This window comes from Natrix helvetica (assembly GCF_964273705.1).
Source record: "Natrix helvetica genome assembly, chromosome: 14".
NCBI classification, from domain to species: Eukaryota; Metazoa; Chordata; class Lepidosauria; order Squamata; family Natricidae; genus Natrix; species Natrix helvetica.
In genome coordinates this window covers 10,813,153-10,955,093 of record NC_138564.1, presented here as the reverse complement: position 1 = coordinate 10,955,093, position 141,941 = coordinate 10,813,153, and the positions used below count along the sequence as shown (strand labels likewise).

Below are 141,941 nucleotides of genomic sequence, written 5' to 3'. Positions count from 1 at the left end.
GAGAGAGACAGACAGACAGACAGACAGAGAGAGAGGGAGGGAGGGATATTCTTTATTGGTCAAGTGTGTTTGGGCACACAATTTGTCTCCAGTGCAGAAGCTCTCAAGTGTACATACAAGCAAGGCCCTAGATATTTCATCACCCCTCTTTCTGTTTCGTGTAGCATACAGGTCCTCAATGAAAGGGCAGGGCTGGTTGCAATCGTCCTAACCGTCGGTTGAAAATGTCTATTTTATATTCATATACAATTTCTATTAGAAAGGTCAATTCAAACTATGATAACTATAAAACTAAACAAAAACACCGATACTAATCAAGTAAAAAACATAAATCCCGAATAATACGGCAAGAGCTACATTATTTGCGTCTCGTTAAGGCTGGACTGAGTTAAAAAAAAAACTGAACAAGGCCACCCAGAGGGGCGTGGCCGGGACTTTTTCCTAACTCAGTCTCAAGGCCAATGGACAAAGTTAAACCCACGTTTGCATTCTCCAAGCGGCGCACAGAGGGAAAGCTGGTACTGTAAAGAAATCAATGTTTCTAGCCAGAAACCTTCATTGCAAATGGAAACATTCCTGGGTTGTTTTTGTTCTCCCCTCGCCAGGATGCGACGCGCATGACCTCGGCGGGTTGCTTGGCCGAAATGTGTGCCTTCTTGACGGACGAAGAACTCGGCGGCGTCCTCCAGAATCATCTCCTAGGTGGGCAAACTTCCCAGGAAGGGATGGAAGGAACAAATAATATTTCTAGTCCAACCCCCCGCTCAGGCAGGAAACCCTACACCACTTCAGACAAATGGTTATCCAACCTCTTCTTAAAAACCTCCAGTGTTGGAGCATTCACAATTTTAGGAGGCAACTTCTGTTCCACTGGTTAATTGTTTTCACTGTCAGGAAGTTTTTCCTTAATTCCAGGTTGCTTCTCTCCTTGATTAGTTTCCACCCATTGCTTCTTCTTCTACCCTCAAGTGCCCTGGAGAATAGTTTGACTCCCTCTTCTTTGTGGCAACCCCTGAGATATTGGAACACTGCTATCATGTCTCCCCTAGTCCTTCTTTTCATCAAACTAGACATACCCAGTTCCTGCAACCGTTCTTCATATCTTTTAGCCTCCAGTCCCCTAATCATCCTTGTTGCTCTTCTTTGCACTCATGAACCTGTCTTCCAGTGCAATTGTAACTTTGAACAGTCACTAACTGAGTAATTGTAAGCCAAGGACAACCTGTAAGGTGCCTTTAAAAAAAAAAGTTCATTTCCTCAGTTTTGGACACCAACTATAAAAGGTGTAAATAAATGGTTGCTTTTTTTCTTGGCGCGGTGATATTGGGAAAGGACGGTTGTGGTGCTGGGCTCAAGGACCCTCCTCCTTTTGTCCCACAGCGGATGTGTCCGGCATTGACTGGATGGTGAGGCACGGACGCAGCCTGGCCCTCTCGGTTGCGGTGAATACGGCGGCCAGCCGACTGTGTGCCCCCAAATATTCGAACAGCGTCCATGAGATGATCTTCAGCAACACGGTCGCTGACCGGGTAAGTATCTCCATCTGTTATTGTATAACAGAGCTGGAAGGGACCTTGGAGGTCTTCTAGTCCAACCCCCTGCTCGGGCAGGAAACCCGGTGCCATTTCAGACAAATGGTTGGTCCAATCTCTCCTTTAAAACCTCCAGTGATGGAGCATTCACAACTTATGGAGGCAGAAGTTTTTTTTCCTCTGGACTGGCCATACCTAATTCTAGCAATCCTTCCCTTCCCTTCTGCCAGTGAGAATAATGGCATCTAATTTAATAAGTCAAAAATAGTGATTGGCCCGAAGTCACTTTTATGCCTAAGGCAGGACTGGAACTCACGGTCTCCTGGTATCTAAGTCAGCGCTTTCATCACTACATTAAACTGATGCCTTCTCTTCCTTTCTCTTCCCCTCCTCCTTCCCCTCTAATTCTAATTCCCTTCCCATTCCCATTCCCATTCCCATTCTATTCTATTCTATTCTATTCTATTCTATTCTATTCTATTCTAATCTAATTCTATTAATTCTAATTCTCTTCCCTTCCCTTCTCTTCCCTCCCCTTCCATTCCATTACAATTCTCTTCCCTCCCCCTGCCCCTTCTAATTCTAATTCTATTAATTCTAATTCCCTTCCCATTCCTATTCTATTCTATTCTATTCTAATTCTAATTCTATTAATTCTATTAATTTTAATTCTCTTCTCTTCCCTTCTCTCTCCCTATCTCTACCTCTCCATCCTCTCCATCTCTACCATCTCTCTATCTTACCCGATGGCTTTTTGCTTGCCACTGATTTCCTGCCTGCAGATCCCCATCGCGGTGAGCGGCATCCGAGGAATGGGCTTCCTTATGAAGCATCACATAGAAGCCAACGACGGGAACCTGCCCCCGAAGCTCTCCAATCTCTTCATCAAGGTAAGGCTCCCGAAAGGGCTGGCTTGAATGGGACAACTGCCCTTCAGGCGTTCCCGCAGAATAATTGACAGCAGAGGTCCCCAACCTGTGAGCCACGGCCCACTACTGATCCGTGGCCTATTCCTCGCCTTTCAGCCACAACGGAGCCCAGAATTTCAGTTTGCCGATTCATAGCGGAATCCCCTCTATCTCAAATGCCCCCCCCCTCCCTCTCTGTCCCTCAGCTCCAACGTGGCAACACCCAAGCGGTCAAAATGGCTTCGGTCAGGTCAGTTTCAGGATTGACACCAAAGACTTACCATATTTTTCGGAGTATAAGACGCACCTTTTTCCCCTAAAAAAAGAGGGCGCAAATCTGGGTGCGCCTTATACACTGAATACAGCATTTTTGGCCTCCCGAAACCCCACCCCGCCCCCTTCGCAAAAATGGACGCGCAGAGGGTTTAGGAGGCCGGCAAAGTGCTCCTGGGGGCTGGGGAGGGCAAAAACGAGCGAAAAACGGGTCGTTATTTTGCTTGTTTTTACCCCTAGCTCACAGGAGCACTCTACAAGCCTCCCAAAGCCTGTGCATGCCCTGGTTTTTGCAAAAAAACAAGCCCGTTTTTGCAAAACATGAGCCATTTTTTGCTCATTTTTTGCCCCCCTCCCCCTCCCCAGCCCCGTAGGAGCACTTTCCAGGGCTCTCAAACTCTTTGCAGGCCTCGTTTTTCACAAAAAACGAGGTGTGCAGAGTGCAAACACTTTTTTAAAAAAATTACCTCTTCAAAATCTTGGTGTGCCTTATTACTCTGAAAAATACGGTAACTTGTTCGATCTTCTCCGGGGTGTCCAGCTTATTTCGCAAAAACTAGCCCAGCCTTTGAAATAACTGAAGCCATAACCAGCCAGGGCCAAGTCCGAGCTTCCCCGGTTTTACTTTTTCCCGCTTGCGTCTCTCAGTGTCTTCAGAATCCATCCAGCGACATCAAATTGATCGCGGAGAAGATGATTTGGTGGGCCAACAAAGCTCCTCTCCCACCCTTGGAGCCACCGGTGGCCAAGCCCATCCTCAAGGCCCTGCTGGACAACACAAAGGATAAGAACACCAGCGTGAGGGCTTACAGTGACCAGGCCATTGTCAACCTCCTGAAGATGCGAGGAGGCGAGGAGACGGTTCAGGTATTGGCCAGCTTTAGACGGGCGCGGATGGGTTACGAGCCGGATTTTTGAGCGTCAGGAGCTGAAAGCGATGGGAAGAACGAGCCTGTTGCACTTTTTATTTTTGGGATGGGTGTCGGGAAGGAGGGAGAGAGAGACCATTTGATGGGCTCCAAATGGGCTCCAAATGGCAAGGGTCTCCCTTCTCTTAGGCCGCGGGGAGCCAAAGGCTAGACTTGCCAGCGGTTTGATAATTTCTATTTCATTTAATAAAATGCCAACAGAGTGTGCGATATAATCATAATATTAAGTATTTAATATAAAGAGAGCCGGTGTGGTGTCGTGATGGCACGACACCAGGCTACGAAACAGGAGCTTGTGAGTTCTAGTCTCGCCCATAAGCGTGAAAACCAGTTGATTGACCTTGGGCCAATCACCAGGAGCCCGTGAGCTCTAGTCCCGCCTTAGGCATCAAAGCCAACTGTATGACTTTGGGTCAGTCACCAGGAGCCCGTGAATTCTAGTCCCACCTCAGGCATGGAAGCTGGCTGGGTGACTTTGGGTCAATCACCAGGAGATTGTGAATTCTAGTCCTGCTTTAGACACACAAGCCAGCTGGGTGGGCCTAAAACCAGGAGACTGTGAGTTCTAGTCCCGCCTTCGGCGTGAAAACCAGCTGACTGACTTTGGGCCAGTCACCAGGAGCCTGTGAGTTCTAGTCCTGCCTCAGGCATGGAAGCTGGCTGGGTGACTGGGCCAGTACACTCACTCTCAACCCAAGCCACCTCACAGGGGAAATAATACAGGCGGGCTATAAATAAATAAATTTAAATGATGAGAAGGGCCAAGGTGGTGAATTGGGACCTGGCAATAAGGCTCCGAGGACAAAAAGGGCACCTTTTTATTATAGCTTTAGAAGTCCAGAAGTCTGGACTGAAAACCATTTCACCCCCCCCCCTCCCCCCTTTCTAACTTTGGTTTTCTCGCAGTCGGTCTCCAAGATCCTTGACGCTGCCAGCTTGGAGCTGCTGAGCGAGAGTTGCCGGCGGTCCCTGAAGAAGCTGGCCAACCAACCTGACTCGGTGGAACAGATCGACGACACCATCCTGACGTGAGAAGCAAGTTGGCCCCTTGGGACCCCTCGCCGCCTCGGCGTTGCCAGTCTCCAAGCCAACGAAAATGTTTTCATTTTTGAAAATGTTAATTGTGATAGGAGCCGGTTAAGGAAAAAAAAGGAGGGGTCAGAAGACTAAATGTGTGTGTGTGTGTGTGTGTGTGTTGTATTTGTGCTGATAAATAAATAAAGGGAGACTAGTATAGATCTATTTCAAGCTATTTAGCTCTCATCAGCTAGCCATACCCTTACTGGGATTTGAACCTAGGCTAGCTGATGAGAGCTAAATAACTTGAAATAGATCTATACTAGTCTCGCTTTATTTATTTATCAGCACAAATATAACACAAACATAGCAAAGGCAACATTAAAAATAAAAGTATGGTTTTCTGCCTGAATGGTCTTCTGTAATGAGCCGAAGGACAGAAAGGGGGAGTAGTGAGCTCCCTCCCATATTTGGGCATACCAGGGGTTGTAACACACATACATACATACATACATACATACATACATACATACATACATACATACATACATTCAGAATAGCCTTAATTATTCTGCTAGTTTAAACGAGAGAATTTGGCCGGCTTACCCCTCCTTTTTTGGGGCGGGGGGGGGGGAATACATTCTAAAGCAATCCTGTAGTGAGTTAGTGGCGAATTCGCACATCCCCCCCTACTCGGGTTAAGCCGGAAGGAAATTTTGTGTTGTGTTTTTTTTGCCGAAAGCAAGTTTGTTCAGTTGGTTTGATGTGGCTGTGAAGGTTCTGCAAATCCGATACATTTAAGGAGACAGAGAAATGCAGAAAACGGGGGGATAGGCAAAAGAGCTATTTGGATTTAATAAAAAGCTTTCAACTGAAATCTCATTATTGGTGCACATCCTCGCGGGTGGGAAAGCAAAAAAAAAAAGCAGTTGGTTTGTTGGGAGTTTAATAAAGCGAACAACCTGCGAGGGAATTCGAGACGGCGAGCCTAAACCACCGTGGGCTTAATTCATGCAATACCGTAACCCTGTTGTTTCTGAACCTTGGCAATTTTAAGACAGGTAGACTTCATTCAACTGCCATAAGTTAAGAGGCAGAGATGAAATCTATTTACCTTCGCTACCGGTTTGCAAGCGTGAACTTTCCGCGCATGCGCAGAGCGTCAAAAACGGACGTGATGACGTCTGGGTGGGTGGGTGGAGCCTGTTACCAAGCTTGCCTGCAAAGGTAATCCTGCTTTCTGGCTAATATAAATTGCACATCACAACTGATCGTCGGAAATACCGGTTCGCCCGACTGGTAGCATTTTTTAAAAATAGCTACAAACCGGTAGCTATTTTTACTACCGGTTCGGGCAAAGTGGTCCGAACCGGTAGCATTTCACCCCTGCTGAGAGGATATGATAGCACTATAAGTCAGGGGTCTCCATACCTTAGCAATTTTAAGACCTGCAGACTCCCAGAATTCCTCAAGTCAGCTCTAACCCTAATCCATGCTGGCTGGGGAATTCTGGGAGTTCAAGCCCACCAGTCTTAAAAGTTGCCAAGGTTCAGGAATGCTGCATTAAGTCCTCAACTAAAATCAACACACCGTTCACACCACACGGTTTAACTCAGTTGCTTCCCCGGTTTACCGTGATCCTCGGGGACTTCAAACAGATTTCCTTACCCGGTGTGGGCTTTTTTGCACAACATCGTTGGGTATTTTTTTTGCATCCGGCCAAAAATAATAATAAGGCTTTTAGAGACACTGCAATGCTTAAATAGGGATTTTTTAATCCATCCAAGTTAAATGCAGAAGCAACCATAACAAGAAAGAAGCTGATCACCGTAAGGGACGAAGCTGATCACCGTAAGGGAAGGGATCTGCTGTCCTAGGGACCAAAACTGGGGCCAACTCTCTACGTAACCAACTCCCTCTCCCCTTAACATAAACATTAAATTCAATGCAACCACAAAAACATTTGAAAAGAAGAACAATAGTCTAAGATGAAGACGGTTTTGGCTGATCAATTCTCTTTGCGTTTGAACCCGCAACCAGAAAGGGCTCAAGGCAAACTTCCGGGAATGAGCATTTTCTAAGTCTTCCAGTTGGATCCTTCGGCATCCACCAGTATGCCATCTCTCAGGGATCCCCCGACGATCCTTTCTTCCACGTAGGGATCTCCTGTTTGAGCATCAGGATCACAGGGGAGGGGCGCTGTGCACCCGTTTAGGGAACGGCACTCGAGCTTGCAACCACTGCTTGTAATCGTCTTCGGGCATATCCACGATATATTCGCGCAGGAACTGTGACAGAAAAAATATACATATATATGCAAGAATTGGATCATCAGGTCGTCTTCTAAGGAGATGTTGGTCCCGCTGTAGTTACTCCATTGAGCATAGCTGGTGTTCGGACCCAGCTTCCCAAACACGACAAACCCTCTGAAGTGAACGCAAAAGATTCCTTTATTTATTTATTTAGCGTCGGCAGTCCCGGCAAAAAGTTTCTCTCTCACTGCAGGGTAACAAGTCTGTCCGGCAGGGAGATGGATAGTTGCCTGCCACACCTATTCATCTCCGCCCCCTGCCTTTTATCCCCAGAACTAGGGTGGGACTTCGCTAGCTCTTCCGTCACAAGGACCGGCCAATAGATTTCCACTGCTCTCCTCTCCTCTGCCTTTTGCACATCCATGCATCAGACACTGGACCCAGCTGTTCCTCCTCTTCCTCATCAGCCACCTCCAGACCTGTGGGCTGTGGATCTCCACCTGAGGGCTGGCGGATGGCACACGCTCCGCCTCTGTCTCTCGCTGCCAGCTCCATTTCCTCTCCCCCTCCCTCGGAACTCTCACGTTGCCTTGATGCTCACCCTGACTCCTCGTCTGATTTGGCTGCTGGAGGGGCCAGCAGCCAACAAGCCACAACATCTGGGCTGTAACACTCCCCCCCCCCCCATCTTATGACAACCAGAATCATGGTTCTATATTTGTTTGGGGTGTCATTGCAACAGACCTAGTCATTTTCCTTGCACTGACAGTCTTGCCGTGTCCTCCCACAGTGTCAGGCGCAAACAACCAGACCGATGGGTAGAGAGATCAAACTAGCTACTTTATTGTTCTCTGCCTGTAATACAGGAATCTTCCCCAGACTGGCACGCTTGCACCCGGGGAAGGCCAGATAACAGAATAACAGAGTCGGAAGGGACCTTGGAGGTCCCCTAGCCCAACCCACTGCTCAAGCAGGAAACCCGATACCATTTCAGACAAATAGCTGTCACGTGTATGAACCCGTTTATGTTGTAAACTTGAACGGTCACTCAATGAACTTGTAAGTCGAGGACTACCTGTTGAATCCATCCTGCATGAAGGGGGGTTCAGAAAACAGCATTTGTATCTTAAGACCGAAGCAGCTGAGTTCCTTCCCACACGCATCCCTCACCTCCACAGCTGTGCAGATGTCCGGAGAGCAGATTTCCCAGATCCGAAGTTCTCCCAAGACCTTCAAAAAAGTGGGAGGCCGGATGCGTAAATCCGGATTCCTGGCGAACCTTTCCAGCTTTTTGAGGACTTTCTGGGTACGATGGTCTCTCCTGATATCATCGGGAATCCTTTCCAGCAAAGTGGAAAACCTTGGGAAGAAAAAAAGAAAAGACCAAGACGAGAGAAAAACAGCCTGACCCGCTTGTAAATAGCTAGACTAAACAACTTTATTGTTTACCACCTATGTTACAAGAATCTTCCTAGACTGCTTGCCTTCCCTTGGGAATGACCGGATAATGATTCGTATATCTTCAGAGAGATCCAGTTACGTTGCTTGTGACTACACGAGGATTCCAAGCTAGAGCCTTGCTTGACTCCTCCTTCCAGTCTGCCTGGCAGTTCCCCAACGTTGGCTTGCAAGTGATAATAATCAAGACTGTTCTAAGGGAACCCCCCCCCCATCTTCCTGATCCCCCAGAAACTATTACAGTTCCACAAAGCCACAGGATTTGGAATTAAAATGGACAAAAATCTCCTGAATTTAGGATGATGAAAACATCTCGTCTTCCCAAGACACAACAGATCCACTAAGCAACTTGGGCTTGTTTTCGTTTGCGATTAACGGGAGTTTATCACGCCAGGACGACATTCTTGGATTTTCTTCTGCAGAATTATGCAACCCCCAAAAAGTCCAGCTCGGCCCTCTGCCCCTCCCACTCCTTTACCAATTTTCCGACTCTGCATCCTGCTCGGGCTCTTTGCCAACCACGGACTGTTTCATGCGCTCGAGATCTTTCCGGAAGCGGGTCAGATAGTTCAGGCACATGAATTTCTGTATGTTCTTCTCCTCTCGCCGCCTGTCAAAAGAGTTGCCGTGTTTGACATAAACATTAAACATCCAAAGAACGTCTCGTAAGGCTTCCAGCATCTCTAAGTGGCCTGTAAGTTCAAAGTTTCCCACTTTGTTGACCATTGGTGACTGGGGGGGGGGGGCAGGGAGGTGTTGTGGTCCACCAGTGGACAGTGAGAAGGTTGGGGGAAAACATGGACCAGTGTTGGAGGCTGGGGAAGGCTCGGACGAGGGCTCTGCGTCAGAGGCAGAGACGGGGTTGAGGCCATCTGGCAGTTCTCAGCTGCCTTTGGAGCGAGAGAGCAGTGAGGCAGAGGAACAGCTGGAGCCTGTTCCCAGCATGCGCAGAGCTGCCAGAAGAAAAGAACAGCTGAGAAATCAGGGTCGACTTGGGAGTAAAGCCACAGGTGGCCTCTCCCATAGGAAATAAAAGAGGAGCACAAGGGGAGGGGGCTTTTGCAGGAAACAATTCGTTCGTTCGTTCATTCATTCGTTAGCTTCTTTTCAGGAGTGTGAAGATCTGTCCGTGAATCTCAAGAGACTCTGTGCCAAGTCTTTCCTCGCACAGCACCTCATTTGGAAAATATTGACATGGCAGCTTTCCAAGCTAGATAAGGTCTGTGGTCATAAATACTCCTTTGAAAGACTGTTTGCCAGGCCTTTTGCTGAAAATAAATGAGAGGAATTCACATTCGTTTAACAAAAGGGGTTTTATCAGGACCAGGAATCTGCTTTGTGCTTTTGGGGGAAGCCTCGGTCAGAACAGAAATTTTGGGCCCAATTGTGTTGATAAGTTGAGCCTATATAGCCGTTTGAGTTCTTTGTGGCTGACCCTGGGTCGGCTTCCTACATCTCCTACAATATCTACATCTGAATTTCTCTTCTGAATTTTTTCTGCAATACACCTGCATTTTTCTCTTGACTCCCGACTTGCTGGTATGATGGTTATCGAGCGTTGTTATTTTTTTGGCTTGGCCTGACCTGCAAACCGGATTGGTGGCTTGCAACTTGAAAGCAATGCTGAGGGCTCCACCTACCTCTCTAGGATATCGAGCTGATCGTGCAGCCGGAAGGCGTTTTCTTGGGCCACGTCGAAAAAGAGTTCTCTCATCTCTTGGCACAGTTGATGCTTCCTTCTGATGAAAGAGCTGGGGGCGGGGGAGACACACAATAGGAATAGAAATAAAAAGAAATAGTAGAAATAGAAAGAATAAAATAGAATTTAGAATAGAATAGAAAAGAAAATATAGAATAGAATAGAAAATATAGAATAAATTAGAGTAGAAAATATAGAATGGAATAGAAAATTAGAATTAGAATAGAATAGAAAATATAGAATAGAAAATTAGAATAGAATAGAAAATATAGAATAGAATAGAAAATATAGAATAGGCATATAGAATAGAATAGAAAATATAGAATAGAACAGAACAGAATAGAATAGCAATGCTACTTAGACTTATATACCACGTCATAGTATTTTGAAGCTCTTTCTAAGCAGTTTACAGAGTCAGCCTCTTGCCCCCAATAATCTGGGTCCTCATTTTACTGATCTCGGAAGACTGGAAGGCTGAGTCAACCTTGAGCTGGTCAGGAACAAACTTCTGACAGTGGGCAGAGTTTGCCTGCAAGAGCAATAGCACTTAGACTTATATACCGCTTTGCAGTGTTTTACTGCCCTCTCTAAGCGGTTTACAGAGTCAGCCTCTTGCCCCCAACAATCTGGGTCCTCATTTTACCCACCTCGGAAGGGCGGAAGGCCAGGTTAACCTTGAGCCGGTCAGGATCGAACACCTGGCAGTCGGCAGAATCAGCCTGCAAATATCGCATAATAACCACTGTGTGTTTTATTGGCACCCGTATTTCCTACCTTTCTGGACTGCAAAGCTCGCTTGTTTTGTCATCTTCCATAAACGTTGCGGTCGTGGTTTTGTCTTCTCGGACAGTCACGGCCATCGAACTACAAGGAAGCAGAGACCACGGAGGGGAAATCAACAGGTAAGAAGCCTCACCTAAACCTTGGGGTTTTTCCGACGTCTATAATGAAACCCTCACAAACTCTGGAATATGAACGGAATCAGCAGAGTGGAGAAGTATTTTAGACTGACCTTCCCTCCCCTACTTCTGACCCCTTACTCACCTCTTTCTCTTGGCCTCCACTCCGCTTCCTTCTTTGTGAACTCCCGTGCTGGTTTTATCGTCCTTCGAAGAGGTCGCCGAGCTGAAAGAAAAGACCCAATTATCCTTCAGCCCCCTCCTCCCACCCCCCCGCTCTTTTATGATTCTAGAACAGGGGTGTCCCATCTTGGCAGCTTTAAGACTTGGGGGGCTTTAACTCCCAGAATTCCCCAGCCGGCATGGCGAAACCTGACCCATTATACAGGTCGAAATGCGACTATTTTTTAAAAAAATTAAATTTATTTTCTATTAAATATGTTTCTTACTGCTTAATCAACGTCGTGTGTCTGGGTATTTAGTTTATTTAGTTTTATTCAGTTTGCAGGACAGGTTCATATTCTCTATATATACATATTTACTTATTTATTTATTTGTTACAAACATACAAAATACACACACACACACAAAACGTAGACGTACACTACATTTACACAATACAGTACGAACAGGAACTTCCTGTTCTTTCTAATAGCAATTACCCTTATGATACAATTCTCCTTGTGTTATTTCCCCTTCTAGTATATTTCATTTGCATTTCACCATTTTTAACCCTCTTATTTCACTCATCTATCTGCTATATTGGGTGATTACCTCTAGTAAATTTAGACTCTCTTGAGTGCATATTTATGTAAATTTACAGAAAGACGGCAGCTCCGATCACACTTTAAGCCAAAAGCACCAGCCTGAAGATGGCGAGTGAGACCTCGCTGAAACGTTGCCAAGACAATCTCAATCTCACATGGGAGAAGACCCGAATACAACAAAACCAGCATACATACATACATACATACATACATACATACATACATACATACATATAATTATTTTCTTAAATCGCCACCCAGCAAGTGGGTTCGGCCGAAGCCGTAGTTTTGACTACAGTTGTGCGATAATGAGATGTGCCACGCGAAGAATGGTTGTGGCTTACCTCTTCCCTCGTTGTCCAAAGAATATTTCGCTGTCGTGATCGTACATTTGTAGACTAGAAGAAGAAGAAGAAGAATTAGAAGGTCAGGTGTAGATGGAGGACAAAGCTGAGAAGGTTAGAGAAAACCTCAGCGAACGAGCGAAGATCTTTCATTCAGAAGACCAACTGACCCACTTGGGGTGGTATCATTGAGGGGTTCTTCTTTGGATTGGCCTCCAAAGGTTGGAAAGGCTAAGAAGCCTTAGGAGCTTCCAGCCACATCATGCCTTTCCCCCACAGAAGGTCCAATTCAGCCCTGGGTCCATGTAACAGATAACAGTAATAAACAGAGTTGGGAGGGACCTTGTAGGTCATCTAGTCCCACCCTCCACCCAAGCAGGAGACCCTACAGCATTTCTGACAAATAGCAATCCAATCTCTTCTTGAAAGCTTCCAGGGATGAAGCTCTCACAACTTCTGAAGGCAACGTCTGTTCCATGGGTTGCTGGCTCTCCCTGTCAGAAAGTTCCTCCTTATTTCCAGGTTGAATCTCTCCTTGTTCAGCTTCCATCCATTATTCTTTGTCTGGCCTTCAGGTGCCTTGGAAAATAGCTTGACCCCCTCCTCTCTATGGGAGCCCCTCAAATATTGGAAGACTGTTATCCTGTCTCCCCTGGTCCTTCTCTTCACTAGACTAGCCATGCCCCGTTCCTGCAACCGTTCATCCTATGTTTTAGCCTCCAGGCCTTTGATCATCTTAGATAGATTCAGATTAACAGGGAAGGGACCTTGGAGGTCTTCTAGTCCACCCCCCTGCCCAAGCAAGGAGAACCTACACCATTTCTGACAGAGGACAGTCTAGTCCCTTCTTGAAAGCCTCCAGGGATGAAGCTCCCACAACTTCTGAAGGCAACTTCTGTTCCGTTGGTTGATGGTTCTCAGTCAGGAAATTGGTCCTTATTGTGAGCCCCCTGCACTGGAATACACACTCTGCCCCCCCCTTTTTTAAAAAAAGCGCAAAATCATCATAATAATAATCCTGCCTTTATTACGTTGCAACGGAAGGCGGGAAACATAGATAATACTACTCCCTCCTCTTATTTTTTGTGCAACAACAAAAACAACGAGAGGATTTGGAGGTCCTCAAATCTTCTAGTTGGCAATTTAAAGGATAATGCCGTTTAAGTTGTCCATTTTTGCCACTTCCTCCAGCAATCCCCACAACCCTGGGCTACGGCAGCAGGAGTAAAGAGTGACTAAACCCCCTACTGTCTTTCCTTTCTAAATCCTGTTTTTTTAGATTTCAATTTAAAAGTGGTCAGATTTTTTTTTTGTTTAAAAAAAAAAAGCTATGCAAACAACACTGGGAGCCTTCCCGGCGAATAAACGGCAAACTAATTTAACAAATAACTTCTGTAAAATGCAAACCAACACAATTTGATGCACTCTTTTGTATTAGAGGCAGGCGTGCCCTTTCCCCCGCCCCCCACCACCACCCAAAAGCCAATCCTCCAACTTACTACTGTGGTTTTGTATTCCAAAACATGTTCTCCTTGCTAAAATTCTTCGCCACGTCTTCGTGGATCATCCGGAGTAAGGTCTGCAGGTCTGTGGAAGAAAAAAGAAAGAGAGAGAGAGAGAGAGAAAGAGAGAAAGAAAGAAAGAAAGAAAGAAAGAAAGAAAGAAAGAAAGAAAGAAAGAAAGAAAGAAAGAAAGAAAGAAAAAGGAACTGGAATTAAGTGACAGGAGACTCTTGCCTCTTTGGAGAGTTTGCAGCGAAAATCATTGGATGACCAAACACTCCATTTTTTGACCTCTGCATCCCATTCTCAGCTTCTGCGTGCCCCGTTTTCCGCCCATTCCAATCCCCACCGCCTGGAACGGGCGGAAAATGGAGCAGGTGGAGGCTGAAAACGTGCTGCGGAGGCCGAGAATGAGGGGGCAATAGGCTGAGGCAATCCCTGCAGCCTCAAACAGCTGATTGTCGGGAGGCCAATCCAACTTCTAGCTGTCCCTTTGATCGGTCTGGATTCTCCCAAGGGTCTCACAGTAGCTCAGTGGTTCCTCTTCCTCTTTGGACTGGGTCTGCGTCTGCTTGCTGTAACAGGAATCCATCTCTTCCACCTCCTTGGTGCTCTCAGAGGTAGGCTGGGCTACTTCGTCAGAGCCAGGGGTCAAGGAACTGGTGCTGGCCAAAGTGGTCTTGCTATGCGGCGAGGACAAGCCACTGATCTTGGACATGCTTCCTGTCATCTTGGGCGACTTTTTGCTGGACGTGCCACGGATCTGCTTCTGGGTATATCTTCTGCCCTGGAAGAAGAATTGTAACAGAATGACGGGGTTGGAAGGGACCTCGGAGGTCTTCTAGCCCAACCCCCCTGCTCAGGCAGGAGACCCTGTATATCATCCCGGACAAGTGGCTTGTCCAATCTTTTCTTGATCGCCTCCAGTGATGGAGCCCCCACAACCTATGGAGGCAAGTCATTCTGCTGATTGATTGTTTTCACCGTTAGCAAATTTGTTCTTAGAACAGAGAATCATCCAGCTGGAAGAGACCTCAAAGGTCTTCTAGTCCAACCCCCTACCCTGGCAGGACACTCGTGAGTGAGTGAGTGAGTGAGTGAGTGAGTGAGTGAGTGAGTCAGTCAGTCAGTCAGTCAGTCAGCCTGTCTGTCTGTCTGTCAGTCTGTCTGTGTCTGTGTCTGTCTGTCTGTCTGTCTGTCTTCCACTATTCTACCACCATAGCTCTAACCTAAAAAGCTGCAGGGCCCAAAGCAAAATACCCAGGGGAACCTACCTTTGCGTGCTGAACAAAATGCTCCCACCGGTTCTTCACGGCTCTCTCTTTATTGATCGTTTTCATGCAACTTTTCCCGCCACCGTAGTCCCTGAGAACGATGGGATTTCATCAGCTTCCCGTATCTCACGGAGAGGCCTCAGCCAACCAGGTCACGGTGGTCCCAAAGGTGCTTTTCCCAAAAGGCAAGCTGGACTTCCTTTGTTTTTCCTTGGAGGCATTTCACTTCTCATCCAAGGAGCTGCTTCAGTTCTCAGTCTAGTTCTTCTTCAAGAAGCGAGGAAGCTTTTGGGGGGGAGAAGCGAAACGCCTTCAAGGAAAAACGAAGGAAGTCCAGTTTGCCTTTTGAAAAAAAAAACACCTCTGGGACAACACAAAAAGAGGGGCAGTTAATTCTATTCTCCTTGAGTAGTTTCCATCCACTGTTTCGTGTCTGGCCTTCTGGTACTTAGAACCCTTCTTCTCTGTGGCAGCCCCTCAAATATTGGAAGACTGCTGTCATGTCACCCCTAGTCCTTTCCTCTAGACTAGCCAAACCCATTATTCATATATTTTAGTCTCCAGGCTCCTGATCATCTTGGTTGCTTTCCTCTTTCCTTTCTCCCAAAGACTCAACCTCTTTTTTGTAACGCGGGGACCACAACTAGATGCAGTATTCCAGGTCTGGCTTTAGAAAGGCAAAGGTAAAGGTTCCCCTCGCACACATGTGCTAGCCGTTCCCAACTCTAGGGGGCGGTGCTCATCTCCGTTTCAAAGCCGAAGAGCCAGCGCTGTCCGAAGACATCTCCGTGGTCATGTGGCCGGCATGACTCAACGGCGAAGGCGCACGGAACGTTGTTCCCTTCCCACCAAAGGTGGTCCCTATTTTTCTACTTGCATTCTTTACGTGCTTTCGAACTGCTAGGTTGGCAGAAGCTGGGACGGGTAAAGGGAGCTTATGCGGCACTAGGGATTTGAACCGCCGAACTGCGAACCACCTTTCTGATCGACAAATTCAGCATTTTAGCCACTGAGCCACCGTTTTCCCCAGGTTTTAGAAAGTGGTACCAATACTCGATGTGATTTTGATTCTGTGCCTCTGTTTATGCAACTAAGAGTCGATTAGCTTTTTTGCCTGCCACTCGTTCTTTAAGTGCTCGGACTCCAAGCTTTTTCCAAACAGGCTATTTAGGGTGGATCGTGAATTGGCTGTACCCAATTCCTGAAACCCTCCTTCACCTGCCCTTAATTTCTTAGCTGCTCTTCCTTGCAACTTTTCTAGGTGTTCTGATCCAGGCTTCACCCAATCACGAAGCAAGACTCCTTGTCCCGACAAAACGCCTTTTTCTTAAGCTCATGGGAATTCCTCTCATTCACACCTGGCAAAGTCCCCGCCAAACGGTCTTTCAAGGGTGAATGTACAACCACAGACCTTATCAGGCTTGGAGAGCTGCCAGGCTGATATCTCCCAGACACCATGCTGCACAAGGAAATACTTGGCACAGAGTCTCGGAGAGCCAGGAACAAATCTTCACACGAATTAAGCGAACTCATGGTCTCCTGCAAACTCCACTCCCCTTTCGCTCCTCTTTTATTTTCTCTGGGAGGGGCCCTTCATTATCCACCTGTGGCCTTACTCCCAAGTTGCCCATTCCTTAGCTGTTCCCTTCCTCTGGTAACTCTGTGCATGTGCACACTGGGAAGAGGCTCCAGCTGTTCTTCTGCCCTACTGATGTCTGACTCCGAAGGCAGCTGATAACTGGCATATGGCTCTGTCCCCTTCTCTGCCTCCAACACAGAGCCCTCGTCAGAGCCTTCCCCAGACTCCAGGACTGGCCCATCTTCCTCCCCAACCTCCTCACTGTTTGAGTCTGCCACCGGCTCCACTGGCGGGCCACAACACTAGGCTCTTAACCTGCTCCAGGATCCTCTGACCTACTTGGAGTTCCAGCAGGAGATCAACGGCTTCATGCTACTACTGGGATCCAGCGTCAAAGCTTCCAGGAGCCAGTTGAGGGCGCAGAGCTGACGGAAGATGGAGTCGCTGTCGAGACAGAGAAAGGCAGAGATGCTGATTGACAGCAGGGGGAGGGGGGGACAGGGAAGAGGCATGGAAGGAACATGCAGGAAGACTTTGAGGCTCTCCTGACCAAGCGGAAAGCTCATAGGTGCACCCCGAATCTCTGCCGTCATCCATTTGACAGCTCGGTTTCTCTCCGGAATTGTCTAATTTGCTATCATCCTCTCCCGCCCCTTTGCTGGAAAGATGCATGCGGAAATCGTGCGCCCGTTTCTGAGCAAGGGGGGGGGGTACCTGCCTCTTCCCCCACCCCAATGAATCCAGCCAAGGGGGAAGAGGTTTTGAGGAAGGGGAGGGGGGTGTCTTAGCCACCTTCTCCCTCTGCTGAGAAACACCGGCGATGCCCCCCCCTCCCAGATTTTGGTTTCAGGATCCCAGGATTAATTTGACCAACTTGGCCTCTTTATGGCAGTTTTCCTTAAAACTGGAATGACAGGAAAAGTTGCCATTGGAGGCAGAATTCGTGAATGTGGGTTTTTACAAGGTCCCGGGAAATAATTGGGGACTTCGGCATAATTGAACGCTGAATTGGAGCAAAAAGGAAGCTGGATCCAAAACCTGTCTCCCTCACTCTTTCCTCTTTCCCTCCTTCTCTTTCTATCTCTATCTTCCTACCTCCCTTCCTCCTCCCTTTCCCTCCCTCCACATCTTTCTTTTTCCTTCTCCCTCCTTCCTCTCCCCCTCTTTCCCTCTCTTTTCCTTTCCCTCCTTCTCACTCCATCTCTATCTTCCTCCCTCTCTTCCCCTCCCCTTTCCCTTCCCTCTCCCTCTCTCCTTCTCACTTTCTCTTCCTCTTGCCCTCTCTCCTTCCCTCTCTCTCTCCCTCTTTCCCTTTCCCTCCTTCCCTCACCCTCTCTTCTTCCCACTTACTCTCCCTCCACATCTTCCTTTCTCCCTCTCCCTCTTTCTCTCCCCCCTTCTCTCTCCCTCCCTCTCCCTTTCCCCCTTTCTCTCCCTCCCTTTCCCCCCCTCTTGCCCTCTCTGCCTCCCTCTCTCTCCCTCTTTCCCTTTCCCTCCTTCTCTCTCTGTCTCTATCTTCCTACCTCTCTTCCTCCTCCCTTTCCCTCCCTCCACATTTTCCTTTTTCCCTCTCCCTCTTTCCTTCCCACTTTCTCTCCCCCCTTTTCTCCCCCTCTCGTCCTCCCTCCCTCCCTCTTTCCCTTTCCCTTCTTCTCTCTCCCCCCGCCCCCTTTGGTGAGACAGAATTAAGAGAAAGAAAGAAAAAATGAAGACGAGTGGCTGAACCTACAAATTGGCTTCCGGATGCTTTTGCGACAGCAAGCCATTATGGATGGGGGTGAAAGGCCTCGCCATTTTCTTCTTCTTCTTCTTTTCCGTCTCGCTCACTAAGAAGCCTCCTGTTAAAAAGAACCTGAAGGAAGAAAGAGAGAGAGAGAGAGAGGTGGATGGACTTCAACTCCCAGAATCCCCCAGCCAGCCATGCACCTGAATGTAAAATTAGACCTGGCCCGCCCACCCACCCCAGGATTTGCACTCGATGTGGAGAACTTCAATTCCTGATCTCCACAGTCAAGGGGGTAAGAAGATGAGGTCAAAACCCAAAGCAGCTACTAGGCTGCCGGTCAAGGCAGCAGGAGGGAGACAGTGGGCACCTACTCGGGTTCGGATTCAGAGTCTTCCTCCGAGGACGAGGATGAGTAGCGAGGGGGCTGAAACTCCGTTCTCCTCCTCTGTTCCTCCTTCCGTTCTTCCAGGCTGGATACGTTCCTCCTCTTGATGGATTCTCGGCGAAGGCTATGGAAATACCCCCGCCCGATCTTCACCGAATTGATCAGGTGCCTGCCGAAAAGGATCAGATGTCAAATAAGGCATAAAGTGGGCTCTCCAAGAAGAGTGGGACTAGAACTCACAGTCTCCTGGTCATTGGCTCAAAGTCACCCAGCTGGTTTTCATGCCCAAGGCAGGACTAGAACTCACCGTCTCCTGGTGATTGGCTCAAAGTCACCCAGCCGACTTTCTTGCCTAAGATGGAACTAGAACTCACTGTCTCCTGCTGATTGGCCCAAAGTCACCCAGTTGGTTTTCATGCCTAAGGCAGGACTAGAACTCACAATCTCCTAGTGATTGGCCCAAAGCCACTCAGCCGGCTTTCATGCCTATAGCGGAACTAGAACTCACAGTCTCCCGGTTTTTAGCCTGATGCCTTTACCCCTAGACCAAATGGGCATTAAAAGCCACCAGAGTTGGCTTTCATTGGCAATGAGCCATTTTTTTTCTCGGACAGCGACTTTGCCCTCCTCCAAACCGCCAACTCCCCTGAGCCTGCGGGAGCCGAGTGCGAATGCTTCCCCGTGGACGCTGGCGCCAAAGGAGCCGTTCCGCCGGCCGACGTATCCCGATGGCCGATGAAGCCGAGGACCTGACCTTGGATCCCCTACGCAGCTCTATCGGCCACCTCCACCGCTTTGGTAAACCGAACCCACCGGCACAAAGTGACGCTTCCGAAGCCTGCCAACGGCAAGGAAGCTGACCTCCTTTGTGTTCATCGTAATTGTCCTGGTGCCTCCATTTGGGCTTGGCCAGGGCCAAACAATGAAATCACATCCATCTGCTCGTACGACAGCAGGGAGACGTGGCAGCTCTTTGTCTCCCGTTCTCAGACATGGCATTTTGGGGGGAGGGAAGGGGAGGGGGGGGAAGCCAGGGGGAAGGGCTGATTGTGAAAAAAAGGCAATTGTGTGGAAACGGGAGAGCTTGGAAGCCAGCGATCGAAGGCGGAGGTCCTGTGTTGTTTCTCTGCGTCCTATAATATATGTGGGTACAGACATAATGTTGTGTACATCCTGTCATATTTATATAGTGTAAAATTGGAGGTGGTGAACCTTTAAGAGCTGTATGCAATGAAATTTCGTTTTTAATGTATGCCAATGAGTTTACATTCAAAGTAACAATAAAGTTATTCTATTCTATTCCTATTCTATTTCTATTCTATTCCTATTCTATTCTATCTTCTATTCTATTTTTATTCTGTTCTAATTCTATTCTATTCTGTTCTGTTCTTATTCTATTCTATTTCCTATTCTATTTCTATTCTATTTCTATTCTATTCTATTCCTATTCTATTCCTATTCTATTCCTATTCTATTCCTATTCTATTCCTATTCTATTCCTATTCTATTCCTATTCTATTTCCTATTCTATTTCTATTCTATTCTATTCCTATTCTATTCCTATTCTATTCCTATTCTATTCCTATTCTATTCTATCTTCTATTCTATCTTTATTCTGTTCCAATTCTATTCTATTCTGTTCTTATTCTATTCTATTTCCTATTCTATTTCTATTCTATTCTATTCCTATTCTATTCTATCAGAGAAAGAGAGAGAAAGAAAGAGAGGGGCAGAGAGAGAGACAGGGGGACAGACGCACACACACAGAGACACACAGAGCGAGAGAGACAGAGAGAGAAAGTAAGTCAGAGAAAGAAAGAGGCAGAGAGAGAGAGACAGAGAGAGACACATACATACACATAGAGAGAGAGACAGAGAAAAATAAAGAAAGAGGGGCAGAGAGAGAGGGAAAGGGAGAGGCAGAGAGAGAGAGAGGGGAGAGAGAGAGGGAAAGGGAGAGGCAGAGAGAGAGAGGGGAGAGAGAGAGGGAAAGAGAGAGGCAGAGAGAGAGAGAGGGGCAGAGAGAGAGGGAAAGGGAGAGGCAGAGAGAGAGAGAGGGGAGAGAGAGAGGGAAAGGGAGAGGCAGAGAGAGAGAGAGGGGAGAGAGAGAGGGAAAGAGAGAGGCAGAGAGAGAGAGAGAGGAGAGAGAGAGAGAGGGAAAGAGACAGTGAGAGAGAGAGATGGTTCTTTTGTTCATAGTTCAAGATTAGCTTCTGCGCCTCGGCCGTTCAGTCTTTTCCTACCTCATCTGGGCGAGGTCCTTAGGGATCGTCCTCAAATCCTTCTCTATATGTCGAATAGGCAGAAGTTTCTTCTCTGGTTCCGGGAGCTAAATAAACAAACGCCAGCGGACACAAAAGGAAACTGCAGCTCAGAAGAACCACTACTATTTCCCCTCTACTTCGGGAACGAGGGAGTAACTGAGAAGCGGCTTTACCCAACGTGTCTCCGCTCCCCCTAAATTCTGGGAACTTTAAAAAAAAAAAAAGGAAACTCTGCGATGGAGTTTCCATTGCAACATCTTGGGAAGGGGCGAAATCCTCCCAGCTCAGTCCGGTTCGAGCCAAAACCAGTAAGGACTATTGTCTTTGGTTCTGTGAACCAGTAGTAAAAAAAAACCAAACCCTTCCGACAATCACATAGATCAGCTGTGAGCTGCGTGAACATCGGGAGCTTCCCCCCCCCCAGTTTTTAAAGCATTTCTTTGCGAACTGGCAGAGGAAAAATGCTTTAAAAAGTGAAAAAAAAGTTGGCCACACCCACCAAGTCACATGACCCCACCCCACCCCCAAGCCACGCCCACAGAACCGGTGAGGGAGGGGAATTTAGATGTCACAATTGATCTTGGCCATTTTGGACACCCACTTGATGTGTTTTGACCCTGTTCCTGTGGGACATTCCTTGCCCGCAGGACTAGCTGGGACCAGTGAATCCAACATCTCATGGATCGGGGGGAAAAACTTACCTTTAGCTTTGACTTTTTGGAAAGCTCGGTTTCTACCGGTTCGGCGAATTCTTCCACAGCAGCAGCTTCTTCTTTGTAGAGATCCTGAAAACGAGAGGCAACGGATTGGTTGGCTGGCACATCGTCTTGGCGTTAAGGATCTGTGGGGTTCGTGGGGAAAGAAAAATCACCCAGGACTGATATGGATCATGCAAAATCATTGTCATCCTTTAACGACCCCCATACTCCTTTGAGGGGCGGAGTCTGAGCAACTGAATGGAGGTTGCAGTCTTTACTGGCCAGATGCCCTTCAAGTCGCCAGAGCGGAGTTTTGTTCAGCAGATATATTCTCATTGTGCCCAGAGAGAGAGAGAAATATCTGCCTCTACCTAGGATCGAACTCCCAGCCTCCTGATTGTGAGGCCAGAGCTTCACCTCTAGGCCACTGCACCACTCCGATTGATCCTGCAAAATAAACATCGTATTTTTCCAACCTTGGCAGCTTTATGTTGTGTGGATTTTCCAACTTCCAGAATGCTGGCTGGGGAATTCTGGGAGTCCACCCAGCTTAAAGTTGCCAAGCTTGGAAAACATTGTTCTAAACACGTCCGAATGATAATCTGGAAAGGAGATTCTGTATGGCAGCCGACAAAAACGTTTGGCGTCTCTCAGTTGATGGAATGTTTATGAATATTCCTGGGCATCAGATCCTTTAGCAGCAGCTGTCTGGGAAAGGCTCCTTTTTTAAAAGAGAGAGTGGCTGCTAATTATAAACTTGGCTACAGAGCATGGAGAGAAAAAAACTTTGGTCATGGGTTCTCCCTAATATTTCAAGGAAGGAAGGGAGGAAGGGAGGAAGGAAATAATGAGGAGGAGGAGAATGAGACCGAAGAGGAGGAAGAAGAAGAAGAGGGGGAAGAGAGAAGGAGGAGGAAGAAGAGGAGGAGGAGAAGAGAACAAGGAGGACGAGGAGGAGAAAGAGGAGGAGGAAGAGGAGGAGAATGAGGAGGAGGAGGAGGAGAAGAGGACAAGGAGGTGGAGGAGGAAGAGGAGGAGAAAGAGGAGGAGGAGGAGAAAAAGAAGTGGTTCAGGATTGAATTGTGGGGCTTTTTGGTGTTCTCTAAGATTACATGAAGGGACATGGTGGCTCAGTGGCCAAGATGCTAACTTGTCGATCAGAAAGGTCGGCAATTTGGTGGTTCAAATCCCTAGCGCTGCGTAATGGGGTGAGCTCCCGTGACTTGTCCCAGCTTCTGCCAACCTAGCAGTTTGAAAGCAGGTAAAAAATGCAAGTAGAAAAATAGGGACCACCTTTGGTGGGAAGGGAACAGCGTTCTGTGCGCTTTTGGCATTGATTCATGCCGGCCACATGACCACGGAGACGTCTTCAGACAGTGTTGGCTCTTTGGCTTTGAGACGGAGATGAGTACCGCCCCCTAGAGTCGGGAACGACTAGCACATATGTGCAAGGGGAACCTTTACCTTTAAGCTTACATGCTTTGGATTCTATCTTCCTGCATAAATTTGATTGACCATCCCAGAGTTTTGGAAGAGAGGTACATCTCCATAGGGACCTATATATTATTGTTACTCGCTGGACGTAAACTTCCCTCCCTTCCCACCCAACCAACATGCAGCTTCCCTGCCTCTCTCGACCTTGTTGTGTTATCGACAAATCTTCCCACTTGTTCAATCTGGGCTAAGTGACTGTTTTCAGTGTTCACTTTCATCTTTGATCTAAGACTGCAATGTTTACTCTTTGATTCTGAGCAACTTTGAGACCTTTTAACAGGGAGGGGGAAGACAGAGAGGCATCAAAGGTTTCAGGGGAAGGGGGGCTGCACTCATGCCCTTATTGACTAGATCAGATTACTCTTTCCATCCTCCCACTCTGGTTTTTTTTCTTCAAGAATCTTCCTTTATCATTGCTGCTCCAATAAAACAAGTCATATCTATCCATCTGTCCGCCTATCATCTATCTATCTATCTGTCTGTCTGTCTGTCTGTCTGTCTGTCTGTCTGTCTGTCTGTCTGTCTATCTATCTATCATCTATCTATCATCTATCTATCATCTATCTATCTATCTATCTATCTATCTATCTATCATCTATGTATCTAACTATCTATCATCATCTATCTATCTATCTATCTATCTATCTATCTATCTATCTATCTATCTATCATCTATCTATCTATCTATCTATCTATCTATCTATCTATCTATCTATCTATCTATCTATCATCTATCTATCTATCTTTCTATCTTTCTATCTTTCTATCCATCCAACCATCCATCCATCCATCCATCCATCTGACCTAAGTTTCCCCAGCAGCATAAAGCCGAGTCCTTGTCCGGATAAACCCCTTTTATTTAATTGACAGTGAATTCCTCTCCAGCAAAGTCTTTCCTCTCCCACAGTCTTTCAAGAGAGTTCACAATTACCAACCTTGATCAGGCTTGGAGAGTAGCTGTTCAATTTTGTCTGGCTCATATTGCTACTCAACCAGTAGCAAAGATAAGTGTATTTTACCCCTGGTTGTAAGTCAACGACTGTGTTGAGTTTTACTTTAAGGTGGAAACTCCCTGGAGATTCAGGACGATGGCAGAGAGTGTTTCCTATATGCTTTGCTAATTGAAAAGGAATAAAAGCTATTATATTTTGCCTGTTTCGGCAAGAGACTCCAAACTCAAGCCTGTAGATTTTGTCAAGAGACTGTTAAAGTATGTATTATTAATGTTAATTGCTAATGTCTGTCTGCCGTTTCTTCCCTCTCTCTCTCTCTCTCTCTCTCGTATTCAGATTTATTCTTTACTAAATCCTCACGCCTGTAAGAAACACAAAAGCTTAATTAAAAGTAGCAAATCAGCGGAAGCAAAACATGAAATGAATTAGATGAGCTTGAGAAATTCTCCAAAGCCTTCGTGTGTGTGTGTGTGTGTGTGTGTGTGAAACTAGGCTTCCGTCGGAAAGGTGGGGAAAAAAATATTCCCGTTGCAAACTATGCTCTAGATCAAGCTGTCCCAACTTCCGGTGGGCCGATAGGTCCGTTTTTCGCCCTCCACAGGCTTCAGGAAAGCCTGGGGAGCACAAAAATGGCCTCCCCATGCCCTCTGGAAGGCCGAAAATCAGCTGGCCAGTGTGTGCACGTGACCTACACAAAAAGACCCCCAAAGGGGGAGACTCTCTGCAGCAACACAAGTGTTCACTGCACGCATCCGTCCCAGGGGCCGCAGCTTGAGGACTTAGTACAATGTAAAAAATGCAAATAATTTTTCTGCGGACCACCAACATTTTCTCATGGGCCCCCAGTGGTGACCGCTGGTCTAAAAGGTCTCTTTTCATTCCTTGCAATGCCCGGAAGCATCCTGGGTCATATTATTATTTTTCTACAATTATCAGCTCCCGTGGGAGGATGCCACGCTTCGTGGCAGTCTAAAAACAGTTTCTAATGAATACAGTTAAAACAATAAGCAGGAGAGAGGTTTGCAACGGTCCTCATTAAGGGGGAAACCCTTTCTGCCATCAACGTTGTTGCATCGTGTTTTTTATTCCGACTTCAGATTTTTTCCCCCTCCCGTCTGCTAAGAACATGCAGAGCTGCTGCCTCTCGGTCCTCGGCCTGCCTACTTCTCAAAGACTGCGAATAAACGTTCGCAGAACTGCTGTGTGGTATAATTGGATTGCCGCTTTTAAAATGCACGAGCTGCTTCCGACATAAATCCAATTAAAGTCTTACTTAGATTTAGGCTGGGAAGAATTCCGGAGTTTTTTGATTCGCCCTTGGTCTTACTCCCCCTTGCAATGTAGTATCTGAAAAGCACCATTCCCACCCACCCCCTTTGTATAGTCTGTGTTTAAAAGAGAAATTGTGAGAGAGAGAGACAGACAGACAGAACAAGAGAGAGAGAGAGAGAGAGAGAGACCCCTCTGCTCAAGCAGGAGACCCTAGACCATTCCAGACAAGTGATTGCCCAGTCTCTTCTTAAAAACCTCCAGTGATAGAGCACCAGGATTTCTGGATGCAACTTGTTCCACTGGATAATTGACCTCACTAAGTTCCTCCTTAGTTCCAGGTTGCTTCTTTCTGTGGTTAATTTCCACCCATTGCTTCTTATCCTACCTACAGGCACTTTAAAGAGTAGCTTGACCCCTTCCGTTCTTCTCCTGTGTCTTTTTCGCCTCCTTGCCAGTAACCACAAAGTGACTTTGCCTTGATTGAGCTTATTATTAGTGGCATTAATCAAAGGATCCAGTGCTACAGCCCAACACATGCAGTGGTTTTTTTTTTTCTGAGGCTAAACCAGCTGCTGTGTGTTGCCAGAGGCATTTGTCATCTTACATTTTTCATGTTGACAAGTTTTCGGGCATGTTTTGTTCCTGAGCTGGACTCCATCCTGAACATTTGGACGTCGAGGTTATGAAAGAAAGAGTCTGGAAGGAAAACCAGCTTCTCTGCAGCCCAAATGTTAACTGTCGGACACTTGGATAATCAGAGATTCTCAAGAAGAGCGAACCCATTTGGCAGGTCGCAAAATAAACAAACAAAAACCAACAAGGTTGACTAAGAATATGTTGTCTCAGGATAGTGATATTCCACATATAAAAACGTCTGTATGTTCCAGCAAAACGCTGCAACGCTGTGAGCAATTTCAACCAAACTTGGTACACAGATGACTTACTCTTTGGAAACAAATATTGTGCAGGTAAGACACCCCTAAAACCCCTTGGTGTGTGTGTTCTGTTAAGATACAGCCTGTTGTGCCTTAAAATGACTTCTACTGTACGGTATTTAACCGATAGCTGATGATTTAATGGATAACAGGTGATTTAACAGACAACTGATGATTTAACGGATAACAGTTTATTTAACAGACAACTGATGATTTAACGGACAACTGATGATTTAATGGACAACTGATTTAACGGATAACTGATTTAACAGACAATGGATTTAATGGACAACTGACTTTTTAATGAACCACTAATGATTTAAATTGGTTAAAACCAATTTCGTTGTATTTAAGTACAATGACAATAAAGATTATACTTATACTTATTTACTGGATAACTGATGATTTAACAAATAACTGGTGATTTAATGGATAACTGAAGATTTAACGAGAGACGCACACACTTACCGGAGGTAGTTGCCCCAGACCATAGAGGGTGAGTTTCCTGGGATCGAGGTAAAGGGGGTCTCCGAAATCCTGATAGGGTTTCCAGCAGGGGGTGAAATACCCCTGTTGCGAGAGTTGTTTGGCTCTCCGATGATAGCTCTCTCGAAATACTTGCTCTCTTGGGACATCCCAGCAGTTGTAGATGGTTTTGCTCCGTGTCTGGATTTTTAAACCTTTCTGGGGAGGGATGGGCAGTGGCCTGATCAGCACAAAGTAGCGAGGGTCAGTTTTGGGGTTCAGGGGCATCCTGTCTCTGTTGCCCCGGGTGTGGGTGTGTTCCAATAAGAAACTCAAGTAAATCGATTGATCAATAGGCTATTGATTTCTTGAGCCCTTGTAAAAAAAAAACCTAATCTACAAGGAAATACCCTCTTTGGATTCACTGCCTTGGACAGTCAGGGTTTTCCCACCTGTCAAAACAAACCACGATTGCTCCAAGTATGTTGGGCTGTTGGCACCATCCAAGCCAGGATTCCCAATTGGCCTCCCAGGAGGAACAAAACTCCTAATCTCAGACAAAAGGACTATTAACCCTTAAAAGCAGGCTTTCCAACAAGCCGTGATCAGAGATCTAAACCCAGTTTGGATCTAATGTGCACCCAGCTTTCTGAATTTCCCTACTACGACCGTATTTCCAAGTCTGTGACATCCATGCCCCTATGCCGCCCTCTCCTTTCTTTTCTTTCGCCTTCCTCCTATCAAGTTCCTAGTCCCTAAGAGTACTCTGCCTTCCGATCAAGCCTGTTTTCACACCCATCCCACTACCCCATCTTCCCCATCCCAGACTTTCAAGTTTACTACAGGTTGGAAGGCTTTTGTTCCTCTTCCCCCAATTTTTATTTTCAAGTTACTAGTCCCTGAAGAGGTCCTTTAGAGCCCCCCTAGAAAGCTAAAAACCCCAAAGGTCTCATGGCTGAACCGTGGCCTCCTGCCTGAGCTCCCACTCACTCCAAACCCACTCAAGGTCAACGACCCCCGGCCCAGTTTTCCCCTCTAGCCCCTTCCCCTTTATAAATGCTTCCTTCTCTTCCTTCCTAACTTCCCCTGGGCCTCATAAGGCTCCAGTTAAGCCCAAGGCCTGGGCTGGGGGCTTCCATTAAAGAAGAGGCAGACATTTTTTTTTGCAGCCGCGACCCCCGCCCCAATTTGGAGCCTGCCGTCTTTCTCCCAATGCCAACTGCTTGGGAAGGAAGGCGGGGCCGAGGGGAGATGGCGTCGCCCGTTGCCCTTGGCAACCGCAACTGGGCAAAGCGCGCGGGGCGGATTGTCCCTCGACGCTGTCCGTAGCAGCCGGCTGAAGCTGCTTCCGCCCTTTCTTTTTGAACGCAGGAATGAATGAATGGATCAATGCACGAATCTTCTCGGGTTTTTTCTTTCTTTTTTTGCAACCACCTTTATATTTTGCCTGATTAAAAAAAAAAAGGAGGGATGTACGGTCTCTCTGTTCCCCACCTGCATTTTGAATAGAATAGAATGGAATGGAATAAGGATAGGACTAGAATAGAATTATAGAATAGAATTATAGAATAGAATAGAATGAAGGAGAATAAATAGAATAGACTAGAATAGAATGGAGAATAGAATGAAAGAGAATAAATAGAATAGAATGGGATAGAATAGAGAAAAGAATGAAGGAAAGTAGAATAGAATATAATAGAATAGAATAAGGGAGAGAAGGAAGGAGAAAATAGAACAGAATAGAATTCTGTATTGGCCAAGTGGTGATTGGACACACATGGAATTTCTCTTTGGTGCAGATACTCTCAGTGTACATAAAAAGGCAAGATACATTCATCAAGAATCATAAGGTACAACACTTAATGATAGTTCTAGGGTGATGTGGTCACGGGGTCATGTGATCAAAATTCAGAGACTTAGCAACTGACTTGTATTTATGACGGTTGCAGGGTTCCAGGGTCATGTGTTCCCCTTTTGCAACCTGACAAATGGAGTCAGTGGGAAACCCAGATTCACTTAACAACCGTGTTCCTAACTGAACAACTGCAGTGATTCACTTAGCAATGCTCCATCTCTAGGCCATCACACCACTCAATTATATATTATATACATACACATATATACATACATAATTGTCATTGACTGAGATGGAGGACTAGCAATTGAATGAATGAATGAATGCATAACCCGCACCTCTTCCCATTTAATTGTTACTTTTGGCTTCACTGACAATTTTAATAATGAAATGTTGCATCTTAGGGGCTGACTCACTTCATGTAATTGGCACGGTGAGTGCCCGTTTGACGGCACTCCATTGTGGGGCGCGTGCGTGGCCACCCCCGCCTTTGGGGAAGCGTGCAAGCCAGCTCCTATGTTGTGAGTGTGTCGTCTAGTCTCCATGGCAGCCAAAGGGATGATGTGGGAACAAATCCTTGCTGCATCAGGGCACCCATTTCGCTCCGGGCGAAGGATTCCGAAAAAACGGTGACGCAACTGGGTGGCATCCAATCTGCTCTGTGATTCAGTTGCAGGTAATTTCAGATGTGGCTGCCAGTGCATAATTCTCAGCAACGCGACACAGCTCCAATCTGGTGTTGCATTGTTGATTTTCTTGTTCCTCAAGCCTCCAAGCTGGGTGGTTTTCTTGGCTGGCGAAGAGGGATCCTTTAGTGTGGCCAAAGGGGAGAACCAGAGTGGAGAAAGCAAGCTTTTACTTGCCCAGGTTGCTACTGACGCAACCGATTTTCTTAGCCCACCGAGAAAGAACCACAAATGAAAGGGAGTCAACCTGTTCTCCAAAGCACCAGAAGGCAATGGATGGAAGAAACAAGGGATGGAAACGAATCGAGGAGAGAAGCAACCTGGAAAGAAGGAGAAACTTCCTAACAGTTAGAATAATTAATCAGTGGAACAACTTGCCTTCGAGAAGCTGTGAGGGCTCCATCGGTGGAGGTTTTGAAAAAGAGATTGGACAATTTTTTGTCTGGAATAATTCTGGATGTAGATATAGATAGGTTTCAGACTTGTTGAAATCTTAAATCCATGCTTGGGTACTAGGGGGTTGGACTAGAAGACCTCCAAGGTCCCTTCCAACTCTATTCTTTTATATGGGAACTCAGGCTGAATCAAAGGGTTAAAAACAGGGCAATCAGATCTATGCCAACAAAAATAATTTCTGCCACTAGGTAGCAGCCAAGAGACACAGAAAACACCAGTCTTGGCTCCCCCCCCCCCCCAGTGGCTATCTAAAGTTTTGCAGCTCAGAACTGGTGCGCATGTGTAAATGTAATTCCCCCCATCTCTCCCCACCATGCACTCCAGTTTTCCGCGAAAAGCCCTCCTTGGGATTCCAAGCACGGGTTTTGCACTGATTTTGTAAAAAAAAAAAAAAAGACGCACAGACTTTCTTTATCGCTGCCAATCAGTCTCTCCTGATGAAAAAGGAAAACAAATGGAATTTTAAAATGCAGCTAATCATGAAGGTAAAGAGAGGTTAATCTTCCTGGATTAATCAAATTGCATGCATGAGAGGAGAGAGAGAGAGAGAAAGCAGCGGAAGAAGAAGGAGGCAGAGGGCGAGGGGGAGAAGGAAGGAACGTTGGCTAATTCCAGTTGCGGCAATCCTATAGGTAAATCTTGACTTACAACCGTCCATTGAGCGACTCTTCAAAGTTACGACGGCACTGAAAAATGGGATTCACTTCCCGGAACTGCAGGAAACATGAAAGGCCATTCCGTTGCTTAAAGATGTAGCTATCTCGAAGATTCCTCCCCCTCCCCCCCCCGGTGATCGGTGGTTCGCTTCACCCAGCATGCTCCATTCCACTCCGAAGCCATTACAGCTGGGGAGGCGGCGGGGGGGGGGGGGGGGAGAGGCAAGGATAATAGCTGCTGAGCCAACTGCATTACATTTTATGGTTCCGTAGCAATTACGCGGCATTTTATGGTGTCATAACATATTACGTTTTACGGCTTAATATTGCCGTTGTTCGTACTGAGACAGGGATGCACAGAATTTTAAGAAGCAGAGCGGTTCTCTATGGGGGGAGGGGACGGGGGGACAGGACGGGATAAGGCCGCTGAGACAGGAAATTCACTTAATCAAGGTTAGCACAGATCTGTCAATCCGAATAGAGCTGGAAGGGGACCCTGGAGGTCTTCTAGTCCAACCCACTGCTCAAGCAGGAGACCTTATAGTACCATTCCAATCTTTTCTGCTGATGGAGTAGCCACAACCTCTGGAGGCAGGCTGTTCCAGTGGTTAACTCACTGTTAAGAAGTTTCTCCTTAGCTCCAGGTTGCTTCGCTCCCGGGACTTGTCCCAGCTTCTGCCAACCTAGCAGTTGGAAAGCACGTAAAAAAAATGCAAGTAGAAAAATAAGAACCGCCTTTGGTGGGAAGGGAACAGCGTTCTATGCGCCTTGGGCGTTGAGTCATGCCGGCCACATGACCACGGAGATGTCTTCGGACAGCGCTGGCTCTTCGGCTTTGAAACGGGGATGAGCACCACCCCCTAGAGTCGGGAACGGCTAGCACATCTGCGCGAGGGGAACCTTTACCTTTACCCTTACCTCTGTGGTCACGGCTTCCTGATTCCTACGTTGGGCTCAGAGACCAGGTGACCCCCAAAGTACGTGGAGATGGGCGCCATCAGGAAACATGTTTTGTGCCAAATGTGCCTTCAAACTGTCAGAACATGCTCGCTTGGAAGACCCGTGGAATGTAATTCTCTCTCCACCCTAACCCGAGGCTCTAAGCGAGACTTTGTTTGAAGAGACCTGGTTAACATTGAAATCCCTCCCTGCAGAAGGACGTGGCTGGCAAGGCTACCTAGTCATAAATAATGGAAGGGAAGGCCACCCAAAAAGGCTGTGAGTCAACCAGGCCACCTAGTTAGAGTTGTCCCAGTTTGCTGGTCCATGGATACGTCAGAGAAGAGGGCGTCAACCCTCTTTGCGTGGACACAGAGCTGGGCAGCGTCCAAGCACAAAGTTAATAATACAATAACAGAGTTGGAAGGGACCTTTGAGGTCTTCTAGTCCAACCCCCTGCCTAGGCAGGAAACCCTACACCACTTCAGACAAATGGCTATCCAACATCTTCTTAAAAACTTCCAGTGTTGGGGCATTCACAACTTCTGGTTAGTCGCTGTTGTTATTACTACTGACCCTTCCTATCCTGGACATCAATTGTTTCAACTTCTACCCTCAAAACGGCGCTATAGGGCACTGCGCAAGTGAACAACTGGGTTGTCCGGCCTGCAGCTGTTTCCTTTTAGGATCTTTGACCTGCCACACTGTCTATTATTTTTACTATGCGGTTTCATTAGTGGGGTAATGGGGAGAGGGGAATAGCAAGGAGCAGAATGTGTTGTTGTCAAAATAAAACATTCCTTTCTAGAAGCCCAAGGTCCTCCTTTGTCTCCGCACCTCTGCGCCTGACCGGAAGTGGATGGGTGGAGATGCCAGCCTGGCAGTGGAAGATTGGACCATGGGATGGACTTGGAAGCTTTCAGATTTTGGCTTTCCACAGATGTGCCAACATGTCTCTCTTAATAAATTGGAAGTTTGAAGTCTTGGACCCTGATTTAATTCTGGATGAAATTTGGAAATATTTGACATAGACGCAAGGGCAGTTTTTTCCCCAAATGCCATCACTCTGCTAAACAACCAATTCAATACAATACAATACAATAGTAGAGTTGGAAGGGACCTTGGAGGTCTTCTAGTCCAACCCCCTGCCTAGGCAGGAAACCCTATACCATTTCAGACAAATAGCTATCCAACATCTTCTTAAAGACTTCCAGTGTTGGGGCATTCACAACTTCTGGAGGCAACTTCTGTTCCACTGATTAATTGTTCTAACTGTCAGGAAATTTCTCCTCGGTTCTAAGTTGCTTCTCTCCTTGATTAGTTTCCACCCATTGCTTCTTGTTCTACCCTCAGGTGCCTTGGAGAATAGTTTGACTCCCTCTTCTTTGGGGCAACCCCTGAGATATTGGAAGACTGCTATCATGTCTCTCCTAGTCCTTCTTTCTCTTAAGCTAAACAGACCCAGTTCCTGCAACCGTTCTTCATATGTTTCCCACAACACTGTCAGATCATTTACTAAGACTGTATTACTATTATTCTTCTCTTCTCTTCTTGTTACCTTTTCTACTTAGGGCTATAATAACCTTGTTGTTGTATCTTACAATTTTTATTATTAGTTCCTAGTCGGAGGTATGTCGACTGCTTATTTAGCATCCTATGACTAACGCTAAGTGTTGTATCTGACGATTCGTGATGAATGTGTTTTTAGGATGAATCTAATCATGATTCATCACTTATATATTACCGGAGAGCTTATGCACCGAAGACAAATCCCTTGTGCGTCCAATCCCGCTTGGCCAATAAAGAATTCTATATTACTTATGATTTAGCCAGAGGTGAGCTTCAAACATTTCAGCCACGGCTTCTCTGCCAGGTTGTTGGGTGGGCATGGCCTAGTTGGCCTATTGCACCACGGCGGGGGGTGACGACGATGTTTTTGCCTTCCTCAGGCTCCGGCGGCTTTCCGGGAGGCCCATTTTCCCTTTTCCGCCAGCCTGCACTTGCTTCACATCCAAAATGGACCACGTAGAGCAGGGGTATCCAACTTGGGAACTTTAAGACTTGTGGACTTCAACTCCCAGAATTCCCCAGCCATGGTAGGGGAACAAGAAAGGAAATACGAAACACAACAACTACTTATTCCTATTGGCATAAATACCTCACATATACCCAAACGTTTATTAAGGACAATTGGTTGCTACATCGGATACAGTATACAGGGGGGAAAAAAATGAAAATATAATCTGTTACGTCCTCCATGAAACCGGGGAGCAGAAATGCATGTCATGTCGCAAGGAGCATTTATGGAAGAAGGATAAGGTGGTGGAAGCACTGTTACAATTGCAATTTTGGGATCAGAGGGAATTTTAGCATGGCTTGCCCCGATGTCAAATCAGCTCTTGAGGTTAAACGAGACTATTTTATGATGAAGACAAGCCAGCTAAAAAAAGGAACCAAAGTGTGCTGAGAACATCATTTTTTTACAAAAAGAAATCTTCAGCACATCGTAAATCAGTGCTCTGGACATCTGTAAACCTGGATGGAGGATAGCAAACTCAGACAAATTATTTTAGTGCAATCTCAGTCGTAGGGCTTTTAAGCACTTAGGTGAGACTTCAGCAGCCCATGGTGTAGAAGAGGGGTGTCCAATCTGGGCAGGGTGATGTGACCGTGAAGAATTGTCCCATTCCATCCAATCTTGGGCACTTTAAGACTTGTGGTCTTCAAGTCCACCAGTCTTAAAATGGCCATAGTGGGTGTAGAAGTTGGAGAGGTATCACCACAAAATGGTTACTGGAGAGGAAAATTGTGTTATGAATCCAGTTTCACCTAGGAGGTGAGACCTCAACCAGGGGATGATGACTTAGCTTGGCCTTAACTGCTCCATCTCTCCATATGAGATGACCAAACACTTGATGAGACCTTCCCTAGATCTCCAGATATCTTAGCCGTGTTTGGGCAAAATGACTTCCTTGCTTGAAGGCTAGGATCTCTATTGGTGGGACCATGAAGCCAGCCATAAAGGGGCTTAAATCAGAATGATGGGTCTGGGAACTTTGACCATTTCTCAACGTGGAATCAGTGAAAGCTTAGATGGTGAATGAGTCCTTAAATACTTCTCAGCAGGACCACAGATTGTTGTAGATCCCTCATGCAATGAAGACGTCCTAGCTTGGAAAGTTGTGATGGCTAGCCATTTCTCACAATGCCCCGACACCAGGCATTGTGGGAAACGTACACAGCAGTGCCACTAAGTTTACTTCCCCTTGAAGTCACCTTGCCAAGGGTTTGCCTCTCTTCTGGATTGGCCCCAGCTCTAAATCTCCATCCTGAAAGACCTAAAGAACCAATCTTGACGTCAACGCTTCCTCCAAACCTTCCAAAAATAGCCTACGCGGTGGATCAAAGAAGCTTTCTGGAACTGAATCCTTCTGACACAACATCACCTCTGTTTAAGAGAGGGCATCAAGTATAATTTTACACCACTGATTTGGAAAGCCTCAAAGACAAGGTCAACACTACTCTTCTTCTCCCTTTGACACCCCCCCCCCCAGCCCAACGTGGGAACTCAACAAGTCCATTCAAGAGTAGGGTTGAGCAGGACATCTAGAAGGAAGAAGGCTTTGAGCGAAGGCAACTGCAGGGGTGGTCGAATGATGGAAGGGGTTTTGTTGGGGAGACGATCTTGGGCAGGGATTTCTTCAGGCACAGGTGGCTTCTTGGGTATCCAAAGGAATCTCGTTGCCACAGCTGCCGTCCCCGTACTGATAGTATGGAGGTATCTGTGGAGCTTCAATGATCAGGAGACCTTCGGGGGACAAGGAGGCGAAGACTGTGGTAGGGTCCACTTCCACGGGAAGCCTGAGGAGCACAAAGAAGGGGGAAAAAATTAAAGAGTAGATCTTCCAAGTCTCAAGCAAGTTTCCCCCCCCCCTGCTTTCTCCTTGGCAAAGATAGCAATAGAATTTAGATTTATACAGATAGCGACTGGTTCACCCTTACAACCATTGCAACATCCTCATAGTCAAAAATACAGACGTTTGACAACAGGCTCATATTTATGACGGTTGCAATGTTTCCTGGGGTTCAACTGATCCGCTTTTGCGACCTTCTGACAAGCCAGGTCAATGGGGAAGCCAGATTTACTTAACAACCGTGTCAGAGGTGATATTCAGCAGGTCCTGACCAGTTCTGGAAACCGGCAGCAGAAATTTTAAGTAGTTTGGAGAAGCAGTAAATACCACCTCTGGCTGGCCCCGCCCCCACTTATTCTCTGTCTCTCGAGTCCCAGTTGATGAATGAGGATTTCGCAGTATCCTTTCCCTGGAGTGGGGAAGGAATGCGGATTTTGCAGTATCCTTCCCCCAGGATGGAGAGGGAATGGGGATTTTGCAGTATCCTTCCCCTGGAGTGGGGAGGGAATGGGGATTTTGCAGTATCCTTCCCCTGGAGTGGGGAGGGAATGGGGATTTTGCAGTATCCTTCCCCTGGAGTGGGGAGGGAATGGGGATTTTGCAATATCCTTCCCCTGGAGTGGGAGGAAATGGGGATTTTGCAATATCCTTCCCCTGGAGTGGGGAAGGAATGGAGATTTTGCAGTATCCTTCCCCCAGGATGGAGAGGGAATGGGGATTTTGCAGTATCCTTCCCCTGGAGTGGGGAGGGAATGGGGATTTTGCAGTATCCTTCCCCTGGAGTGGGAGGGAATGGGGATTTCGCAGTATCCTTTCCCTGGAGTGGGGAAGGAATGCGGATTTTGCAGTATCCTTCCCCCAGGATGGAGAGGGAATGGGGATTTTGCAGTATCCTTCCCCTGGAGTGGGGAGGGAATGGGGATTTTGCAGTATCCTTCCCCTGGAGTGGGAGGAAATGGGGATTTTGCAATATCCTTCCCCTGGAGTGGGAGGGAATGGTGATTTTGCAGTATCCTTCCTCTGCCACGCCCACCAAGCCATGCCCATAGAAGCGGTAGTAAATTTTTTTGAATCCCATCACTGAAGTGTGTTATGAACTTACAACTGAAGTGATTCACTTAACAACGTGGCAAGAAACATTGTAGAAGGTGGGGGGGGGAGTCACTTAACAACTGTCTCGCTTAGCGATGGAGATTTTGGGCTCAATTGTGGTCATAAACCAAGAACTACCTGTAAGGTTGATTTTTTTCATCGCTCGCACAGCTTCAATAATCACAGTTACAGTAAAAGAAAAGGAAAAATAGAGGGGCAAATTATATTATTTTATATGCCCAGTTCAGAAAGATAAATCTGGAAGCCTGTTTTCCTTAGGACTAAATCTCATGGAATTTGGCAGGATTTCTTCCAGATAAAGAGGCCTCAATCTCACCAGGTTGTGCACAAAAGACCATTCCTGCCTCTACGCTTTTGATTTGATTTGCGCGACTTGCACAATCTGACACCCAACAGATAACGCCTCGAAAGATAAACCGTCAAGCGTTGAGAACATGGTTAAGGTCACCCAATATGCTGAATTTCTGGAACGGGTTAAAACACCAGCTCCCTGTGAATCTTGTCGAGTGTATTTTGCGAGTCCAGCATTTTGTGTTAATCTTCAAAGAGCCAGAAAGCAAACACTGTGAAATCTTTGGGGAAACCAACTTCCTTATCTACAGTTTTGGTCCTTTCTAATGATTAATGAGGTTTCAGCAGGCACCGGGACCTTGGCTGATCTTCCCTGGCCTCCCAAGCTAAACAGGATGGGCTTGTTAGTACTTTGATAAAAGACCTCTGGGAATCTTGGGGTTATAGCCACACAGTGAGGTGGAAAGAAACATCCCTGGAAAACAAAGGATATTGCCAAGGACATGTTTTGGCCACAAACACAAGTTTGAAGCCTTTATGGGCAAAAATGAATCACCCCAAAATCCAAGTGGATAACAAGTCCACTTTCTTTAGCTTTAAAGCAAGAAGGTCCAATCGGGATACTTTTAAGACTTGTGGACTTCAACTCCCAGAATTCCCCAGCCAGCCATGCTGGCTGGCTGGGGAATTCTGGGAGTTGAAGTCCACGGGTGTTAAAAGTCGCCATGATTGGACATCCCTGCTTTAAAGCTTGATTAAAGGTAAAGGTTCCCCTCGCACATATGTGCTAGTCGTTCCCGACTCTAGCGGGTGCTGCTCATCTCCATTTCAAAGCCAAAGAGCCAGCGCTGTCCGAAGACGTCTCCGTGGTCGTGTGGCTGGCAGGACTCAACACCGAAGGCGCACAGAACGCTGTTCCCTTCCCACCAAAGGTGGTTCCTATTTTTCTACTTGCATTTTTTACATGCTTTCGAACAGCTAGGTTGGCAGAAGCTGGGACAAGTCGTGGGAGCTCACTCCGTTATGCAGCGCTAGGGATTCGAACCGCCGACCTGCCGACCTTTCTGATCGACATGTTCAGCGTCTTAGCCCTTGAGCCACCGTGTCCCCCTAAAGCTTAGTGAAGGAAGATACAAAAAAAAAAGAGATTTGTATGGGATTTATTTTGTGGTTTGTTTTATTGTCCTCCTTCCAAAGTTGCAGCTCCAACTTTGGGGTTAATTAACTCGGAGAAAATTCTCTGGCAAGCAGGTTTGGCCAGATGCCTTTCTAAAGCGTGCCCAGTTTAATGCATCAAAGTAAACACTAGCATGGGGGTAAGAAAATATTGCCCTAATAAGGAAAACAAAACCCAGGATTCCACACCTATGCTGCTTTAGCTCTTTATAACCCTTTGCATATTGTTCTACTTCAAGTGAGAACTTGAACTGGAGAGGTTGTGTGTTCTTTGAGGACACACAACCCTCATTCCTGTTGAAACACCGTTCGTAGTTGCCGGGCATTCTCTCCTATTGTCGAGAAAACTCAGATCCAGAAGATTAGAATTGAAGAGAGTTGGCCAAGAGTTGGTCCCTTGGGTTGAGTTGACAGAACCTACTGAAGGGGAATAGTAATAAGGACACAAACTTGTTGGTTTTAGTAGAAATGTTTGTTTTCTGTAACACACATCTATTATGCCTTATATTATGACTTGTATTTGACACCTGGCAAATGTCAAAACGTGTGATCCTTGCCATTTGAACTCTCATCGATCTGCAATCTATGGGCATAGAAGTTATCCCGGAATGGAGCTGTAAAGAGCTGTAAAACTGACACCGTTATTTCTCCCCCTTTTGCCCCCTTCACCTTCGATCTGTGCCCTTCCCCACAGGGGGCCAAATGGCCAATCGTGAGAACAGCAAAGAGACAAGACAAATAAAGCTAGGGATGATGTTTCTGACTGTATAAAAAGGAGCTACACCTTCTCTGAAGGGTAGTTCTTCCCTGCATATCCTTGGAGGTATGTTGGGAACAACTGACAATCATGTCTTTAAACTTTGATCAAAGTTTAAACGCCGATTGTTATTCAAGCCTCCGTTTAAGTCTCATGCTTGGCTCATTGTGACTTGGCTGTGTTCTCAAACTTCTATGGGTCTCAACGTATTCTCAAACCTTACGCTACCAACTGCAGCCCTGACTTGATGAGACCACAAGAACGATATTTGCACATCAGGTGATAGACGAAACAAGTCAACAGTCCTACTATGACAGCATAAATTTGTATCTTAGAAGAACTTAGAATCACAGACCTGAGAGGTCCTCTAGTCCAACCCCCTGCTCAAGCAGGAGGCCCCGAGAACCACAAAGAAGAAGGGGTCAAGCCATTTCCCAAAGAACCTGAAGGCCCACAAGGAATAATAGATGGAAACTGACCAAAGAGAGATTCAACCTGGAAATAAGGAGGAATTTTCTGACAGTGAGAACAATCAACCCACGGAACAGAAGTTGCCTTCAGAAGTTGTGGGAGCTTCATCCCTGGAGGCTTTCAAGAACAGACTGGACTGCCATCTGTCAGGAATGGTGCAGGGTCTCCTGCTTGGGCTGGGGGTTGGATTAGATGACCTACAAAGTCCCTTCCAACTCTGTTATTCTGTTATTATTCTGTTATTCAGAAGTTGTGGGAGCTTCATCCCTGGAAGCTTTGAAGAAGAAAGTGGACTGCCGTTTGTCAGAAATGGTGTAGGGTCTCCTGCTTGGGTGTGGGATTGGACTTGATGTCCTACAAGGTCCCTTCCAAATCTGTTAATCTGAATTTATCTAAGATGATCAAAGATCTGGGGACTAAAACATACGATGGATGGTTACAGGAAACAGGCATGGCTGGGCTAGAGAAGAGAAGGACCAGGGGAGACAGGATAGCATCTTCCAATATTTGAGGGGCTGCCACAGAGAGGAGGGGGTCAATTTATTTTTCAAAGCACCTGAAGGCCAGACAAAAGAATAATGGATGGAAACTGACCAAGGAGAGATTCAACTTAGAAACAAGGAGGATTTTTTTGACAGTGAGAACAATCAATGCATGGAACAGAAGGTGCCTTCAGAAGTTGTGGGAGCTTCATCCCTGGAAGCTTTCAAGAAGAGACTGACTGTGATCTGTCAGAAATGGTGTGGTGTCTCCTGCTTGGGTGGGGGGTTGGACTAGATGACCTATAAGGTTTGTAATTCTGCTACTTCTCTTCACTAATCTAGCCACACCTAGTTCCCTCAATCGTTCCTCATACCACTCAATAGAAAGATACTACAGAAGGCATTTTGCCCGGCGTTCTTCACCCTGATGTTTCTGCTGGATCGAAGCCTTCCTGGGATGGTTGTGAAATCTTTCATGTGGTTCTCCAAACAAACTTGGAAAAGCTTCCTCTGAACTGTGACCCCTTTCCCTCCCTCCCTCCCCCACCCACCCACCGCTCCCCCAGTTTGGGAGAAGAGAGAAAGTTCTGGATGAACTTTCAAAGCCGAAGGGTAAACAAGCTTCTGGAAGCACCATCAGGCAACCGTGCCAAAATAAGTCCGAAGGGCATGTTTGATGAGTCACCGGTTCTCAGGTGACTCGGCAGCTGTGTCGGTCCCAGCTCACCCATCAGCCTTCTAAAATTCCCCTTCCTTCCCAGTGAACTCACAAGCAGTGTGAGGTTCAATTTCTTCTTCTCCTTCTCCTCCTCCTCCTCCTCTTCTTTTTTGTCTTCTTCTCTTCCTCCTTCTCTTCTCCTCCTCCTCCTCTTCTTCTTCTTCATCTTCTTCTTCTCCTCCTCCTCTCCTCCTCCTCCTCCTCCTCTTCTACTTTTTTGTCTCCTTCTTCTCTGCCACCTCCTCTTCTTCTTTTTGTCTTCTCCTCTTCCTCCTCCTCCTTCTTTTTTCTCCTTCTCCTCCTCCTCTTCTTTTTGACTTCTCCTCCTCCTCCTCTCCTCCTCCTCCTCTTCTTCATCTTCTTCTCCTCCTCCTCCTCCTCCTCCTCCTCCTCCTCCTCCTCATCTATCAGTCTGTCTGTCCGTTTGTGTGTGTATGTATGTATGTGTTCTGTTACGATACAGCCTGTTGTGATTTAAAATGGCTTCTATTGTACTGCCTTAAAATGGCTTCTACTGCGCAGCGCAGTGGAGTTGCCACGCTAACATTTTCACAGTACTCCACAAGGGAACTCCCTCTGGTAAGGGGGAAAATCCAACATTAAAAATGACGTTTGGTCCGGACATTTGTGAATGCCTAATATAGGATTAGGATAAACAAATACCCAGGCAATGCCTGGTAGGCCCAAAACGGGGCGGGGGGGGGGGTTGCATGCGAATGCATGGGGGGGGCAGGGGGAGCACGGTGGGTCATGTGCACACGCACGGGGGGGGCAGGGCACGCAGGGGGGGTGTCGCATGGTCAATGTATTGTGTGTGTGGGCTTGCGCATGCTCAGTTTCCCGCACGCACGCTTTCGGCACGAGAGGACGAAAAATTTAGCCATCACGGTTCTAGGTTCTATTTCTTTCAAGGCTCCACAGAATAGGAAAGCTGGGCCCACACGAGAAGACCGCTGTGATCTGGTCTGGTGTGAAGTAGGTCACCGTCGGTCTTGCATCATGTTCTCATTGGCTGCTGAAATTTGGAACCTCCTCAACAGAGGATGCCAACCTGATTCCTGCCCAGTGACCAAGAGCAATTCCCCTAGCAAGTCCCTTCAATGAGAGGCAGATCTCAATTTAGCTGCCCATCCTGCCAAGGCTTCCTCAACGACAGCCTCTTGGTTAGTCAATGGGTTGACAGTGAGAGACCATTCATGGTTGGTGAAAGGTCAGCCGGATTTCGTGACCCCCGGGCTTCAAATGACCCCTCCCTCCGCTACAGGCACTCCTCAACATACAACATTTAGTGACCATTTGAAGTTACGACAGCATCGAAGAAATTTGGTTTTTTTCCACACTTACGACCGTTGCGGTATCTCCATGACCCTGTGATCAAAATTCAGTTTAGACTTATGACCGTTGCCGTGTTCCATCTTACTTAACAACAGAAGCTCTCATCCCAATTGTGGTCATAGGTCAAGGATTACTGCATTATCTTAGGGGAGACAGGATAGCAGTCTTCCAATATTTGAGGGTCTACCACAAAGAAGAGGGAGTGAAGCTATTCTCCAAGGCACCTGAAGGCAGGACAAGAGGCAATGGGTGGAAACTAATCAAGGAGAGAAGCAACTTAGAACTAAGGAGAAATTTCCTGACAGTGAGAACAATTAATCAGTGGAACAGCTTGCCTCCAGAAGTTGTGAACGCCCCAACACTGGAAGTCTTTAAGAAGATGTTGGATAGCCATTTGCCTGAAGTGGTGTAGGATTTCCTGCCTAAGCAGGGGGTTGGACTAGAAGACCTCCAAGGTCCCCTTCCAACTCTGTTATTCTAATTCTAATTGAGTCTCTATTGTCTTGAATAGGAAAAGGGGGAGGGGGTTGTGATAAGGATGAGCGGGGCTGGGGGGGGAGGAAAGCTTGCATTTCAGACACATTCCTTTGCTAGAATGTCAGTAAATGAACTCCCGTGGGTAGCTGGGACGTACCCAGATTGAAATGCAAGACAAATCCAAGAATCCCATTTCTTTGAAGCGCTGGCAAGGGCTAGGAATGAGTAACTGAAAGAGTAGAAGAGGAGGCCACCTACTTTTGACATTGGTATGTGAGGCTTGGAACTTGAGGCTTGGATCGGGTTTAAACTGGGGGATTCTGGGAGTTGAAGTCCCCGCCCCTCAAACTCGCCACGGTTGAGAAACACCACCTTGACTGAATATGTTAAAATATCTTTTTTTTTTAAATCATCCATGGTTGAAATCAGAGCCACTAGAAAGACGTGGTCTTACAACTCATTAATACTCACTGGATTTTCTTGGTGAAATTCTTGGAAACGATTCCTCCTTCTGCTTGTTGTTCTTCATGTTTACCTGGCGAAAGAAAGAAAGAAGGTTAGAGAGAAAGAAACTTAGAAAGAAAGGAAGTTAGAAAGAAAGAAAGTTAGAAAGAAAGAAAGTTAGAAAGAAAGAAAGTTAGAAAGAAAGAAGGAAAGAAAGTTAGAAAGAAAGAAAGTTAGAGAGAGAGAAAAAAAAGAAAGAAAGAAAGAAAGAAAGAAGAAAGAAAGAAAGAAAGAAAGAAAGAAAGAAAGAAAGAAAGAAAGAAAGAAAGAAAGAAAGAAGTGGAATTGGTTTGATCTGAGAGAGAGGGACTGGGCTGAAATCACCTAGCTAGCTTTCATGGGACTAGAACTCACTATCTCCTGGTGATCAGCCCAAAGTCACCCAGCCAGCTTTCATGGCTAAGGTGGGACTAGAACTCCCTGTCTCCTGGTTCCTAGCCTGTCGCTTTAACCACTAAATTAAACTTGCTCTCCTTCTTCTGATGACATCTACCTTTAGAATTCTTGCCCCCTAAATACGAAGTCTGCTTTTTACATTTTTTATTAATACTGTTTGAAATCCCCAAGTCTGAAACATTAATTACTGATATTGAATTTTTAGAGTTTTATTATCATCTGTCTCTCATTCATTACACGCTACCCATTCTTGACTAACGATCAAGGTATAAATATTACTAGAAACGTGAAATAAACATCCGATTCTCTCTGGAAATTGTGTTTGATCTCTTAAAAGGCTTTCTGGTTTTGGTTCATCAGTTCTGGAACTTTGGATGAAGTCAAAATTATGGTGTTGCTTAGTGTTCCCACAGCCGAATTTAGAGCTATTTAACCCTGGCTTACTAGAGTTATTTAAAAATGAAATTCACTGGGTGCCCTCCAGCATCTCACCACTCTAGTCCTCATTGAGGCAACCTATGTGAGGCTAAAAAAAGTTCCCTTTATCGCCAAGCACAAATATAGGTTACACTGGGCTATCCAAGGAAGGGATAGCGTTATTTTATTTATTACATTTTAAGCAGTTTTGTACCACATTGACTTTAAAAAGTTGCCTTCTATTCGGATGCTAATTTTCTGTGCATAATATATATATATACAACCCCTGGTATGCCCAAATATGGGAGGGAACTCACTACTCCCCCTTTCTGTCTATCGGCTCACTGCAGGAGACCATCCAGGCAGAAAACCATATTTTTAATGTTGCCTTTTTATATTTGTGTTGTATTTGTGCTGATAAATAAATAAAGGGAGACTAGTATAGATCTATTTCAAGCTATTTAGCTCTCATCAGCTAGCCATACCCTTACTGGCCCAGGTTCGAATCCCAGTAAGGGTATGGCTAGCTGATGAGAGCTAAATAGCTTGAAATAGATCTATACTAGTCTCCCTTTATTTATTTATCAGCACAAATACAACACACACACACACACACACATTTCCAAGGAAGCATAACAGATTGTGAATTTTCCTCAGCAGGCAACCGAAATAGCCGCTTCCATCTAATAAATCCCTGTCTTTCGAAGAAATCTATTTCAGCTGAAATTTGATGCCACGAAAGAAAAGTTATAAAATACTGTATGTTGCTCTGGGGGCTATAGTACTAATGGCTGATAATGGGTAACACTTGGCATTCTCAACTTGGCTCCTGTTTTAAGGGCCTGTAGCTTTTTAAAATGCAGTGTTTTTTTAAATGTATTATATACATTACATTTTAAATGCCAATATTTCAGAATCCTGTAAATGGCCGTTCCTTCCTGCTTAAGATGGTTTTTAATGAAAACGTGAGCTCAACATTTCATTTTAAAAAAGGCTCATTCCCTCCAGCATTAAAATTCTGTCTGGTTTTATATATTTTAACCTATTTGTACCGTTACAGCTGCCACCAGGAAGAAGGGGAAGAAGAGGGAGGAGGAAAAACAGAAAGGAAGGAGAAAGAAGATAAGTAGAAGGTAGAGAAGAAGCAATAGATAGAAAAAGAAAAGAGGATGAAGGAAGAAGGAAGGAAGTAGAAGGAAGAAAAGCAGAAAGAAGGAGATAGAAGGAAGGGGGAGGAAGGGATGGAAATAGAAAAAGAGGAGGAGGAGAAGTACAGAACGTAGGAAGAAGAAGAAAAATAGTAAAAATAGGAGAGGGAAGGAAAAAAAGAGTAGGAGACAGGAGGAGGAGAAGGAAATAAAAAAGGAAGGAAGAGGAAAAAGAGAATGAGGGGGAAGGTAAGTAGAAGAAAGAGGCAAGGAAGGAGATGGCAGACAAATAAAGGAGGAAAAATGAGAAGAGAAAGAAGTAGAAAAAGAAGAAAGAGGAAGTTAGGAAGAAGGAAGGGAGCAAGGAAGACAGAAGGAGGACAAGTAGTAGGGGAAGGAAATAAAGGGGAGCAGAAGAGGAAGAGAAAGAAGAAAGAAAAGAGAAGGGAGAAGGGAAGAAGGAGAAGGAGGAGAATCAGAAGGACGAAGAGAAGGAGGAGGAGGAGAGGAGGAGGAGGAGGAAGATGAGTATTGAAATGATAAGCTGTCTCCCTATAATCTCCAAAGTGCTCTCTCTGCTTTCCTGATCAATTCTACCCCTCAATGGTGGCTGAAGCTCTAAAAACTAACTCAGTCACCATGCTGCGTGTTGGCAGGCTGAGATTCCAGGAACAGCTGCAGTCTGAGGTAGCACTATAAACACCCAGGAACTGTGCCCGGAATGGCATCCATGGGCAAGAACGGGGCTGCTGGCAGATGGCCAGGCTCTATTTTCCTCCCTGCCAGCTCCTGGGCGTGATGCAAAGGAGCGAGAGGCAAAAAGAATGAAAGTAAAAGCCGGGTTTTAATCAAATCTTCCTTTGCATTTGTGGGTGGAGAAACTGGGGTACAGGCGGGGGGGGGCAGCCTTTAAGCCCCCCTTGCAAAGATCTCTAGGAGGGGAAATGCAAGAAATATAAGTCACCTTGTAGGGGAGATGAGTGGCATAAACATTTAATACATAAATAAATAAATAGGAAATAAAGATGTATGTATGTATGTATGTATGTATGTATGTATGTATGTATGTATGTATGTATGTATGTATGTATGGAGAGACAGAGATATATCCTGGATAGATATAGATAGATAGGTGATAGATAGATAGACAGACCGACAGACAGACAGATAAATAGCTGATAGACAGATAGATAGACAGATAGACAGACGGACAGACAGATCGACAGACAGACAGATAGATAGATGATAGACAGTAGTGGTGGCGGGAGACTCCGAATGGAAACCCAGCATAGTAAATTGGGGCTGTGTATTTTCTAATTGGCTCTAATCTGATCAGATTACAGATTAACAGTTGGAAGGTCATCTAGTCCAACCCGCCCCCCCCCGCCCAAGCAGGAGACCCTGCACCATTTCTGACAGATGGCAGTCCAGTCTCTTCTTGAAAGCTTCCAGTGATGAAGCTCCCACAACTTCCGAAGGCAACTTCTGTTCCATCGGTTGATGGCTGTCACTGTCAGAAAATTCCTCCTTATTTCCAGGTTGAATCTCTCCTTGTTTAGTTTCCATCCATTATTCCTTGTCTGGCCTTCAGGTGCTTTGGAAAACAGCTTGACCTCCTCCTCTCTGTGGCAGCCCCTCAAATATTGGAAGGCTGCTCTCCTGTCTCCCCTGGTCCTTCTCTTCACTAGACTAGCCATGCCTGGATATTCTTGGATAATTTCTTTAGCAAAGAAGACTTAAGATTTATTTAAATACCCAATACTCTTTGTGGTCAAAAGAGTTACCTAATTAGAAAGACGACACATGTTGTCTAAACACACCAATACTGGATTAAACAGTGAAAGAACAAAGTTGGGCTTTGTTAGCAAAGTTTTAGAAACTTAACCGCACGACTGATTTCGCACAATCAAGTGCCACTTCTTGCCAAGTCTGTTCGTTTTAACCTAGAAAACTGGCAGTGCTTAAAAGGGAGGTGATCAACAAACCTTGAGTTTCTTTAAACAATGATTTGGGGTTCTCTCAAACATTATTATTCAGGGTTGTTGTTTTTTCCCGAAATAGACAAGAGCTCGCTTGTTCTGAAAGCTTCTTTCGTGTCACGGCATAGCATAGCAAGAAATACATTCCGGATCTTTCTCATCTGTTGTGATTTTTTTTTAACAGTAAAAGTAACATATTTGTGACTTGCAAATGAAGGTAGGGGAAGAAAGGGGTTAATATTTTCCTGTGCCGGGGTAGATCTGAGGTATTCTGACCTAGGCTTCCTGATAAAGCATAAAGCGCACGCATTACTCTTTTATTTAAAGAGTAATGATTCACAAACAGTCTGTGAAAAGTCCGACAGAAGTCTGCCAAAGTCTTTCGGGATAAGCACCCACCTTTATCTCCCTTGAGAATTAGTTTTGCAAGGCCAAATGGAGCACAGAGTCAAATGGAGCTTCAGCGTTTGAACCGACCAGAACGAACAAGATTGCAAAGGCTCACGTCCTTTTCCTCCTCTTTTATGTCTTATGGGAGAGGCCAATCATCTCCAAGCTTTTACTCCCGAGTTGCCCTTTTTGTCTTAATTGTTCTTGCCTTCTGGAAGCACACTGGGAACAGGCTCCTGCTGTTCTTCTGCCTTGCTGATGTCAGACTCCGGAGGCTCCGGAGGCAGCTAATAACTCCCAGATGGCCCTGGCCCCCTCTCTGCCTCTGACACAGAGCCCTCCTCGGAGCCTTCCCTAGACTCCAGGACTGGCCCAGGTTCCTCCCCAACCTCCTCACTATCTGATTCTGCTGCTAGCTCCGCAGACCACCGGCGGCCCACAAAAATAGGATAGGATCAAAAAAATGAAACGGGCAGCTCTAAACACGTCTGTCTCCTTTTTATATTCTTTACAGCACTATTATTATTTCATCCAGATTTTTTTAAAACAATGACACTATTGCTGTTATTCTCTATGATTTATTAACTAAACTAAAATTGGCTGGATTTAGACAAATCCACTTAGCTATATTAACCAAGGTTAACTTCATGCCTCCTAAAGCTTGAATCCTGCAAAAATTTCTCATTAGCTTTTTTTCATCCCGAGAGACCCCATGGGGTCTAGGGGGAGAAAGGTTCTAGATTAGGAATGGGAAGATCTAGGTTCTCCTTTGGGCACAGACGCCCAAGAGCCCGTGTGGTCCAGCGGAGAAGGTTCTGGACTAGGAGCAAAGAAACCCAGATCCTGGTCCACCATGAGACACTGAAGTTCCCTGTGAGACTTTGAGCCAGTCCCTCCATCTCTGCCCCAAACCAAGATGATTCCATGATGAAGATCCTGGAGTAGGAGTAGGGAAACTTGGGTTCTAGTCTTCCCCTGGTCATAGAAGCTCAGTGGATGACTTTGAGGGAGAGTTCCTCTCGCTCAACTTAAGAGCTAGGAGAACACCTGAGTTAGGAGCAAGGTTCTAATCCTGCTTTAGGTCTGGACTTCCTGGGCCCTTCGCTCTCTCTTTCTCTTAATCAAAAACCTGACTGGTGTAGAAGGTCCTGGACTATCAACCAGAAGACTCCCATTCAAATCCCGTCTCAACTATGGACACCAACATGGACACCATCACAGGTCCCTTTCAACTCTATTATTCCACGTTCTACATCAGGGGTGTCCAACCTCGGCCACTTTGAGATCTAGAGATGTCGATTCCCAGAATTCCCCACTCAGCCACGCAACCCATGTGGGCTGGGGAATTCTGGGAGTTGAAGTCCACAAGTCCTAAAAGTGGCCAAAAGTTGGCCTCTTTCTTCTATGTTCTTCTGAGCATCTCTTTCTCTTGACCTCATGGGGTTGTCTTGCCTCCAGAAGTTGTGAATGCTCCAACACTGGAAGTTTTTAAAGAGGAGATTGGATGAATCATTTGTCTGAAGTGGGGTAGGCTTTCCTTGCCTAAGCAGGGGGTTGGACTAGAAGACCTCCAAGGTCCCTTCCAGCTCTGTTCTTCTGAAAACTAAATCTAAATAAGCCTCCACATTGCAAAACATATTCTGTCATTGTGACTTTACGGGAGGAAGATCACAACTTACCCTAGAGCTCCTGGGCAGAAGCTCCCCCTCCCCAACCAACCCTCGCACAAACACACCCCAAACACACCGAGAGACACAATCACAACCCAACACAATCGTTTCTCACCTGACACTTCCACGTAACCCTCCTTGGTCTTGACGGAGAGCTCTTCGGGTTTAAAACTCTGCACGTTGACGCAGACTTTCCAGGGCTCACCGGAGAAAGTCGGCGGGCTGGATGATCCAAAGGGACTCCCTTCAGGGTGAGCCCCAAAACGTGAGCCATACCCCGGAGGGGTGAAGCCACTGCTCCGAACCACCCCTGACCTCAGAGGGCTCGACCAGCCGGCGGTAAGGGGCGAGCGGGCCCAATCTGGCCAGTTGGCGGTCAGATCTCCGGGAAAAGGTGACATGTTAAAGTCATCGTCCAGGAGCCGAGAGGATAAACTTGGTTCCCTGAAGGGATCTCTGATATTCCGATGCCGGCCAGGATAGCATGAGAAAGGAATCTGGTTGTCAGCCATCCTGGGAAACTAAAAACAGAGTCCAAAAGAACAAAAAAAAGAAAGAGAGAGAAAGTTTTCCAACAGGTGCAAAAAAGGAAAATAACAAATCTGAATTCCGCAGTCTTGTTCTGAGCACGACTTTTCTCACGAAAATAAATCTGTTGGCCTTCTTCTTCCCCAATTAAATTTTTTTTTAAAAAATATAAACAAACAACAGCCACCCTGAATTTCTTTCGGAAGTTTTTGGATAAATCCAAACTCAGAATAAGACAAAACTGAAGTTCAGAACCGGAGAGGGGGGTGGTGGTAAAAAAATGCCACTTGGGTGAGAAGTGAACCGTCTTCGAGGAAAAAAAAAAACAGAACAAAAATCCAATTTTGGAGGAAAACAAAGCACCTTTGGGATTCGAGAATCAACCCCTCCCCAAAGAAAAAATGGAAAAAGCAAAGCACCAAGTCTCCCTTTTGCTCCGGAATAAAAATCAGCCCTGTGCCACTCTGTGCCACACAGAAGCTTAAATAAACCGGCTTGGACCAGCCGAGAAACTTCGCTAAACTTCCAAACTCTGCCTCCTATTTATAGGCAAGGCTCCAGCGCTGGGGGTGGGTGGGGGTGGATTGGAAGAAGGGTGGGGGGGGGAGGAGAGTGCTGCAACCCGCCCCACCAGTTGTATTTTTGGAGAGCTTGAAGCAAGCTGACCTCATCCCCAGAGGGACCGACTGCTTTGCTAAATGGAATTCCAAGTTTAGACTAGCTTGCCTCTCCTTTTTCATCCCTCCCTCTTTCCCTCCTTCCCTCCCTCCCTCCTTTTTTTTTTTGGCAGTGTGAGCTTAGCAAGCTGCCTATTATTAGCTTGGAGTGTTTGGCCTGTCTCTGTGAGCTGGATTTTTTCTAACCAAAGCTTGAACTTTGCTTTGAGAGCCAAAAACCCACCACCACCAAAAACCCAACAACGAGACTACTCAAATGAATTGAAATATCCCCAAGAGACTACTCAAATGAATTGAAATACCTTAATCATGGTCATAGTAGGTATCTAATTAAGGTGTGAATGAACAAGACTAATACTTTTAAGCGTGCAAATGAATCATGTTCCATGCTTATTACATTTTATAAAAACACCCTGAATTTGAAAGTATACGTTACTTACAGAAAGCAGATGGGAAGGGAATGATAAATTTGTTTTTAATTTCTAAAGGGAAGAGGGGAAAAAAAGACACTGCTGATGCATACATAAAAATTATAAGTTGAGAAATATGAGAAAAGAAATAGGGCTAAAATTGGAATGGAAATATAATGCAGAATGCATTATGTATATGTGAAAATGTTAAAGGGGGAAAATCAGACAATACTCTGTCTACGAAAGCATTTTAATTTTGTAACCAAAAAATAAAAAACTTTATTTGAAAAAAAAAGACACCCTAAGAGAAAATGGTTAAAAGAGGAAGAAGGGGGAGGGGAAGTTACATTAGTAGACTAAAGAGAATAGTAGTAAGATTGTTATTGTTACGTAGCTAAGAAATAAAGAAACGATAGTATATTGTTAATGGCAGAAAAAATTGGAAAGAAACGCTCTCTATGCTTGAATGGAATTAGAGGATGAATGCCATTTACAGCAAAAGATACCGATGGAGTAAAATAAGAGATGAAAATTTGGTGTCACTTTGAAGGGGCAATGGAAGGTATTGTTTATGTATTAAGAAAAAAATAACTATAAAGATGGAAAATCATGGAAGAGAATAATTTGGCAGAAAACGAAAAAACTATGATGTAAAAAGGACTACGTCATTGAGAGGATATAAAAGAAAACAACCAGACAACGCTTTGCTCCTATAATATGTATAATTTGTATTAAAACAATAAAAAAGCTTGAATGGCAAAAAAAACCCCACCCTCGACACCCCCTCCTCTTTCATTCCCAAAAACAGAAGTAAAAATTCTCCTTGGGCAAATCCAGGGTCCGGTCTAGCAACAGGGATGCCAATTGCAAGATGTGAGCTAAATCCACAATTGTTTGGTTCCAGAGCTGTTGGTAATCGGATTTTGATTTAACGTCCATTAAATTGAATTTAGGTGAAGGATGGGGGAGTGGTGGATTGGGGGGGAGTTGTGCACTGAGATTTCTTTGTTTTGGCTCGATTCCCTTTGATCTGGTGGTTAAAGCTAGGAAACGGGAGACGGTGAGTTCTAATCCTGCCTTAGGCGCGAAAGCCGGTTGGGTGACTTGATTTATTTTATTTCTGTAGTTTGCCATTCATGTACAGGAGAACAGGAATAAGAAGAAACATGGACATGAGCGCATGAAATGAGGGCAAATAAACAAGGGCAGTAGGACAGGGACGGTAGGCGCGCTGGTGCGCTTATGCACGGGCGTCTTAGGAATAGGGTGAGGTCCACGCTGGACAGTCTAAGGTTAAAGTTTTGGGTGTTTGAGGATACAACAACAGAGTCAGGTAGAGCATTCCAGGCGTTGGCCACTCTGTGGCTGAAATCGTATTTTCTGCAATCGACTTTGAGTCAATCACTAGGAGACGGTGAGTTCTAGTCCTGCCTTAGCCATGAAAGTCGCTTGGATGACTTGGTGCTAATCACCAGGAGACGGTGAATTCTAGTCCTGCCTTAGCTGTGAAAGCTGGTTGGGTGACTTTGGGCCAATCACCACAAACCACAATTCCCAGAATTCCGATTGCTAAGCATTCTGGAGATTTTGGACTCTACCTGTCTGGCTAAGTTGAGAAGCAGGGACTTCCGATGTGAAATAAGATTCTGGATTAAGAGCCATTCTTAAGAAGCTGACTTCACTTCATCTATTTTAAGACTGTCTATCATCAGACAGCCTCAAAAAAAAAAAACATCTCTTGATGCTGCCCATCCCTGATTTCCAGGTCAGCATCAGTCAGAAATAATCTAAGGTGGCTTGCCGTGGCTTTCTAGATTTGTAAAACTAGAGAATAAAGTCATAGAACGTATTCAGAGCAGAAACGGGAAGTATTAGTACCGCTTTAAAAAGCCCGAGGAGATTTAGTGGCTAAGACACTTAGCTTGTCACTCAGAAAGGTTGGCAGTTCGGCGGTTCGAATCCCTAGCGCCGCCTAACGAAGTGAGCTCCCGTGACTTGTCCCATCTTCTGCCAACCTAGCAGTTCGAAAGCAGGTAAAAAATGCAAGTAGAAAAATAGGAACCACCTTTGGTGGGAAGGGAACAGTGTTCCGTGCGCTTTTGGCGTTGAGTCATGCCAGCCACATGACCACGGAGACGTCTTCGGACAGCGCTGGCTCTTCGGCTTTGAAACGGAGATGAGCAGCGCCCCCTAGAGTCGGGAACGACCAGCACATATGTGCGAGGGGAACCTTTACCTTTCTAAAACCTTAGTAAGGCCACACTTGGAATACTGCATCCAGTTTTGGTCCCCACATTACAAAAAAGATGTTGGCCTTTGGGACAAGTGCAAAGAAGAGCAACTAAGATGCTTAAAGGCCTGGAGACAAAAACATATGAAGAATGGTTGCAGAATTTGGCTACTCAAACCCAAATCCTAAGAAAGGAAGAATTAGGGGAGACACGATAGCAGTCTTCCAGTATTTGAGAGGCTGCCACAAAAAACAGGGGATCAAATTATTCTTCAAAGCCCCAGAAGGCAGGACAAAAAGCAATGGGTGGAAATTAATCAAGGAGAGAAGCAACCTGGAACTAAGGAGAAACTTCCTGACAGTGAGGACAATTAACCAGTGGAACAGCTTGCCACCGGAAATTGTTGGCGCTCCATCAATGGAAGTTTCAAAGAAGAGTTGTCTGAAATGGTGGTACAGGTTCTCCTGCCTGAGCAGGGGGCTGGACTAGAAGACCTCCAAGGTCCCTTCCAGCTGATTGATTGAAACAGACCACAAAAACAGATAAACCATGCAGATGTCTTAAGGGTCTTTTTGCTTTTCTGGATATTTCCGTGCATTGCATTTGCAAAGTTTGGCTATTAAGTAGAGTGCTGCAGCTGCTTTCTGAGGGTTTTCTTTTTTCTTTTTTGCAAATCGGCCAGATTGCATCCTCTGAAATGGATTTTTATTTTATTTTTAAAAAGCCCATCTCATCAAAAGCACGATGCCAAGGACAGGTGCCCTTCCTCTCTGCTTAAGGATAGGGCGCCAAAAAAGAAACCGCTGGGATCATCATATCGGCAGGCACGGAAATGCAGAGCTTTGGATGGCCTACAGTACTGGGAGTCCTCGACTTGCAACGGTTCACTTAGCAACCGGCACTGAAAAAAGTGACTTAGTTATGACTGTTTTTTTCATCCTTACGACCGTGGCATGATCGCGCGATGAAAATTGGGATGCTTGGCTTTATCTCACAACATTGCAACTGTCGCAAAGATGAACCAAGTGTCTTTCCTCCAGATGTTATGGACACTCCATCACTGGAGATTTTTAAGAAGAGATTGGACAATTGTTTGTCCGAAATGGTAAAAGGTTTCCTGCTTGAGCAGGGGGTTGGACTAGAAGACCTCCCAGGTCCCTCCCAACTCTGTTATTCTGTTAAAGTGGAGACTCTGGGCACTCCAGAGGATGAAATTCTTATCTTGCAGCTCTTCTCAATCTGTTTGTTGGTAAATGATAGCAGGGTTCACAATATTTGAGGGGCTGCCCCAGAGAGGAGGGGATCAAGCTATTTTCAAAGCACCTTTGAAGGCCAGAGAAGGAATAGTGGATGGAAACTGATCCAGGAGAGATTCAACCTGGAAATAAGGAGGAATTTCCTGACAGTGAGAACAATCAACCCATGGAACAGAAGTTGCCTTCGGAAGTTGTGGGAGCTTCATCCCTGGAGGCGTTCAAGATGATGATTGGACTGCCATGTGTCAGAAATGGGGTAGGGTCTCCTGCTTGGGTGGGGGGGTTGGACTAGATGACCTACAAGGTCTCTTCCAACTCTATTAATCTGAATCTATCTAAGATGATCAAAGGCCTGGAGATTGAAACATACGATGAACGGTTGCAGGAAGTGGGCATGGCTAGTGTAGAGAAGAGAAGGACCAGGGGAGACATGAGAGCATCCTTCCAATATTTGAGGGGATGCCAAAGAGAGGAGGGGGTCCAAGCTATTTTTCAAAGCACCAGAAGGCCAGACAAGGAAGAATGGATGGAAACTGAACAAGGAGAGATTCAACCTGGAAATAAGGAGACATTTTCTGACAGTGAGAACAATCAACCGATGGAACAGAAGTTTTAGGAGCTTCATCCCTGGAAGCTTTCAAGAAGAGACTGGACTGCAATCTGTCAGAAATGGTGTAGGGTCTCCTGCTTGGGCGGGAGGGTTGGACTAGATGACCTCCAAGGTCCCTTCCAACTCTGCTATTCTGAAATCTAAATCTAAATAAGATGCCACATTGCAAAACACACGAAACTTTCCGAAGCTCCTTTGAAAGCTGCACCAAAGCTGGAGCTGAATCAATGGTTTAGGACCCCCCACTGATTTACAAACCTTGCGGCCAAAGCAATCCATGGTTATTATTCCCCCTTAGGAGGGCCACCAACTCTGCACAAAGGAGTATTTCGCTTGCAAACCTTGGGAAAGGGTGGACCATAAATACCTAACTCTAAAAAGCCTTGCTACGTCTTATCTGGAAGATAATTCGATTTAGGCAGAAGATAAGAGGACCTGGAATGCTCCTCCTGATCCAATCAATTCCATCGAAAAAGATTTAAGCACAGACCTACTTTTGCGGCCAGGTATTAAATCCACTGGAGATCACGATGGAGATAATTATTCCTCGGAGGTTCCCAATTCTACGGAAGACTTTGAAAACACAGTTGTAAAGTCGTGAAAATGCAAATCCCAGGGATTCAGAAGGCGCCCTCGGTTCAGAGGCCACCTTGATGGGAGACAACAAGTAGATCTCATCTTACAGCCGTTCATTTATAGTGGCCATTCACAGTTACGACCACTCTATGAAAAGTGACTTATGACTGTTTTTCACACTTATGACCATCTCTCCTCCTCTCCACAAACCCCACTCCCTTCCAGCACTGATGATGTTACCTAGTTGGGTAATGAAACATCTTCAAGAAAACAACCAAGCTCAGAGAGCACCAAGGACCCCACAGTAGTCGTCCTCCTCCTCCTCCTCCTCCTCCTCCTCCTCCTCCTCCTCCTCCTCCTCCTCCTCCTCCTCCTCCTCCTCCTCCTCCTCCTCCTCCTCTCTGCCCCACTCCATTCTAGCACTGATGATGTTGCCTAGTTGGGTAATGAAACGTCTTCAAGAAAACCACCAAGCTCAGAGCGCAGCAAAGATACCACAGTTGAAGCCGAGCTACAAATATTTTCTTCTATTAGTCTACGGAATCCTTCGTGCTCTCTAGTCTGGTTGTCTGCTTGCTTTTCAGGAACAAACCCCATCCCTCCCTTGCGCTGAGGACTTTACATAGTTGGTTATCCATCCCAGGGGCCGTAGTTTGAGGACCCCTGATTTAGTGCAATATCAAAAATGCAAATAATTTTTCTGCGAACCACCTAAATTTTCTCCCAGACCACCGGCGGTCCACGGACCACCAATTGGTGACCGCTATCCTATTCCACCCTGAATTTGATGTGTGTTAATCCCTCCCTTCCCACAGAGCTTCAAGGCCAGTGCCGCTCTCTCGCGCAGCTAAGAAGGACACGCCTGCTTTGTATTGCGACAACCTCAGTTTCATTTGCGAGAAGATGCTTGGGAAGACGACGCCGGGAAGTTTCTACGAGGATTGCGAAACTGTCTAAAAGCAAGAGGACTGGCCAACCAGATATTAATTCCTGCCTACATGGGAAATAGATGAGAGAGCATGCAAGCAATTTGCTAAGAACACAGGGGTGTGGTCCCTTTGATCTCGGCTTCCCTCAAGGGATGGCGGCTCAGGAAGGAATTAATTTTTTTTTAAAGCAACAAGATGCACCAGACATGAAGGAACGCTGCTTTGAGCCTCGCCTTAGATCCTACGCAAGAGTAGATCCAGAAGATTTCAGATTTCGCCATGTTCCTGGTCATTCTGGAACCTCTTTTTCCTCTGAAGTCAAAAACATCTTGGCCTGGTGCCCTCATTCAAAGTTAGTAACCATTATTCCTCACCCCACCCCGTGGCTTCTATTCCTCCTGGGGAGGAAAGCTATGGCAAATCTAGACCGCCTACTAAAAAGCAGAGACATCCCCCTGCCAACAAAAGTGTGTCTAGTCAAGGCTGATGATTTTCCCAGTTGCAATATATGACTGTGAAGGTTGGACCATAAGGAAGGCTGAGGGCCAAAGAATGGAGGCCTTTGAACTCTGGTGCTGGAGAAGACTCCTGCGAGTCCCTTGGACTGCAAGGCCATCCAACCGGTCAGTCTTAGAGGAGATCCACCCTGACTGCTCTTTACAAGGCTAGATCCTGAAGAGGAGACTCAAAGACTTTGGCCACCGAATGAGAAGGAAGAAGGACTCCCTGGAGAAGAGACTCATGCTGGGAACGATGGAGGGCAAAAGAAGAAGGGGACGGCAGAGAAGGAGGTGGATGGATGGAGTCACCAAAGCAGTCAGCCTGAGCTTCAATGGACTCCAGAGGATGGTAGAGGACAGGAAGGCCTGGAGAGACATTGTCCATGGGGTTGCAATGGGTCGGACATCACTTCGCAACTAACAACAACAACAAATAAGCTTTCAATGACCCCATAATCCCTTGCGGGGTGATGTCTGAGCAACTAACTGGAGCTGTTTACTGGCCGGATGCCCTTCCTGTCACCAATGTAGTTCCTATTTTTCTACTTGCATATTTTACGTGCTTTCAAACTGCTAGGTTGGCAAAAGCTGGGACAAGTAACAGGAGCTCACCCCATTATGCGGCGCTAGGGATTCGAACCGCCCAACTGCTGACCCCCTTTCTGATCGACAAGCTGAAGTAGACCCCTTGTAAAGGCTCTGAAATTCTCAGCGTTGGTCCATCCAAAGGCCAAGAATTACAGAATAAACACCACTGGAAGGGACCTTGGAGGTCTTCTAGTCCAACCCCCTGCTCAAGCAGGAGACTATATGCCATTCCAAACAAACGTCTCTTCTTGGATACCTCCAGGGATGGAGGACAATCCACAACCTCTGGAGTGAAGCCGTTCCATTAATTCTTCTTCGCTTTCCTTCCGTCACATCCCGAAGTGTGCGTTGACGTAAGTATTCTTAAGCACGGATGCCAAGTTAGTTTGTGCAGATGTTCGGCCGAGTGGCAGTGAGACATACTGCTGGAATTACTGAAGGGGTGAATTTTCAGAAGGCAAGTCAACATCAAGGGAAGGAAGGCAAACAAAACCCTTACGATGAGTTTCCTGTTTGAATTTGGGAGGGGCAGGCTACAGACAAAGCTTTCAAGCTTCCTAAACAATTTGGACGGCATCTGATTTCTGACGTCTGTCGTCTACCTCTCTTGCAAGCCAATGGGGTCTCATTTGAATGTGCCTTTTCCCCTTTTTCTTACAATTCAAGGGGAGCCTTCGTCTGGTGGAAATCCATTAATGGAATTAAACCAATTAAAAAGCGCACATTACATGACATATCTCCACTGAGTTCAGAGCAGACCAGGGGTGAAATCCAGCAGGTTCTGACAGGTTCTGGAGGACTGGTAGCAGAAATTTTGAGTAGTTCAGAGAACCGGCAAATACCTCCTCTGGGTGGTCCCAGAGTGGGGAGGGAATGGGGATTTTGCAGTATCCCCCTGGAGTGGGGAGGGAATAGGCATTAAGAGTTGTTAACCTGATCTTGCAAAACTTCTTCTCCGGTAATATTGTACTGCTAACCAGAGCATACAAAACCTTTGCTACACCAGTTCTCGAATACAGCTTGTCTGTTTGGAATCCGCACTGCCTATCCGACATTAACACAATTGAGCGAGTCCAGAGATATTTCACGAGAAGAGTCCTTCACTCCTCCCTTATGCCACCAGGCTTGAAATTTTATAATACAATAGCAGAGTTGGAAGGGACCTTGGAGGTCTTCTAGTCCAACCCCCTGCCTAGGCAGGAAACCCTATACCGTTCCAGACAAATGGCTATCCAACATCTTCTTAAAGACTTCCAGTGTTGGAGCATTCACAACTTCTGGAGGCAACTTCTGTTCCACTGATTAATTATGCCGTATATATTTGCCTTGCTTTAGAAGTGGCCACAACTCATTACATTAAAATTGAATTTGAGGCTACATGACAGCTACAGAAATTAGAACCACAAATGGAAAATGAAATGATAAATGTGGTCTGTTTTCCGAAAGGGAGGAAAATGATATTGTTTATAGGGTTAAGGAAAAAGGAAGTTGAAGATGGAAATATGGGAAGAAAATTAATGGTCATGTGATGTAAAGCCAACTGTGTATTGTTTGTAAAAGGGATTTAAAATTTGTAACAAAAAAAAAAAATAGCAAAATCCTATTTGAAAAAAAGAAAGAAAGAAAGAAATGGCCACAAATTTAATAGTCCAAATTCAACGCTAGACAAGGCGGTTTTTATAGGAATTTAGGCTTCTGTCTCAGATGGCATCCATGTGAGTTTAAATGGTTCGTCAATTATCTGCCTGGCACAACTGCAATCACACCTGCTTGCTCTGACAGCAGAAAAAAACTGGTTCTGCTTGTCCGTCCTCCTCACCATTATGGCCTGCTTGGTTCGTTCACCTGATGGATGCCAGCCTGGATAGAGGCTACACAAGTACTCTCTGGCCAGAAAGCAGTAGCTTTATATTGCTTAGATTTATAGACAGCTTCACGGTGCTTTTACAGCCCTCTCTAAGCGGTTTACAGAGTCAGCCTCTTGCCCCCCAACAATCTGGGTCCTCCTTTTACCCACCTCGGAAGGAGGGAAGGCTGAGTCGACCGGAAGGAAGGAAGGAAGGAAGGAAGGAAGGAAGGAAGGAAGGAAGGAAGGAAGGAAGGAAGGAAGGAAGGACAGACAATAGCAATAGCACTTAAGATTTATATTCCGCTTTACAGTGCTTTCCAGCCCCTCTCTAAGCGGTTTACAGAGTCAGCCTCTTGCCCCCAACAATCTGGGTCCTCCTTTTACGCACCTCGGAAGGATGAGTCAACCGGCAGGAAGGAAGGAAGGAAGGAAGGAAGGAAGGAAGGAAGGAAGGAAGGAAGGAAGGAAGGAAGGAAGGACAATAGCAATAGCACTTAGACTTATATTCCGCTTTACAGTGCTTTCCGGCCTCTCTAAGCGGTTTACAGAGTCAGCCTCTTCCCCCACAACAATCTGAGTCCCCCTTTTACCGACCTCGAAGGATGGAAGGATGAGCCCGTCCGGATCGAACTCCTGGCAGTTGGCAGAGCTAGTCTTCAATACTCCATCTAACTACTGCATAAACGTCTCATTTAACAACAGAAACGTTGGCCCCCACTGTGGTCGACTTACGGCCACAATTGGGCCGAACCGGTACGAACCTACCACTGATGTGTGCGCTGGGAGCCAGAAAAGCAGCTGGCGACGGTGCGCGTGCCCACACAGATGGCTCTTTGTGCCACCTCTGGCCACGTGCCATAGGTTTGCCATCCCCATTGTAGGATCTTGTCCTCAAGCAGGAGGATGGACTAGAAGACCTCCCAGGTCCCTTCCAACTCTGTTAGTCTACGGTTCTAAGAAAACTTCAGGCACTTGTCTTAACAGTTAATGGACTCAAACACACCCAGAAAGCAGTAATAACTTGGTCTTTTACTTTGGGTAGAAACAGTTAAGAGTTCAACATCCATTAGGATCTGCTTAAATGATTTTGAATTGTCGGCAAAGCCTTGGACCCTTGAAGTCCAAAGTTTAAAGTTTTTATTTTATTTCATTTTATTTTAAAGAAACATACCATCTTTCACTCAACTACGTGCCGCCTGGGGACAAATATTTCGTGCCGTAATAATTAAAAACACAGCCATATTCATTCTTTTATCTAGTCTTCAGTTGAGTCCCCCAGAACTTCTCAAGATGTTAAAACCAAACCAGAAAGAAAGAAAGAAAGAAAGGAAGGAAGGATAAGACTTTAAAAACACTGCTTAGCATTAAACTATGCAGTTTATCGTCCCAAACTGAAATGCTGAGTCACAGAAGTTCTTCCTTCCTTCGGCTCGCTCATCTTCTGAGGACACAGGACATTCTTCTAAGACCTGGAGATACAAGAAGCCATGGCTGACCTTGGCTGTGGGGTTGGCTTTTCCCCAAAGAGGTCCTCCTTTAGCCGGCTCCTCAAATCGGAGACCCCTTCCTACTCGTCAGAGTGCACACGCACATCCTTGCCAAAGAAAAACTCAATTCTCTACGGGCTGAAGTTATTCTCCTTGAACCAAGGAGATCATAACAAGAGTCGGAAGGGGCCTTGGAGGTCTTCTAGTCCAACCCCCTGCTCCAGCAAGAGACCCCCCCCACTCCTAGACCATTCCAGACAAAAAGGGGCAGTCCCCTGCTCCTTTCTTCTGTTCTCTGCAAGAGGCTGCGAACAAACTTGGTGAAAAGTTATGATTCATAACCCCCACCACCACGCCACGCCACACCCCAGCTGCAGAGGTCAGCCTGTCCATTCCCCAAGCCCCCCCATATCCCCACCCTCCTTTTGTGCCTTCTGGGTTTTTTTTTGCAAGTTTGCCATGCCTTACCCACGATGTCCAACAGCCCAGGAGCGCCAAGGAAAGAAGACTAGGATTTCAAGCCGATCTTAGGAAGGGCAACTAAAGCCTTTGAGTCAGTAGAGTGAGAAAGGAGGTATTTTTAAAGCAACAACAACTCCTCGTTGCAGTGTCCTCGGCTCCCTCGGCCACACAGTCACTGCAAGCGGCGTTCTCTGTTCTCTGCGGACAGAGGTGGAGCTGGGCGCCTGGCCAGCGGACTGTCTTGAGGACTTAGGAAGGACTTGGCATTCTTTGCCACTGAAAATGGCCTGGCTACCAGCCAGCTGTGGGCCAGGGCGTAGCCTGCAGTTCCACCACCACCGCTGGGGATGAGCCTGGTGTTTTGAAAGGCTGGGAAATCTCACTCCACCCATTCCACAACCTGCAGGAGCAGCTGAAAGCGATGGAGTGCAGGAAGAAAAAAAGAGAGAGAGAGGAGAAGAGAGCAAAATACTGCATTCAGTTTTGGTCGCCACGATGTAGAAAAGATTTGGAGACTCTAGAAAGAGTGCAGAGAAGAGCAACAAAGAGGATTAGGGGACTGTAGACTAAAACATAGGAAGAACGGTTGCAGGAACTGGGTATGTTTAGCTTAAGAGAAAGAAGGACTAGGGGAGACATGATAGCAGTCTTCCGATATCTCAGGGGTTGCCACAAAGAAGAGGGAGTCAAACTATTCTCCAAGGCACCTGAGGACAGAACAAGAAGCAATGGGTGGAAACTAATCCAGGAGAGAAGCCACTTAGAACTGAGGAGAAACTTCCTGACAGTGAGAACAATTAATCAGTGGAACAGAAGTTGCCTTCAGAAGTTGTGAATGCCCCAACACTGGAAGTCTTTAAGAAGATGTTGGATAGCCATTTGTCTGAAACGGTATAGGGTTTCCTGCCTAGGCAGGGGGTTGGACTAGAAGACCTCCAAGGTCCCTTCCAACTCTGCTATTGTATTGTATTGTATAAAAGGGGGGGGGATGTCGATCTGCCTGCCTGCCTTCCTCCCTTCTCAGCCCCACATCTTTACCAATGCTAGGCTGGTGTTCTTTCAGAGTCATGTCTCCCGAAAGGAGAATATATTGGTCACTCGGGGGTCGAAAGAAAGGGGTTCGAACTGGGCTGCGTTCTTGCAGGCGTTTCACGACGCAACTAGGGAACGTCATCGGGGTAAGAAGAAGGCAGTGGGGTTTCCAAAATGGAGTAGGAGAAGAAAGGGGTGGAGGAGGAGGACTGAGGGGTCCTTGGTTGCTTTTCTTGCAGATGTTTCACGACCCAGCTAGGGAACGTCATCAGTGCTAAAAGGGAATGGGGCAGAGAGGAGGAGCGGGGGGATGGGAGGAAGAGGAAGAGGAGGAGGAGGAAGAAGATGAGGAGGACTGCGGGGTCCTTGGTGCTCTCTGAGCTGGGTTGTTTTTCTTGCAGACGTTTCGCGACCCTAATTAGGTAACAGCATCAGTGTTAGAAACAGTGGTGGGATTCAGCCTTCCTCCCCCTTCCCTTTTCCTCCCCCTCCCTTCCCATTTGCCCCTCCCTCTCTCTCCCCCTTCCTTCATTCCTCCCTCCCTGCTTTCCTCCCTGCTTTGCTTTCTTTCTCCCTCCCTCCCCGTTACAATCTTTCTCTTTATCTCTTTCTCTTAATCCTTCATTCCTCCTTCCTCTCCTCCTCCCTCCCTCTCTTCTCCTTCCTCCCTGCTATCGTCCCTGCTTTCCTTCCTCCCTCCCTCCCTCCCTCCCTCCCTCCCTCCCTTCTCCTTCCTCCCAGCTATCGTCCCTGCTTTCTTTCTTTCTTTCTTTCTTTCTTTCTTTCTTTCTTTCTTTCTTTCTTTCTTTCTTTCTTCTTTCTTTCCTTCCTTCCTTCCTTCCTTCCTTCCTCCCTCCCTCCCTCCCTGCTTTCCTCCCTCCCTCCCTTCCTTCCCTTATTATTACCCTCCAAATTTGTTGTCCTTTTATCTTATTAAAGCTACGGTCACTGCCACTTGTCACATTTCTGAGTAGACCTCTGTAAGTTTCTGTGGAAGGTATAACTATTAATTATTCAGAATTAAGTTTATTGTATTTAATGAGAGCGCTACCCGTTGTCGAAAATAAGAACCCATTTGAAATGGGAACATCCACTCCCCACTAGGCTTTCCACAGACCATTTCATTCATTTCAAATTAATCAGATCTGCTCAGCGCCAAGATCTACCTGGATCCATCTAGGATTAAGCTGTAATAAATTTGTTCCTCTCCAATTTTACTTTGCAGCTTAAACGGCTTACTGGAATGCAAATCCTTCTCCCGCCTGCGGATCTCAAAGGTGCCTTAATTTTATTTTATTTTATTTTTGGGGGGAAAAATTCCACTTTTTTTTTTGAAATGCACGGAAGTAAAACCGAGTCCCAGCTTACATCTTTAGCACTGGCCTCCATTTCTCCCAAAATCCATTTCATTAGAAGCCTTTAAAAAATAAAAAAAATAAAAATCGCTTGAGCAGAATTGGAGTTTTATGGATTACACGAATGACCTCATCCAATTTTCTTCGGTAGGGGTTTGTCATTTCTTGAAGATGTTTTTCAACCTCGGTGGCTGATCTATGACCCTGGGACTTTCTGATGACTCTCATCCAAGAACGAACCCAGTTTGACGTTTGGTTTTTCCGAAATCAGCCGAGGTCAGCTAAGTTCTCTGTCACCAAGACATAAAATGAAGCTAGGGGAAAAAAGACCCTACCCTCAGGTGCCTTGGAGAATAGTTTGACTCCCTCTTCTTTGGGGCAGCCCCTGAGATATTGGAAGACTGCTATCATGTCTCCCCTAGTCCTTCTTTTCATCAAACTAGACATACCCAATTCCAGCAACCGTTCTTTATATGTTTTAGCCTCCAGTCCCCTAATCCGCTTTGTTGCTCTTCTCTGCATTCTTTCTAGAGTCTCCACATCTTTTCTACATCCTGGCAACCAAAACTGAATGCCGTATTCCAAGTGTGGCCTTACCAAGGCCTTATAAAGTGGTATTAACACTTCACATGATTTTGATTCTATCCCTCTGTTAATGCAGCCTAGAACTGTGTTGGCTTTTTTGGCAGCTGCTGCACACGGCTGGCTCCTATTTAAATGGTTGTCCACGAGGGCTCCAAGATCCCTCTCGCAGTTGTTACTATTGAGTGAGGTACCACCTATACCAGCGGTCAACAACTGGTAGTCCGTGGACCACTGCTGGTCTGCAGAAAATTATTTGCATTTTTGATATTGCACTAAATCAGGGGTCCTCAAACTGCGGCCCCTGGGATGGACACGTGCAAAGAATGCTTGTGTTGCTGCAGAGAGTCTCCCCCTTTGGGGTCTTTTTGTGCGGGGCAAAGGGGGGCAGAAATTCCCACTTGGGGTCTGTTTCGGCCTCCTGGTGGGGGGCTTTGGGCGAGGGCTGGAGGGAAGCGTCGCTGGTGGGGAAGAGCCGGAGGGCCTTGTTCCAGTGGGACTGCATCATGGCCTGGAACTGGCTGACCATCTCAGCCCACTGAGCCTCCAGACGCCAACACCTGGCCTTGCACTCCCGCAGCTCTTCCCTCTGCTTGGAAAGCCTATGCTCCTAGTCCTCAGTGAGGTGCTTCTGCTGAGCCTCCTTCTGGGCCAGATCCTATTTGAACTGAGCTGTTTTGCCAACTCTTTCTCCTGGGGGCTGCTTAGCTCCAGCAACTGCTTCCTCTTGGGGCCCTAATGAGCCCGGGAGGACAGGTGAGGAGGGACTGGGAGGGGAGGGGCGAGTAGAGGCCGACAAGACACCCCTCGATGTGAGTGACATCAAGTTGATCACACCCATCCAGTCACATGCCCACCTAGCCACGCCCACCTACCTGGTCATTAGGCAGATCGTATTAGTGGTCCGCGGGATTTAATATTATGAATTTAGTGGTCCCTGAGGTCCGAAAAATTGGGGACCCCTGGAATAGAACATCTGGAAGATGGATGAGATACTCTGCAATTGAGTAGGGCAATTGATTAGGGGAGGTACAACAAGGACCGGAATTATGGGGTGTTCCCTGAACTGGATTGTTTTCTTGCAGACGTTTCATGACCCAACTAGGGAACGTCATCAGCGCCAGGGAGGGATGGGGTTTGCTCCTGAAAAACATCTGCGAGCCAAGTCGGAGAGCACGAAGGATTCCACAGACGAATAGAAGAACGTATTTGTAGGCTCGAGCTTTTGATGCTTGGTGGTTTTCTCGCAGACGTTTCATTACCCAACAAAGTAACACCATCAGTTGGTGGTTGGTGACCTCTGACCTATACGGTGCCTTATGACAGAGCATGGACACCTTTGGACTTGGGTGATGGTGAACAACCAATAAAAGCAACCCGTGGATCATCGAACAAACCCAACCCAGAATTCTCACGGGGGGTAGGGGGGCACAGATTATTCCAGATTATTCGGACAGATTATGCCAAGACCGAGGCGTGTGAATTTCCACAGAAACCCACATCACGGCAATGAGACACTGCAGGTGGTGCATAGTGTTTTTTTCTTCCTTTTCTTTCTGGTTTCTTTTTATTGGCTCCCTTTGCGTGTGTTTATTACATGAACTCCGGTGGGAAGATCAAAGAATACAGAGAGATCCAAGGTCGAGGGGGTGTGTGTCTGTGTGTGTGTGTGTGTGTGTGTGTGTGTGTGTTGGGGGGGGGAACCGTTGTTTTCAAGCCGTTGGGTTGCCAAGGACGAGGGCAGAACAGGAAGTGCGGGCGCTGCCCTCCTTCATTCCTTGCCCATTCATTGAAATGAATGAACTCACCGTGGGATTGTACAGTAGGACAGACAATGAGATGCTTCTAGAGCAGTGTTTCTCAAACTTGGCGACTTTAAGTCCTGTGGACTTCAACTCCCAGAATCCCCCAGCCAGCATAGCTGGCTGGGGAATTCTGGGAGTTGAAGTCCACAGGACTTAAAGTCGCCAAGTTTGAGAAACACTGTTCTAGAATGTGCTGGAAGGTGAGCCTGATTCCTTTCCTTTCTTTTCCTCTTTTCCTTTCCTTTCTTCTTTTCCTTCCCTCCTTCCCTTTCTTTTCTTTTTCCCTTCTTTCCTTTCTTCCTTTCTTCCCTTTCTCCTTTTCTCACCTTTCTTCTTTCCTTTCCCTCCCTCCTTTCTTTTCTTTCTTTTCTCCTTTCCTTTCCTTTCCTTTCTTTTCCTCTTTTCCTTTCCTTTCTTTTTTCTTTCCTTCTTTCCTTTCCTTTCCTCCTTTTCTCTCCTTTCTTCTTTCCTTTCCCTCCCTCCTTTCTTTTCTTTCTTTTCTCCTTTCCTTTCCTTTCCTTTCTTTTCCTCTTTTCCTTTTCTTTTCTTTTTTCTTTTCTTTTACCTTTCCTTTCTCCTTTTCTCTCCATTCTTCTTTCCTTTCCCTCCCTCCTTTCTTTTCTTTCTTTTCTCCTTTCCTTTCCTTTCCTTCCCTTTCCTCTTTTCCTTTTCTTTTCTTTTTTCTTTTCTTTTACCTTTCCTTTCTCCTTTTCTCTCCTTTCTTCTTTCCTTTCCCTCCCTCCTTTCTTTTCTTTCTTTTCTCCTTTCCTTTCCTTTCCCTTTCCCTTTCTTTTCCTCTTTTCCTTTTCTTTCTTTTTTCTTTCCTTCTTTCCTTTCCTTTCCTCCTTTTCTCTCCTTTCTTGTTTCCTTTCCTTTCCTCGTCCTTTCCTTTTCTTTCCCTTTCCCTTTCTTTTCCTTCCCTTCCATCTCTTCCTTTTCTTTTCTTTTCTTTTCTTTTTTCTTTTCTTTTACCTTTCCTTTCTCCTTTTCTCTCCATTCTTCTTTCCTTTCCCTTTCCTTTCCCTTTTTTTTAAAAAAAGTACAGGTAGTCCTTGACTTACGACCACAGTTGAGCCCAAAATGTACGTTGTTGAGTGGAAGATTCATTAAGTGAGTTTTGCTCGCATTTTACGACCTCTCGTGCCACAGTTGTCATCCTCTGTGATTTTCTCAGCTGGCTTCCACCAAGCAAAGTCAATTGGGGGGAGGGGGGGGGAGCCGGGTTTGCTAATGGCCAGGCGATTCACTGAACAACGGCAATGAGTTGCTTAAGAATCATAAGAAAAATGATTGTACAATTGGACACAACTCACATGTAACAACTGCCTTGTTCAGCGATGAAAATTCTAGTCCCCATTGTGGTACCGTGTTTCCCCGCTCTTATTTTCTTTTGACCCCCAAAATAAGCGCTGGGCCTTATTTTCGGGGAGGTCTTATTATTTTTGAGGTTCAAGAGGCAGCAAGCTTGGTCACCTCTTGGCTGCTGCTGTGTTGCGATATTTTCAGGGAGGCCTTATTTTAGCGCATGCGCTCCAAAGCCCCCCATTGGGCTTATTACCCAGGGAGGTCTTATTTTTGGGGAAACAGGGTAGGAATATTTCCAGATTGGTAGTTTGCATCTGAGCCCGACTAGGTAAGACAGATATCTTATCTAGGTAAGTTCCTTATCTAGTATAGGACCAGAAAGATAATTCAATGGCATTCAAGGGGGAACGAAGGAGAAACTTCCTAACAGTGAGGACAATTAACCAGTGGAACAGCTTGCCACTAGACGTTCTGGGTACCTCAACACTGGAGGTTTTTAAGAAGAGACTGGACAACCACTTGTCTGAAATGGTTTAGGATCTCCTGCTTGAGCAGGGGGCTGGACTAGATAACCGCCAAGGTCCCTTCCAGCTCTATTCTGAGTGTTTGATTGAGGATCACACCTCGCCGATGCAATGATTGCAGACTAATTCCCTGTTTGACTCCTTCCCCTGGATGCTGTAATGGTTGTAAGCATGGAAAACAATCACAAGTGACATTTTTTTTTCGTTGTAAGTCGAGGCATACATGTAGTTATATTTTATTTGATCTCTTCTTCTTGGGTACTTTATGGCTCCAATTATTTACTGCGTTTCCCCGAAAATAAGACAGGGTCTTATTTTCTTTTGACCCCCGAAATAAGCGCTGGGCCTGATTTTCGGGGAGGTCTTATTATTTTTGAGGTCCAGGAGGCGGCGAGCGGGGTCACCTCGTGGCTGCTGCTGTGTTGCAATATTTTCGGGAGAGGGTCTTATTTTAGCGCATGCGCCCAAAAGCCCAATTGGGTTTATTACCCAGGGAGGGACTTATTTTCAGGGAAACAGAGAAAAACAAAACAAAACAACAACAACAACAAAAACCCCAAACAGAGAATAGATCATGAAGACTGTCTGTTTCTTTAGGAGAAAATTTCCAGCCAGGTTTGGAAGCTGGCTTAGCGAGCGCCAGCATGAAGCCAAGATTTTCTTCTTGGTTAGATGGGCAAGGAGAAGCTGCGGGGAGCCAGAAACGTAGCTTTTGGGTCTCCAAGCCAACCGAACCCCCAAATCTAACAACATTACAATACTAAAAAAACAAACAAAAACAACGCAATAAATTAAAATTTGATAACGTCAGCGCCACAATTTCCTGCTCATGCCAACAGATAATAAATAGTGAATAAATAACGAAAGAAACAGAACAATGCTGAATTGACAGAGGGAAAAGAAGGATTGTTAGGAGCCCCTGGAGTGGCCCCCTAAGTGAGGGTACCTAGACCTTGTTTTGGGGGGTGGGGTACCTAGACCTCAGTGGCTTAACCTATTCGGAGCCTGTGGTAAGGTATGTATCGATTCGGCCAACTGGCCTTGAAATACAGGCAGTCCTCGACTTATGACCACAATGGACCCAACTATCCATCGCTAAGCGAGACAGTGGTTAGGTGAGTTTTATGACCTTTCTTGCCCACCACTGTTCAGGGAATTCCTGCCGTTGTTCTGTGAGTCAGAGGGTTGTTAAGTGGATCTGATTTCCCCATTGTCAGAAGGTCGCAAAAGAGGATATCACAGGACCCTGGGATGCTGCAAACTGTCATAAATATGAACCAGTGGCCGAGCGAATCACAAATTCACGCTGCCCTGGTTGTCAGTAAGTGTGAAAAATGGTCATCGGTCCCTTTTTTTCCCCCAATACCGTCGAAACTTCGAGTGGAACATACTGTTGTAAGTTGAGGAGTACTTGTAGACAGAGACACAGTGGGAGGCAAGTGGGAAGAGAATGGATGAGATACATCCCAGGTGGCTCAGACATGATGGGGCTTGCATGGAAGGAGGCCCTTCCTAGCGTGAAGGAGAAGTTGAGATGTTTCCACTTTTCCATTTCTGAAGAAGAACCAGAGACGTCTTCTGGGTGGTTTCCTCCACCAATCCAATGAGCTTGAACCGCACCCCAAACTATCAGTTGTGTTTCTTGCTTGGCCCTACATCGTTCAAGGCCACCTCACTCAAAGATGGATGAAGGACCATCTGGAGAAGATGGTCCCTTTGGGTAGGTCCCTTTCCGCAAACCGAGGGCCGGTGTGTGGTGGGAATGCAACCACAACCAGAGTGAGGGCCAGGATTTCTACAACGGGGACCACATGACGTTAGAAAGGTGGAGGTCTTCCTTTCAGACATTCTCCATACCCCTGGTCACGGTAGGTTACATGATTCCAAGAACTTGATGGATGAAGGTCCATCTGGAGAAGATTGTCCCCTTGGGTGGGTCCTTTTCTGCAAACCGAGGGCCGGTGTGTGGTGGGAACGCAACCACAACCAGAGTGAGGGCCAGGACTTCTACAATGGGGACCACATGAGGCTGGAAAGGGGAGGTCTTCCTTTCAGACATTTCCCCTACTCCAGACCATGGTAGGCGACATGATTTCCAAGAACGTGATGGATGAAGGACCATCTGGAGAAGGTTGTCCCTTTGGGTGGGCTGGAGTAGAGGCAGAGGATTGCAATCCACAACGCAAGGTGGCTACAAACGCTGCAAACTGTCATAGCTGCCCACCGAGGCAGAATCATCGCTGCTGCTGCGGCTGCTGCTACTACTTCGCGCACGGCTTCTCCCTCCGCTACTCCGGCTTCGGCTGCTCTTGGCGTAACTACTCCAACTCCGGTTGCAGCTGGAGGTCCGATCGCTGGAGTAACTGCGGCTCCGGGCTGGAGAGTAACCGAGACAGCTGTACCCCGAGGAGTAAACACTCGATCTGCTGGGAGAGGAGGAGGAAGAAGGACTCGGTCTGTAGTAAGGGATGGGGCGTTTTCGGGCACTGGAGAGGAGAAATCGAGAGGGGGGAGGGAGAGAGAGGGGGGAGATTTATGCTCACTGTTTGCTTTAACAGAGAACAGATTAGCAGAGTTGGAAAGGGACCTTGTAGGTCATCTAGTCCAACCCCCCCCCAAGCAGGAGACCCTGCACCATTTCTGACAGGTGGCAGTCCAGTCTCTTCGTGAAAGCTTCCAGGGATGAAGCTCCCACAACTTCTGTTCAATGGGTTGATTGTTCTCACTGTCAGAAAATTCCTCCTTATTTCCAGGTTGAATCTCTCCTTTTCTTTCCTTTCCCTTCCTTTCTTTTCCTTTCGTTTCCTTTCCTCTCCTTTCCTTTCCTTTCCTTTTCTTTCCTTCCCCTCCCCTCCCCTCCCTTTCCTCTCCTTTCCTCTCCTTCCTTTCCTTCCCCTTCCCTTCCCCTCCCCTCCCCTCCCCTCCTTTCCTTTCCTTTCCTCTTCTTTCCTTTCCCTTCTCTTCCCCTCCCCTCCTTTCCTTTCCTCTTCTTTCCTTTCCTTCCCCTTCCCTTCCCCTCCCTTCCCCTCCTTTCCTTTCCTCTTCTTTCCCTTCTCTTCCCCTCCCCTCCCCTCCTTTCCTTTCCTCTTCTTTCCCTTCTCTTCCCCTCCCCTCCCCTCCTTTCCTTTCCTCTTCTTTCCCTTCTCTTCCCCTCCCCTCCCCTCCTTTCCTTTCCTCTTCTTTCCCTTTTCTTCCCCTCCCCTCCCCTCCTTTCCTTTCCTCTTCTTTCCCTTCTCTTCCCCTCCCCTCCCCTCCTTTCCTTTCCTCTTCTTTCCCTTCTCTTCCCCTCCCCTCCCCTCCTTTCCTTTCCTCTTCTTTCCCTTCTCTTCCCCTCCCCTCCTTTCCTTTCCTTTCCTCTTCTTTCCTTTCCTTTCCTTTCCCTTCCCTTCCCTTCTCTTCTTTCCCTTCCTTTCCTCCCCTTTCCCCTCCCTCCTCCCTCCCTCCTCCTTCATTTCATCTTTCTTCATGGCTATGTAAAAACACAAGAGGCTATGACATCTTTTATCATTGGGAATCAAGTGGCATACAAATACAATAAATTACTACTACTACTACTACTACTACTACTACTCTGAAAGTGCAGTGCAAAGTGATCCACGGCATTTAAAACCAAGGAAATAACCCAAGCATGCCTGCCCCACCAGGGTAGGCGGTCGATAGTGGTTGACTTCTAACGTCGTGAATCTCCGTCTCCTCCTGTCTGTGAATAAAATCCCATTTATATCTCTTTCCATCCAAAGTCCTGGGGTTTATTGCCCCTTGAAGTTGCACAACAAACTCGCGAAGCTGGTTCGAAGGAGTTTAAGCTCACGGGATTCTCCTCCCCCTCCTCCTGCCCCTTTTCCTGCCACGAAGAAGGGGGATATGTGGGTTTTTTTTGGCAGCTGCTGCCCACGGCTGGCTCCTATTTAAACGGTTGTCCACAAGGACTCCAAGATCCCTCTCGCAGTTGTTACTATTGAGTGAGGTACCACCTATACCAGCGGTCACCTCCCCTCCCGCTACCTCACCTGGTTATCCGTCGGGCTTCCAAATGGCTGGGAGAATTCCTTCGACGCTTCCTCATGGGGGAATAGCATTGTTTGCCCCGCCGCCGGCCCTGAGGCCTTTGGGACTCCTTCCCACTGGAGCCGTAACTGTGATCTTGTTCACGACCTCTGGGAGTGGGGGGGATAAAAAAGACATTTCCAGAAAGGTTAGACGTTGATGATGGGGCTGGGAGCCACAACTGCTGAATCTAACTGTAAGAAGGTGGTTTGTACAGTTGGCTGAATTATGGGTAATCTTCCATTTATCCCCACACAATCGAGCCCCAGATTTGGTTAGAATACTCATGACTGGGAGAGACATGGGAACAGGGTCGGCCAATGAATAGGCATCGCAACTAAGCCAGCCAATGGGAACTTTTTGGGAGAGGGGGCGGTCTAGAAATCCAAGAAATAAATAAAATAAATAAATAAACTGAAACAGACCTGAGTCTGTGCTGAGAATCGAAACCGAAACTGATCTCTCTCTGCTCTGAACTGGGAGATGAAACTGTTCTCTCCTGCTTGTGCTCTGCTTGTAACCTCCACCACGTTGAAATAACCTACTATGGGTGTTGTACATTTATTCATTGGTTACTACGTGTATAAAGCAGTTAATGAATCCAGCTGGATCAGTTATCTGCGTGTGTGCTTTTCTGGATTTGATTCTTCTGCAACAAACTCTGACAGGTTCACCACATTTTACCCAATCCATGACATCTCCTGGTGAGTGACATCAAGTTGACCACTCCCACCAGGTCACATGACTGCCAAGCCACTCCCACAAAACAGGCCACACCTACATAATAGGTTCTAAAAAATTTGAAACCCACCACTGCAACACACACACACACACCAGGACACAGGATCTCCTTGCTGAAGGCATCCTCTGGATGGGATTTCCCTTCATCTTACAATAGTCCAGGGTTGAAATCAGCAACGTGGGTCCCAGGGCAGCGGGTGGATTTCCAGCAGGGGACTCAGGGATATCTGGACTTACCTGCCAGCCCTGTATTGAGAGTAGCTGGGGCTGCGTCGGGATCTTGAGTTCCTGCTTCCAGTCGCTCTCTTGCAGGACTTAGGAGTGTAACTGGGAGAACGGGAAGAGAATCTGAGAAGAGAAGAGAGGTTTAAGAGAGTATGGTGAAAAGCAGGGGATTGTTTTCTGGTGCAAACTGGTCCTTCCTTCCTTCCTTCCTTCCTTCCTTCCTTTCTTCCTTTCCTTTCTTCCTTCTTTCCTCCCTCCCTCTCTCTCCCACTCCTTCCTTCCTTCCTCTCTTAGTGCTCCCTCCCTCCTTTCCTTCTTCCTTCTTCTCCATAGAATTTCTTCCTCCCTCCTTCCCTCCCTCCCTGCCTTCCTTCTTTCCTCCTTCCCTCTCTCCCACTCCTTCCCTCCTTTCTCTCTTAGCCCGCCCTTCCTCCTTTCCTCCTTCCTTCCTCTCCATAGAATTCCTTCCTTCCTTCCTTCCTTCCTTCCTTCCTTCCTTCCTTCCTTCCTTCCTTCCTTCCTTCTTCTCTTAGCCCTCCCTCCCTCCTTTCCTTCTTCCTTCACGGAATTCCTCCCTCCCTCCCTCCCTCTTTCTCCATCCATCTCTTTTTTTTCTTTCTCTCCTCCCTCCCACCCAGTGTTTTCAATGCTTTTATCACTAATTATTGCTAATGTGCTATTTATACACAAATAGCACAACAGAAGCAGCAACTGGGGGGTGGGTATGTGTGTAAACCCATTAGTCAAGATAAGTTAATATCATACTGAACAGAAATTAAAAATCTGCCCTCAGGAATAAGAAAAGTATCCATGTTTTGCACTTCCCAATCTCTTTTTCTTGGCTTCTCCTGCAATTTAAGGTGAGCACGCAAACCAGACAGCCTCTGAGCTAATTTGTTGAGCACTATCTCTTGTTTATTCCTTCCCCCAAAGAGTCAGGACTATAAGAAGAAAGCAAATGGTGAATAACAGAGTAACAGAGTTGGTAGGGACCTTGGAGGTCTTCTAGTCCAACCCCATGCTCAAGGCAGGAGACCCTAGACCAGTGAAGGTGCACTTTTTAGACAACGAGTTGTAAAGGTTGCAAATCAACAACTTCTTGTTCTCGGATCACGATGATTGGGACAAGCCTCGAGCAATTTCAACCAAACTTGGTACACAGATGACTTACTCTCTGGAGACAAATACTGTGGGGGGTAAGAGACCCCTAAAACCTCTCGGGGTGTGTGTTCTGTTAAGATACAGACTGTTGTGCCTTAAAATGGCTTCTACTGTGCTGTCATAAAATGGCTTCTACTGTACAGCACAGTGGAGTTGTCATGGTAACAGCTTCAGAGTACTCCACAAGGGGGGTCCCTCTGGTAAGGGGGAAAATCCAACAGTAGGAATTACGTTTGGCCCAGACATTTTCCCCCTATAAATAAATATCCGGGCAATACCAGGTTATCAGCTAGTGCTGAATAAAGAACAGGGGGGAAAAAAACCTAGCTTGTTAGCACCTCTCCCCGGTAAGAAGAGCTAAGATGATCAGGCCGAAACCAGATTCATACTTTGCATTAAACGGCTGCATGGTTTGTTTACTTCTGGTTTAGTAGATATGCAAATCCACGCACATTATATGTAAATCGGACTATTACTTCTTGGTCACCAAACCGTGACTTAAAAACCCCTTTGTAGGATTATGCTTATATAAACGTCCTTGTTTATGACAGAATGTTCAAAATTCTTGGCCAGTCTGGTTTGTTGGGATGTGCCCAACTGATTTAGCCATTTGTTTATGGCCGAGAAAAGGAAGCGCTTCTGATTTTTCAGCGGCAATCCCCGAAGACAGCGAGGGGTTAGAACGTAAGCAGTTTTGCACCTGGGAAGAAATCCTGGGAATAATTTTTACAATAGAAGACGATAAATGCATACAGCTCAGGTAGAATTGTGGTGTTCTCTGAGCTTCGTTAGTTTGTTTGTTTGCAGGCATTTCATTACCTGACTAAGTAACATCATCTGTGTGAAGGAAGGTGGGGTTTGCTCCAGGGACTAGCTGGATACCCATGCTCCGCTACGAAACTATGTGATCGGGCTTAAGAAATCATCAGTTGCAGCTTGAAAATTAATGAGTAGTTAGGATCGGCCTCTCCTCTCCCCTTCTCTCCCTCAGGCTTGCTCCATTGATCCTATCCCCTTCTCTCCCTCAGGCTTGCCACAGAGATCTCTCCTATCTTATCCCCTGCTCTCCCTCAGGCTTGCCACAGAGACCTCTCCTATCTTATCCCCTTCTCTCCCTCAGGCTGGCCCCGTTGATCCCCTCCTATCCTCTTCTCTCCCTCAGGCTTGCTCCATTGATCCTATCCCCTTCTCTCCCTCAGGCTTGCCACAGAGACCTCTCCTATCTTATCCCGTGCTCTCCCTCAGGCTTGCCACAGAGACCTCTCTTATCCTATCCCCTTCTCTCCCTCAGGCTGGCCCCGTTGATCCTCTCCTATCCCCTTCTCTCCCTCAGGCCACAGAGACCTCTCCTATCTTATCCCCTTCTCTCCCTCAGTCTAACTCCTTAGCATCAGAGCATTTTTCAGGTGGGGAGGGCGAGTAGAATGTCTAAACTCCCAGCCTGCAGGCTAGATGAGTCGCGCACTGGCTACACCCATGCCCAAGTGGCAGTTAGAACAGAGTTCTTTTCAGGTGGGCAGGGGGAGTAAAACGTTTCCTTAGCATCAGAGCGTGTTAATAATAATATAAGAAATACTAATGATCTGATGGTCATTTCAAAAAATCCTTTCTAGCGAGCACCTTGAAGCCAAGAGGAACATATGTGCCAAATTTCAAGTTTGTAGGTTGTACGGTTCTGGAGATTTCGTGATGATGCGGGAGTGGTATTTCGCTTTTATATATATATATATATAGATAAGCCCTGTGAATGATGGTGGTGGTATGTTTTTTATCATTATAATTCCTTGATTAGGATATTGTTTTTGATACATAACCACAGTAACTCACCATTGAAAAGGGACAATTAAAAAAACCCAAAGGCAGAAAACACTTTCTCCAGTAGCCAATACCCAGATAAGCAGGGATTAACACCAGACAAACAATGAAGTGGAAAACAATACCCCAATCAAGGAACTAACAAGGAGAAAACCAACCCCTATCAACCAGCATGGAAAGCTCCTGTACATGAACGGGGAGCAAACCCCATATACTCTTGTATACAAGCAAACAACCAACACCACCAGAGGAAAACCCATTTGAAAGCCAACACACCTAACGGCTTTGCTCAGCAGTCTTAGCTGGTTTATTTGGGAACATAATCAGTCAGTGCACAATCATTGGGAAACAGGTGGTCTTATTTGAATACTTCATGCTCCTAGTTTTTCCTAGAGTACTTTGGTCTAGTAGTTAAGGCATTAAGCTGGGAAGCTGGAGACTGTGAGTTCTAGTCCCATTTCAGCCATGAAAGCCAGGAGACGGTGAGTTCTAGTCCCAATATTGCTGTGGTGGGAAAAATTGGAGGAGGTAGGTGTGTGTTCACCGCCACGAGTTATTTGTAAAAATAAGAAAGGCAGGATACAAATAAATAAAATAAACAAATTACCCAGCATGTTACTCACCTGGATTTTGATGAACAACAAGATGGGCTTGATGAAGATCTGCGTCTCACCTTGTGATGAAAGGGTCCAGAGTGGCTGGAGTCCAGAGATGACCTGCTAGAAGGAGATATATTTCGAGGACATGGCTGAAGTGGAGAACTGGAAAATGGTGGCGAGACAATGTCGTCCTTCTTCTTTTCAAGAGGCTCAAGAGACGGCCAAGGCTCTCCACTGAAAAGAGAAGTTTTCCAGAAAGGACAGTGTTTCTAGATGGCCAGGGACCTATGAGGAACGTACCTCTTTTACAAGACACACGGCTTTCAAAAACCTTTCTGAGGAGAGCACATCTTTCTCCTTCTGTCCTGGCCACTTTTTACAGAGGCACGATGGAGAGCATTTTAACAAATTGCGTCACCGTTTTGTTTCGTGGCAGCAGCACCTCAGATTGAAAGTCCCTACTGAGAGTGGTGAGGACAGCAGAGAAGAGTATAGGAAGCTCATTTCCTGTTATTCAGGATACTGCTTATAAGGGCTATGTGCTCAGAGCTCAAAGCATTGTTGGCACGTTCCCAAGCGAAGCCAGCTCTGACCCCATTTAATTTACGGCCCCAATCATGACCCTATTTCCCCCCTCCACCCCAGGGTGTGTCATCAATCACATTCGCCAGTGGGGCAGTTTCACGGGTTGTAGAGATCATGCCTCTCCAGCCTCTGTAAGTAACCCTGGGAGACAGCCTTGAGACAGATAAGAATGGAATGTGCACCTGTCTTTTGCTGCCGTACCGATTCATCGGTTTCCCACCCACCCCTCTTTTCCTATGGCAACTCAAGAGCAGGCCAGGGATGCCTTGCGGGTTGACAGATGACTTACTTTTGATCTTTGCAGAGATCCCGGGGAGACGGACTCGGTACTTCCAAAACCGTTCCTTTGGTTTGGGAGCTGTAGCTGTGCAGTGAATTCCCAGAATCGGGACTGCTGACGCTGCTGGTTTTCCCGGGAGAGAAGGCCTGGCTGAAGCCATCGGGGGCTTCACCCTTGGATTCTTGGCTGCCTTTTGACCTGGGTGCGCTGGTCTGAATGGACGGAGGGGAAGAAGTTGCATTTCCCGAATCATATTCGTGCGTATCTCCGTTCTCTTTGATTTGGTTCCCCAGCTGACATGCTGTTTTTTTAAAGAGGCCAGTAGCTGACCTGGAATCTGAGATCTGTAAGCAAAAAGAGACATGTTTTGCCAGGGTTTAATTCTTGTACCCACAAGAAGGAAAGACAAATCCCCCCTCCCCAAATTTGGGTGGTGCGTGTATAAGACGTTGGGCTCTATTTTACTTGCTTGTCAAATTCACCCTTTTTATTTTGTTATTCTGGTGTTTTTTTGTTCTTATTTACCGTTAGGATTCAGTCTGTAATTAAAGGCAAAGAAGGAAGAAAGTTAGAAAGTAAGAAACAGAAAGAAAGAAAGGAAGGAAGGAAGGAAAGAAAAGAAAGAAAGCAAGAAAGAAGAATGAAAGAAAGGAAGGAAGAAAAAAATTTGAACTCAAATCACATCTTCCTAAAAGAAAGAAATGCTTATGTCGCTGTCTTTTTTCTCTCTCTGTCCCCCAGATATAATCGGAAGTTTTTTAAAATCATGCAAAGAATACTAACAGCATGCAGTTCATGTTGACAAAAAGGTGTATCTGTGTGATTTTGTTTTTACAAGGTAGAAATCAAAGGAGGTTAAGAAAACGTAAGAAAAACCTTAAACAAATCAAAGGAGACAAAAAGAAGCAATAGAAATAGATCGTCACAGGAAAAAAAAAACCATCTAATTGTAGAAACCAGACAAAAATTGTAACAGCGTCATCCAAACAAATTTGTGCGCTTCTGTTGTTCTATTCAACTGCAGGGGAACAGAAGGCTTGAATGTTGGAATCAATCATGGTTAAGCTGTAACCCAGTTTGCTGGCTCTGTATTCTGTCAGCCCTCCAAGATAGATAGGCCAGGAACTAACTTCCTTTTTATGAGTCTGTAATCCCTTGCTTCAAGGTAAGGGCAGGGCAACTGAATAGAGCTGAGCATTTACTGGCCGGACACCCTTCCTGATGTTTATGCGGAGTTCACAGCAGATATTTTCTCATTGTGCCCCGTTAGAGAAACATCTGTCGCTACCTAGGATTGAACTCTCAACCTTCTGAGTGGAAGGCGACTGTCTTCACCTCTAGGCCACTGGCTGCTCAAATATAACAGGCAATAGCCTCCCTTATTCTCATGAAGAGAGTTGGATTCCTAGTCTCGTCTACCTTGAAGGGCTGATGTGAAGAAAATCAAGGTAGGGCAATCTTGAGTTTCTTTCTCACCCTCTACTCTCTCTCTCCAGTAATGGTATCCTATTTCCTTCACTACCGGTTCGGTAGCGGGAGCGCACACGCAGAAGGTCCATGATGATGTCTGGGTGGGTGGGCGGAGCCTCGCGCTGCCGCATAATACCACCTCTGTCGCGGTCTCTCTTGGCTAAGTTAAGGTTTACTTAACGGTACTGTTTTTTTCTTCTTCCAGGACGTGTTTACTCTTTGGCAAATCTCGCAAAATCTCTGCAGGGTGGGACAGCCAAGTCACTATGAGAAAGCCTACGTCTCTCAAGATTCTCAGTCAACCAAGTCGTGGTTGTCCCATAGATGCTTTTTCCAAAATAACAACCGCTGGACTTTCTTGGGTTTTTTGTTTCCTCGAAGACCTTTTGCTTTCTCACTTAAGAAGCTTCTTCAGTTCTGGAGAACGGAACTGAGAACTGAAGAAACTCCTTTGGATGAGGAGTGAAATGTCTTCAAGGAAAAGCAAAGAAAACCCCAAAATTCCTTTTTGAGAAAGTGCATGTCATCATTTTATGTCTTAGAACGTTAACAGTCCATGGCTTGGAATATATGAGAGGCGCCAACTTCACAGTTCCTGCTCTCCTCATTGCAAACACCGCCCTGAAAAATGGGACGAGTGAAGTTTGCACACTATCCCGCACTGAATATGACGTCTCGGGGCAATGGGTATTTGATAAAAAGGGTCTGGGGTCCAGGGCTCCTACTTATCAATGTGAACATTCCCAAGTTTTTTTTAAAAAAATTATTATTAAAGAACGCTTACAAATAGGTGAAGGTTTAATCTTGGCTAGAGTTTGTTCTCAAGACTGTCTCCCTTTTTAAAACCTTTTCCTTTTTGGGAAAATAGGATCATAACCTCTGAGACAGAAGATGACTTTTTAAAAAATGAAATAAAGAACACCCAGCTCACAAATGGTATTTTTTTTACATCATAACTAAAAACAGAGAGAGAGAGAAGGAGAAGGAGAGAAAGAGAAGGAGAGAGAGAAAGAGAGAGAGAGAGAGATAGAAAGAGAGAGGGGAAAAAAAACTAAATAAGGGAAACCAAACCAATTAAAAATTAAAAGTTCCTTTATAGCAAGAAGGCAGACATAGATGGCTGTGTATAATCCCCCTGGTAGAATATTTCTGAGTGACCTCTAATAATTAATATCCTCACAGCTTGTGGTTAGCATTCACTTACCAAGCAAGACTTCCTCCTTTAGTAGGTAAGGTGTAAGAAAAAGGGAAGAGTGGGGAACGTAAGTCCATGGTTAGAGTTTTAAATTACAAGAGAGATTTTTTTTTAAAAAGAAGAAAGAAAATCAAAATTCAACCCCTCTGTCTTTCTCTCTCTCTTCCGTTAGACCAATCCAGTATTTGCTTTTTATTTTTTAATGTTCTATGCTTTGTTTTTTGTTTTTTTAAATCCTCTCAAATTCCTCCTGTCTAATGGATCCCTAGATCTTGGGCTCACAGAGAATGCAAAAATTAAAAAAAAAATTTCCCAGGAAATCAAAAGATTTGAAAACAGAACGACAACACAAAAATGTAGGGCTCATTCATTCATCCATTCATAGAACAAATACTATTAATTCAACGAACGTAGACGCTGCATTTATTTCCATATTAATGTGATAACCCAGTTCAGGTTTTCCTCCTTCGTGAGAACACTTTCCCCTTGTTTTGATTCGATTCGATTGATTTGATTTATTATAATTTGTCAAACAGAAACCAAAACAGGAACAATAGAAAAATACAACGACGGGGACGAGAGGCACTTAGTGCGCTTATGCACGCCCCCCTCTATGGACCACTCAAGTATAAAGTGAGGTCCCCGGAAGTCAATTTGCGACTGAAACTGTGAAAATTTGCAGAATCAGTTAGAGCCTTCAAAACTTTGACAATTCTATTACAGAAATGGTATTTTTTTACAGTCATGTTTAGAACGATTTACCCTGAGTTTAAAGTGGTTGTTTGCGCACGTATGATTGAGATTAAAACAGGGAAAAAAAACCATCATTTACAGGTAAAACATTACTACCTACAATTTTGTATGCAATACTTAAATCTGAACCCAAGCGACGCAGTTATCCAAACCAAGAATTTTGAGCCTAGTAGCATCGGGCAGAGGTCCCCAACCTTTTGGACTTCAGGGACCACCAAATTCATAATTTCAAATCCCACAGACCACTAATAGGATCTGCCTAATGACCAGGTAGGTGGGTGTGGCTAGGTGGTTATGTGGTTATGACCGGCTGGGTGGGCGTGGCCAACTCGATGTCAGTCACATCAAGGGGCACGTCGCCAGCCTCTACTCGTCCCTCCCATCCCAGCCCCTCCTCGTCTGCCCACCCGGGCTCCTTAGGACCCCAACAGGAAGCAGTTGCTGGAGCTCAGCAGCCCCCAGGAGAAAAGAGTTGGCAAAACAGCTCTGTTCAAATTGGATCTGGCCGAGAAGGAGGCTCAGCAGAAGCTCCTCACTGAGGACTAGGAGCATAGGCTTTCCAAGCAGAGGGAAGACCTGCGGGAGGGCAAGGCCAGGTGTTGGCGTCTGGAGGCTCAGTGGGCTGAGATGGTCAGCCAGTTCCAGGCCATGATGCAGTCCCACTGGAACAAGGCCCTCCGGCTCTTCCCCACCAGCGTCACTTCCCTCCAGCCTTCGCCCAAAGCCCCCCACCAGGAGGCTGAAGCAGACCCCAAGTGGGAATTTCTGCCCCCCTCCAACCCACACAAAAAGACCCCAAATGGGGAGACTCTCTGCAGCAACACAAGCCTTCATTGCACGTATCCATCGCAGGGGCCGTAGTTTGAGGACCCCTGATTTAGTGCAATATCAAAAATGCAAATAATTTTTCCGCGGACAACCCAAATTTTCTCACGGACCCCCCGTTGGTGACCGCTGGCATAGGGAATTCTATTATGCACAGAAGAGTGCAAAGCTTTTCTTGTAAAATGCTTCTGATCCCGCTCGATTGTACCAATATCAGATCTACGGAAGGGATTCCAAACAGTCGAACATTAGGATGGGATTTCAGGAGGTGGGTGTGAGATTGCGCCAGCTTCGAAGAGAGCTCGAGGGATTCATTTCACTTTAAAAAAAAGCAGACGGGAGCCCAGGTAGACAAGACGAACGAACAGTCTACCTTTTCAGCTCAGGTTTTAATTTTGCCTTGAACGTTTTGCTTAAGAAGCAGCCAATCGGAAGAGGGTTACTCCAGCACCATTGCAATGGGGTTTTCAATGAAGCGCAAGAACATTGTTTCCTGGGCACCGAATGGGCCCTTGGAGAAATGAAGATAAATTTGTGGACTGAGACAGATGGAAGCAGCCATCTCGGTGTTCAACAGCATCTCTCTGCCTCCAATGCAGCGTTTCTCAACCGTGGCAGTTTAAGATACGTGGACTTCAATTCCCAGAATTCCCCAGCCAGCAACGCTGAGAGTTGAAGTCCACGTATGTTTGAAGTGTTCCACTATCACAGGGGTTGCCACAAAGAAGAGGGAGTCAGGCTATTCTCCAAAGCATCTGAAGGCAGGACAAGAAGCAACGGGTGGAAACTAATCAAGGAGAGAAGCAACTTAGAACTGAGGAGAAAAGTCGTGACACTGAGAACAATTCATCAGTGGAACAACTGGCCTCCAGAGGTTGTGAATGCTCCAACACTGGACGTTTTAAAGAAAGGATTGAATAACCATTTGTCTGAAGTGGTCCCTGTGCAGGGGGTTGGACTAGAAGACCTCCAAGGTCCCTTCCAACTATTCCATTCTATTCCATTCCATTCCATCATAATTCCATTCCATTCCATCATAATTCTACTCTATTCTATTCCATTCCCTCATAATTCTATTCCATTCCAGTCCATCATAATTCTATTCTATTCTATTCCATCATAATTCTATTCCATTCCATCATAATTCTATTCCATTCCATCATAATTCTATTCTATTCTATTCCATCATAATTCTATTCTATTCTATTCTATTCTATTCTATTCCATTCATTCCATTCCATTCCATTCCATCATAATTCTACTCTATTCCATTCCATTCCATCATGATTCTATTCTATTCCATCATAATTCTATTCTATTCTATTCTATTCTATTCCATCTATTCTATTATATTCTATTCCATGTAAGAGAATATTTATAGGAGGGGGGGGTGTCTTAGTTTGAAGTGAGCTGCATTCCTTGGTTGACAAAGTCAGAGCGGCAGCTGGGACTGATTGAAGCCTTGTTCTTTGAAATACTCGCCTCGTTTATTTTTAATTAACTCAGAAGTTCTACCTTGGCGTGCCAACGTATCAGGAAGATACGGTGAAAGCTGGAATGATAATAAAGACTTCAGATCAAGCTTGGTTTTTAAGGGCTTAAGGGACATAGTCCTGTCATTTTCTTGGCTGTAAGAGGGAAGCGTTTTATCACTGTTTTCTTGGTGATTTTTTTTTAAAACAAACATTTTGTTGTTCAGCCAACAGTGCCAACATTTTCTGCTCCTCTCCCATCCAAATACTGACCGGGGCTGACCCTGCATAGCTTCCAAGTTCAGACAAAGACATTTACCACCATCTGATGATGTCAGAGTAACACTTAATCCAACAAGGATAAGCTAAAGCTTAGCCGTTTAGTCAACATTTTTTTCGGGAAAGCCATCAGGTTGACTCCCCAAAGTGAAAACAATTCCTAAAAGTCCCAATTAAAGTAAAATTGGGCCAACAGAAGAAGAACTGTTGCAAAATGCAAATGTTTGAGGATTCTTCCTGAAAAGGTTAAAGGAACAGGTTGGGTCTAGTGATTAAAGCCACCAGGTTAGAAAACAGGAGACGGTGAGTTCTAGTCCCACCTTAGCCATGAATGCCAACTGGGTGACTTTGGACCAATTACCAGGAGACCGTGAGTTCTACTTCCATCTTAGGCAAGAAAGCCAGCTGGGTGACTTGGAGCCATCAACCAGGAGCCTGTGAGTTCTAGTCCCACCTTAGGCATGCATGCCAACTGGGTGACTTTGGACACATATTTGGGCACACCAGATGCTTTGACAAAAGAAAAAAAAACAATTAATCATTCCCCTGGCTCAGTTGACAAGGGAGGAGAGCTTGTGGCTTAGAGGTTAATACAACTGCCTAATATGTAAAAACAGCCCAAGTTCGAATGCCAGTAAGGGTATGGCTAGCTGATGAGAGCTAAATAGCTTGAAATAGATCTATACTACTCTCCCTTCATTTATTTATCAGCAAAAATGTAATGTAATGTATGTATGTATAAGTATGGGTGCAGGTATATGTTTTATGTATGTATATATAGAGATGGTATTGGGCCGGTTTGGACCAGTTCAGGTAAATTGGTAGCTCTGATGATCAGATGGCCTCGCCCACTCGCCCCACCATATCCTGTCCTTTATTTCCTGCTTTCTAGCTCATCTCACTCACGTGGCACAGTGGATTTCCCTCCGTCAGCTGTTTTACTTACTGTTCCTAACTTGGAAGGGAAGCAGCTGAGCTTCTAAATGCTCACTTTTCAGAGCTGTGCGTGCACACAGTAAAAAAAAAAAAGTTACCATGAAGGTGATCTTATCTATCTTATCAAAAAGGGATGTTGAGTTTGAAGGCAGCAAAGGCTGCTCCACCTCTTCTCCCCTCTATCCTCCTCACTCACTCACTCCCCACACTTCATCCTGCAATTACATTCACGGGAATGTTTAAAACGTTTGAAGACCACCCCTGCATGTGCCCAGACCCGTCTTTCCTTCCTTACTTCTACCAGACGAGCAAACAAAGAAACAAATCATCAAACGAGTATATTTCGAATAAAGAACGTGGTTCTCCACAGGTTGCCATCTTAACTAAAACGATAGAGCCTTTCAACGTATCACAACACCCCACACAAATCTTTTGAGTCCAAAACGAAGGAGGTTTAGTAGACAGGGGGTACTTACAAGTTCGGTGGTGGAGAGAAAGTAATTGTTTGGCAGGGTGCAGCCAAGGAAAGGGCTCCCAGCCAAGAGCTCTGCTTCGTCGCGGTGAGATGTCTTTTTCGACGAGTGCCTTTTACGACCGGGTCTACCTTTACGGCTTTCATCATGGAATGTGCTCCTCAGCCTATGTCTGTCAAAATAAAGTCCCCTCCACTTTACATTCTTCCATAGCCCTTCCAGAGCCTGTAAAGTTAGCAACGGCAATAACGAGAATAACAAGGGGACTGGAGGCTAAACCATCGGTTGCAGGAATTGGGCATGTCTACTTTAGTGAAAGGGTGGCTCAGGGGCTAAGACGCTGAGCTTGTCGATCAGAAAGGTCAGCAGTTCGGCGGTTCGAATCCCTGGCGCCACACAACAGACACCATATAAATACAACACACAGAATAGCCCAAAGCACACACTCCACTAGAGACAAGCTCCCTGAGGAACTCTTCAGTAAAACACCTTGTTGTGGCCAGCTGGTGGCCAGTCGGACAATGAGGAGGTTGGGGAGGAAGATGGGCCAGTCCTGGGGGCTGAGAATAGCTTAGACGAAGGGTCTGTATTGGAGGCAGAGAAGGGGGCCAGGGTCATATGCCAGTTATCAGCTGCCTTCAGAGTCGGACATCAGTGAGGCAGAGGAACAGCTGGAGCCTGTTCCCAGTGTGCTGATGTGCAGAGCCAGAAGACAAGAACAATTAAGAAAGCAGGGTCGACTTGGGAGTAAAGTCACACCTTGGAGATGATTGGCTCCTCCCCTAGGAAACAAAAGAGGAGCGAACGGGGAGGTTTTTTTTTGCAGGAAACAATTCATTCATTTGGTTGTTTCAAGAGTGGAAAGTTCTGTTTGTGACTATAAGAGACTCTGTGCCAAGTTTTGCCTTGCCCTGCATTTGGAAACTAGCTATTTGGCAGCTCTCCAAGCGAGATAAGGTTCGTGTGGATAAACATTCCCCTGAAAGACTGTTTGCTAAGCCTTGCTGACTGCGAATGAAAGGAATTCACAGTCGTGTAAATAAAAGGGGTTTTGCCGGGACCCAGATTTTGCTTCTTGCTTTTTAAGCACTTCAAAGCAAGGCAGCTTCCTTTCCCTTTTCTTCTCCTTTTACAATTCTTCTTTTGCGAAGCTACCTTACTCTTCCCTCCTCCCTGTTCATCGACTTCCCACATGGTGGTTGGACTAAATAAAGCTCTCTTAGTACTAGCTGACTTTGCAAAACAAGGAGAACGAAGTTAGAGAATCGGGGAAAACTGGGAGATTGCTTACCGACTTCTGTAGCTCTCCGACGGAGAATGGATGGTACTGCTTCCCGAACTAGAATGGCAATGGTGGCGCCTGGATTTTTGTGGACGGCTACGAGAGCTTTTGAGAGAAGAAAGCAAATGGAATAAAATGTAATATACCTTACGTAGGAACAAAGAAATTTCAGCTCATGAATCTCTTAACATTAAAGGCATTTGGTCTTGGTAAAGAATTAAAGGTAAAGGTTCCCCTTTGCATATAAGTACTAGTCGTTCCCGACTCTTGGCATCAGGGTGTTTTTCAGGTGGGGAGGAGGAGTAGAATGTCCAAACTCCCAGCCCGCAGGCTGGATGAGTCATGTCCTGGCCACGCCCACACCCAAGTGGCAGTTGGAACAGAATTCTTTTCAGGTGGGGAGGGGGAGTAGATGGAGATGGTCTGAGATGATTCTTGCCTTGGTTCACCAGCTACGCCGAAAGAGAGTCACCATTGTATAACCATCGTTTCGCTTGTGTTGAACGAGCCTCCCACTCACCAATCGTGGGCGCCTGGAAAGGCAGGCGCCAGTTTAGCCTACCAGACGGGATGCAGAACCCAGCCATAACTTACTGCTTCTTGTGTTTTCTTCCCTCCTTCCTTTTCCTCTTGGGGCTGGAGGAGCTAGAATAAGAAACAGATTGATTACTTGGCTGCCTCGTCCGTCTCTCAGAGGCCCCTAGAGAGGGTGACTCTGTCCGAAGGCCATTCAGTTTATTCCTGAGGTTCTTAAGAAGAGATTGGACAACCGCTTGTCTGAAATGGGATAAGGCTTCCTGCCTGAGCTGGGGGTTGGACTAGAAGACCTCCAAGGTCCCTTCCAATTCTTCTGTTCTGTTCTGTTCTATTCTATTCTATTCTATTCTATTCTATTCTATTCTATTCTATTCTACTCCATTCCCTTATTCTATTCTATTCTATTCTATTCTACTCTACTCTACTCTACTCTACTCTACTCCATTCCCGTATTCTATTCTATTCTATTCTATTCTATTCTATTCTATTCTATTCTATTCTATTCTACTCTACTCTACTCTACTCTACTCTACTCCATTCCCGTATTCTATTCTATTCTATTCTATTCTATTCTATTCTATTCTATTCTATTCTATTCTACTCTACTCTACTCTACTCTACTCCATTCCCGTATTCTATTCTATTCTATTCTATTCTATTCTATTCTATTCTACTCTGCTCCATTCCCTTATTCTATTCTATTCTATTCTATTCTATTCTATTCTATTCTATTCAAGGGCCTTTCGTGCCACAGTGGTTAACTGATTCGCTGCTGTTGTTAAGTTAGTAACATGGCTGTTTAGTGAATCTCCTCCTCCTTCCTTTTCTCCTCCTCCTCTCCGCAAACCCTATTCCCTTTTAGCACTGATGACGTTACCTAGTTGGGTACTGAAATGTCTGCAAGAAAACCACCAAGCTCAAAGAGCACCAAGGACCTCATACAGTCTGGTGCCTTCCCCCCCCTCCTCCTCCTCCTCTCTGCAAACCCCACTCCCTTTTAGCACTGATGGTGTTACCTAGTTGGGTAATGAAACGTCTTCAAGAAAATCTCCAAGCTCAAAGAGCACCAAGGACTCCTGAGCTACAAATATTCTCCTTTAAAGTAAGAATATTTCAACATTCAGGAGAAACAGTTCTGCCATATGGAGAGTTTTCATTGTGGGGCTTAACTGAAGGGGAGTTTGAAGCAAAGAGTTGCTCTCGCTGAGCCCTGGGAAAAGCAGTTTCATCTACGGTTCTAGGTTTACATTGCTGAGGCAGGGATCAAAGCCAACTCTCTCTCCTTACCTGTGCCTTTTCTTCTTTGAAGAAATCCTGCAAAAGGAGAACACATGTAAATACAATTTTAAACTTGCAAAGTGGAAAATCAAGGGCAGGAAGACTGCAGGAGTCAGCGAAAATATTTTGATCAAAACAGGTTTGAAATAGGAGTCAAGATGCTATTTTCAAATCTCAGAACTGCACATCTGTGAAACATCTGCATGAAATCACCCCGGTAAAAATAAAGGGAGATGGGAAAGAGAAACTTGGGGAAGAGATACTCAAAAAAATCTATTGCAAAGTCCGAGGAAAGATACAGAAGAAAAGATGCAAGGCACATAAAAAGAAGAAAAAGAGAAAAGAAAATTTAGAAACAGGAGAATAATAGAATGATATGATCCAGTAGAAAGAACTATTGTTAACAAGATAAAAATATGTTTTAATTAAAATGTGTGGGAATTATATTAAGAACCTTAAAGCTGTTAAATAATTACTGCATTTCGATTTATATACAACTTGAAATTTGAAACTTGAAGATTCATATTGTTAATAGAAAATGGATGGAAAAGAAATGACAAACTGTTTATTTTTAAAGAGAAAGAAAAATTATACAGTTTGTACATGTTAAAAAACTAGAAATTGGAAAATGGGAGAAGAAAAGTAACACAGCTAAAATTGGAAACAATGGAAATATAATGGAAAATGAATGATATCTTTTGGTGGGAATGTTAAAGGAGGAATTCGGACAGCACTCTCTTCAGAATTTTTTTTTTTATTATGCAACAAAAATAAATAAAAAACTTGAAATAAAAATAAGATTTTCAAAAAAACAAAATAGAAAGCACAAGCAGACATGCCCCAGGGTGACGCAATTAAGTCCTCAACTTACGACCACAATTGAAATCTGATTTTTCTGTTGCTAAACGACGTGCTTGTTATGTGACTTATGCCTGATTTCATTTTATTTTTTACCTTAAATACAGGGGTGAAATGCTACCGGTTCTAACCGGTTTGCTAGAACCGGTAGCAAAAAATGCTAAGGTTTGTCTAAACCGGTAGTAAAAAAAAAAGCTTGAAAAAATAAAAAAAAGAAGGTTCGGTGACACTTATAGGAACTTTTAAAATACTTTTTAAAGCATTTTTTTTTTACTACCCATTCGCTGGAACCGGTAGTCAAAAAATGCTTTAAAAAGTGTGTGTGGGGGGGAAATGGTCCCGACAATCGTACTGATCAGCTGTCAGACTCGTCAGAACCATTTCCCCCCCCCCCCACACTTTTAAAAGCATTTTTTCCTTACCTATTCGCCCGAATCGGCAGGGAAAAAAATGCTTTAAAAAGTGGGAGAAAGTTGACCACGCCCACCCAGTCACATGACACACCACCCCAAGCCACGCCCACAGAACTGGTGGCAAAAAAAAAATAGATTTCTCCGCTGCTTAAATAGAACCTTAAATAAATATAATTCTTCCTTGGCCAAGTGTGATCGGACACACAAGGAATTTCTCTCCGGTGCATAAGCTCTCCGTGTGCATGCAAGCAACAAGTGATAAATAATCAAGTTCTATAATCATAAAACATATTCATCGTAAGTCAACCATTGTCTGCTTCTGGAATGCCGTATCTGCCCTTTGTTAATGGGTTTCAAAATATAAGAACCCACAAATTACGTTAAAGAAAAGTCCGAATGGATTTATTATTCCAGGAAAAATTAACGTCCAGTGGAAAAGTGTACCTGTTTCTTTTCCTTTTCTTTGAGCTCTTCTTTTTCTTCTTCTTCGGAGGAGGAGAAACACTGTAGGACGGAGATCTAGGAAGAAGTTAAGAGAAGTTCTGTTTACTTGGATGAAGCGTGCGAGTGGGATTTGCAATTTGAAGTAAACGAAAAGCAGCAGGCGCTTTGGTACTTCTTCTTCTTTTTCCCCTATTAGAGTTTATTGTACGTTAAAATACACAGGCAAACAAAAAGAAGAAGGAAGAACATGGGAAAGGGAAAAGGAGAAGGAAGAAAGGAAGGAAAGAAGGAAAGAAAGAAAGGGAAGAAGATGGGAAAGGGAAAAGGAGAAGGAAGGGAGGAAGGAAGGAAACAGGAAGGAAAGAAAGAAGAATATGGGAAAGGGGATGGGAAAAGGAGAAGGAAGGAAAGAAACAGGAAGGAAAACAGGAAGGAAAGAAGGAAGAATATGGGAAAGGGAATATGGGAAAGGGAAAAGATGAGAAGAAAGAAAGGAAGGAAGAACAGAAGAAGGAATGAAAGAAGGAAGACGACGGGAAAGGGGAAAAGAAGAGTAGGAAGGAAAGAAGGAAGGAAAGAAGGAAGAAATTTTATTTTTAATGTCTTCTTTTTTCTTTTTGTCTTGTTTGTTGTGTTTTTTTCTTTTCTTTTGTCCCCCTTTAAAAAAAAATACAGTATTTTGTATTTTAACCTTCTTTGAAAAAAGTAACATTTGACAGAAAGGGAATTATGACCCAGATCCAAAAATCCAAGAAGAGGTTGGACAGTCCTTTGTCTGAAATGGCATAGGGTCTCCTGCTTGAGCAGGGGGTTGGACTAGATGAGCTCCAAGGTCCCTTCCAGGCTATTCCTTGAAACGGCTTCAAGGAAAAACAAAGAAAGTCCAGTTGTCTTATGAAAAGGCACCTTTCGGTCAGAGCTCAGTTTTTTTAGGACTTTAACAATCTAGGACTGTCCTTCCCACTCACCTCCTCCTTTTCTTTCTTGCTGATTTCTTCTTCTTTTTCTTTCCCTTGGAGGGAGGTGGGGGAGATTCAGCACCCCAAGACAGACTGTGGGGAAAAAGAAAACAACAACAATAACAACAACAATAACAACAACAACAATAATACTACTACTAATAATAATGGTTCATTAATCATGAACCAATGATTAAGGAAGTCAGTAAAGGAGGCCTCTGGAAGACAATCAAGTCGGAAGCTGAATATAAGAAAGAAGTAATTGAGAAGCGAGCTGAAAATTGGAAAAGCAAAGCTATGCGTGGCCAATACTTGAAAATTATTGAAGGCAAAGCTGACCAAAAGTTAACTTGGAACTGGTTAAGATCAGGAGTACTGGGAAAGGAAACAGAAGGCTTTATTTTGGCAGCTCAAGAATGAGCCTTAGCCACAAATTGCATGAAGGCAAAAATTCAGCATGTTACCACCAACAGCAAATGTATGTAATGAGAAAGATGAGACCGTCGACCACTTGATCAGCGGGTGCAGCAAAATCTCACAAACTGACTACCTACAACGCCATGACCGCGTTGCTAAGATCATTCACTGGAAATTGTGCCAGGAGTTTGGATTTGAGTACACCAAAAACCACTGGGGACATCAGTCTTCAGACAGCGCTGGCTCTTCGGCTTTTAAACGGAGATGAGCAGCGCCCCCTAGAGTCGGGAACGACTAGCACACATGTGCGAGGGGAACCTTTACCTAAAGAGAGTTGGGTTAGGCCCGAACTTCGGTTCTTACCTGCGTGATTTCTGTGTGTTGTCTTCCAGGCTGTCCTTCTGTCTCTCACAACTGTTGGCATTGTGGCTCTGTCGAACTAGGTGTGGCTCTTCAGAAGGGGTGACGTCCGTTGGAAGAGCTAAGCACCTGAGGACATCCGTGCTAAAACACGAAGAGAGACAATAACTTTAAAAAAAAAAGTTCTTGTTTTTATCTGTCTTCCTCCCCAAGGTAGATCAGGCAGGAAAACAAAAGCCAGATAAGTTTACTGTCAAACTACATTAAGGGAATGTCGCAAACTTGAAGGTACAATTCCCCCCGACCATGTCAATCAACCGGAATAAAGTTGGAAGGGACCTTGGAGGTCTTCTAGTCCAACCCCCCTGCTCAAGGAAGAGATCCTATCCCATTCCAGACAAATGTCACCCCCAGGGATGAAGCACCCACAACTTCTGGTGGCAAGGTCCACTGGGTAATTCTCCTCCCTGTTAGGAAATTCCTCCTTTAACTCGAGGTTGCTTTTCTCCTGGATTAGTTTCCATCCATTGTTTCTTGTCTTGCCTTGTAGTGCTTTGGAAAACAGGTTGACGCCCTTTCTCTTTTTATGGCAGTCCCTCAGATATTGGAAGACTGCTGTCATGTCCCCCCCCCCCCCGCTACTCCTTCTTTTCTCTAGATTAGCCCGACCCAAATCCTGCAACCGTTCTTCATATGTTTTAGCCTCCAGGCCTTTAATCATCTTAATTGCATCTCCTTTACAGCCCCAAAGGGAGAATTCTTTTTAAAACTCTTTGCTTGGCCCGTTATGCAGCTGTGGGCTAAGCGATCTCTTATTTAAACCGGTCCCTAGGCAGCCGCCAAGGTCATTCTCACATACCATTGCTCTGCTCTTCAGCCTTTGCAAACGGGGAGAAGTGTAAATAGCGTCCCCTTTCCCCCTGTCTGATTCTGCTCTGTTGTTTTGGCATCTGTGGCACGCACAGCCACAGAGACACACAGTGCTCCTTGACCTTTGGCGCTAATGATGCAATCGTCATAAATTAAAGAATAAATGAATCGCAATGAATTAAAGGATAACAACCTGCCCTTTACACACACACACACACACACACACACACACCACAGAGTCAGCTGCCTGGAATAGCGGCTTGCTCTGCTGAAGGGTAAAACTGGGGCTTGCCGCAGCGGGTGGAAATGTGCAACAGTGTGGGTCAAAAATGCCTTCTATCCCATAGCTATGGGCCAAGGGATCAAAACCTTTCCAAATACTACCTCTGAATTATTAAAGCGAAATTACCAGGGAGGGTTTCCCCCCCCCCTATTGTGCGGAATTCATTTTGGTCTCAGATTGCATTTAAAAGGTAAAACAAAATCACGTCACAAAATCACAAAATCAATTTAATATGTCACTTGGTTCCAAGTCTGTCTGTCTATCTGTCTGTCTGTCTCGCTCTCTCTCTCTCTTTGTAGCCCTCACAGTATGGATTTACCGTATTTTTCGGACTATAAGACGCAGTGGAGGAGGAGAGTGAGAAACTGAGTGAATGAATAGGGGAGGGAAGGAGGAAGAAGAAGGAAGGAAGGAGATAAAGAAGTGTGGAGGAGGAGAGTGAGTGAAAAACTGTGAGTGAATGAATAAGGGAGGGAGGGAGGGAGGAGAATGAAGGGCAGGAGGGAGGAAGGAGATGAAGAAGTGTGGAGAAGGAGAGTGAGTGAGTGAGAAACTGTGAGTGAATGGGAAGGAGAGAGGAATTAAGGAAGGATATGAAGAAGGATGGAGAAGGGGAGGGAAGGAGGAAAGAAGAGATGAAGGAAGGTGGAGGAGGAGAATGAATGAGGGTTGAATGAATGAATAAGGGAGGAAGAAGAGATAAAGGAGAGAGAGAGGGAGGAAGAAAGGAGATGAGGGAGGGAAAGAGGGAGGAAGGGAAGAAGGAAGGAAGGAAAGGAGAGAAAGAAGGAAGGAAAGGAGGAAAGGAAATGAGTGAGTGAATGAATGAATGAGGAAAGTAGGAAGAAGATGAAGGAGGGCAGAAGGAGGGAGAGAGGGAGGAAGAAAGGAGATGAGAGAGGGAAAGAGGGAGAGAGGGAAGGGAGGAAGGGGGATAACAGTGGGATAGGGAGGGACAGAAGGAAGGAAAGAAAGAAAAGTAGGGAAGGAAAGAAGGAAGGGAAGGAGGGAGAGAGGGAATGAATGAATGAGGAAAGAAGGAAGGAGATGAAGGAGGGCAGAAAGAGGGAGAGAGGGAGGAAGAAAGGAGATGAGGGAAGGAAAGAGGGAGGGAGGGAAGGGAGGATAAGGAAGGAAGGGGGATAACAGTGGGATAGGGAGGGACGGAAGGAAGGAAAGGAAAGAAAGAAAGGAAAGGAGGGAAGGAAAGAGGGAAGGAAGGGATGGATGGAGAGAATGAATGAGGAAAGAAGGAAGGAGATGAAGGAAGGCAGAAGGAGGGAGGGAGGGAGGGAGGGAAGAGAACATCCATCAAAGGACTCACCCAAAGGATTACAAGCATTTACAGTTCAATGAAAATGTATAGCACTGAAATCAAGGTACCTTGGAGTGGATTGGAGATAATTTATTTCCATTAAAATTGCTCCCAAGGCAAGGATAAAAATTCACAGATGGCACGAGAGCCGTAGAGCTGCCTTATTCCAAGACCAGCTATGAATTAGCTCCGGCAGCACAAACTGCATTAAAGAAGTCTAAAAAACACGGACACTGGTTGGTTTTATTTCAGACATTTGCATGTTGGGCAAACACAATCCATGTTAGCACTTCAAGGAAGATCAGGCTAGGAAACTAACATTATGAAAGCCGGTATTACTTTAATTCTGGGATTACGGTAACGTAATCTTGTAAGTCTGAACGCAATCTTATTTATCCCCTCCTCCTTTTCATCTGCAAGGGAACGAGGGAGGAAGGATCATCAAATCTGAGATGTTTTCACAAATGACATTTCGGCTTTGGATTTAGATTTATCTGACAATTGTTTTGGTTGTGATTCTTCCTCCTATTTCTCAAAGTTATTTTTACTACGTGTTCATCAACTGCCATTGCTAAACCACACTTTGAGGCTTAGCACGTAAGGGAACCCAGAAAATCTGTTGTTAGTTGCAAAGTTGTGTCCAGCCCATCGCGACCCCATGGATAACATTTCTCCAAGTCTTCCTGTCCTCTACCATCCTCTGGAGTCCACTGAAGCTCACACCAACTGCTTCAGTAATAATTAATAATAATAATTTATTAAATTTCTAGACCGCCCCCTCTCCCCGGAGGGACTCCATCCAGCCACCTCCTTCTCTGCAATAGCACTTAGACTTATATACTGCTTCACAGTGGCTTTAGAGCCCTCTCTAAGTGGTTTACAGAGTCAGCCTCTTGCCCCTAACAATCTGGGTTCACCTTGGAAGAATGGAAGGCTGAGTCAACCTTGAGTCAGTGAGATTCGAACCGCCGAACTGCATCTAGCAGTCAGCTGAAGTAGCCTGCAGTACTGCTCTCTAACCACTGCGCCATCTCGGCGCTATTTGCAGTTAAAACTGTCCCCTATGAATGTAGATAGCGATTGGTAGATCTATGCAAGGAGGGTTTGAAATGCCTTCCCTGAATGACATTTTAAACATATGCCTTAAGTTACAATAAATCTGTGAAACTAGCAAACTGTTTTGCATAACTGCCAATTAGGTCCTTCCGATTGCAGGGATCGTGGGATTCTATGCTGTGTTTAAAAGGAAATTAGAGGGAAGAAGAGGGGGTGGGGGGGAATAAAGTCTAACCATTTTGGCACCAGTTTTACAACATTTTAACTGTGACTGCTTGGCTTCCATTCCTTGAGACTCGCAATTATAACTATGGTATCACTCACAAAATTTGAAAATGAAGTAGAATAGAATAGAATAGGTTCTCCTGCTTGAGCAGGAATAGGTTGGAATAGAAGACCTCCAAGGTCCCTTCCCTTCCATTCTATCACAATCATCATCATCTCCACTTAACGACCACATACATTTGGGGTTAATTGTGGTCATAATTTGAGGACTATCCGTAATAGCTTTGTGGGATGATTTGAGCTGCCTGGCTCAACATTACGCAGTGAATGTCCTTGACTGTACAATTGTTTGATCTTAATCCAACATTTTAGCTATTACAAGGTGTATTGACTTTTCTGTCCACATTAAAAAAAAAAAAAAAACACCAGGAAAGTAGATTATTGCTGAAGAGACAAGAATTCCAGCAACTAAATAACTTCATTTAAAAGCCAATATACCGCCACGTCTATTCTAGTTGAGACTTTCTGATTTTATTTCCCCAAACCCCATTAAGACCAAGGAAGAAGGCATTTTCTCCAATAATGCTGTCCTGATATTCGTAAAGGCTGCTACAAACAAGAGGGGGGGGGCGTTCAACCTATTTTCCAAAGCACCCGAAGGCAGGACAAGAAGCCATGGATGGAAACTAATCAAGGAGAGAAGCAACCTAGGATGAAGGAGGAGTTTCCTAGGAGTGAGAACGATTAACCAGTTGAACAGCTTGCCTTCAGAAGTTGTGACTGCTGCATCACTGGAGGTTTTGAAGAAGAGATTGGGCAACCATTTGTCTGAAATTATCTAAGGTTTCCTGCTTGGGCAGGGAGCTGGACTAGAAGACCTCCAAGGTCCCTTCCAGCCCTATCATGTGTGATCTAAGCATCAATTTGCTGACAGTGAGAACAAATAATCCGTGGAACAGCTTGCCTCCAGAAGTTGCTCCTTCACTGGAGGCTTTCAAGAAGAGATTGGAGGAGCTCATTTTGTCTGGAACGGTAGACCGTCTCCTGCATGTACAGGGGGTTGGACTAGAAGACCTCCAAGGTCCCTTCCAACTTGTTATTCTGTATTCAGAATTGTTATCTGTCTGGCGATCAACTGACAGATATATTTACAGAGGACAGATATAATAGAGCTTCCGTGTGCGGTACTTGTAATCTGTAAGGTTTGCGATAAATTGTAATGTTTGTAGTTATTACATAGGCTTCTTGCAGCATATTATTACAGGACGCTATTAATTATTAATATCAATTTACACAGTATTAATAAGCATGCTATTACATTCCTAGAGAAATAATTTCTCTCTGTATTTATAATTATGTAAGATGCTTATTATGGCACTTCGTTTACGGTGTATTATTAATTATTGATTATTAATGTGACTTATTAATACGCATATCGTTATACTGTTACAGAAATAATAATTCCTACCTATAAAATGTATAATTATTACGGGTACTTGTTATTGCAGCAACTATTACAGATTCCTTTTCTGCAACCTGTTAACTTTTTTTGGGGGGGGGGGCGTTTGATATTCTGTAGTCAAAATGGTTTAATTGGGCTTCCATGTTTGATGAAAGGAGCCAGGTGTCAGGGTTCCAAACATCATCCAAAATTAAATCAGAGTCCAATTTATTAAGAGAGACTTGTTGGCACATCTGTGGGAAAGCCAAATCTGAAAGCTTCCTGGGTTTTCCACCCAGTTGAAAGTTCAAGATCTTGCCCCCACACCCACAATTCCATCCCATGATCCAATCATCCACTGCCACACTGGCAGCTTCTACCCATCCAGTTCCGGTCAGGTGCAGAGGTGCAGAGAGAAAGGATGACCTTGGCTTTCTGGAAAGAATGTTGTTATGGCTACATAGCATCTAACTCCATACAGTCCCCCCTTCCATTTTCCCACAATAAAAAAAGCATAGTCGAATAATAGTGTGTGTGGCAGGCCAAAGATCCTAAAAGGAATATAACTACAGGCCTGACATCAGGGCGTTCCTGGGGAGGGCAAATAAATTTCTCCCCAGGATTTGAGAAGGGTTGAAAAACATTGCTCCTGAGTTCCCGGTCGTGCTCTTTTGTAGCAATACTTTACTCCCCCCCACACACTTTATTAAATTTATGTAGCTGCCCATTTCATGCTCGAGACTCCGGGCGATGCACACAGTTGAAATAACAAAAGCCAAACCATCAAAATAATTAAAAACAAAACCATTAAAATGCAATTAAAACAACCGAAAACTCTAACCACCCCAAATAGGCTAGCGTGCACTCTGAGCCTACACAGGGTGCAACTTTCGAGAATGGCGGTCACCAACCGGTGGTGTGCGAGAAAATTTTGGTGGTTGGCAGAAGGAATTTGCTCTCAGTGTACGTAAAAAGACTAGAGACATTCATCAAGCATCCTAAGGTACAACACTTAGCGATAATCATAGGTTACTAATCAGCAACCAAATTACACTAGGAAACAAATAAAACAATCTACATCTTGTGGGAATCGGTTGCCAAGCAGAGTGATGACATTCGGAGAAAACCTGTCCTTGTGTCTAGTTGTCTTGGTGTGCAGTGCTCTACAGCGTCGTTTTGAGGGTAGGCGTTGAAACCATTTATGACCAGGATGCGAGGAGTCAGTAGTTATTTTCACAGCCCTCTTTTTGACTCATGCAATGTACAGGTCCTCAATGGAAGGCAGGTTGGCAGCCATTGATTTTTCGGCAGTTCCGATTCTCCTCTGAAGTCCGTGTCTGTCTTGTTGGGTTGCAGAGCCAAACCAGACAGTTATGGAGGTGCAGATGACAGACTCAATAAATCCTCTGTAGAACAGAATCGGCAGCTCCTTGGGCAGTTTGAGCTTTCTGAGTTGTTGCAGAAAGAACATTCTTTGTTGTGCTTCTTTGACGATGTTTTTGATGTTAGGTGTCCATTTTAGGACTTGCGATATGATAGAACCTCGAAACCTGAAAGTCTCTACTGTTGATACTGTGTTGTCTAGCGTTGTAGTAGGTGATGGTACGGGAGGATTTCTCCTAAAATCTACCACCATTTCTACGGTTCTGAGTGCATTTAGTTCAAGATTTTATCAGAGTTTATGACGAATTTGTGTCTGGAACGCTGCACTTTGATATGGCCCAAGGGCTAATCGATAAAGTAAACTGAACTGAATGTGTAAGAGAAGGAATGGTAGAGCCTGGAGACAGAGTTAAAAGAGGAATTAGCGTAGAATCCCTGCGTAGTCACCAAGGAAGCGATTCCAACCTCCCTTGAATTCTAGTGACCTCTAAACAAGCACTAACTGTTAGCGGAGAAGATCGCTGTGCTTGCAAATGTAGCTCTAAAGCAGAAGTGCCCAAGCAGATGTGCACCATCTGGCTTGTGGAATTCTGGGAGTTGAAGTCCACGGGTTTGAAAATGGCCAAGGTTGGACACCCTTGTTCTCAAGCTCACGCTGAGCGAAGGAAAAAGGCGTTTGACAACGCGAGAAGCTTTTTCCCAGCTCAGGCTAAGCTGGGTTGGAAGGTGATTCAGTCGGAGAGAAATCAATTAAATTTAAATAGAGAGAAAGATTAGAAATCAGGTGCCGCGTTTTCTTAATTATAGGGCCTAATCATTGTGAAGGAACGGAGGGAGGGAGGGAGGGGGGGAGAGAAAGGAAGGAGTTCATTTCCTTCCCTCTCTACGTACATATTGGTGGCTTGTAATGAGATGTCTGTAAATAGCAATTCCCTGGGGGACCTTGTCAGAAGCGAAGGAATGTAATAATAATAACTCCCAATCAAGGTTAGGTCTAACAGGGACGTGGTTTAAGGAACTTGGTTCCCACTGGAGGAGGAGGAGGAGGAGGAGGAAGAAGAAGAAGAGGAGGAGGAGGGGAGGAAGAGCAGGAAGAAGAGGAGGAGGAGGGGAGGAAGAGGAGGAGGAAGAGGAAGGAGGAGGAGGGGAGGAGGAGAAGGAGGAGGAGGGAGGAGGAGGAAGAGGAGGAGGAGGGAGGAGGAGGAGGGGAGGAAGAAGAGGAGGAGGAGGAAAGAGGAGGAGAAAGGAGGAGGAGGAAGGAGAAGGAGAAGGAGGAGGAGGAGGAGGAGGAAGAGGGGAGGAAGAAGAAGAGGAGGACGAAGGAGGAGGAGGAGGAACAGGAACAGGAAGGAGAAGAAGAAGGAGGAGGTATAGGAGGAAGGAGGAAGAGGAGGAAGAGGAAGGAGGAAGAGGAGGAGAAGGGAATTAAACACATACACAAAGAATGAGAGGCATTTGTAGCTTACAAGGTCCCTGTAGTTTTAATTTTGTAACCAGACACGAGTGAGAAACACGCTCACAGACAAAACATGATGAAACGTCTAAGCTAATCTTTTCGCTGGAATGAGCTTACTCCGGGAACAAAGCTGCCAAGGAAATGACTCGAATTGCAAATCAGCTTGCCTGACATATAAAATGATTTGGGAAATGGGTTCCAGTTTTGGGACAGGCCCTTGTCTGAAATGGTACGGGGACTCCTGCTTGAGCAGTGGGGTGTACTAGAAGGCCTCCAAGGTCCCTTCCGCCTTTATTATTCTATTCCGAGTTTCTTCCCTCCCCCCTTTTTTTTCTAAGGGAGGCTTTGAGAAAGAAGAAAGAGCAAGGACAAGAAAATCAAGAGCAAAAGTTTTCCTGGGGGTTAATTACACCTTGTGCTGTTTTGATTGGATTTAACCTCAATCGACCTCTGTGTTCCTGGGCCCAATATGGGGAATCATGAAGCCCCGACAATGTGGCACAAAGAAAACACACATCCCAAGAAAGAAAGAAAGAAAGAAAGAAAGAAAGAAAGAAAGAAAGAAAGAAAGAAAGAAAGAAAGAAAGAAAGAAAGAAAGAAAGAAAGAAAGAGAGAAAGAAAGGAAAGAAAGAAAGAGGGAGGGAGGGAGAGAAAGAAAGAAAGAGGGAGGAAGGGAGGGAGAGAAAGAAAGAAAGAAAGGAAAGAAGGAAGGAAAGAAAGGGAGGGAGGGAGAGAAAGAAAGAAAGAAACAGAAAGAAGGGACAGGGGAGGGAAGCAAGGAGGCAGGAAGGAAAGATAGGAAGGAAGGAAAGAAAGAAAGAAGGGGGGGAAAGGAAATAAAGAAAAAAGAAAGAAGGAAGGAAGGATGGAAAGGAGAGAGGCAGGGAAGCAGAGAGGAAGGGACCAGGAATCTATTTATTTCTTTAAATATCCATTCGATGTTTAAAGGTAAAGGTTCCCCTCGCACATATGTGCTAGTCGTTCCTGACTCTAAGGGGGGATGCTCATCTCCATTTCAAAGCCGAAGAGACAGCACTCTCCGAAGACGTCTCCGTGGTCATGTGGCCGGCATGACTCAACACCGAAGGCGCACGGAATGCTGTTCCCTTCCCACCAAAGGTGGTTCCTATTTTTCTACTTGCATTTTTTTACCTACTTTCGAACTGCTAGGTTGGCAGAAGCTGGGACGAGTCACGGGAGCTCTAGAGTGGTCCTAGAGTGGCCATGTGGAGTCGGAGCTATTCTAGATATGTCACCTCTATTACTATTCTGATTTTTGCATCCCTCCGCCCCCCACTCCTTACTGCACCAGAAAATAAAACCAGGGCAAGAACGGATAAAAGTGGAGAGGATTTCCTCCTTCCCCTATCTTTCGATAGTAATGTTCACTTCAATAAAATCTTTCCAGATGTTTGTTTATTTTTATAAAAAAATATTACCATGTTTCTCCGAAAATAAGACAGGGTCTTATTTTCTTTTGACCCCCGAAATAAGCACTTGGCCTTATTTTTGGGGAGGTCTTATTATTTTTGAGGTCCAGGAGACGGCGAGCGTGGTCACCTCGTGGCTGCTGCTGTTTTGGGATATTTTTGGGGAGGGATTATTTTAGCGCCTGCGCTCAAAAGCCCCGATTGGGCTGATTATCCGGGGAGGTCTTATTTTCAAGGAAACAGGGTATTATTATTCTGGCAACAGGGAAACGAAAGACAAGGGAAATGGGAAACTTTCCAGTGTCTTTGGCATTATCTAAAAATAACCAGTGCGTGACAGGCCCAGCTGCACTGTGTCAGGGACCGCTGGCACACAAAATTGAATTGAATACCTTGGAATAGAGATTGCTGAGTCAGTCATCCATGGAGGCCTTCTACCACTAGTTGACGTAGCCATGGCTTGCAAAATAAAGCACAGTTGTCTGGAATTAGGCTACAAGCTATGATTGAGAATCCAGGAAGCCTGGGTTGAGACAATACAGATGAAACACCCAGCAAACCATGTTGTTGAGGAGTGTTAAGCTCCCCTCTGCCCCCCATGCTCCAGTTCAGTGCAGGGTTGAAGTTCGTTATGAAGAAGGAGAGTGCAAAAGTTGGCTTCAAACTCAACATTAAGAAAACTAAGATCACCACGGACCTTCTACGCGCGCTCCTGCTACCAAACCGGTAGTGAACGTAATAGGATACCATTACCGATTGGAATGTATCTCTATGCAACAACTATAGTAGTATTCAGTTAGTAGATGGCAGCATTCACAAGTTTGGATCTATGGTACATACTCTAAGCTCTTACGTACTAAGTTGAGTTCCCTGTTTCCTGTTACAGTTAAAAGAGTTGCGCAGTAAAGCACATGGTGACTGTACCCTTTGTTTGCTTGATGGTGCTTTATATAAAGCAGAATTTCTAGCAATACAAGACTGAACAAATAACATTATAATCATCAAACAAGGCAGCTGTTAGCTGCTCTTGCCCAGTCCTTCTCTCAGGAAAATATCTATTGTGGGCTAAGCTTTGGGGTGGTTTGCAAGCCAAGGACTCAATCGGGTTCAAGAGCCCGTCTCCATATCTGGAATCAGGCAGATATTCCAAGCAAGAAAACAGAAAGGAATACAGTTCAAAACATCTTTCGTTGCAAACTGTCCTTCAGCAAGGAAAGTTTATTCCAGTTCAAAATGTTTTAAGCGGCGTATGATTACTGCCTCCAATTATTTTCATCAGGAAGAAAGAAATCTCCTATGGAAAGGGGCCCCTTAATCTTCTTATCACATAAAACCCACAAGTGCAATTACATCAGCGTCTCCTTAAGCACGATCTCTATCAAGCAAATCACAGATCCCATAATAGCTTCCACCCCTCCCTTTCGCTTATGTGCAGCAAATATATCTTTTTTTAAAAAAAAATGTGTCCCCCACTTTGCTTGCATCTGGGAGCAAAAATTAGCAAGGGAGGAAAGCAGCGTGAAGATCGGGGAAATGACCTTGACGGAGAAAAGTGGAAACCGTTATATAGGCAAAAAAAAAAAAAAGGGCTGAAGCGATTTTAAGTCCAGAACAGCCAGATAACATTGGGAAGTAGATCAGACAAACACTTTTTGAAAAGTATAAGGAGGAGGAGGAGCAGAAGAATCTGACTTAACAATCTTCTGTTATTACAGGCAGTCCTCAACTTAACAACCGAAGTCACAATGGCACTGAAAAAAGTGACTTATGACTGTTTTTGACGTGAGCTTTGCAGCAGGTCACGTGATCAATCAGAATAGAGCTGGAAGGAAACATGGAGGTCCTCTAGTCCAGCCCCTTGCTCAAGCAGGAGATCGTATATCATTTTACACGAGTGACCTTGCTTTTTCTCCTCCCCTTTCCATGACCCTGGTGGAAGTGTATTATCTGAACGCCCAAAGTGTGTGAACTTGGGAAATAAAGAGAAAATTTATTTGGGAAGAGAAGAAAAGTGGGGGGATCAGAGTTTGCTGCTTGATATGCACTCCTCCACCGAAAACAGCGATCTTCCTAGAATGGATGGAATTCACACCTGGATATTCTCAGTGCTGCAATACATAACATTTATTTCCATTTCTGCAGACAGGACATCTAAATCCAGTGCGTTGACCTGGCTGACCTTTGTGAAATTGTTCAAACCCTGCTAAAGGGGTCACAGAAGCAGTGAAAGGAAAATGTTCTGCTTTAAAAAAAATAACTTTAAAAAAGAATGGAAACCTGATGCTTTTTTTTAAAAAAGAGGTTATTTTGGTTTGGTTTGGTTTGGTTTATTTGGATTTATATGCCGCCCTTCTCCAAAAGGACTCAGGGCGGCGTACAACATTAAAAAGCACACATCCCAAAAGTTAAAAAAGATTAAATCCATATCCAAAAAACAAACCGAATTTTTAAAAAAACCAATACATTTAAAATAAGTTAAAATTAAAATTAACAGGCCAGGCCCTGCTGCAATACATAACATTTATTTCCATTTCTGCAGACAGGACATCTAAATACCATCCCAAGGAAACATAAACTGAGATTTGAAATCTACACCAACAGAAATAGAAAAAGAAAGGGAGAGAGGAAGAGAGAAAGAAAGGAAAACGGGGGAAAGAAGAAAGAGTTAAGGAGGATGGAAGGAGGAGAAAGAGAAGGAGAGAGGGTAGGAAGGGGAAGAGTAGGAGAAAGGTGAGGGAAGAAGGAAGGGGAAGGAGAGGAGGAAGGAAGGAAGTAGAGAAGGGAGGGAGGGAGAAAAGAAAGGGAAAATAATGTGGTCTTACAACAGGAGGAAGGGATGATAAATAAAGCAAACCAAACTGTATATTATAACCTATTAAATGAAATAATAAATGTATAAGAATGACAAATGTAAAGAAGAATACCAATCATGTGAAGGTATACTTAAAATGGTAGGTAAAAGAATAAAAAAATAAAAATGAAAAAAGAGGATATTTGGGATGGTTTAAAGAATGGGCACTCATTCCCACTTGGGGAAATCTTTGGATCTTCCTAACGGCGGGTCAGACTGGAAGTGTCACAAAATGAATTATTTAAAGCCTATTTACTCTATTTCGGAAAAATAGAAGGTTGACCAAGAGCAAAATTCACCGACTGGATTTTAAAAACAAACAAACAATAACAACGATATGCCAACAGAAACGCACAGGGAAGTCCCACGGAAGGAGGGGGATGAAAACCGCGAAAAATGGGCAAACTATTTAAAATAATCATCATATTTTTAACGACCCCATAATCCCTTGTGGGATGGAGTCTGGGCAACCGAAGGGAACTAGCAGAGTGTTGACTGGCCGGATGCCCTTCCCTGTCGCCAGAACGGAGTTTTGTTCAGCAGATATATTCTCAGTGTGCCCAGAGAGAGAAATATCTGCCTCTACCTAGGATTGAACTCACAGCCTCCTGATTGTGAGGCGAGAGCTCCACCACTAGGCCACCCCACCACCACTCCTGATGTCATTTCATAATGATTCCTGATCATCAACTTCATTTAACGACTGCATATGAATGAAGCTGAGTGTTGACTGGCCAGATGCTTTTCCTGTCACCAGAGCGGAGTTTTGTTCAGCAGATATGCATTCTCAGTGTGCCCAGAGAGAGAAATATCTGCCTCTACCTAGGATTGAACTCACAGCCTCCTGATTGTGAGGCGAGAGCTCCACCACTAGGCCACCCCACCACCACTCCTGATGTCATTTCATAATGATTCCTGATCATCAACTTCATTTAACGACTGCATATGAATGAAGCTGAGTGTTGACTGGCCAGATGCTTTTCCTGTCACCAGAGCGGAGTTTTGTTCAGCAGATATGCATTCTCAGTGTGCCCAGAGAGAGAAATATCTGCCCCTACCTAGGATCGAACCCACAGCCTCCTGATTGTGAGGCGAGAGCTCTGCCTCTAGGCCACCGCACCACTCTAAACGCTTTAAAATAATAATGAACAATAATCCAATGAAAGCTAGGGACTAAAACAGCACAGTATTTATTCATTGGCCTCGTGTGCTGATCAGATGCATGCAAAAAAAGGAGAGAGCGAGAGCGAGAAAGAGAGAGAGGAGGGCGCAGCTCTCCTGTCCCACTTAGCAACTGACATTTAGGCTGTGTTGCTTCAAAATGTCACCTGGCGATCAAGTCTAGTCGCTCTGAAAGTTTTCGTCCTTTAGGGATTTGTCTACGCTGCTTTTTAAGTCACCTTAATTGGGCCATGATTGCAGTGAACTCCAGAGTTTAACATTTTCCACGTTCCCTGAATACTGAACCGGGAGCTAAGAAAACAGCCTCAGTTCACCTCTTGTTGCCAGCGAGAATTAACTTGAGCTGAATTTAAGAATATCTGAGGTGGCTGCAGAAAACAAGAGGACCACTAGATGGCCAAGGAGGAGGAGGAGGAGGAGGAGGAGGAGGAGGAGGAGAAATCATGATCACAGCGATCAGGACAATCTCCCTAACCTCAGAGAAAGAGGAGGAGAAGGAGGAAGAGAAGACAATATAATGTTGGTGGTGACTCTTAATGAACAAAGAGATAGATCCTTCTCAGGACAATCTCCCTAACCTCAGAGAAAGAGAAGGAGAAAGAGGAGGAGAAGGAGGAGGAGGAGGAAGAGAAGACAATATAATGTTGGTGGTGACTCTTAATGAACACAGAGATAGATCCTTCTCAGGACAATCTCCCTAACCTCAGAGAAAGAGAAAGAGGAGGAGGAGGAGGAGAAGGAGAGGGAGAAACAGAAAGAGGAGGAGGAGATATAATGTTGGTGATAACTGTCAACAATCACACAGATAGATCCTCCTCAGGACAATCTCCCTAACCTCAGAGAAAGAGAAAGAGGAGGAGGAGGAGGAGAAGGAGAGGGAGAAACAGAAAGAGGAGGAGGAGATATAATGTTGGTGATAACTGTCAACAATCACACAGATAGATCCTCCTCAGGACAATCTCTCTAACCTCAGAGAATGAGAAAGAGGAGGAGAGGGAGAAATGGAAGGGGGAGGGGCAGGGAAGAAGAAGAAGAGGAAGAGGAAGAGGAAGAAGAAGAAGAAGAAGAAGAAGAAGAAGAAGAAGAAGAAGAAGAACACAACAACTACTACAACTACAGCTACAACAACTACAACACCTCCATCTTTCACAAAATAATGGGTGACTCAGGTTTCTTGGTCCCACCCCCATGGGTTTCGTCTAGATGATCTCTAGACCACCTTACCCTAAAGTTTCTACCTCAAACACTGCCCGCCATCATACATTCATCCACCGTTTCAAGGACAGCAACCGAAAAGGGGAACGAATCCCTTATTGCCGCATGTTTTTTCTCCCCTCTCCCATTTTAATTATTTTTCTTTCCTTTATTAAAGAGAAATAATTAGCCTCAATCAAGGCAAACACACTTCAGAATCACTGCTCATTAGTCACTCTCCCATTTCTGAGTTGCTATAAAAAGTCAAGCGAGCTGATGAAAATGAGGCCCTCGGAATCAGCGTTCGGCGCGCGTTTCCTTCCCTCCCCATCATCTGCATCTGTTTATCCCGAGCGCTCGCAATTGCGGGCAAAGCACCATGGGATTCAAATCCCAGCCTTGCCGCAAACAATCCAAGCAAATGCGGATCTTCCCGGCATCCGCCAAGGACAACAGAAAACCAGCAATGCCCCCGATGGAAGCTGGAAGACATGTTGACCATTGGTTTATTCAATGTATGTGCTGTCCCTCTCGCTTATCCAAAGCAACTCTCCCAAAGTGGGGGACGGTGAGTTCTAGTCTTGCCTTAAACCGTGAAAACCGGCTGGGTGACTTTGGGACAATCACCAGGAGACAGGGAATTCTAGTTCTGTCTTAGCCATGAAAGTCAGCTGGGTGACTTTGGGACAATCACCAGGAGACAGGGAATTCTAGTTCTGTCTTAGCCATGAAAGTCAGCTGGTTGACTTTGGGACAATCACCAGGAGACAGGGAATTCTAGTTCTGTCTTAGCCATGAAAGTCAGCTGGGTGACTTTGGGACAATCACCAGGAGACAGGGAGTTCTAGTCCCGACTTAGGCATGAAAGCTGGCTGGGTGACTTTGGGACAATCACCAGGAGACAGGGAATTCTAGTTCTGTCTTAGCCATGAAAGTCAGCTGGGTGACTTTGGGCCGATCACCAGGAGACAGGGAATTCTAGTCCTGTCTTAGCCATGAAATCCAGCTGGGTGTCTTTGAGCCAATCACCAGGAGACAGGGAGTTCTAGTCCCGTTTTAGGCATGAAAGTCAGCTGGGTGACTTTGAGCCGATCACCAGGAGACAGGGAGTTCTAGTCCCACCTTAGCCATGAAAGCCAGCTGGGTGACTTTGTTTGCTATTCGTGCAAAAAAAGGGAAAATTTTGGCACACTGTTTGCCTTTTGAAAAGGAACAGGAGGGAAAAGGCAACCGCTGAATTTTTTTTTTACGGCTTGGCTTTTGCAGAGGTCATTTTCTCTCACCGGAAGGGAATAAGCCCCAAGCTATTTTGAGGCCTGGCCTCTGTTCATTTTAATAAGGCTTAGCTGCTGGATCCATCTTTTCTTTTATTTAATAAGCAGCCATCTCGGAAATCTGATTTGTTTGCATAGCTTAGCCAAAAAAAAACCAGAGTCAGGACTCCCTTAGAATCATAGCCAGAACCAACCGATGGATGAAATGGCTTTTGGCAGGTACAACTGTACCCTGCAGAGATTTAGTTTGGGTCCCCCAAAGGCTGAAATCTATTTGATTCGTACATTTCCTGCACGCAGGGAGATCTGCTCGAGGGATATACAACATGTTTATCCTGTTACTAGCTGATTACCTGCCGTTGCCCGGGTATTTATAGATGTCGAAGCGTTTGTCTATAAATGGCCTTTCTTCCCTCTACTCCCATGCCCATCATCCCTGCCCTCTCCCTTCCCCCTCCCATGTGCTCCTCTCTTCCGCCCTGTCTACAATCCTGGCACTTTGCCCCAAAGCTTTTGTCTGACAGGGAGCCATTGAGAGGGACCTTTCGACCCCCTACTCCCATGCCCATCATCCCTGCCCTCTCCCTTCCCCCTCCCATGACATCTCAAACAATTGCTACTCTAGGAGGGCGCACTCGCTCTCCTTAATGGTGCAGGCTCTCCCTTCTCCCTCCCACGACATGACAAACAATTGCCTCTCTAGGACCAGGGGGTGTCTTACCCCAACAGTATTTGTTTCCAGAGGGTAATTCATCTGTGTACCAAGTTTGGTTGAAATTGCTTGAGGCATTCCAGAGTTATGCTAGAACATACATACATGCATACATACATACATACATACATACATATTACATACATACATTTTACATGCATAGATAATTGGCTGGAGGAGAAAGCTGGCTCCTTCGCCCACTCTGCAACCAGAGTCATGTCTGGTCTGAATCAGAACGTAGCACATTTTTCTAGACTTCTCCTGGTGGTTCCTGACTCCAAAATTGGAAGGATGGACCTCTTGTTGCCTCTTGTTCACATGAAATATTACTACTGCTTTGTAAAGCCTCAGGAAGACCACACTTTGAATATGTGAATGCATCCACTTTGGGTCTCCATATGATTAAAAAAAAAGATGTTGAAACTCTGGAAAGAGTGCAGAAAAGAACAAAGATGATGAGGGGACTGGAGGTTAAAACATGACGAGGAACGGTTGAAGGAATTGGGGATGTCTAGTTTGATGAAAAGAAGGACCAGGGGAGACATGATAGCAGTCTTCCAATATCTCAGGGGTTGCCCCAAAGAAGAGGGAGTCAAGCTATTCTCCAAAGCTCCCGAGGACAGAACTATATAGTCTCTCAGGGGTTGCCCCAAAGAAGAGGGAGTCAAGCTATTCTCCAAAGCACCTGAGGGTAGAACAAGAAGCAATGGGTGGAAACTAATCAAGGAGAGAAGCAACCTAGAACTAAGGAGAAATTTCCTGACAGTGAGAACAATTAAGCAGTGGAACAACTTGCCCCCAGAAGTTGTGAATGCTCCAACACTGGAAGCTTTTAAGAAGAGACAATGGGCAGCCATTTGTCTATAATGGTATAGGGTCTCTTGCTTGAGTGGGGGTTGGACTCGAAGACCTCCAGGGCCCCTTCCAGCTCTGTTATTCTATTACGCCAGCAGTTCCATTCCATTAAAAAGTAGAGATCAACATTGAAAAACCCTTCATCATTGAGTGGGCAATTCAACGTCTACAGCTACATGGGTTCCTAAGCTATTTCTGTGCTCCTAATTATCTTGCTGCTCTTTTTGCCTCCCTAAAACAAATTGGACTTTTGATTTATTTTGCTCCTTAAATAACATTCAATTGGCAAAAGAAAGCCCAGGACTGTGCAGGTTGGAAACATGTGGAAGAGGCCTTCATCCTGCAGTAGACAGACTATGGTTAAAATGATGATGATGGCTATCCATCTATCTATCTATCTATCTATCTATCTATCTATCTATCTATCTATCTATCTATCTATCTATCTATCATCTATCTATCTATCATCTATCTATCTATCTATCTCTATCTATCTATCTATCTATCTATCTATCTATCTATCTATCTATCTATCATCTATCTATCTATCTATCTATCTATCTATCTATCTATCTATCTTCCATCCTCTCTCCATCTATCCATCCCTCCATCCACCTATCTACCATACCTAAGTAGCATCCATCCATCCATCCATCCATCCATCCATCCATCCATCCATCTATCTATCTATCTATCTATCATCTATCTATCTTCCATCTATCCATCCCTCCATCTATCTATCTATCATACCTAACTTCCATCATGCTTCTCTCTCTCTCTATCTTCCATCTATCCATCCCTCCATCCATCTACCTATCTACCATACCTAACCAGCATCCAGGGATCTTCTTAGGGAATCGTGGGAGCTGGAAGTCCACACCTCTTAAAGGAGCCAAGAACTGAGGAACGTTGATCTAAGGACCCTACCACGGTCACAGCCACAAATATCCCTAAACACAAGAAATAGGTCTCCTAGCTTTCGAGAACATGAGCTCAAGCCCCTTGGGGGGAAGGTATTGTTGAATGAATGAAAGGTTGTGCCAGTGATAGCACATTCTGCAGAAAAGTCAGCCCACACTTCTCTCCAAGCACTGCAGATTGTGGCTTTTAACACATTGTGCCTCCACTTCTTCCTCCTGTCCCTGTAATTGCACCCCGGGGGCAAATTAGAGGAGTAAATGGCTGTCACTATCTCTAGGGAGGCCAGTTTCCCTCCTGCAAAACACCTTTTTGTGCCTGTGTGTGTGTGTGTTTCACAACCACACAATTCACCGAAATATCTCATGTTTTCCACCAGTGTTTTGTTTTCCCCGTGCAATAAAGCAAGCTGTTTTTTAAAATAGCCTAGTTTAAAATACAATTGATTTTAAAATGTCAGGAAATCAAGTTTCAAGGGCTGGTTAAAAATCTCCAAAAGCTTTTATTTCCCAAGGACAGGGTACCTAGGCCCATAAAGAAACACATCGCAAAGCAGGAAATTGATTCTTTAAAACACAAAAAACCAATTATTTCCTACCCTAATCTAGAAACTTTCTGGATTGTAATCAGTCAGTTGCTATTGCAAAGATCATCCCGAAATACTTAAAAAGAATTTTTAAAATAAAGCTTCTTTAATTTTTTCATTTTCATAATGCATGTATATCATTACATAACCAACATTATTTTATATTATTAAATATTAACATCAATTCGTCTTACCATCAACCCCCAAGAACGATTATTGGCTGCTCTGCTCTCCATACACCATTTTTGTTACCCTATCCATCACTTTCTTCTCCCTCTCTCCTCCTCTTCCCTTCCTCCTTTCTTCCCTCTGTCATTCTTCTCTTCTCTACTTCCCCTTCCTCTCTCCTTCTCCTCTCTCCCCTTTCGACTCCTTCTTTCTCTCCTCCTCTTCCCCTCTCTCCTCCCCTCCCTACCTCCTTTCTTCCCTCTGTCACTCTTCTCTTCTCTACTTCCCCTTCCTCTCTCCTTCTCCTCTCTCCCCTTTCCACTCCTCATTTCTCTCCTCCTCTTTTCCCTCTTGCCCTCTCTCCTTCCCTTCCCTCTCTCCTCTACTTCCATCTCTCCATCTCTCCATCTCTCTCTCTCTAGATACATACATACATACATCTCCACGAGACAGCTTTCTTTTTTCTATTTGGTGCGAGCCAATTTTTATTACGTCAACTAATCTCTGCACGCTCTTGTTCCTTCGGCTGAAACTTCAGCCGGTGTTTTTTATTTAAGGCTTCAGCCTCTCTTTCCTGGCCTTTTAAAATCAATGGGACCGGCTTCCCAGAGCTGAAAGCCTTGGAAGTTGGTTGCCCAGTGAGGTCCCTGACTGAAGCGGCAATTCAACAGATAAAGTAATTTTCTTTATCCCCTGAAATCACGGCCGGGAAAATGTCACCGCGCTGCTCTCGGCTGCAGGCTATTGTTCCGCAGAAAGCAGAAAGAGCTTTTCACTCAAAGGAAAGGAACAAATGTATTTGGGCAGAAATCAAGATATTGGCAGTCTCTACATAATAATAAAAAATAAACAACCTCTCGATCCAGGTACTGTGATTTTTTCACACACCAGCAGGTGAGGAACAAGGGAGCTTTCAGGGTCCCAAACAGCATCCAAAATTAAATCAGAGTCCAAGGCAAAGGATTGCTCAAAGTTCCAATTTATTAGGAGAGCCTTGTTGGCGCATCTGGGAAAACCCGAATCTGAAAGCTTCCCGGTTTTCCCCACCCAGTTGAAAGTTCAAGATCTTGCCCCCCCCCCCCCACACCCACAAGTCCATCCCATGGTCCAATTTCCCACTGCCACGCTGGCAGCTTCCACCAATCCATTTCTGGTCAGGTGCAGAGGTGCATAGAGAAAGGATGACCTTGGCTTTCTAGAAAGAATTTTGTTATGGCTACATATCATCTAACTCCGTACAATCCCCCCTCCCGTTTTCCCACAATAGAAAAGGCATAGTAGAATAATAGAAAGTGTGGCAGGCCTAAGATCCACAAGAAAAGATGGCTGCAGGCCTGATTAGAGCATAATCTCCAGAGATGATGCTGGGAAGGATCAGGGCTTGTTTAACTCCGAATGCAGGCTTGCAAAAACGGCCTGCACCTTTAAGAAGCCGAAGGAGGGGGTCTTTCAGTGGTCTGCGTTGCCATGGCTTCCATACCTTGGACTTCCAAAGATGAAGTTCCAAATTCTCAGCGATCCAGGCAATCACGCGCCTTAAGGGGGATGTTCTCCCAGAAAACCAGCCAGGGTTGCAAAATAAATAAATAAATCCCGGTTTGCCAATTTGCGAGGATCGTTCCAGAGCCGAGAACTTCCTCAAGGAAGACGAAACGGATCATCACTGGCGGCAGGGAAGGGCATCCGGCCATTCAAAGACTCAGCTACCTTCATGCAGTTGCCCAGACTCCACCTCCGCAAGAGATTATGGGGTTGTAAAAAGGGGATGTTGAAGATGATTTGCATGCTTTCGAACTACTAGGTTGGCAGGAGCAAGGAGGGGAGCTCACCACATCGCGTGGCGCCAGGGTCTCGAACCCAGGCTACCCGCTTTCCAGCCGACAAGCCCAGCGCCTTAACAGCTGAGCCATTACTGTGCCCTGGGGACACACAGAATTAGGGTGACATTTTAAACATCAGAGTGTTTTGTATTGTGGGCCAATTCCCTTCCAACTGACGGATGGAACAAATATTTTCAGCCCTTGGGGATTTCAAATTGCCTTCTCTTCCGTGACTGAATGTATGATTATAAAAGCTAATGGATAAGCAATCTCCACACATCGCTCCCATTTTCCCCATCAATTTTGAATTTTTCACATCCCCTTCGTTTGTTTTTCAGCATTTATATGAAATCGGAAGGACTAGATATTTTGCATGTTTTTCAGTAATAAAACATAGAGTGCCCAAAAGAATCTCTGATCTTTTCACATAGCAACAAGCTGTATTTCGTGGCTGCTTTACCCAATAAAACAAAATGATAGAAATGGATTATCAAACAACCCCCCAGTTCTCACACAAAGCACAAATAGAACTCCCTCCCTCCCTCCTTTCCTTCCTTCCTTCTTTCTTTCTTTCTTTCTCTCACTCTCTCCTTTCTTTCTTTCTCTTTCTTTCTTTCTTTCTTTCTCACTTTCCTCTTTCTTTCTTTCTTTCTTTTCTTTCTTTCTCTCATTCCCTCCTTTTTTCCTTGTTTCTGTTTCTTTCTCCTTCTTTCTTCCTTCTTTTTCTCACTCTCCTTTCTTCCTTCTTTCTCATTCTCTCCTTCCTTCCTTTTTCTTTCTTTCTTTTTCTTTCTTTCTTTCTTTCTTTCTTTCTTTCTTTCTTTCTTTCTCTCATTCCCTCCTTTCTTTCCTTGTTTCTGTTTCTTTCTCTTTCTTTCTTTCCTTCTTTTTCTCACTCTCCTTTCTTTCCTTCTTTTTCTCACTCTCCTTTCTTCCTTCTTTCCTTTCATTCTTCTTTCTTTCTCTCACTCTCTCCTTTCTTTCATTCTGTTTATCTGTCTGTCTTTCTGTCTTTCTGCCTGTCTTTCTTTCTTTCTTTCTTTCTTTCTTTCTTTTTTCTCTTCTTTCTTTCTTTCTCTCATCCTCTCCTTCTTCCTTCCTTCCTTCCTTAGTTCAAAAATCCAGATTTCAGTCTGCCAGGCGTCAGGGGCTCTCCTTAGAGGAGAGGAGAGCGTTACAAGGCCATCAAATTAAAATCCACTCCATCCCAAGTTCTCCAGAGGATGTTGCTGACATCCTTCCCGCCTGGAGGAAGCCGGACACGTTCCAGAAACTTGATTCTCCACCATCAACTCCCGCGGGACTGGACCGAAAGCTCTTCCCACCCACCGGAACAATGCTCGTCTAATGAGATGTTGTGCCCTCTCATTACAGCATTCGTTTCTCTCTGGTACATTAGTGGCAGGTGCTTCCAAGTGACAATCCCCCCCACCCCCCACCCCGCTTCCGAACAAGCGGACCCTAAATGATGAAATGCAGGCAGCGTTGCCGGCATCTGCTTCATGCAAATGTGGAGACCCCCTTCCCCATCTGTCTTAGCCAAAAGGACAAGCTGAAACCCACCCCAAATCCCATCCCATCTCAGGCTCTGCTGAAGTGAGTTGCAATGTCTCCCCCTTGCTGGAAGAATTAAGGAGAAACCTAGCGGAATTAAAGACGGCAAAGCTAACGATGAAATGATGACGATCCCTCCCCAACCCCCAACCCCCCCAGCATTTCTCCTTCACGACAGTCAAGGAGTTTGAAGAGAAGAGGCAATAAGGAAAGGGGAAGGGGAAAAAAGATCTTTCTTTCATTCTATTTATCTGTCTGTCTGTCTGTCTGTCTTTCTTTCTCTTCTTTCTTTCTGTCTGTTTTTCTTTCTTTCTATCTTTCTTTCTAGGCTGCTTGACTTAAAAGAAATTTGTGAATCTAAAGCAGTCCTCACGATGGGAATCCTTTTTGGCTTTTTTTGGGTTGTCATGCAACCTTGGCTTAAGATAAAGATAAAGATTCCCCTTGGGCATATGTGCTAGCCGTTCCCGACTCTAGGGGGCGGTGCTCATCTCCGTTTCAAAGCTGAAGAGCCAGCGCTGTCCGAAGACGTCTCCGTGGTCATGTGGCTGGCATGACTCAATGGCGAAGTCGCACGGAACGCTGTTCCCTTCCCACCAAAGGTGGCTCCTATTTTTCTACTTGCATTCTTTTACGTGCTTTCGAACGGCTAGGTTGGCGGAAGCTGGGACAAGTTCCTGGAACTCACTCCATCACGCGGCGCTAGGGATTCGAACCGCCGAGCTGCCGATCCCCTTTCTGATCGACAAGCTCAGTGTTTTAGCCACCGTGTCCCAAATCTTGGCTTATAAGACTCTTGTTCTGTAAGATAAAGGAAGACCATGATATCCATTGGCTGAATATAGACAATAAAAAAATTCAGGCCATACTGACCGCTCGCTGGCTGGTCCTGGGCTAATTGACCGGCAGCTTCGGATGTTAATGGAATAAGGATGGATGATTCCTTCATCCTTAGGCTCATCCCTTCTAAGAGCTGTGCAGGAAAGCAGATCTACGCCTGGAGTAGGGAAGCCATTTCTTCACCTTGTCAAATTTGCAGTGATGTGATTCACCCCAATGAGGCATTTGGCTTTCTCTGCCTGGGGCGATTCCCGTCACTCTCTGCGAGCATTTGAGCATCTTCTGGTGACCGGATATCGTGAGTGGCCAGGCCGTTCTCCCAGCAAGACGAAGTCAAGCGAAACAATCATAAGCCATAATTGCAGTTGTGATGGGCAGAGATCCTGTTAGCTTTGCTCTTTGCCCGTGGGAGGGTGGTATTCCTTTGCTTTCCTAAACAACAACCCCCCCTAAAAGATTGTTTTATTCTCATAAAGCCAAATAGCCCTTTGAGGTTTTAACAGATTAACAGAGTTGGAAGGGGCCTTGTAGGTCATCTAGTCCAACCCACCACTCAAGCAGGAGACCCTACACCATTTTTTACAGATGGCAGTCCAGTCTCTTCTTCAAAGCTTCCAGTGATGAAGCTCCCACAACTTCTGAAGGCAACTCATTCCATTGAATATAGAAAAAAGAGTGGGAAGGGACCTTATAGGTCATCTAGTCCAATCCACCACCTATGCAGGAGGCCCTACACAATTTCTGACAGATGGAAGTCCAGTCTCTTCTTTAAAGCTTCCAGGGCTGAATCTCCCACAACTTCCAAAGGCAACTTCTGTTCCATTGGTTGGTTCCATTCTCACTGTCAGAAAGGTCCTCCTTATTTCCAGATTGAATCTCTCCTTGGTCAGTTTCCATCCATTCTTCCTTGTCTGGCCTTCAGATGCTTTGGAAAATAGCTTGACCCCCTCCTCCCTGTGGCAGCCCCATAAGTTTTGGAAGGCTGCTATCCTGTCTCCCCTGGTCCTTCTCTTCAGTAGACTAGCCATGGCCAGTTCCTGCAACCGTTGTTTGTATGTTTTAGTCTCCAGCCATCTATTCATCTTGGTTGCTCTTCTCTGCACTCTTTCTAGAGTCTCAACATCTTTTTTATAGTGTGGTGACCAAAACCGCATGCAGTACTCTAGGTTAATTGATCTAACTGGCAAGAAATTTCTCCTGATCTGTAGGTTGCTTTTCTCCTTGATTAGTTTCCATCCATTGCTTCTTGTCCTGCCTTCAGGTGCTTTGGAGAATAGTTTGACACCCACCCTCCTCTCTGTGGCAGCCCCTCAAAGATTGGAAGACTGTTATCCTGTCTCCCCAGGTCCTTCTCTTCCCTAGACTAGCCATGCCTAGTTCCTGCAACCGTCCATCGTATGTTTTAGCCTCCAGTCCCCTCATCATCTTGGTTGCTCTTTTGCCCAGCTCTCTCACTGTAGGGGAATATAGCAACATGGCCAGTTGAGGCCAAAACGATCATGACTTATTCTTTGAGTTCAACATTCCAGATCCAATACAGGTGATCCTCAACTTAAAACCCTTTGTTTAGTAACTGTTCAAAGTTACAACAAGGATGAAAAGAAGTGTCTTACGACCAGTCCTCACCCTTAATGCCTCTTTCAGCTTCCTCGCCATGGTGCGATCAAAATTCAGGCAACCAGCATGAAATCTATCAATCAGTATAGAGCTTGGAAGGGGTCTTGGAGGTCTTCTAACCCAACCCCCTACTCAAGCAGGAGACCTTACATCATTTCAGATAGGGGTCTGTCCCGTCTCCTCTTAAAAACCTCTAGGGATGGATGTCTATGGAGATTCTCCATCATCCAGGTCATAGTTGTCACCAAAGGTGCTTTTTGCAAGAGGCAACTGGACTTTCTGGATTTTCTTTGAAGACATTTTGCTTCTCATCCAAGAAGCTTCTACAGCTCTCTGATGAGAAGCGAAACGTCTTCAAAGAAAAAAAAACAGAAAGTCCAGTTGCCTGTTGAAAAAAAAAAAAGCACCTTTGGGACTCCAGCGATGAAGCACCCACAACTTCTGGAGGCAACGTCTGCTCCACTGGTTCATTGACCTCCCCGTCAGGAAGTTTCTCCTTCATCCCAGGTTGCGTCTTGCTTTGATGAGTTTCTCCTTCCGCCCTCTGATGCTTTGGAAAAAATAAGTGGATCAGGGGTCCACAACTGTCCACAACTTTAAAATATGGAGCTTGGTGGTGGTGGGGAGGCGATGGTGGAAATGCAGTGCAAGATGTATTTAAGGGAACGTAGGCTCCATGGGTGGCAAATAGGCTTGTCAAAATGATGCACAAGCTTTCAGCCTGGGGTTTCATGCTAATGTGCCCCTTTCTCTTTCCATTCCCTCCTGCCTTTCCCCTTTCTCCCTCTCCTTCTTTCTCTGTCTCTGTCTCTCTCCCTCTTTTACTTTTTCCATTCTCTTTCCTTCCCTCCTGCCTTTCCTCTTCCTCTCTCTCACTTTCCTTCTCTCTCTCTCTTTCTTTCTCTCTTTTACTTTTTCCATTCCCTCCTGCCTTTCCCCTTTCTCCCTCTCCTTCTTTCTGTCTGTCTGTCTCTCTTTTACTTTTTCCATTCGCCTTCCTTCTTCCTCTCTCTCTCTCTTTACTTTTTCCATTCCCTCCTGCCTTTCCCCTCTCTCCCTCTCCTTCTTTCTCTCTCTCTCTCTCTCTCTCTTACTTTTTCCATTCGCCTTCCTTCCCTCCTGCCTTTCCTCTTCCTCTCTCTCGCTTTCCTTCTCTCTCTCTCTTTCTCTCTCTTTTTTTTACTTTTTCCATTCCCTCCTGCCTTTCCCCTTTCTCCCTCTCCTTCTTTCTCTCTCTTTTACTTTTTCCATTTGCCTTCCTTCCCTCCTGCCTTTCCTCTTCCTCTCTCTTGCTTTCCTTCCCCCCCCCCCCTCTTGTGGTTGCAGGAGATATACAACAGCAGGAGTGACGACAGGTTCCTTCACTGAGACAGGGGCATTTGCTAATTAAGACACAACCGCTTTAACTCTTCGAATAGTTCAAATGAATTGGGTTATCAAGGGATGCTTCTACAGTCACGTTGTTTTGTTGACTTTTCTTGACCATTACATTGTACATTTTTTTGAGGTTTCAGGACCCCGTCCAGCCTAGCAGTGTCTCCTAGAATTCTCCAGATGCTTGCAACACAGCCTCAAGTGAACAATTTCCCTGTGATAAATTGGAGGTAGTTAGTAATTCTCCTCAATCCGAGAGTTCCCCGAACGCCCCATCCTTCACATGGCTTTGTTCTTATTAAACATGGCTATGGCTGAGACAAACAGGAGAAAGAAATACAGGTCTTCTTACGGCAGTTCTCCGATGCTTCCAAAAACCTGGTAGTACCAATGAATCAATGATGTTTAAATTATTGTAATGTTTAGACAGCTGGAGGAGGTTCCCAATCATGCTGTCAGCGGTGGTTTAAAACAGGGAAGAAAAATTGAGCTTAAGAAAATATTGCTTTGTAAAAATTGAAAACAGTCTTGTCACAACAGTAGACCAAGGGTTTTTTGTTTTTTTGTTTTGGCATTGTTCTGCTTTTCAATCATGGTGGCAAGCATAATGTGTTGGGAGATCTTGTTAGATGTCTTCAAAACCAGGCAGCACTGAAGACCCACAGAATATTAGTGTTGAAAGGGACCTTGGAGGTCTTCTAGTCCAACTCTCTGCTCAAGCAGGAAACTCGATAACATTTCACACCAATAGTTGTCCAATCTCTTCTCAAAAACCTCCGGTGTTGAAGCACCCACAACCTCTGGAGGCAAGTTGTTCCACTGATTAATTATTCTCACTTGCAGGAAATTTCTCCTCAATTCTCTTCCATCCGTTGCTTCTTCTCGCGCTCTTTGGTGTTTTGGAGAATAGGTTGGCTCCTTGTTCTCTTATAGTCCTTCAAATATTGGAAGACTGCTATTGTCAATGTCAGGGTTTCAAATAGCACCCAAAAGTACATCAGAGTCCAAGGCAAAGGATTGCTCAAAGTTCCAATTGATGCCATGTTGGCACATCTGGGAAAACCAGAATCAGAAAGCTTCCCCGTTTTCCCCACCCAGTTGAAAGTTCAAGATCTTGCCCCCACATCCACAAGTCCATCCCATGGTCCAATCTCCCACTACCATGTTGGCAGTTCCACCTATCCAGTTCCGGTCAGGTGCAGAGGTACAAAGACAAAGGATGACCTTGGCTTTCTAGAAAGAATGTTGTTATGGCTACATAGCATCTAACTCCGTACAATCTCCCCTTCCATTTCCCCACAATAGAAAATGTTAAGGTTAGTATTTATTATCTTAACATTTTAATGTTTCACCTTGTGGCCTATTCCGTACCTGTGTATTTAGGGGTTTTGTCCCTAAATGCCAGATCTTACTTTTCTCACCATTGAAGTGCATCTTACTGGATTTGTTTATGGTAAGTTTGAGGGGCTGCCACAGAGAGGAGGAGGTCAAGCTATTTTCCAAAGCACCGGAAGGCCAGGCAAGGAATAATGGATGGAAACTGACCAAGGAGAGATTCAATCTGGAAATAAGGAGGAACTTTGTGACAGTGAGAATGGAACCAACCAATGGAACAGAAGTTGCTTTCAGAAGTTGTGGGAGCTTCATCACTGGAGGCTTTCAAGAAGAGGACTGGACAACTGTTTGTCTGAAATGGCATAGGGTCTCCTGCGCGAGCAGGAGGTTGGACTAGAAGACTTCTGAGGTCCCTTCCAACTCTATTATTCCATGCTCTCTGTCCCATTTCCCTTCAGCTTAACTCAGTGTCCTCATCTCCGAGTGCCAACAGCATTAACCTACTCTGAACATCCAGCACAGATTCATCCACAGAAACAGTCGAAGAATCAATCCCTTGAAAGCATGTAGGCCTAGTGTTTAATTGCAGGAAGAATTAGGATCTTAATGAAGGCCAGATCTCGGAAGGAAGTTAGCTAATGCCATATATAATGGCCATTAACTTCTCTATTGAACGGTAATTTGTTATTTATTGCAAGTCCATGCAGACTTACTTTGACTCCCCAGAATACAAGGACCTCTTCTCCAGACAAATTGTACAGATTAAGGAAAGGGTTTAAATTTCAGAGAACTGCTGACTTTGCATAACTGATCCACTCGGTTGAGGTTAGAAATAGGAATAAAATTATAGCTAAAGAATGGAGGCCTTTGGATGATGGTGCTGGAGAAGACTCCTGCATTGAGTCCCTTGGACTGCAAGGCGATCCAACCGGTTTGTCCTAGAGGAGATCAACCCTGACTGCTCTTTAGAAGGCCAGATCCTGAAGATGAAACTCAGATACTCAGAAGGAGAAGGAGGAGGGGGAGGGGGAGGAGGAGGAGAAGAGGAGGAGGAGATGAGGGGGAAGAGAAGGAGGAAGAGGAGGAGGAGGAGGAGGAGGAGGAGGAGGAGGAGGAGGAGGAGGAGGAGGAGGAGGAGGAGGACTGTAGGGTCCTTGGTTCTCTCTGAGCTTGGTGGTTTTCTTGTAGATGTTTCCTGCCTAATAATAATAATACAGAAGTATTATTAGGGTATTTGCAAGACACGGAATGTGAATATATATTGAAAAACTCAAATTAACCTAAGGCCAGGCAAGGACCACTTCTGAATACTTTTCATAGAGGAAAACTAAAAGAATATTTTTGCAACTGGTTTTCCCAGTCTTGCAGTCCAAGGGACTCTCCTGCGAATCCCTTGGACTGCAAGGCCATCCAACCCAACCGGTCAGTCCTAGAGGAGATCAACCCTGCCTGCTCTTTAGAAGGCCAGATCCTGAAGAGGAAACTCAAAGACTTTGGCCACCTAAGGAGAAGGAAGGACTCCCTGGAGAAGAGCCTCATGCTGGGAAAGATGGAGGGCAAAAGAAGAAGAAGGGGACGGCAGAGAAGGAGGTGGCTGGATGGAATCACCTGGATGGAGTTGTGAGAACCCAGCCAGAATAAACCTGCTTCTCTTGAGCATTCATAAATTCCGTGCTGTTCTTTTCTTCACCTCACAGCTGCCCAGGCCCAACTGAGCAGTGTGAACTAAAATAGCTCAGCCTCATCATAAAAATAGTCCCTAAAAATATGCAAATGCATGCAAAGTGGTATCTTTTTTGCACCTCCTTTTTAAAAAAATGACATATGCTTGATGACGCATCCAAGCTGGCTAGAAATACTTCGTCTGCAAAAAAGTCTGCACATTGAAGCCCTGGATTTATGTTTTGGGAGGGTTTTTTGTGATGTCCTTTTATTTTATATTTTATTTTACTTTTCAAGTTTCGTTTACTTTACCTTACTTCATTTCATTGTTGTTGTATTTTATTTTTCTTAACCTAACCTTACTTTCTTTTTTAATTTAATATTATTTTTTTTACTTTACTGTACTGTACTTTATCTTATTTTTTATTTATTTTAAGTTTAGCTTGCTTTACCTTACTATTTTATTTCACTTTTTATTTTATTTTAGTTTACTTTATCTTACTTTGCTTTGTGTTTATTGTCTTTTCCTTTATTTTTCTTTACCGTACGTTATTTTGTAAATTTTACTTTAGCTTAGTTTACACTTTACTCTTTAAAAAAAAAAATTGCATTTCATCTTACTTTACCTTGTTTTATTTTATTTTATTTTAGTTCAGCTTAGTTTACCTTACTGTTTTATTTTACTTTACCTATTTTATTTACTGTTGGAAGAAATGATGGACATTTACCTCACTGTTTTATTTTACTTTACCTCAGTGTTTTATTATCCTTTATTTTACTTTACTTCACTGTTTTATTTTACTTTATTTTACTTTACCTAACTGTTTAATCTTACTTTATTTTACTTTACCTCACTATTTTATTATTCTTTATTTTACTTACCTCACTGTTTTATTTTACTTTACCTATTTTATTTACTGTTGGAAGAAATGATGGACATTTACCTCACTGTTTTATTTTACTTTACCTCAGTGTTTTATTATCCTTTATTTTACTTTACTTCACTGTTTTATTTTACTTTATTTTACTTTATCTAACTGTTTAATCTTACTTTATTTTACTTTACCTCACTATTTTATTATTCTTTATTTTACTTACCTCGCTGTTTTATTTTACTTTACCTCACTGTTTTATTATTCTTTATTTTACTTTACTTCACTGTTTTATTTTACTTTACCTCACTGTTTAATCTTACTTTATTTTACTTTACCTCACTATTTTATTATTCTTTCTTTTACTTTACCTCACTATTTTATTATTCTTTATTTTACCTCACTGTTTTATGTTACTTTACCTCACTATTTCATTTTATTCCTTTAATTATTTAATTTAATTGGAATCCAGTTCCCTTCCGGTCAGTTTGCATCATTGGCTATCTCTCGTAGGCATATATGGTCCTGCGTCGAACTCCACCTCAGGCTCTGACCAATAAGAGAGACTAGAAGCCGAGCTGTGCTGTTGAACTGTTCAAAGTTTGTCCTCAGACGATGACGGATAATATGGGGAATAAGCCCAAGCGAAGAGGCAGATGGCAGCCAGGGATTGAACGGAAACTTGAAACTCCTTGTTCTGAGGATGCAAACTCTTTCCTCCTCCAACCATCCTTTCCCATCCGTTCCAGTCATCCCGGCATCTATTTGCATTCCCTTCTCCATCTCCTACCTCCCTGGGTGTGGGCAGGGAGGGGAGTGGGCTTCCCATTACAGGTCTGGCTTGCCCCCCAGCATTCCCCTCGAAATGTCCATTTATGACTCCAGTCTTGGGTCAAGGATCACTCAAAAAAAGAGCCAGGCTCTTAACTGTGGGGAGTTCCCCCCTTCCTCTCTTGTTTCCTTTGTTGCCACCCTACCCCAAATCTCTTGTTCTTCCTCCCCTACCATTCACACACAAGCATACACACACAAACCATCCTTTGCTGTTGGACAGATGCTCCCCTAATTCATTAAGGATTCTGCTCACCGGGGTGGAGAAGGAGCCCAGGGTTGAAGCAGATGGCAAACAGGCGGACGGGAGGTTCACCAGCCGGCTTCTTCTTCCTCCTCCTCCTCCTCTTCCTCCCCTCGCCGAGCAGATGCCCCCAAGAACAAGAGCAGGGGGAGGTGGGCGAGGCGAGGAATAAAGGCCACTCGGTATCAATTAACATCAAAGGTCAGAGAACAAGGGCAGGGGGTGGGTAGGCGGATGGGGGAAGAGAGATTAATTAGCCAAACGAGGAACGTACTGCAGGGGAAGGGTTAATGTTGATCTTCTACTTGCTTGCTTGTCCAGTATGTATTTATTTTAGAATGTACGGTTACTATAATGCCATGATGGTGAACCTCTATGGCAGATGTGCCAGTGGTGGCATGCAGAGCCCTCTCGGTGTGCATGTCAGCTGGATTTCATGGGTGTCAGAGTGTCAGAAAATGAGCCCCCAAAAAGGCCCAAAAAGAAATGTTCAGGCCATTTTCTGGGATGTTTTTAGGCCGTTTTTGCGCTGAAAAATGATTTATCCACGATAAAGAACCAAATTTCCCAAACCGATTCAGACAAATAGGGTAAAAAGGTAAAGGTTCCCCTCGCACATATGTGCTACTCATTCCCGACTCTAGAGGGTGCTTCTCATCTCCATTTCAAAGCTGAAGAGCCAGTGCTGTCCGAAGACGTCTCCGTGGTCAGGTGGCCGGCATGACTCAACGCCGAAGGCGCACGGAACACTGTTCCCTTCCCACCAAAGAGGGTCCCTATTTTTCTACTTGCATTTTTTACGTGCTTTCGAACTGCTAGGTTGGCAGAAGCTGGGACAAGTAACAGGAGCTCACTCTGTTATGCGGCGCTAAGGATTCGAACCGCTGAACTGCCAATCCCCTTTCTGATCGACAAGCTCTGCGTCTTAGCCACTGAGCCACCTGATAACAAATAAAGAGACAAATAAGCTTTCAAGAAGAGATTGGATAACCATTTGTCCGGTGTGGTATAGGGCTTCCTTCCAAAGCAAGGGGTTGGACTAGAAGACCTCCGAGGTCCCTTCCAACTCTGTTATTCTTTTAAAGAGGATGCTAAAAATCCATTTCCTTTCTCAGAAACTGTGTTTCCTAGCCATTTTTGGCAGAAGATGAAGGGTTAAAAGATTCTTGTTCTCTCTCTCTCTCTCTCTCTCTCTCTCTCTCTCTCTCTCTCTCTCTCTCCCTCCCTCTCTCTCTCTCTCCCCAACCTCAAGTGACTGACTTAAGAGGCCATCTGGCTGCCTCCCCCCCACCAGCCTCCAAAAGGGGGAAGGGGGGGATTTACATGCAGATGTCACTTGCCACAGACTAACATTTCCCCTGCTCCTCCAGGGCATCATTATAGGTTGGTAGGCAGAGATGCTAAAGTAAACTCATCCTGGCTTGCTAAAGAAATCCACCTGAGAGATTTTCCAAGAATTCGGCCTTCCTTTTTTGGGGGGGTGGGCAAGAGGGTGGGGGAATATCCTTTGGGCTAAGACGGGCACGAACTCCAACGGTTGGTCAAGGAAGCCTCTAAAACGTTGATTTAGATTGCGTAAGATATCCGTCACCTGCATTAATCTCTTTTCGTTGATTGATGGATTGATTATGTGCCATCCAGCGGTGGTCTGTTCTTAGCCCCCACGCAGACAGACTTTTCTCCACCACAATCCGTCTCTAGCCTGGTCCATCTCCTTCCGTGGTGCTCCCACTTCCATAGAAACTGAAATCGTCCACCTGGTCTTCCTCTCCTCTCTTCCTCCTGTCCTCTCTCTTTCCTCCCTCTCTCCTGTTCTATCCTCCTTACTCACTCACTCCTTCCCGCCTCCTCCTCTCCTCTCTTCCTCCTCTCCTTTCCTTTCCTCTATTCTCTTTTATCCCTCCTTCCTGGCCTCTCTCCCTCCTCCCTCCCTCTCTCCTCCTCTCCCCCCTTTCATCTCCTCTCCTCTCTCCTGTGCTCTCCTCCTCCCTCCCTTCCTGCCTCTCTTCCCGCTGCCTGTGCTCTCCACCTCCCTCCCTCCCTCCCTCTCTCCTGTCTTCTCCCTCCCTCTCTCCTGTGCTCTCCACCTTCCTTCCTTCCTGCCTCTCTCCTCTCTGTCCCACTCTCCTGTGCTCTCCACCTTCTTTCTTCCCTCACTGCCTCTCTCCTCTCTTCTTCTCCACCTCTCCTCTGCTCTCCACCTCCCTCCCTCCTTCCCTCCCTCTCTCCTCTCCTCTCTTCTCCCTCCCTCTCTCCTGTGCTCTCCACCTTCCTTCCTGCCTGCCTCTCTCCTCTCTGTCCCACTCTCCTGTGCTCTCCACCTTCTTTCTTCCCTCACTGCCTCTCTCCTCTCTTCTTCTCCACCTCTCCTCTGCTCTCCACCTCCCTCCCTCCTTCCCTCCCTCTCTCCTCTCCTCTCTTCTCCCTCCCTCTCTCCTGTACTTTCCACCTCCCTCCCTCCCTCCCTGCCTCTCTCCTCTCTTCTCCCTCCCTCTCTTCTCCCTCCCTCTCTCCTGTACTCTCCACCTTCCTTCCTTTCTGCCTTTCTCCCTCCCTTCCTCCTCCTCTTCCCCCTTGAAATTAATTATTTCCTGTCTGCATTGGTCTCTGAAATATATTCCTGGGTTTCCTAATATAAACCCAGCGTTTTTCCTAACCACATTAATAAAGAAGTATTCCAGTTCATCTTCTTGATGGACAAGGGGGGAAAACATCTTTATTTAAAATAACTCATTTGTCTGCCCTGGATAATTTTCTCTAGTAGGGAATCTTGATGTATTTTTTCCTCCCAACATCTCTTTTTTTCATTCAAACTTCTCCCTGCAGGCTTAAAAGAAAAGGGTGTGATTGAACATTTGGTGACATTTCAAAAACTGTCACCCACACCGAGTGAATTTAATTTGTTTCTAATCCACTTGATTTCAATGCTGGATCTCGGTGGATTTTTTTCTTTCTTTCTTTCATTTTTGGGACATCTAAAAAGAGAGGGAGATAAAGTTTTCTTGCTTAAGGCAGGACTAGAACTCACCTCCACCTGATGATTCACCCAAAGTCTCTATATCTATCTATCTATCTCTATCTCTATCTCTATCTCTCTATCTATCTATCTATCTATCATCTATCTATCTATCTATCTATCTATCTATCTATCTATCTATCTATCTCTATCTCTATCTCTATCTCTATATCTATATGGGCCTAATTGGATGTAACAAATCAAAAGACATCTTATATACCATTTGCATCCTGGCTCTCCGCTTTATTTCCTAACCAACAAGGAACAGGGCCGCTCTGTCTTGAGTTACAAATTGCATCGCATCCTGAGCAAGGACTCCAACGTCCATCTTTCAAAAAATTACAGACAATAACAATCCGCTTCCATGCTTATGGTATATATTTATCTTGCTGGAAGAAATGGAGCAGGCCCTTCTCCCCCACCCCCTCCCAGAGATCTGGTAATGCTATCAATTACGGCTCGGAGGGAAAACATCCATCTATTCCAATAAGAGCTTTACATCCAGAGACAGACCTTCTCTGACGTAACTGCCGGCTGTCAAAAATAAAAAGCAAGCAGAAAACGGAGTTGGGTTGAATAGACGGGGTGACAAATGGAGCTTGGAAGTAGGAGCCGACCTTGGAGGTCACGAAGCCCCACATTTTGATTGTATCTAAGAGTCTTCGGCTTGTTTGGAAATAAACTGAAGATACGTTGACTGGAAGGAAGGGAGGGAGGAAGGGAGGAAGGGAGGGAGGAAGGAAGGAAAATGGAAAGGAAGGGAGGAAGATACATTTTCTCTCAGGAAGGGAGGGAGGGAGGGGGGGAACTTATTCTCTGTCACCAATTGCAAACATAAAAAAAAAAACAGGATAAGTTTCCTGACAGTTTGAACAATTAATTGGTGGGACAACTTGCCTCCAGAAATTATAAATGTTCCAACACTGGAAGTTTTTAAGAAGATGTTGGATAACATTTGTCTGAAGTGGTGTAGGGTTTCCTGTCTAGGCAGGGGTTGGACTAGAAGATCTCCAAGGTCCTTTCTAACTCTTTTCATCTCTTCTCTTCCATTCCATTCCATTCCATTTCTCTTTTCTCTCTTCTCTTCTCTTCCATTCCAATCCATTTCTCTCTCTTCTCTTCTCTCTTCTCTTCTCTTCTCTTCTCTTCTCTTCTATTCCATTCCATTCCATTCCAATCCATTTTTCTCTTCTCTTCTCTTCCATTCCAATCCATTTCTCTCTTCTCTCTTCTCTTCTCTTCCATTCCAATCCATTTCTCTCTTTTCTCTTCTATTCCATTCCATTCCAATCCATTTCTCTCTTCTCTTTTCTTGTTGGGGCGAGGGGCGGGGGAAGGACATGATAGCTGTCTTCTAGTCCTTGAGTTGCTGTCACAAATAAGAGGCAATTGATTTATTCTCCAAAACACCTGATGGCAGGACAAGAACTAACAGATGGAAGCTTATCAAAGAGCGATCCAACTTAGAATTAAGGAGAAAATTCCCTGACCGAGAGAACAATCAATCAGTGGAACAGTTTGCCTTTCTGATGGCTCCATCGCTGGAGGTTTTAAAGAGACGATCGGGCAAATGTTGATCCAGAATGGCCTAGGACCTTCCTGCTCCAGCAGGGGGTTGGACTAGAAGACCTCCAAGGTCCCTTCCAACCCTATTATTCAACGTTGTATGTTCTACTGCACAAAAACTCCCCTATACATCAAGTCCTGGGGAAAGTGCCAGGTTTTCAGTGTGTTTTTTGGACAAAATAGGAGCCATATGGATCTTGGGGAGGGATTTTGATCCAGAGGACAGGGGAAAATGGAAGGATAATTTATCTTATCGGACAGATTTTCTCTCTCTCTCTCTCTCTCTCTCTCTCTCTCTCTCTCTCTCTCTCTCTCTCTCTCTCTCTCTCTCTCTCTCTCTCTCTCTTTCTCTCTCATTCTAAGAGAGCTTTGCGTGAATGTTTTCGCCGATCTTGTTTGCATTTTTCACTCCTTCTCCCCTCCTGCTCTTTTTATTCCTTTTTTGCAGGATTGCTCTGTTTCCAGCGCTTACAAAGTGCCCTCAGCCACGTAAATTCCAGGAAAACAAGCGGAATAAGAGAGAGAGAGAGAGAAAGAAAGAAAGAAAGTGCTGCCTGCAGGCCCTCGTTACCCACGAAGCAGGCTGAGACAGCAAAAATGGAAAGGGAGGGAGACATTCATTGTTGGAAACTGAACATCAGTATGGGGAAGAGAACTGGTGAAGCTGCAGTTGAACCAGACATATTTTTATATATAAAAAGTTTTTTTAAAATTTTTAGTCTCATGCACACATTTACAAGTATATAATTCTCTTACTTATTATTCTTATCACGTTTTAACACTTTTAAACATTCATTTTTCCCATATTAAAAAATTTAAATATGTGATCGGAATTGCTTTGCTTACCATCCCATACGCCTATTTCGTTTTGCCTCCACTCTACTTTTCTTTCCTTTCCTTTTCTCCCTCCCTCCCTCCTCTACTTTCTTCTCCTCCTCTCCTTTCTCTTTCCTTCTTCCCCTCCTTCTACCCTACTCCTCTCTAGCTCTTCCCCTTCGTACCCTCTCTCCTCCTCTTCCTATCCGCCCCAATCTTCCTCTCCTCTCCTTTCTTCTTTCCCTCTCCTTCCCTCTCTTCTCTACTTTTTTCTTCTCCTCTCCTTTCCCTTTCCTTCTTCCCCTCCTTCTACCCTACTCCTCTCTAACTCTTCCCCTTCATATCCTCTCTCCTCCTCTTCCTATCCCCCCAATTTTCCTCTCCTTTCCTCTTTCTTCTTTCCCTCTTCTTCCCTCTCTTCTCTAGTTTTTTCTTCTCCACTCCTTTCCCTTTCCTTCTTCCCCTCCTTCTACCCTACTCCTCTCTAACTCTTCCCCTTCGTACCCTCTCTCCTCTTCCTATCCGCCCCAATCTTCCTCTACTTCCCTCTTTCTTCTTTTCCTCTCTTCCCTCTCTTCTCAGAGACATTGATTATTATTATTATTATTATTATTATTATTATTATTATTATTATTATTATTATTAGTAGTAGTAGTAGTAGTAGTAGTAGTAGTAGTAGTAGTAGTAGTAGTATTTTGGTGGGTCACCAACTAGATTTCTGTCCACCTATCAAAGGACCTGAGAGAGGCAGATGTTGCTATTTGATGGTATTCTATGTTTTGCAGGATGAAAGCTGTTCCAACTCAAACTGCCCTTTGTAATTGACCAACCATGGATTTTCAATGTCGGCGGTGTTCAAGGGCTGCTCCAGATGTTTTGGGATTGCACTCAAGTGGCCTATCATGATTGGTGCCCACTGGTCTTTAGATCTGATTGATTTTCTCCAAGTCTTTCTCTTCCATTCTGCTGTCTCCAGGGGCTACTACAACCTCCACCGTATACTTAGCATTGGTTCGACAGTCACTTTTTTTCAGTGCCCTTGTTGTAACTCTGAATGGTCACTAAAGAAAGTGACGCAAGTCGAGAACTAGCTGTCCTGACAATAAGAATTTGGGGATTAGCTGGGTAGCAGTAAATTTCCCGAATAACCTTCTTCCCTCCCCCCCAAAACCATCTAGCTGGTTTGAGATGGGTATAACTATTGGGTAACGTGATTTATGACACAGACTGAGGGGAGGAAAGGAACAGGGGTAAAGTTCAGAAGCAGATAAAGCAAAGAAATGGCTGCGAATAAATCTTGCCTAGTGAGAAGCTGTCAATAAATCACTGTTTCTTGTATTAAAACTGGCTCGATTATTATGAATCAGTTACGGCATCGTTAGGAAACTTCACAGCAGCCAGCTTCCAGCCTTCCGAGTGTTTTCCTCTCTGAAAACCGCAGCCTGGGCTCAGATTCGTTGGGCATCCGTGGATGAAATTAATCGCGCTCACCCAAGGCAATGACAAAGCAAGGACTTCAGATAATGCCTCCCAGCCTTACTCAGTGTGTAGCTTTTTCCTCCCCAAGGTCCAATTCCTGGCTATTTTTCCTCTTCTGCCCCTCCGTCTGTTTCCCCAACCTTGCAGGGAGTGACAGGCGGCCGTTGTCCTCAGCTGCCCTGTTTGTTCAAAGGGCCTTTTCCCCACATGTGGACCTCCAGGAGTGAAAAAAACTCAACTAGGATCCATCCCCATTGCCCTTGGAGGGATGTTGGAAGGCTGCAGGGATTGGAACAGGGGGACGGAGAGGCGCAAGAAAGAGAGAGAGACATCAGCAAGAGGGGGACAGCCAATTTCATGACAGCATGATGATAGCGTCCTGTTGGGGACGAAAAGCTGTCAAACAGAAGATTTATTTTCTGCTGCCCCGAGGGGGGCAAGGACCAGGGGAACCAAATGAATTAATGCGACTGGAAGGCTGGGTCAAGCTAAAGGTCAGGGAGATGTTCCAAATTGCACAAGCTGTCAGCCAGGAGAAGAGGCTGGCCCATGATCTGGTGACTTGCCAGTTGCGTTTAAGCTGAGCAGACCAAGAAATAAATTCACCCCAGAAAAGGAAGACGGCTTCTAAACAGAATAACAGAGAGTTGGAAGGGACCTCGGAGATCTTCTAGTCCAACCCCCTGCTCAAGCAGGAGACCCTATAGTACCATCCGGGACAAAGGGTTACAATACAATACAATACAATACAATACAATACAATACAATACAATACAATACAATAGCAGAGTTGGAAGGGACCTTGGAGGTCTTCTAGTCCAACCTCCTACCTAGGCAGGAAACCCTATACCGTTTCAGACAGATGGCTATCCAACATCTTCTTAAAGACTTCCAGTGTTGGGGCATTCACAACTTTTGGAGGCAACTTCTGTTCCACTGATTCATTGTTCTAACTGTCAGGAAATTCCTCCTTAGTTCTAAGTTGCTTCTCTCCTTGATTAGTTTCCACCCATCGCTTCTTGTTCTACCCTCAGGTGCCTTGGAGAATAGCTTGACTCCCTCTTCTTTGGGGCAACCCCTGAGATATTGGAAGACTGCTATCGTGTCTCTCCTAGTCCTTTTCGGTAAACTAGATACGTACCCAATCCCTGCAACTGTTCTGTATATGTTTTAGCTTCCAGCCCTCTCATAATCTTTGTGGCTCTTTTCTGCACTCTTTCCAGAGCTTCAATGTCTTTTTTTATAATATGGGTAAAGGTAAAGTTAAAGGTTCCCCTCGCACATATGTGCTTGTCGTTCCCGACTCTAGGAGGCGTTGCTCATCTCCGTTTTAAAGCCGAAGAGCCAGCGCTGTCCGAAGACGTCTCCGTGGTTATGTGGCCGGCATGACTCAATGCCGAAGGCGCACGGAACGCTGTTCCCTTCCCACCAAAGGTGGTTCCTCTTTCTCTACTTGCATTTTTTACGTGCTTTCGAACTGCTAGGTTGGCAGAAGCTGGGACAAGTCACGGGAGCTCACTCTGTTATGCAGTGCTAGGGATTCGAACCGCCGAACTGCCGACCTTTCTGATTGACAAACTCAGCGTCTTAGCCACTGAGCCACCACGTCCCTATCATAATATGGGCACCAAAGTTTTTTTAATCTGTTGTATTTATCAAGCTGCCCATCTCATAAAACATGCCTCTGGGTGCCTTACAAATAAGAAATGATAAGTTAGCAATATAAACAACAATCAACAAAAAAACATATATAATTAAAAAGCAAGGAGAGGGCATTAGATCTCCTGCTTGACCAGGGGGCTGGACTAGAAGGCCTCCAGGGTCCCTACCAGCCCTATTTTGATTCTGATTTAGAAAATGGCACCGTCTCATCAGCTGACGTCCCCTGGAGACCCCCAAGTTGACAGCAGACCCTAAAAGCAGAGCCCAAATACCATTCCAATATCCCCACTGTCAGTTCTAAGGTTGCTGCACTTGTCAGTCATTTGGTCTTCCTGATATTTAATCATATTCTCATTTTTTCCCCTCCACTCTGCGCCTTGACTTTCATTATTGCAGCCCGCGGATCATTTGCAAGCTGGTCTGTCAGACGAGTGTCATCCGCGAAGTACAAGGTGCTGATGTTTCTTTCTCCAATTTTTAAAAAACCCTCCCCGTCTTCTCTGAGTGAAGGCAGAGCAAGAAGCAACGGGCGGAAACTCATCAAGGGGAGAAGCAACCTGGAACTAAGGAGAAATTTCCTGACAGTCAGAGCAACGAGTCAGTGGGATGACTGGCCTCCAGAAATGGTGGGTGCTCCATCATTGGAGGTTTTTAAGAAGAGGTTGGGCAACAATTTGTGTGAAATGGTGTAGTGCAGGGGGTTGGACTAGAAGACCTCCAAGGTCCCTTCCAACTTTATGCTATGCTATGCTATTCACACTCACACTCGCATTCCATTCCTATTCTATTCCATTCTATCCTGATTTCTATTCTATTCTATTCCATTTCCATTATTTCTATTTCTATTCCATTCCATTCCATCATATTTCATTTCATTTCTATTCCATTCCATTCTATCCTAATTTCTATTTCTATTCTATTCCATTCCATCACATTTCTATTCTATTCTATTCCATTCCATTCCCATTCCATTCTATCCTAATTTCTATTTCTATTCTATTCCATTCCATTATATTTCTATTCCTATTCTATTCTATTCATTTCTATTCTATTCCATTCCATTCCATCATATTTCATTTCATTTCTATTCCATTCCATTCCATTCTATCCTATTTCTATTTCTATTCTATTCCATCATATTTCTATTCCATTCCATTCCATTCCATTCCATTCCATTCTATTCTATTCTATTCTATTCTATTCCATCCCCATTCCATTCTATCCTAATTTCTATTTCTATTCTATTCCATTCCATCATATTTCTATTCTATTCTATTCTGTTCCATTCTATTCTATTCTATTCTATTCTATTCTATTCTATTCTATTCTATTCTATTCTATTCTATTCTACTCTACTCTACTCTACTCTATCCTAATTTCTATTCTATTTCTGTTTCCATTCCATTCTATTCTATTCTATCCTAATTTCTATTTCTATTTACAATACAATACAATACAATACAATAGTAGAGTTGGAAGGGACCTTGGAGGTCTTCTAGTCCAACCCCCTGCCTAGGCAGGAAACCCTATACCGTTTCAGACAAATAGCTATCCAACATCTTCTTAAAGACTTCCAGTGTTGGGGCATTCACAACTTCTGGAGGCAAGCTGTTCCACTGATTAATTGTTCTCACTGTCAGGAAATTCCTCCTCAGTTCTAAATTGCTTCTCTCCTTGATTAGTTTCCACCCATTGCTTCTTGTTCTACCCTCAGGTGCCTTGGAGAATAGCTTGACTCCCTCTTCTTTGTAGCAACCCCTGAGATATTGGAACACTGCTATCATGTCTCCCCTAGTCCTTCTTTCTCTTAAGCTAAACATACCCAGTTCCTGCAACCGTTCTTCATATGTTTTAGTCTCCAGTCCCCATATCATCTTTGTTGCTCTTCTCTGCACTCTTTCTAGAGTCTCCACATCTTTTTTACATCGTGGCGACCAGAACTGAATGCAGTATTCCAAGTGTGGCCTTACCAAGGCATTATAAAGTGGTATTAACACTTCACGTGATCTTGATTCTATCCCTCTGTTGATGCAGCCTATTTCTATTTCTATTCCATTCCATTCCAGTCCAGTCCAGTCCAGTCCAGTCTAGTCTAGTCTAGTCTAGTCTAGTCTAGTCCCACTCCCTACTCAAGCAGGAGACCCTAGACCATTTCAGACCAATGGCCATGTAGTCTTTTCTTCAAAACCTCCAATGATGGAGCATTCACAACTTCCGGAGGCAAGTTGATTGATTGTCCTCAGACATTTCTCCTTAGTTCCAGGTTGCTTCTCTCCTTGATTAGTTTCCATCCGTTGCTTCTTGTCCTGCCCTCGGGTGCTTTGGAGGATAGCTTGACCTTCCGTATTCTCAACGACAGCCCCTCAAATCCCAGAAGGCTGCTATCATGTCACAGATTGCCAAGCGATGAAAAGCGATTCCTCTTCACTGCATCACAATCTCCTTTTTCCTTCCTTTCATCTCTTACCGACTTACTAACATTTTGAGTGATGGACGCTCGCGTGTGAGTGACAGCTTTCGGCCCAACGCACAGCGTTATTCCACAAACACGCCAGGGTTTTTTTCCCCGTCCTTCCCTGGGCGTAACTCCGAAAGGCTGCTTACCGTACGGCCACTATTCTCTGTCATTCAACTTTGGCGAAAGAGAATCTGCCTTTTTTTTTCCCCGGAGGAGGAACCAAAACAATTGCTGGTGAAATTCCCAGGGGAGAAAGGGGATACCTGGTTACCGAAGCGAGGACATGCTGTAAAATGTTGGTTCTGTGCTAAAGAAACTTCTCTCCAAAAACGATCTCTCTGGTTTTTTACATGTCACTTGGGGGAGATTTAGGAGGAAATTCTCTCCAGGGGATTTTGGGATTTTGAAATCCCCCCCCCCCAAAAAAATTATTGTATTACTATGAATACTAGGGGAAAGTCCTGCTGTTGAGAAATGATTGAAGAGTTTTACTGCCCCCCAAAAAAGGACGGGATAATTTAGCTGTCCATAAATAGGTTGGGCTGAACGGGACGTGGTGGCTCAGTGGCTAGGATGCTGAGCTTGTCGATCAGGAAGATCGGTAGTTCAAATCCCTAGCACCGCGTCACAGAGTGAGCTCCCGTGACTTGTCCCAGCTTCTGCCAACCTAGCAGTTCGAAAGCAGGTAAAAAATGCAAGTAGAAAAAGAGGAACCACCCTTGGTGGGAAGGGAACAGCGTTCCGTGGGCCTTCGGCATTGAGTCATGCCGGCCACATGACCACGGAGACGTCTTCGGACAGCGCTGGCTCTTTGGCTTTGAAACGGAGATGAGCTCTGCCCCCTAGAGTCAGGAACGACGAGCACATATGTGCGAGAGGAACCTTTACCTTTACTTTTAAATAGGTTTGGGAATTTGCAACTTAAGAAAGTCATTTGTTCTCAGTTGGGAGGGTTCTTCCCTCATAGGTTTTGAGGGGGTATTTGTTTTATTAAAAGGGGAAAAAAATACCACTGGGAGATTCCACTGGGTATATTTAGATGCTTACCTTAAAAAGCAACAGGGCACTTTTAAAGTTTTGGCAGTTATGTCTGGAGGTTGAGCTAGTCGGGGGGGGGGGGAGAAGGGAGGGCAGGCAGGAAGAGGGGTTGGAGATGAAGGTGGTGGAGATGGATGGAAGGATGGTATGTATGTATATATGTGTGGATGGATGATGGAAGGATGGAAGGAAGAAGGGATGGATGACAGAGGGAGGGAGGAAGGGAGGAGGAAGGACAGTAAAATGGCTAGAAAGGGCAATGGAGATGGATGGAAGGATGTTGGGATGGATGGATGGATGGATTGATGGATGGATGGGGAGGGAGGGATGTCTGAATGGGAGGGAGGGAGGAAGGACAGTGAGATGGTTGGAAAGAAGATGGAGAGGGATGGAAGGACAGTGGGATAGAGGAAGAATGAATGGACAGTGAGACAGAAGGATGGAGGAAGGACTGAGAGAGCTGGAGAGGGTGATGGAGATAGAGGGAAGGTCAGTGGGATGGAGAGATGACTGGATGGACAGTAAGTGGCAGGGAAGGGTGGGGGGGACAGTGAGAGACTTGAGATGGACATGGAGATGGATGGAAGGATAGTAAGAGGGATGGATGGACGGACGGATGGGACACTGAGATGGAGAGAAGAGGAAAGAACAAAAGGGAAAGGTTTCAAGATGGATTGATGGATAAACAGTGAGAGGGAAGAACAGATGTAAGAAAGGCAGCTGAGTTGACCTTGGGGGTCTCCCCCCATAATTAAACCACACTGTTTTCTGGCCGTTGCTTCCTTTTTTGAAAAAAAAAAAAAAACCATGTTCTTTAGAAATTTCCAACTACTCCGACTGGCTGGATTAAAATGAAACCACAAGCCGTTTAAAACACGTCCATCGCTGTGTCTAAACCATGGAAATGCAGGAAGAAAATTCCTCAATAAATGATCCAAGGGTCAGATTAGAAAAGGAGGGGGGGGGGAAGAGCTAGCCAAAATAAAGAAGGCAAAAAAGAAAGCAGTTTTATCCAGCGGATCGTCTCCCGTTTGAAATCGGAAAGAGTCATCCTATCCCGCAACGCAGAACAATTTTTAGAGAAGAACAGTCAACAAAGCCCACGAAAATCCTCACTTGCAGCCACCTCTCCTCCACATCCCCTTGTAACAAGGCTTCGCTTTATATAAAAACCCCTGTTTCCCCCCCAAAAGAAACATTAATTTCTTGCAAAAGAAATCAAGACCCACAAAGGGAGGCCCAAGCATTCAGATTTACAGATTTTGGATCACGACTGTTTTTTTAAAAAAACCTGCCATTTTGAAGTGAAGACCATACGAAAACATAGCGAAGACTCGGCCAAGTCAAACTCAACTCTAAGAGACATTTCGGGGCAATGCTGTAGAAGAGTGGCTTTGAAGTGGTAATGAACTGGTTTTATTTTTTTAAATTACTGATCAAGGATCGGGTGTAGGTTTATCACAGATCAGGCGCTGAATAAGAAGATTGTTTCAAGAGCGATCCAATCTAAAATTAAGAAGAGGTTTCCTCACACTGGGGAACGTCTCCTGCTTGAGCAGGGGGTTGGACTAAGACCTCTAATATAGAATAGAATAGAGTAACAGAGTTGGAAGGGACCTTGGAGATCTTCTAGTCCAACCACCTGATCGGGCAGGGAACCCTACACCACTACACACAAATGGATACCCAACATCTTCTTTAAAACTTCCAGTGTTGGAGCATTCACAACTTCTGGTGGCAAGTTGTTCCACTGGTTAATTGTTCTCACTGTCAGGAAATTTCTCCTTAGTTCTAAGTTGCTTTTCTCCTTGATTAGTTTCCACCCATTGCTTCTTGTTTTGCACTCAGGTGCTTTGGAGAATAGCTTGACTCCCTCTTCTTTGTGGCAACCCCTGAGATATCGGAAGACTGCTATCATGTCCCCCCTAGTCCTTCTTTCCATTAAACTAGACATATTCAGTTCCTGCAACCGTTCTTCCTATGTTTTAGCCTCCAGTCCCCGTCCAACTTTATTATTCTGTAACTATACATAACTGTCTTACTCACAGCAAATGACTCTGGGTGGTTTATCCCTTCCTTCCTCTCTCCCTCCCTCCTCCCACCCTTCCTTCCTTCCTCCTTCCCTCCCTTGCCTTCCTTCTTCCCTTCCTTTCTCCCCCTTCCTTCCTCCCTCCCTCCTTCCCTCTCTCCCTTGCCTCCCTCCCTTTCCTTCCTTCCTTCCTTCCTTCCTTCCTTCCTTCCTTCCTTCCTTCCTATCTTCTTTCCTTCCCTCTTCCTTTCTCTCTCTCTCCCCCCTTCCTTCCTTCCTTCCTTCCTTCCTTCCTTCCTTCCTTCCTTCCTTCCTTCCTTCCTTCCTTCCCTAAATTAGAACTTTACAATTTTCTCCTAATCTCTCACACTCTCTCTAAATGTTGACCAAAGCCAACCTTGGCCAAGGCCAAGCAACCTTGGTCGTTTTAGCTGTTCAATAAACAGCCCCTTCCAAACTCCTCTCAACAGCAAGAACAGAAGCAACTTTGTGTAAATATGGGATGCAATGGTGCACATTTTGTAGTCTCCTGCTCCTGCGTTGAGAAGAGACTCGTTTCTCTGAAAGCTTCCTCACTTCTGACCTCACTTCACAAGGCCTCTCCTCTAGAGCACTGTGATGTTCAGGATATTGCTGTCAGGGATGGCAAAATATTGCTCTCAGGAGGCATCCTGTCAAATATCTTGAAAGCAAATGGAAAAACGATTCCAGCACTTTTCATACAACACACATGATGTATCCCACCGCTCTTGTTCCTTAAGGAGCAAATGTTATTTTGGGCCACTTCATGGGAAAAAACAGACAGGGAAGCTATCAAGAACATCCCTGTTTGCAACCAGGGACAAGAGGTTACACCTAGTTGTCCTTCAGGAAGCTCCTAGGTGAGACATCTTCTCCAGACATGCAGCTGAGTAATGGCAGAATAGCTTGGATGAAACCATCACTGGAGTTCCTCCTCCGGGAAATCATATGATGGTTTCTAGTCTTCAGAAGTCCTGTTTTTCTCCAGAGCTATATGCATATCCCTCTCTCTCTCTCTCTCTTCCTTAGTTTTCCTCCCAACCACATGGGAATAGGCTGGAAGGAGGCAGAATGACCGATCCAAGGAAGAAACCATGGCTGAATGTGGACTTAGGTTTTCACTGTCAAAGACCAACAACCTTAACCAACACACCGTAGAGGGATAGATCACGTCTAGTTTCTTCATGGATCTTTCTTAATCCATAATATCCCTTGTGAGAAATCCCAGGGGTGTTTATCTCCTCCCACCGTTGAAATAACCCCTGCTAGAATTTGATTTCAGGAATGCATGAAACTGGTACGGTAGACGCAGCTTAAGACAGAAGGAAAATAGTTCTATTCCTCCTTCACTTTTTGAGCCAAACGGTTTGTACACCTCTGCGTCGTGGCCATGTCCCTTCCTGTCTGGATCTTTGAAGGTCACGTCAGATCCATATTATGATCAATCTATCTCTATCTACCTGTCAGAAAACTGGATACTCTTGGGTCAAAAGTGACCTTCAGTATCCATAAGGATGTTTACCATCCCTGGATGGTAAGCTTAAGAATCATGTTATTTCTTTGGCTCGTGGCTTGTCCCGTGAATATTTGAGGTGGCGTGGAAGAGAAGGAGAAGGTCTTGTCGTCCAAGGGAAAACTCATCTGAAAAGAGCATCCCAGACCAACTCAAACCAAAGCAGTCCGAAAGAAGATTCACCCAGCGGCCGATCCAAGCGAAATAGACCGCAGAAATAAAGAGCAGCGGTAGCAATATTAACAGAAGCACAATACAATGCCATTAAAAGCCGGAGTTGTAAATAATACGAATTGTAATAAACGCAAAGCGATGTAGCGGTGGCCACTGTCGTTAATATGATTTGCTGCACCCAAGGGTCAGAGGCCAAAATCTCTCTCTGCTACCCAGGACCTTGAGGAAAGTTTTCGACCCTGCCCAAGGGTAATCCCCACCTCCCGCAATGAGAACATCCTTCTGGTCCATGGGCTGCCCCAACAGAGAAGGTGTCAACACGCGAATCAGCAGAGCGACCTGGTTCTCTTCTAGCTCCAGGTCACAACAGCGGCCGGACGGAGGTCTTACCTGGCCAGGGGCTTGGTACGGGAGGTGATCTTGGTCATGATGGTGCTTCCCAATCTGGGGGTGGCCACAGCGCGGAAGGTCCCTTCCCAAAACTTCTCAAACAGCTGTTTCTCGCCTTGCTGTAGGCTGGCCATGTCGCTGAGCTCTCCCTGGTGCTGAAAACGCTCCCCGCGTGGACATCCAGGAAGGGCGCGTGGGGTTTCTCGGCGCCCGGAGGAGGAAGAGGAGGGGGCAGGATTGAGACCCTGGGTGGGGGACTCCCGAGGAGACGACCCTGGAGGAGAAGGGGGGCTTTTCCTGTCTCTCGATCCAGCTACGGGGCTACCTTGACCGAGGCGTTTTCTTCCTTCCTTCCTTCCTTCCTTCCTTCCTTCCTTCCTTCCTTCCTTCCTTCCTTCCTTCCTTCCTTCCTTCCTTCCTTCCACCCGACGAACAATTGAGGGGACGCTCAATTTCCTCCTTCCTTTCTTCCTTTCTTTTTTCCACCCCCTTTCTGTCTTTCTCCTCCCTTCTCCTCCTCCGTCTGTCTCAGGAAGGGACACAAAAGACAGGCGCGCTGCTCGCTCCGATTGGCATCACAAAAGATGCGTCCCTCCCACTCCCCCTCCGGAGCGAGGCGGTGCCGAGGGTGGTCGTGTGCTTGTCAATAGTTTGGGAGGGGAAGGGGGCGAGGCGAGGGCGCTGAGTCAGAGCGGAGGACAGAATTGGGGAAGGGAGGAGACCAAGGCGCAGAAGCCTCTCCCCTCCCAGCTGGCTGCCTGGGCGCGCACAAAGGCACGGGCCCTGAGTCCTTTGGGAGAAGGGCGGCATATAAATCCAATAAAGAAACAAACAACAAACCCAGGCGAACACGTGGAGACCCACTTAAGTCCGGAGCAGAGGGAGAGGAGGAGGAGGAGGAGGAGGAGGAGGAGGAGGAGGAGGAGGAGGAGGAGGAGGAGGAGGGAGGACTTGGGCAGGATGAAACCATCCAGATTCGCCATCTCGTGGTCGAGTGAAGTGGGAGGGGGGGACAGCAGAGCTGTTTGTGGGCCCCAAGTCTTGGCAACTTCCCCACACAGTTAGGAGGGAGGTACACACACACACACACACACACACACAAATACTAGCCCAGCCAATTTGTCAGCTGCCAACCAAATCCGCTTTCTCCAACCTGCTTCTCTCTGGTTGGGAGGAGTGCCAACTGTCAGCCCCTTGAGCTAAGAAGCTCTGGCGGGTAAGGGAGAAGTCTCTCTCTCTCTCTCTCTCTCTCTCTCTCTCTCTCTCTCTCTCTCTCTCTCTCTCTCCCTCCCTCCCTCCCTCCCTCCCTCCCTCCCTCCCTCTCTCTCTCTTTTCCCTTTTCTATTCTATTCTATTCCATTCCATATTCTATTCTATTCTATTCTATTCTATTCTACTCTACTCTACTCCACTCCACTCCACTCCACTCCACTCCACTCCACTCCATTCCATTCCATTCTGTTAAAAGTTGTGCCTATAAGCATACCAGATAAATCGGGCAGTAGGGAATTGCTATGAATTAGCAAGGCATGGTGTTCTTTTCAATTCTCTGCCCTCTTTTGTGTGTTCACTCTCTCTCTCTCTCTCTCTCTCTCTCTCTCTCACACACACACACACACACACACACACACACACACACACACTGGATTTCACCCCCCCCCCATTAACCACAGCCTCTTCCGGAGAGGGAGCTGGAGTCCCAGCCATCAGAAACGGTGCCGTATGGACTTATCTACCGTATCACAACTCAGAAATTGTCCAATAGGGAAAGAGGTTTTGCTGCAGAAGGTAAATTCAGTAAAAAGGAAAAAAAAACACCCTTATCTTAAAATCAAAGTAGTTCCTAATGCCGCCTCTAGTTTCTGGGGATTTAATGCTCAAGCTCATTGCCTGCTGCTCTTTTTCATTAAATAAATTTAAATTAAAAGAAAAGCATTCGGCTAGCCAGGGTCTGCGCTACCTGTGAAATGATAATCGAGATAAATTTGAAGCACCGTTTTTTGCTCCGTTGCGGGGGAAGCTTTGCCCACCAACGGTTGATCATAGCTCTTGCTGTCAGGCAACTGCTCTGCGTTGTACATTTTATTGATTGGGTTTTTATTGGTCAATGACCAAAATAAAGTTCTGTCTGTCGAAATGCTCTATTAAATTGAGGGGACACACCTCCCAAATTACTCAGAAAGCTTTCACTTAGATTAGTTTTAATCTAAGCCCCCCCCTCTCCCCTCCGGCTGTCTGTTTGAATCAGTGTTGACTTCTGACAACTGCCTAGCAATAGCAGTAGTACTTAGACTTATATACCACTTCCCAGGGCTTTTACAGCCCTCTCTAAGTGGTTTACAGAGTTAGCACATTGCCCCCAACAATCTGGGTCCTCGTTTTACTGACCTTGGAAGGATGGAAGGCTGAATCAACCTTGAGCCGGTCAGGATCGAACTCCTGGCAGTCGGCAGAGTCAGCCTACAATACTGCATTCTAACCACTACGTCATCATGAATAGATGGATGGACGGATGGAAGGAAAGAAGGAGAGAGAAAGAAAGAAAGAAAGAAAGAAAGAAAGAAAGAGAAAGAAAGAAAGAGAAAGAAAGAAGAGGGAAGGAAAGAAGGAAGGAAGGAAGGAAGGAAGGAAGGAAGGAAGGAGGAAAGGAAGAGCAACGCAATAGCACTTTAACTTAAAGTAAATACCAGTTTACAGCACTTTCCCTCTAAGCATTTACACAGTCAGCATATTGCCCCCCAACAATCTGGGTCCTCATTTGACCCACCTCGGAAGGACAGAAGGCTGAGTCGATCTTGAGCCAGTCAGGATTGAACTCCTGGCAGACGGCAGAGTTAGCCTGCGATACTGCTTTCTAACTACTACGCAGGAAGGAAGGAAGGAAGGAAGGAAGGAAGGAAGGAAGGAAGGAAGGAAGGAAGGCAGGCAGGCAGGCTGAGTCATCCTTGTGCCAGTTAGGATCAAACTGCTGGCAGTGGGCAGAGTTAGCCTGCAATACTGCATTCTAACCACTGCACCACCACGGAAAATGGTCCTAAGTCCTTTTTTTCAGTGCTGTTTTAACTTTGAAACGACACTAAAACGAACTGTTGTAAGTCGGAGGGGCTACCTCTAATTACTTAATATACAGTCCAAGTCCCTGGATCGTATTTTCTCCTTTTGAATCCAACCCGGGTTATTTTCCCTTACTAAGGGATTGTCCCAGATGGCAAAAATCTAAGTGGTTTGCATTTCTAGGGCTCTTCATGCTTCTAACTGGGATTTGCAAAGATGGTTCGCCATAAAATAAACAGAGAGGACAGGAATGATGTCAGAATAAGCCTCACAACAGGCACAAGTGGTCCCCCCCCCCAAATCTTAACAGTCAGTTATAGAATGACAAAAACCTTCCAGATTTAGAGGCAGGAGGTTAATAACTAGGACTGGGGGTGAATTTAGAGCCAAGAGAACCTCAGCTTGCTGAAGGAGCAAAAAGCTAGTTTAAGCTGCCAAAATCTGATATTAGCAGAACTGACATTCCTTGCTCAACCAGGACAATTAAAGACCAAGCTACTGCATCACACAATCGGCTAAGCTTGGTTAATGTGACATTGGTTGTTTCCCCTTCTCCACTCCTGCCCTTGGCATTGTGTGTTGTGCTACTGCGGGCCGATTAATTTATAGGGCAAGATACTTTATGAACCCAGAAAATAGCTTTATTTTCAATTGCTTGGACGAGCTTCCTATGGAAACCCAGAAGTTAGTGTTCAGCGGAAAGAACTAACAGATTTTGCATGGCGTTCTGACAAACAATGGCCAAAGGTGAATATTCAGGACTTAAGAAGCAGGGTGGAAAACCCATTTAAAAGAGAGAGGGAGAGGGAGA

The 141,941-nt window shown here is 45.3% G+C and overlaps 4 protein-coding genes across 4 annotated transcripts in view; 1 reads left to right on the top strand and 3 right to left on the bottom strand.

Annotated features, from left to right (window-relative positions):
• GCN1 (GCN1 activator of EIF2AK4) overlaps window positions 1–5,536 on the top strand; it is a 56,077-nt gene extending 50,541 nt beyond the window's left edge. Inside the window, exons 52-56 of the mRNA XM_081966532.1 lie at window positions 606–702; window positions 1,381–1,529; window positions 2,315–2,422; window positions 3,362–3,580; window positions 4,549–5,536. Coding sequence (XP_081822658.1) covers window positions 606–702; window positions 1,381–1,529; window positions 2,315–2,422; window positions 3,362–3,580; window positions 4,549–4,674 — 699 coding nt within the window. The 3' untranslated portion in view covers window positions 4,675–5,536. The remainder of the gene's footprint in view (window positions 1–605; window positions 703–1,380; window positions 1,530–2,314; window positions 2,423–3,361; window positions 3,581–4,548) is intronic.
• Window positions 5,537–6,412: 876 nt separating this feature from the next.
• CCDC60 (coiled-coil domain containing 60) lies at window positions 6,413–27,851 on the bottom strand. Its single transcript, XM_081966281.1, has 16 exons — window positions 26,629–27,851; window positions 21,510–21,593; window positions 20,788–20,873; window positions 18,531–18,713; window positions 18,163–18,285; window positions 16,773–16,877; window positions 14,855–14,945; window positions 14,106–14,367; window positions 13,578–13,665; window positions 12,079–12,132; window positions 11,113–11,193; window positions 10,843–10,932; window positions 10,010–10,120; window positions 8,848–8,979; window positions 8,082–8,271; window positions 6,413–6,947 (listed from the first exon to the last, which is right to left on the bottom strand). The coding sequence occupies exons 1-16, from the start codon at window positions 26,911–26,913 to the stop codon at window positions 6,843–6,845; spliced, it is 2,070 nt and encodes a 689-aa protein (XP_081822407.1). The 5' UTR covers window positions 26,914–27,851; the 3' UTR covers window positions 6,413–6,842.
• Window positions 27,852–33,353: 5,502 nt separating this feature from the next.
• HSPB8 (heat shock protein family B (small) member 8) lies at window positions 33,354–49,503 on the bottom strand. The gene is made up of 3 exons (XM_081966306.1): window positions 48,571–49,503; window positions 42,423–42,486; window positions 33,354–35,078 (listed from the first exon to the last, which is right to left on the bottom strand). Exons 1-3 carry the CDS (start codon window positions 48,965–48,967, stop codon window positions 34,919–34,921), a joined length of 621 nt encoding a protein of 206 aa, XP_081822432.1. The 5' UTR covers window positions 48,968–49,503; the 3' UTR covers window positions 33,354–34,918.
• Window positions 49,504–66,321: 16,818 nt separating this feature from the next.
• SRRM4 (serine/arginine repetitive matrix 4) lies at window positions 66,322–138,413 on the bottom strand. Its single transcript, XM_081966282.1, has 13 exons — window positions 138,077–138,413; window positions 90,569–90,709; window positions 89,798–89,881; window positions 88,830–88,904; window positions 87,124–87,150; window positions 85,894–85,944; window positions 85,309–85,404; window positions 84,021–84,189; window positions 76,624–76,958; window positions 75,774–75,983; window positions 72,187–72,297; window positions 71,172–71,318; window positions 66,322–69,647 (listed from the first exon to the last, which is right to left on the bottom strand). Exons 1-13 carry the CDS (start codon window positions 138,208–138,210, stop codon window positions 69,353–69,355), a joined length of 1,875 nt encoding a protein of 624 aa, XP_081822408.1. The 5' UTR covers window positions 138,211–138,413; the 3' UTR covers window positions 66,322–69,352.
• Between the last annotated feature and the right edge of the window lie 3,528 nt (window positions 138,414–141,941).

Bases quoted from the DNA above. Each gene is read 5' to 3' on its own strand.
- CCDC60 (XM_081966281.1), bottom strand. From the start codon at position 26,913: ATGCCCCTGAACCCCAAAACTGACCCTCGCTACTTTGTGCTGATCAGG. The intron at 18,286-18,530 runs GTAGGTGCCCAC...TTCTTCCTTCAG, and splicing joins GACTCTGAATCCGAACCCGA to GTTCTTTTTAACAGGAGGCT. The intron at 10,121-10,842 runs GTAGGAAATACG...CCCCGCCCCCAG, and splicing joins GAGCTTTGCAGTCCAGAAAG to CTCTTTCATCAGAAGGAAGC.
- HSPB8 (XM_081966306.1), bottom strand. From the start codon at position 48,967: ATGGCTGACAACCAGATTCCTTTCTCATGCTATCCTGGCCGGCATCGG. The intron at 42,487-48,570 runs GTGAGAAACGAT...TTCTTTCGCCAG, and splicing joins GGGTTACGTGGAAGTGTCAG to GTAAACATGAAGAACAACAA. The intron at 35,079-42,422 runs GTGAGTATTAAT...TGTGCTCCTCAG, and splicing joins AATTTCACCAAGAAAATCCA to GCTTCCCGTGGAAGTGGACC.
- SRRM4 (XM_081966282.1), bottom strand. From the start codon at position 138,210: ATGGCCAGCCTACAGCAAGGCGAGAAACAGCTGTTTGAGAAGTTTTGG. The intron at 76,959-84,020 runs GTAAGTACCCCC...TTTTGCTTACAG, and splicing joins TTCTCTCCACCACCGAACTT to ATCTCAGATTCCAGGTCAGC. The intron at 75,984-76,623 runs GTAAGTCATCTG...TTCTCTTTTCAG, and splicing joins GATCTCTGCAAAGATCAAAA to TGGAGAGCCTTGGCCGTCTC.